Source organism: Anopheles bellator, chromosome 1 (genome assembly GCF_943735745.2).
Source record: "Anopheles bellator chromosome 1, idAnoBellAS_SP24_06.2, whole genome shotgun sequence".
In the NCBI taxonomy this organism is placed as follows: domain Eukaryota; kingdom Metazoa; phylum Arthropoda; class Insecta; order Diptera; family Culicidae; genus Anopheles; species Anopheles bellator.
This window is the reverse complement of record NC_071285.1, coordinates 22,430,517-22,572,128: the sequence shown is the minus strand read 5'-3', so window position 1 is coordinate 22,572,128 and position 141,612 is coordinate 22,430,517. Positions and strand designations below refer to the sequence as shown.

The following is a 141,612-nucleotide window of genomic DNA, read 5'->3' as shown; positions in this document are numbered from 1 at the left end:
CTGGAGGCGACTCCCACCTTGCTGGAACCGGTTAAGCGCCGTCCGGACCGTGATTTGTTCTTTGACTTTGAGCACCGAGCAACGGCCAGGTTCGAAACTGGTTCACCACCGCACGCTGCTCACTTGTCGTTTGTCGTTCACTTCACTTTACTGTTTCCTGGCACCGTCGCCAATCCGATCAGCTGCAATGTGCTGGGACTTCTGGCAATGACACAAACACACGAGAGGTGACCACCGGAGCGGGAAGGACGCGAAAAAGAACTTCACGACCCGCGGGACCGGTTGCTTGGCCCGTTTATTAGTGCACTGCACACGGCGATGCACCGCGCACCGTGTGTGGGTGTTGAGGTCGTGAAGGGAGTCGATCTCACCCTCTGGGACCACCACCCCCCAGGGGGTTCTGGTGTGCAGGTTCAGGCGGCAATCTGGTTTCGATCTACGATGTGGGTTCTGATTTGATTTCTGTTTTACGTTTGCGTCCTATTCACGTACAATCTCGTGTGTTTTTGCGGGCCTTCGGTTTGTCGATTTGACTTGTTCTTGTTTGTTGCTAACGACCAGTCAAACGGAAAAGTAATTGGTCGCTCGGAAGAATATAAAATCGCTTTAGAAAAGGGCTAAATGGATTTGTTCTTTGTTCTGGCTCCGAAATTTGTAGAAACAGCAATCATATTAAATAAAAAGAAGGAAAAAATGCTAACCAAAGAGCAAATCAACAAACATAACATTTAAGTTTAAAACATAAATCGAGTTTTAAATCGAACTTAAAACATCTGTGCATAGCTTACAAAACATTGGACATATGAAACGGCACAGAACATTCAAAAGTATGGCGAAGTCAAGAAATAAAACAAAACAGATACCAAAATCACTGGACAACTGAAACATTAAATGAATTATTTATACTAATCAAACAATGCAATATGAAATAATACAAAAAAAATCAAAAGACTATGTGCTAATCGTTTACTGCTGTACTTTAAAAATTTATTTCAAAAAGAGATAGAGTAAGAAAGCATCCTTTTCCACTCTACTTTCAACTGTTTTGCTAATATCGCACCTTTTATCTATTCTATTCCATTATGTTCCTGTTTTTACTGCTGGAGTAAAATTTACGGCTTGGTTTTCTGTTTTCCTTCTTTTGTGCTAATTTGTTTGCGATGATACCCAGCGCGGGGCACACGTGTTATATGAAGTCCACCTTATAATAATCCACCGCAAAGCGTTATTATCCAACGGACAACAACCGTTTTCCCTCCCAAACAACGGGTTTTTATGCTTTGACTTGCCGACGGAAAACACTAGGCAACGCAAAAACATACCGGGCCAACCGACAACCACCTCAGCAGTGGCTGCGCTGCCGTCATTCAGCGTCGGAAAATAACATATTTTAGGCGAAACCCGTCAGTCGGTCACCTCTTCCCGGCTGCGGCCGTTGGTGCTGGAAAAACGCAAATGATTTTCATTTGAATGTCAAATATTTTCGCTGCCTTTTCTTTGCCGGCTCTTTTGTAATTGCGGAAAATGGTCCGGCCCCATTCTTCGGCAGGGCGGCATGGACGGGGTTGCCATATTTTATGCCACACCTGTCCGAGGCCGGCCGCCCGGATGGACCGACGGACGCTTCAAACCAATTTCTCGACCCCATTTTTTCTTTCCTTCACCCTGAGCGAAGTCTCTCGGAAAGAAGGAAAAATAATTATAATATAAATGGCGCGTCATTGCTGGTGCCACTCGACGGGTTTTTGGGCCGGCCACAGGCAAAAACTTCGACTCGACACCTGGACCCCACCACGACCACCGCGCGTATCCTTTCGCTGCTCGTAGAGCCGGCCCCCCAACCGGACGGCTTGTTCTTCGTTATACTTGACCTCAAAATAATAATAACAAAAACCTGAGGCTAACCCATCACGTCCGACTTGTGACCTTTTCGAAGGAAAAGCCATTTCAGAACAGTGCTGCTGATGGGTGGGCTGGGAAATTTTTCAAAGAAAAATCCAGTCCCCCCAAACCTTTATGGTGGATTTAGACACGCCATTCCGACACATATCGTTTCCATCGATCCACATCCACCGACAGTGTTGGCCCAACAACACAATGGCAGGAAGTAGCCATGGCCTTCTTGGGGAGCTCATCAACCCTCGCCGATCCCGGCCCGTCCCGATTGATTGATAGAAGTCCACCGACGATTTTCCGGTCGCATGGAATCCGAAATGTAAAGCGAGACGGTGCCTATCGGAGCCTTGAGCGCGCCGAGCCCGTTATCTGCAGCGCGAAAGAACGGAGCACACACGCCAAAGCCGGGTCAGCAGAAACGCGTGGCGTGCCGGGTGACTGGCAAGGTCTCCCCGGGGCCCACCGGAAGGTTGTTGCTGCCGTTTTCCCTGCCGCTGTTGGTGAAATATGGCCCGATGCACACTGCACTGCGGATCGATTACGGCGGGGCCCCCACGGAGACGGGCCTCTGCAGCGGTCCCTGAATGCCGCGGCCGCAGAATGGCTGCGCGTCCTTTTGAAAGGGATGCGAAAGGGATATTGCGCAAATAAATCACGGACCGTGCCAGCACGGAAGTTGCATGCGCCGTAGTGAGCGCGCGTGCGCCCTCTGGCGCGAGTGTTTGCGAGTGATGACAAATTGCGTTACTTCCTGTAACGCCGGGCCGGACCGGACAATCTTTCCGCGTTGCATCGTTCGTTTGGTTTTTGGCGATTTTTTTGTTTTGCGTGCCCATCCTATCTATTTCTGCACCCGACTCGGGGGGTCACACTGTTAAGTTGCTAGATAGCCAACACCAACGTGCAAATGAGTTTGACGTTGAGTAAGTTATCGGACTAACAGCTAATTCTCGCATTGTCCTTATAAACTTTCATGTTGATTCCCTTATCAAAATGCACTGTTCAGTGTTTTAACTCTAACCAAATTTTAGGGGTAACTGGAAGTTTGGAAACGTTTCGTCGTCGTATTTCCATTCCGACTTCCGATTTAATCACTCACGTTGTGGTTTCTTCTGGTAACTTCAAGGCGAAAGCAAACAGACACGGAATAGAACAATACATTAGAAAATAAATACTTCTATCCTGCAAATGCCAGAAATTGAGCTACAACTGCTCGGTCTCAATTATTTGCCCAGATTCAGGCGAAAAGGTCTCTAGTCACAAATTCTAGTCTAGTCCAGTCTTGTTTCCGTCTAGACTTCAAATAAAATTCCACGAAAGAAGATTTGCGTTCTGATCAGAAGATATTGGCCTCAAAATAAGCTACTATAAAGGTACTGTGATTTGGAGACACAATGTGCTACTTTTAAAGGCGTAGCAAAATTGTACAGGGCTCAAGTTTGTATTTTTGGAAATTATCTAATAACTGCCAATGAGTTGTCACATCCACTACAATTTTTGCCCCGTGGCCCCTACGTCATGTAGCTAATGAAAGCTAAATATAGGCAAATGGGTTACAAAACCAGGGAATAAAGACGACGATAAAGCCATTTTACTGTCCCTCGTAACGGTGCTGCGATAAAACGAGCTTCACGAGAATATGCTCCCTCTAGGTACTAACCAGAAATCTGTTTGCTGGGCCTTGCGCCACAAAATCTCTCCCAAATAGTTCTTCGTCGCTCCCGCCGTATCCTATTAAACGCGCAACAGAGGGAAAGACCCATACATCACCGTCAGGCCCTGGGCTCGTTATAACGGCCCCGGCCACAGATGACATTCCAAATCCTACGTAGCGAATATTTCCTCATTTCGCTGGAAGATCAACTTGTTTGTGGGCTCTCCGCTGTCACTCGGTGTCGAACTTTTCGCGTGATTTCATAACGCGCGCGCCTCCGACGCAAATCCGAATCAAACCCCGAAGGCGCAGCTAATAAGCTCCACGCTCACGTCGCCAGCTAAACTGTGGCGGTTATGATCCTGTTTGTCGTCCCAAAGTAGTTCGCCCAATTACGCCCACACGCGGGGAGTTTGTGGGAAGGATGCGCTCTCTCTGTGGAATGTACACCGGGATTGTACACTTCCACCGGAGGGGCTTGCCGTGTTCCTCGCTCTGGAGCTGGAAGCCGATAACGTGAGACGCGAGTCGCCCGTTGCGTGGATCGGAACCGCCCGAGAACGACATCGACAACGGCCGGAGAGTTACGTAAAAATTGTCGATAGAAGCGATTAAACCGCTTCCTCCTCGGCACCACCCGAGGGACCCGAAGCACGTAGCCTTCAAAACAACCACCCCCGGCGGAAGGCCCGCTCCTGTCCAGATGGCCCCCCTGTAGGACTTCGTGTCCCGAACCCGCGGAGGCCCCAACTGCTTTCGTATGCTAATGTAAGCGTAATCCAAGTCTCCGGCCCGAGCTTGGAAAACACGAGGGATTGAAATGGAAAACTAATTCCAACGACTCTCGCCTTCTCCCTCTCTCTAACACAGACACGCGCTCTACAGCGCTTGAAGGTGCCTGCGGTCGTTAGGAAAAACTTTGATTCGCTTTGACGCTTTTCCGACCGACCGCACCTGGGCCTAGGGCAGTCGTCGCGCAGTGTTCAGGCTGAAGTAATTGACTTGCGGTCACCGTGACCTCCGAAGTTCTAGTCACCGCGCGGGGAAGAATCCAACAGTCCAACAGGGGTCAGGTTATGAAATTATTCAATATCGATTGCGAAGTTGCGGTGGTTTTGTTGGTTGGAAACGGACGCACGGACACCGCGCTCATTTGGAACCTATTATTGGTCCAATTGGTGGTTGGGCGCTGAAAACGAGATATGAAAATTGTTTTTCCCCGAACCCCGAAGGGGGCCCCCGATATTGCCACAGAGCTTTCATGGAGAAGCTACCTCATAAGCTGGGCGGCTACAGTAGAAACAACGGTAGGATCATTATATTGCATCATAATATTGAATTGAGCAAAACAAAAAAAAATGCACATGTTTCAGAGTTTATTAATTCTTAAACAATGAAATGCAATTGAGCAAATCGAGCTGACGCATCCTTCACAGAGGGTTTATGTATTTGGGAATAAAATTCAATATTTGCATTACGTAATTATTCACAGTCTCACACAGAGGAGTTGGATAAAGTGGCATGTAAACATGTTTAAATTGAAAAATAAATCACATTACTTGTAGCCATAACCTGACGGGTGCTGCTGTGGTTCCTGTTGTGTAAATGTAAGCTACCAAAAAACAAAATTAATCAACCCCGGTCCATCCATCACCCCTTGGTTGACTGTTTATTTTGTCACGCACATTACCCTTACGCTCCGTATGTTGCCCGTTGGTCAGCGCAGCATCGGCCATGTTTTGCTTGCAATTTTACCCACGACGTTTTCCTAGTCTGGCACGATGCTTCCGGGTCATAAAAAACGGGTTGTCACTTCGCAAACAAAGGCAACCCACAGGAACCGAACTGCAACAATCACAATTAACGCACGCCGATCGAATGTTGATCGCGTCACGAATGCCGTGTTCTCGCGCCAACCCAGGACTCGCGATGTGAATTCAAAATTCGCGCTCATGGACGCGTGCCAGTTGCTGGTGGGTAGCGTTCCGCACGTAGATCAAAACTAGATTCCGTATCTTCTGCAAGCTGTTGAAATCAGATGGAAACCTTTTGCGGTCTGACCTGGCGCCCGGGGCTGACCGGATCAAATGCCATCGAGTGTCTCGTCTGTCGCAAGGCGGATTGAACTTGCTTTTCGACGGACAACCGCGATGTTGGAAAATTATTGAAAAGCCAATCAACCCCGGAGAAGCTCTTCGCTCGCCTTCAAATTAGACGATGGCATTCAGGGTAAGCAAATAGTTCGATGCAGGTGATAAGCTGTGTTTTGCTTTGCTGCTTCTCTAGCATCGCTTCCATCTGCCAATCGGATGGTGCAATGATAGATACCATTGGGTAGTACGCCGGACGACACGAGTTCGAACCCTCGAATAATAAAATTGACGCGGGAACCAGGTAGCGAATAAGAGCTACTTCTTCTCTACGACGCTTTCAACGCTTACAAGTTGCAGCCAAGCAAGGGAACGAAATTGAATTAAAGTGCGCCACTAAAGCAAGGAGAAAAAATGACAAAAATGTTGCATCGTGGATCATCGAGTCTGATCCGCCGGCCCAGCGGGGCAGTGTTTCGTCAAGTATCATTCCCATTCAGAGGCGCCCCTCTTGTTGATGCAATCGTGTTACGACCGTCCATTATGAGTGGAGTGGCGAGTGCAACTGCAGCAATGCAATGCTTGTATGCGGGTGCGTTCGTCTTGCGCATCGAAACAACGCAGACAACGATGACACATGCTGCTGCTGGTGGTGGCCGGTAAGTTGTACTAACTAACTACTACGTGACGCTAAACGGCCCAGGAACAAGCTGGCTTATTGCGTCGTTAAAAAGAACAGGTAATGATGGGGCCACGCTGTGGCATTGCAAAATAGTGCGTTTGCTCCACCGTGTGCGCCAAATGATGATTTTGTGGGGTTATTTCTACAAGCTGTGCTAATATCAGTACATAAGACAGGGTTAAGCCTCCGAGCATTCCACTGCCCCTCGGGATGTTGCGCACGACGCGCAATAAATTAATGATTACAGCGATTAAACGAAGGAACGAACGCTGACACTATAGTTCATTCGTTTAGCGACAGTACTTTTGTAGTAAGTAAACAATAGTCTTTGAATTCAAGCATGGGAAATTTTGTTTTGAAAATCCTAATTTTGATTCCTTCCTCACTACTTGTCGTTCGTAACTGAGTGGAAAACACCAACTCTTTGATGTAAATACCACTTCTTGCTATCATTACATTTTCGCAAAAACTCGTTCGATCCTTTACTCTGAATTCACGGTCTGTGGTTTCGTGGGAGGCACACTCTGGAGAGAGAGAGAGAAAAAGGAAGTAGAACTCAACGCGACAGAATCCGATTCCGACGAACCCAGTAATAGGATTATCGATTCGACAGTAAAAATTCAAACTTAGACCTCTTTGATGGCGAACAAGAAAAAGCGAATCCTACGAGAACGCCCCATCACCACAACCAGCGTTTTCAACGCATTTTATCGTCATGCTGCCAGGAATCGGGCTTCCAGTTTGGTTTGCAATGCGAAAAATCCATGCAGCATTTCAAAGCCCCCTTTAAAGCGCCTGACTGTATGCAATTAGAATAGCAAAATGGTAGCTCTGACCAGCTATGGTCTCCTGTTGATTTTGTAAAACATAGCAACATGAAACTAGCCTCATAAATTTCTGCTTTCCTTACTATGGCGTTCTTCGTAGCTAAAGCTCAAAGCGGTCAAAGCAATTACGAGAAAAATGCTCGTCGACCTCGTCTCACGATGGCAGCTCTTCAACGGGTGCCACTCAGCATTACGTTCAGTGCGCCACGGTTCTTACCGAGGCAGAATTTTAAAGACCAGCCAAGACCGCCTCGGGAGAGAAGAAAAACCAGAGGATCCTCATTTTTTGGCTTCCGTTTTCCGTGAGGGTCCCAGAAGGGTAACTTTTCGCATTTTCGCGTTGTTCGGATTTTAAGCAAATGCAAACACAAGCCACACGCGCCTTGCACGTCGGGAGGCAGGTGTTTATTCTACCGAAAAATTCGTCCAACAAAAGCTAAACTCAAGAAGTACCGGCAGCATCGCCGGTTCTCGCCACGCAGTGCCCAGTAAAGAAAAACGCTGTGCAACCGGTGCCACTACAAGAAATCATGCTCGTGTTGCATAATGGCATAATGTTTAAGCATTTCGCGTGCCACTCCTATTCTCATGGCGCAGGCATTATTTTTACCCCACCATCAATCCATCATCCTTCGCCGGAGCATATTCGGATCCGGCTCGGCGAGAGCTTCCGTTCGCGTTCCTTGTAAGCGTCACGCTATCTGCCGGGAGGTACGTTTCAATATTTGTCCTTACAAAAATGAAGACCGTGCGGAAGATTTTCAAATCAAACAATAACGCCGCCGGATTATGCATATTGCCTCGCTGCCGGCACCCAGCATCCTTTGAGCGGCCGATAGCAAGCAGGAGGCGTTCTTTCCCACGAGGGTTTTTTCCAAAGCAAAAAAATTATCGCAAACTTACTCAAAAGCGTGCGGTACACAAAACATAACTCTCTTCACGCGCAACCGCTAATGATACCGACGGAGTAGAAAACCGACGTGAGTAAAGAAGAACAACATTTGTAAAACCACGCAACGACGAGAGTTTCTGCAGATCGCATAAAAACCCCTTCAATCCCGTCGTAAGCCTTAAGTAATCCGGTTTTTGGCTTCGAAAATAAGTGCACCTTTTTGCGGTTTATCACTTTGGACGAAACGTTTAATATTGGAAGGTCTGGATCTGAAGTAAATCAGGTGGAGCTTAAATTAAAATGTACTATATAAACAAGAGGACATGATTTTTACTTTACTCTATTTCGGTTTAGTTCTATTTTTAGATTCCTAAGTTTTTTATTCTTTCCTAATTTGATTCTTAATTCATCATGTCATAAAGCGCGTCGCTTTGAAATGTTAGAAAAATATTTCCGCCATTTCACCATTTGGAATAATTTTTGGCCCCACACGGCCACAAACAGCAACAAACAGCGCTGGAAGATCACCGTCACATCCTTTCACGTCCTTTCAACAACAAAAAACACACGAGGAGCTTCATCCGGCCACACCGGATGTTCAGTTTTCCATTCCCGAAAGATGGCAACTGTGTCCCTCAGCTTCGTGGGCGGAAGATGTCTTGCCAGAAACATCAATTCGCTTCTCTTTCTGCCTCTCTCTCTCGCCGGGTTTCAGAAGTAACTTCTTCGGTTTTGGCACTGCCGGGAAGGTGGTACGCGTTTCGCCGACTCATTTTCATCGGTTTCGGTTTTTTGTGGAACCTCGACGCACTTACCTTACTGGCTACCCTAGGCATGGAGCACATAAAACGAACGGAATCGAGAGAAATAATGACGTCCTGAAAATGTGGTGAACGTGCGAAGCTGGCGTTTGACAAATGCATGGGAACCATAAATTAGCAAATGGCTGTCAATGTGCTCCGAAAAAAGGTTTTGTGGTTTTGGTTTTAGACGCTGCGAGATTTTAATGTTTTGTATTGTATTAACCAATAACGTGCACTTGCAGTGGTAACAAAATTAATGAGCAAATGAATCAATTCTTAGGTGGATTTATGAAACATTCAGTTTATTGACAATTATTCAATAAATAAGATTTATTTTAATATCAATAACATAGATAGAAACATAAATATGGCCGAGTCTGTTCCTCTAAGAGCTCTCTAAGAGAGAGAAACATAAAGTTCAATTTTCTTATTTAGTCTTCAGCTTAATTTTTACTAAAATAGCAATACCTACTATCGTTATATTTTTTCATGTCGGTACTAAAAACTTGTTTGATTTTGTTCCATGACCAAAACTGTCGGAAGAATTCTTTCGTTACTTATCACATGCATGTTTCACGCTTGTACTGTTCCTGAACGTGTAGTGAACCGTAGGCTAAGTTCCTCTTTTCGCAGAGTCACCATAGAACACTTGCACAAAACTTTCCAATCCCATGTCAGCGGAGGGGCCGCAGAAGCCCATTCTTCAACTCTTCTAAACGCTCCCACTTGTCTGCAGTCCATCAACTTCAACAACGTCATGCGGGGACGAGATGCTGCGGGCGTGTACTGCCCGAAGTGTGTAGCACGTCGTTTTGCCGGTCCTCTGGCCTTTGCGCCGTAACTCACGGCGACGGCTCCCCGGTGTTTGGCTGTCAGAAAGGCAGGAAATCTTGCCACCGCGCGCGAGATCACGTACCTTTCGTCCGTGGGGGCCGGAGCGATGGGTTGTTCATCTTCGTCCGAAGGAGAACAGCATGCACGGCGGAGTGCGCCAAAAGCGTTAGCCCACAACTCTATGCTGGATTGCATTCTCCTGCCCTGTTCTTGACTGTTGCGCCGACCAACAGCACGTGCTTCCTTCTGGAACTGTGATTTTTTTTTTTACTTTACGTGTGTAGCTATCTCATAACGCTTCAATGGAAGCAAGACCGGTCCGTGAAGGAAGATGGAGCAATTTAAAGGTACGATGATTGGGGCGAACTGTAACATTTAACGTTTGCGGCAAGCGATGATGTTGTCTGAAACATAATTATGGATGATGGAAAGCCGGTTATGGTGTGTGACTTACGGAGCATTTTCAGTTTATTTTGGATTTTGGATAACGTTTATCGACTAATTTTGAATAATAAAAATGCAACATACTCTAAATGATTAAATCAATTCAGAACAATTCGGACACGATTTGAGTATTAACGAGTCGCAAAACGCAAGGCAAAATACTCAAGAAAATGGGCACTGACATGATTCAAAGTTTTCCGATTTGTTTCGGGCCCTTGTTCAACCATCTCTAAAGGTTGGCATCGAACTACTGGCTTTGGGAAAAACAATGTTGAAACCGTTTCGTTGATGGACTGTTATGAATAACCTGATTGATTTTTGAAGCTCGGTGACGCTTTTTGATATTCATCCCGAAACAAAAGGGGAAATTCCCTTATAACTGAATCACGAGACGCAGGCCCTATAAATTGACGCTGAGCATAAAAAAATTTAGAGCAACAGAGGTGTAGCTTGTATGTTTTTAAGATCCTACATGTAAAACTGAAAGTTTGAACAATCGATAGTCTACCAAACCGTATGTTGAGTGTCCCAATACTCATCCTTGAACACGTTTCAGGGTTAGTTGGTGACAGGTTATTATAAAATGAGAAACTAAGCCTCGATTGAAGCCCGTTAGCTGTCAGCATAATCGATGCGCGCATCGGCATCGTTTGGTTTGGCTGGTCGTGTGAACACGAGTGTGAAAATCGAAAATTGGGAGCCCAACATAACGACACGGTCGATGGCCGCCTGGCGATGCATCAGAGTTTTGTTCCACACGTGTCAGATCGTTTGCCGTTGCTGGCCAGCATAATTGGCCACCGCCGCCGTACGTGGGTGGGAGTTGGTCGTTGCACTTAATGAAGCGAAAGTGAAACGGTCCCGGCGATGCCGACCACACTCCATCAACGGGGCGAGCGGACCATCAATTGGAACATTATCAATCAGGCGGTTACGTTTTAACGGGTAGATTAGAGGTAGGGTAGAACGTTACTCAGAACAGAACGGGGAAAGCCTCAAACATCGCTCACACCGTCGTGCAAAGTGGAGCTTTTGAGGGAGCCAAATATTCTCGCGGCTGACGCGCGTGCCCACAACGCATCGCCGGAATTATATTCTCATGTAAAAATCCCGTTCATGTTTCGCGGGTAGCATTCATGAATAAATCATCCTCCACGTGCGCTGGCTAGGCGGCGGGAAGAAAGAGAGGAAAACGCCACAAACATAAAACGTCAGAATCGGAGCAGCAGGACCGAGAGGACTCGCGTGATACGAAAGCCGCGCCGAGCTGTTACTGCTTTCATGAAAAATTCACGTTCATCAACCCGCGGACTGGGGAGGGGTTTTTGATTTTTCCTGCCCAAGAAGTGGTTGGTCCAGCCATTAGGAAAATGAAGTTCCAATCGATATATGTCATCCGGTTGACTTCCGGCGAAGCTGCTACATTTCCCAACGTTTGCTCTCTATAAGGTTCTTACGCCAAAGAGCCGAACCGTCGTGCGGTGGCGTATCGGGCCCATCGGGCTGATATTTGAAAAGTTGTGTAAACTTTTCTAAAGATGTGCGCGAAACATGTTCTTCCATACTCTGCGCTCAGCGGCGAGTCGGTGATCGCTCAGATCGATAATACATTGTATTGCATCCGCTACAAGCCATTTGCTAATTTATAACTCTTGCTTTCTGTCTCTGCAGATCGCTCGCGCACTCGAAAAAACCCGCGAACAGCGCCATCGATGAAACACTGTGTAAGTACGGACTCTGCGGCTCACAACCGTCACATTTCCAATCTGACCACCGACGTGCGCTCCCGACGATACAACGGGGGGCAGAAATTGAATATTGATTGCACACCGCGCATAACGAAGGGTGGCCTAATAAAGGCTTATTAATCATAATTGACTATCGGTAATCGGATAGACGCACCGCCACACTGTGGGGAATTTGTATGGGACAGACGGACATAGTTAAGGAAGACTCCTCCGACTTCTTTCATAATAAATGACTTATTGTATTCTATTATTATTACTGATCCTCGAAATCACTTTTTAAAATCTTTGTATCTGAATTTTTTAGTGTGGAAAGAGCCATGTATTTAAAAAGGGAAATTAATTTACCATACCAATTCTATAGACATTTATGCAGTCAAAAAAGAAAATTCGGATTGGCCATAGATAAATTTTTTATGTTAGGAAAATAACTAAAATCCTCACTTTTTAAAGTAGGTTTATGACTACCTTTTTTCCCATAGTGTGCCTGTAACGTCTTTGAATGTACGAGCGTTACGTTCTCCGGCGTCTCAAAAGCGCCCGCTGGGTATGCAATCGGCATAACACCGCCACCGACGTTGCCCGACTAATGAAAGAGAGTAAATTTTTAATCGAATCGATAAAGCTCTGTATCTTCGTTCCTGTGGCCGCCGGACCGCACAACGTGGGTCGATACGAATTTGAACTGAGTTTATAATTCAATGTTGTTGTTTGAAGATATTTTATTTGTTTTTGTTTCGATGATGGTGTCTTTTCGGCGAAGTCGGCGTCTATGTCGATGGTAAGTCAAGTACTGATCAACCCACCTACTCCGATGGTTGTCCAGCAAACCCCGGTGTAGCGACTCACGTTGCCGCACGTTGCTCTTGAAAGAGTTTCTGGGGACTATGCGAACCACACGTGTGTGGCCACGTACGCCAGAGAGTCCGCAACGAGGTGCAATCCGAACCGGCTGCAGGTTGCGGCAGACCAAAGCAATGCGATGGACCGATTGTAAGGAGTTTGACGGTGCCATTCTTATTCTGGGAGAAACGCAACCCCACGCTGATTGCGCAATCGATTCCACAGACGATTCTGATGACGATGGAGAGGTCGTAGGCGCCAGTATTAAATTATTCTAGCGAACAACGTGTGCATTCTCGACCGAGCGCACGGCGCAGTCTTCCTGTGGGAAACCACAACGAGAGTTCGTCTGATGCAACTCTCGATCGTTATTGGAGCATATTTTGTTTTCGGTCCCGGTGGCCGGGTCTCGGTGCAGCGGAGGATACCGTTGTCCGGCACGTGCATCGCCCGTGTATCGGATCGATGTCGGTGTTTGATAAGGCGTCAAAACACGGCGCTACGCAGCGGGGCGTGACTGGGTGGAGATTTGTGTGGCTAATAAACAATCTCCGGTGCAGCCCGGAACACGGCTCGTCGTGTGTGCATATCTCGTCAAACTATCCCGTCTAGGTTGGGCCTAGTGGAAACCGGTTGCAATCAGGAAGCGGCAAAGCCTTGGATGGACAGTAGTGTTTCGCCGTTCCGTACGCTTCTTCGTCGGACGGTTTTGTGCCGTGGCGCACCACTTCCTCTAGGGCATTAGGCATTAGCCTTTTAGGTTACGTTCACCGCGAAGTTGCGGATCGTTTGAGTATTTTATCTAATTATACTACAGTAGCCAATGGGCAAGTGCTTGCAGAACCGAATTTACACTCAATCGACGGATCGCGTCGACAATGACGGCGAACGATTTCACCCAAAATGCCCGGTCTAAAAGCTTGACAAGTTGATGCTGAACATCCAACATGTAGGGATCACTTCAGGGCGCAAGTCCGATGTCCACGGGGCCAATCCATTGTGATTCGATTTGATTTAGTTCCTTTGCCGGGGGGCCCAATTAGCTCTTGGCGGTTGTTGTGGCGACGCTGCTCCCGATTAAAGCTATCAATTTGAAACACCGCTCCCAGCAATTACCGCTCCAGCCAAGGGTCGTTGTGCTTCCCAATCCCCACTGCATCTGCTGCAGCGGTGATTCTGGTCGGCTCGACGATTAGCCTAATTGTTATTCAATTTATCGTAACGAACCCGGGTGTTCGCTGGTCCTACGGGGACTGGATTTGGGCGATTGTTCCGCGCTTATCTCGCTAGCCGCCAGATGACGATGGTAGCGCCCGATGGAAAGGTGCAGCCTTTTTTGGTGTGCTGCGACACTGCTAGCCCACAATTTGACTGACGGACAAAGTGTCGCAGTCCTTTGGCCTCGATTTGCATACGCCAACGTCAGGCAGGGGAGTCCGGAACGCGGTGCCTGCAACCGCCAATCGGTAGAGCCCGCTGTCAGTAACACTTGCGGGTGAAATGGAGCATCAACACATTGTTGCTCGAGGATGGGGAGCCCCGCATCGAAGAGCTGACGAGAGATTCGGGCTAAAATGAACATTCCCGTGCCCACGAAGGCCAGCCCCGCCGGACTCCGGTTATCGTGTTTTACATATGTTTGCTCCAGTCTAATGCTCCGTTTGGCTGCTATAGTCAACAAACTGCAAATTAATGATGTTCCAAGAGTACAACAGAGAGAGAGACAGATAGAGAGAGGCATAGAGCGTGGTAGTGTACATCATTTTAGTGCATAATTTAAATGATTGCCACATTCAACCCCACCGAAACCGGAACCGCCGGTACCGGGCCAGGCTGCGTCTGTGTTGGAGCGGGGGACGAAATTGAATTATTAACTACTTGACCGCTCGACTCACGGTCCGTGCCACATGGCCCGGGGTCGATAATTTATATGCGGCCGACGTGGCTAGTGGGAAAAAGTTACAAAAGTGCCACTCATCAGTTCTGTGGCTCCTGCTACTCTTTGGCTCCACTGTAGAGTGACAGGAAATTCGACCAAAGAGCACGAGGTTCGTAGTAGAATCCAAATTCGATTAGTGTTCCGTCAGAATGTTCCGATTTTTCCGAAACACAACTACAACTACTGATGATAAGGGCATTTCCATTACTGGACAGAGCTTAAGAGAAACGAAAGCAACGTCATTAGAAGCATCTGTACTGGTATAACCTTGGACGCAAAGGCTTATCGACACTACGATTATATTCTAAGCAACGAGTAGCGTAATTTATTTGATTATTTGATTTAACGAAAAAAAATTGACTTCGCAGTCACTTAATATGGGTGTGATATAGGATAGAGCGGTCCAGGACAATTTGAGCAGTAAAGATAATTGAAATAGTGCCTCATATTCATCGATAGCAATATTTCCAAAAATCGAAGCGGAAGTCAACATCAACAGAGACCATGCGTACGCGTAACAATCAATTAATCATAATGATCAATGAGACAACAAGCCTGGTCCTTTTGACGCAATGACTGACTACACAAATGACGCAAAACACCCTAATGATCGCCAAAAGTGATGGTCATTAGATCACCTAATTTGACGGTTTTTAGAATTGCTTAGAATTATTGAATTTGTATGCAATACGGTCTCAACTAAACTTAAAATTACTCTAAGCATCCTAATGCCACCACCTTCCATTACGACGCTCCTCTTTGCTTGAAAGGCATGCTGGCAGGCAGTAAAAAAATGAAAATTAAATCGCAGTTCGTAGGTCCACTGTCCGTGTTGATTGTAGTCGTGAGATAACCTTTTCCATTGCATTTCGTAGCATTTTCTGTTGAATGTTAAATGGATCAACATTTTTCATACCTGCAACGACAGAAACAAGCGTTGTATATCGGGAATTAAGAGAAGCAAAATACTGCAAACTAATCCTCACCTCAAATTGTCGACCTCGGTTCCGAAGCGCTGCAAAGAGTTTCTTTGAAAAATACCTAACTATGTTTGGAGCGGTGTCATCAAGTGGCTTCGAGGGAACGATCCTTTGAGACTTCTTACGATCCCAGCTCTGTGGAAGATGATTGAGAAAAAGTCAAAACAAACAAAGCGCGGTGCCCTTCTGATCGCCGCTGCAAACCTTGAACCTTGCGAAGGTCGAATCGCCGAAAACAGGGTCCAAACACCCTGACCAATTCGAGCTCGACAGACCGAATGACGTCGTGCGCCTTTTTTCCCAAACTCCGATCGGAAATTGACGTAATTAAGCGAGAAGAGCTTTTGTGTGCTTTTATCAAGATTGTTTTCAAATGCTTACGTTTTATTAGACTTGAAGCGTCTTACAAAAATAGACGACTCAGATTGGGCTTTAGGTGGTAACTTCTCCTCTCTCGCTTCCTCTCCAACTCATTCACTCTCTTAGGGTCTAGCTTTATCTTTAGGGGGTTGGTGGGACCTTGGCCGCTACTCTACTTCCTATTCGACAGCGTTGCGAACAAAATGGATCAAAAAAGTAAACCGTGGGAGACATAATGAACTGATCTCGGTGTCCTTCGAGATTTTCGCTCTACTCCACCGCACATCAGCACACCAGCAGGTTCGTGGCCGCCGTCGTCGATGCCGCTTCCCTTTCGAACGACGAGTCCAGCTCGAAGAACTTCTCCCGGATTTCGTGCAGCGTGAACGGACGAAAGTCCCGCTCGCGGGCCGGTGCACTCTCTTTGGTCGCCCGGTTACGGTCCGGTCCGCGCAGGATCAGCTCGCGGGTCGCCTCCAGCTGGCGGCGGATCAGTCGGCTCGTGGGCATCAACTGGCGGGCCAGATCCAGGGCGGCATCGGCGTGCCGGAGCGCCATATCGAAACGGCCGGTGGTGTGCGACCGCAGATAGAGACAGTGGGCCAAGTAGCCCTCCAGGACGACGGCGTGCGGGCTGAGCAGGCCGTAAACGCGGCCGACGATATCCAGGCACTCGGTGAACGCGGTGGTCGCCGGCCCGGTCGCGTTCATGCGCAGCAACGCGAACCCGTACTGCTGAAGGACGTCCGCGTAGCGGCGGTGCAGACTTCCGTAGTGGGTCCGGGCCCGCCGCACCGCCTGGCTGATCAGCATGTTGCCAAGGTCGTGGCGCTCCTTCGCGATGCAGAACTGGGCGATCAGCTGCAGCACCTCGATCACGTCGCCGGCCGCCGCCGGCGTCGACTCCGCGCTCGCGTCCAGCGTCGCGAGGGCGCGCAGTGCCCAAAAATGGCAGCGGGAGAGATCGTGCACGTAGTAGTAGTAGCTGCCGAGCTGCAGGAACACCTTGACTAGAAGGGTGCCGGTGGGCGGCGAGCCATCCAGACGCCGTTGCTCCGTTGCGTGAACGAAGGACAGCAACTTTTCGACGGTGCTGGCCGCCCGCCCCGTCTGACAGGCGCCGATCTGGGCGCGCAGCAGCTGCACGCGGCATTTGGCCGCCAGGTGGCGCGGTGACGTACCGCGGTGCGTATCGAGCAGGCTCACCAGTTCCTCGGTCACGGTCAGCACTTCGACCGCCGACCGGCACCATCCGGCCTCGCACAGGTAGTCGCCGAACTTGAGCGTCTCCAGCACGCGGCCCATGATGGTGATGGCCGCTGCCGCCCCATCGCTGGTTTCAGCGGTCACCGTGCGCAACATATCACAGTATCGGTTGGCCAGGTCCTTCAGGACCTGCGGTCGCCCGCCCAGGGCCGCCTCCCGCAGACACTTCTCGAGCGTGCCCTGGTCCGGGGCGTATCCGTTGAAGAGCTTCATGAACGTCACCGGGTCGGTCAACTCGGCCCGTAGCGTCCCGCGGAGCTGCGGATAGCTGCACATCCGATCGAGGATCGACGTCAGCAGCGGGGCCGGCAGGAGCTGGAGCTGCTGCATCACCTGCTCGCTGCCCCGCTCGGCCCGCAGCAGGCCCTCGACGAACGCACGCACGCACTGCTGCTGCAGTGAGGGCGAGTTCTCCGGCACAATCCGGATGCCGCTGAAGCGGGCCTTGTGCATCGTTTGGAACAGTTCCGAGATCATCGTCGCGCCTTTGGCCTATCGCACATTCACGTACACGCGCACACGTCACTCGTGCTTCTACCCGTTTCTGCCAACGGGTTAACAGTGTCTCTCCTGTTGGTTCGAGAGGATTGCGGCAAACAATAGGGGATTTATCGGACAAACAAACACGCGATCACGATCAACTATGTTATTATCTTGATTACAGAGATTTCGAGCCTGAAGCTTCTTTCGTCTCTTTTTGCAGGTTTATTGTTTTGGATGGTTTGGTTTGTTGGTTTGAAAATGAACACCGATCAACTAAGCTCCGCAGTGCGTTTGCTACGTCGCTTTATACTGATGCTTTGTCGCGATCTCTCGCACACACGCGATCGCGATCTCTCGCACTCCAGAGACACGCATACCACGCCGGCAGACCGTTTACTTGTTTACCAGCGCGTCGTGCCTTTTGCTTGGGCCTCTTGCTCTCGCCGCTGTGTGCGCCTGTTCACTCTCTGTCTCACTTCGGGCCTTAGCTACCTGAGTGTGCGTAGGCGTCAGGCTCGGATGATCCTCGACCGAACCCACACCCACAATCACACACAACAGAGTGAAAATCGCTTGAAGCGATCACACACTTTCTCTCTCTCTCTCGCGCGCGATCATTCCTTCCTTCTCTACCTTTGCCGCGGTTTTTTCCCCCAAAAATCCTCCGACCTCGACCTCTGAAGGCCGTTTGCCCGATTAACGGGTCACGATGACTTATGCTGTGACTTATGCTAATTACGTGGCGTCTGCTGCGGCCAGGCAAACAGGCAGACAGACGGTGTTGACTTTTGGACATAGACCTGCCCCAAGTCTTACGAAAGAGACCCTAGGAGGCGATAGGAGATATCGGATTGAAGTGCCTGCGGAATGCATGACTCACACTTTCCGTTTGCGAAACGAGATAAAGGAAGGCGAGGAATACCAAACATTGCGATAAAAGTGCTTGGATGGAATTTTTGTTCTTAATCATCTTTAAAGTACACCCACATAACACCGTGGCCAAAAAGTAAAAAAGAATATTCATTTTGAATGGTTTATGATCCCGATAGGGGCAAAGATTTTTATTTCTAAGTTGGCAGCACTGTTACCAACATTTGAGTCAATTTATCCCCCAAAATATTAATCAGTGAAAAGTTAATGTGAATTCTTCATTTTCCATAATGTCTGAAACTATACAAGGGTTCCATTAAATTTGTGTGCGCAGTGAAATTTCTGCTGCCAAATAGTTTGAAAATGTTGCGGAAGTCCTCCGGTGAGCAATCGGTATTGAAAACAAGAGTTTATAAGTGGTACAAAATGTTCGAAGAGGCACGTCCCAGGGTCGACGATCGGCATCAACTGGTGAGGATCAAGTCCATAAAATCAAAGAATAAGTGGTCCAATATCGTTGGTTGACACTTCTAGACCCCGATGACCTTGGTGAAATATCGAAAGGATCAGTGGAAACGATTTTGAGTCACCATTTGGCCCTCAGAAAAGTGAAATGTCGATTGGTGCTCAGAAACGTAGTGTTTTGGCATCATATTTTCGTAATCATTCCTGGATTCTTGATCACTGGATGCTCGATGCTTCCCAAATATTAGGTGTTTGAATAATTTCTTTCCGATTTTATTCACATTTGTGACATAACTACAACAACAAAACGTATGACTACTCATGTAACGGAACAAATACTAGTCCGAAAGAGCAATATCTGGTGAATACGACGCGGGGGTCAACAGTTCCCATCCGACATTTTCGGGATAGGTTTTTACCGGTTTTGCGATGTGGGGTCGAGTTTTGTCATTTTGAAAAATCAGCTTATCATGTCTTTTATCCCAACATCCATTTTATGGCCTCGTTTTTTCTTCAAATTTATTAATTGTTGTTGTTGGGATTGGTATTCAATCATTTCATCAGGTTTTAAAGGCTCAAAGTACACCACACCTTTCCTATCCCACCATATGCAATTCATAACCGTTGCAAAGTGAAAATTTCGCTTTGGTTGCGATGGACCTCGTTCATCAGGCTGTATCTAGAACTTTTTGCATTTAGGATTCTTCCAATAACTCCACTTTTCATCACCAGTGACGATTCGGTACAAGAATCCTTTTTTCTGCCGTACAATCTGTAATGAAAAAGTACTCCCCGCAAAAACACTTTATTAGGCACAAATCATGACATGTTCAAATGCATAAAAAATGGGTTGTTTGCACTTTGATGCGTAATGATAGTAGCTATCAAACACATGTTTCATAAAAAAAACATTAGTTATATATAGTGAGTAAAGCCATCTATTGTAAAACGGAAGGAATTAATTCAAACACCTAATAGTTCTGTCCTATCTCGGAAGAACTTCAAGAGCGAATGGCAAGAGACTTCTACGCCCGATCGGAACCGGCTCGTATCGCCGGTTAACCTCCACTTTCACGAAAATGGGCGACATTGAATGACTCAACTTTCTCGGCTCGGCACCGTAATCGATAGTAAACCGCAAATGCCGCACAATATTTTCCAAACCACGCAGTGAAGGTGTTTTGGCCGGCGCACCCGTAAATAGGTACAGCCGAATGAAGGTCAACAAATCAACAACAACAATCCGGGAATCCGGCTGACTCGCGGGGATCGGCGGCCGGGTCAGTGAGCGCTGCGCCATTTTTTGCGCATCACTGTGCCGGTTCCCTTCACCGATTCCGGTCCGCGTAGCGTGACGTGGCGTGCCGGGCGGTTAAACTGTAAACACCCTCGCGCGAAGGAGCGGCGCAAAAAAAGGTAAACAAACAACAATCGCATTCGCGGGAAAGGCAGACAGAAAGGGTAGAAACAACAGCGCCGTCAGACGCGCAAAAGCCAAACCGGTTTGAACCGGTTAATGCGGTGCCGTTCGGCGGGGCGCCATCCATCACCGATCTCGGTGCTGGCCACGTGGGATGATTAACGTCGATCGTGTACTGCTCGTAGAGCCCCGTGTTGATCTCACCGCCAGGTTCATAGTGGGGCTTGTCGCGCCGCTGGAAGAGATGCCGTTCCGGTCCAACCGGCGTGGTCGGCAAACAACATGACGACACATCGGCTGCCGATGGCATCAGTCAGCGTGTTTAGCATACTAAAATTATTCCACTCTTCCCGGCCAAGTCCGCTATGGAGTCCTCGCCGAAGCGGGAAGTTGTTTTCAGACAACAAAGTGCAGCCCGAGCACCATTCCGGAACCGGACGAAGCATAGGTGCGAGGAGCCCCAGGGGGGTAGCAGGGCACCCATCGGAACTCTGATCGGAACTCTGACCGGTTTGGGCGGTGTAGTAGCATAGCCGAGCCGTTAAGGTTAGCTGTGCTCGGCAGCCAACGATCGATGCCGTCATCGGCGCAAAACGGTGCTCTGTTCCAGTTTCAGATGGCCTCTTGACGCCTATCTCGACACGGAACGGCCCGCAACGAGACGTGGCCTGTACTAACGGTAACTGACTTACCTTAAATACTCCACAGCGAGCTAATCTTGTGGCTCGGAATAGACCAGACTGTTTTTCAGGCACAATGTTTGTCAGATGGAACTGAGCTGCAGTTGGCCTTTTTGCATCAAGTCGGACTCGTGCCCGTAAGCTGTGGTAACTACTGTGGGGCCAGGCTGGGTGGGCCATAAATTCAGGCGATCAGCTCGTTAACGATGACGCATTAGAATGTAGCGAGTGCCGAGTGACAATAGACACGGGGGACCAGAGCAGGGCGCCTCAATCGTGCGAAGGTCAAAACAGATGTACTTTATATGCATCCCGTCCATCGGCGCCGATCGAGCCGCGCATGACGCTCCCCTTCGGCGACCCTATCGTGATGGCCTTGTGTGGAACCAGGAATTAGATATCAGCTTCCGCTGTGCGCGCGGCACTCTACCGGCTGTGAGGAATATAAGGCATCGCTCACACACCTCTGGTCTTCTGATCACCGGGCCCGATCAAGTGCCTGGTCGATTGCCCAAAATCGCGGGAAGTCCAAAGTGGCCCAAAAAGAAACGGCGACAAGAACCCTACACACAGAAGTAGCACCAGCGCCTTCACCGGCCCTTACGGTGGGTCGAGTTGGTCAGGCAATTGATAGGTGAAATTACATCAGCCACAGAACGGGATTGAACCGGTTCGCTGGTCTAGCGCGGCGTTCGGTTAGGCTAGGGGAAGTCCGAGTCGCGATTTGAATTTTAGATCGCTAAAAAGTTATGATAATGGCGGTTTAAATGGCGGCAAGTCGCTACTCTGTTCAGCCGCTTCGGTATGTGGAGTCGAGTACTCCCATGGGTGGTACCATTACCCCTTACTAGGCTGTTGCTCATTTGTATCATTCAAATAAGCCTCTGGCGTTAGACGATTACTGTTCCTTTCAGAAAGTGATTCAACGTGCCGCGTTTAATGATTTGAGATTGAAACAGAATTTGGGACTCTTCCATTGAAGACGCCTTTCGAAGATCCTACACGGAACACAGAGCCTCCAACTTCTACGAATTTCTGCAAGGATTCGGCCAGCATAACACGCTAGCGAATCCTTGACTTCTGAGGTGAAAGACGGTACTCTCAATTGAGGTACGTGTCGTTTGGCACGAACACACCCATGTAATCGAGTACCTGGGGCCGGTTCTGGTCGGCGTTTGGCATTTCGCACCCAAAACAAGTGCTAACAAGCCCGGTCATTGCAAATCTATTAAACTTGATTCTGCTCCGAGCGCCAGCGTTTGCCGATGGCGTACGTGACGGATGACTAGCAACGGCAGGAGGTGCGAGATGGAAAAAGTGCGCCCCTTTCGACCAGCTGGTGTTAATTGAACTTTCCTACCGTTGATTGAAGTCCGCGGTGTGTTGTGGGTTTGTTGAAACCACACGGCAGCTCTCTGCGCCCCCATAGTCCTGGTCCGCCTTTTCGGACTTGAAAATCTCCAACTCTTTTTACGCGCCTAATCTATTTATCCTTTGTTTTTTTTTTGCTCCCCCCATAGGCCCTCGGGAGCATTGAATGAATTACCACGGGACCCATCCGTAGCCCAACGCTTCGACCACCAACCAGCGGGCATCCCCAGTTCCGGAGTAGCCTTTGCTTGCCCCGGAGCACACCACGGTCCTCGCTTGATAGGCACAACCCGCGGCGCAACCAACGATGGAGCGGTGGACACTGCTGCTGATCGCTCTCGTCCTGCTGACCGGCGTCGGAGCCGTCGACCCCATCGGTACGTCCACTTACCTCAGCGGTTGACTTCGTTAAATATTTATCATCCTGCGCTACCACGGTGTGTCCGGCCAACATCCGGCCTGGCGTCGCCCATTCTTTTTTGTGGACTCCTAAAAAGGCCAACCCACGCCCGTGGCGAATCAATTTAAAATTAGCGATTCCTGACTGCGCTGCCCCGACTACGCCAACGACAATCACATCATCGGGTGCCAGAGAGGGGCCGGGGTGAAAAGTTGACCGAATGGAGTAAGATAGAACCGGGGAACGCCCCGAGCGCCACCATCGCCGAGGCTAACAAGATGAGAAAGTCAATCTTCATATTTTTATCCGCTTGGCACTTCCAGCGATTGAATCCGCGGCGTTAGCCAGCGAGTCTCGTTAAGTCCGCTTAATTGGGCCCGGCCAAGATCCCGGCTAATCCCGTCGGCGAGCTGAAAGTTATCCTCTAAATAATAGATAATAAATAAAGTTTACGGTACTTTCACGGGAGCACGCTTTCTCACCTCGGCTCGGGCTCGCTGCGAGAAGCGTTGACGAAGTTTCCATAAATTCCACGAGGGATTTAACTTTTCAACAAGCCATTTCAACGCTTATTACCGTCGATTGGGGCAGATTTGCTTTCTTTTAATCACCCGGCACTTCTTCCCGATCACACAATCGCGCATAATATCGAGCAGCTTTCGAGTAGCGAATTCGAGCAGCTTCTTTTTGTGCCGATTTGGATGAATCGCCAACAAATGGAACCACAATTTTGCGCCGATTTCAATACAATCCAATTTAATCGACCCACGTTGGGCTTTAAGGGACTTTGTTTGTAACTTTCTCAATTACAAAACGGGTGGGCGCTGCGAACAAAGTTTTCCGTGCACAACATTCCCATAGCAAATAGTATGTAACTTTGGCCTCACACTCTGCCCCGTACCTTAATCGTGGGGAACCCTTTTTGGCCGGCTTAATTTGGGGCCCACAACAACCACAACATCATTCTGGCGTCACCGGTCACACCGACAACCGTTACAATCGTTCATCGTCTGTCGCATTACAGGCACGATCAGCCAGCCAGTGGCAATCAAAGCCCGAAGTCAGCCGAGGAAGGTGTGTGGTAAACAATAAAACTTCCCGGGCCAAACGGAACAGGATACGACCATTTATTGCTACACACCGTTGGTTGCGGCCGGGTTTTCCATATGCTGCCGCCGTCAGCGCCGTTGCGCGTCTCCCGAAACTTTGTCCTGTTTTACGGCACAATAATTAACCCCCGGCCAGTGCGAAGGGCCTGCGCGGATGTTAGCGGGCATGAAATTAAAAAAGTTTCATTATTGGTGCCGGAGAACCCTTGCCGAAAATGGCCGGGGGCCGTGGAAGCTTAGGAACCAGCTGGTTCCAGCACGCCACGAACAGCTGCCATTTTCTGTTCTACACGTCGCGTGTCATCGGATCGTGTGCTCAGCAAAAATGAGGCCCAGCTCCATCCCGGTTGCGCTCAACTGTGAAATAGTGAAGCCTGTCGATCCCTTGAGAACATTTTCTTTTGATAGATTAATCTCAGTTTTCGTACACTGTTTGCTCCATTAGGTCAATCCGAACGTGTCGTTGAAGCTATAGGATTCATCCATTGCGACTGATGGTCTCATTTTATGCCAATCACTAGAAATTCTTACTGTTCGAAGCTAGCAGGAAGAATTACAGCTCCAATAGTTCGCTCAGCATGGAATGAATGAAAACGGTATCACTTTAAGATTTCCCCAAACCTTTTTGGTGGACATTTCCACTCTATGTACGGAATTGTAGATGCCGTGAGTCTGTAGGCTTGAAACGCAGGTGAAATTGCGTCAGAACTACTCTTACCTCAAGAAATGCGTAACCACCGTCCTCGTGCGTGCCTTGAAAAAAATGTCCCACATGATAGGCAGAAAGCTGTACCATGCGTTGGACCCTCGTCAGCCGGTAGTTCTTCTGCGAAGAACCCAGAACCCAGACTGTGACTGACGGTAGCCACCTCACAGTGGGACTGTTTCCTAGAGGCGTCTGGCCCTTCTCGCCCTTCTATTGAAGTCCGACCCATTTTCGGCCCGATCCTTAAGCTAACCGATTTTTTGAAGTTTTGGTCACCACGTTGACTATTTTTTTGCAAATGGGAACGGGCGAACAGCCGATTGAACATGCCCACAGTTCCCAGCTTCGAGGCCGTAACCTCAACGGCCGGCCGGACGAGGGTTCCGTTGGGTTCTACGTGGCTTATCGTTGACACGTTGAGCTCGGGCGGACCCCGAGCCGAACGGACCTGAATAAATCCTCCCGCCGAAAATGGGAAATCCTTCCGTTTTGGGGCCAAAAGGAAAGATAAAGATAGACGGACAGCGAAAAAGGACCGAGAGTCACAGTGTCCCCCTCGGATGCAAGTGATTCCTCCCGCGGCCGTCTCGGAGGCGATAAGCGAGTGAAGATATTTATGCAAATTGGATTGCTCTGGGGTGTCCCTTCTTCCAGGGGAAGGTTCTATCAACCGCACGGCTGAGGCCGAGTCCCAGAAGCTGCTGCTGGTGTGTGGTTTCGAGCAGCGCTTGTGTGTCGATGAAATAGTAATTTGTACTCATTTGTACCCAAACCTCTCTAGCAGATTGCCAAAACGCTTACGCACGATGCCAGCGAAGTATCCTCGTATCAGTTGATCACATGTAAACTACTAATGTGAGCCCAAAAAATGATTGCGTTTTATGAGCGCAAACATCCGTCCCGGGACCGGTGCAGAATTTGTTTTGGGGCTCCCTATTTTAGTTTTGCCCACAAGCTGTCCATAGACGAGCACTTTAACTGTTGGAAATGTGCGATTTGCTCCAGGCCATCCCTTTAACACACCAACCGGTTGATCGTCCATGGTCCAGAAGGAAGCGACCAAAGCAAACAGTGAGAGGGGCGGGCCGCAAAACTAACGGAACAGAAGATTACAACCCAACAAAAGGAAGGATCAACTCTCGGTACACACTCGCGTTGGAAATTGACCCACCGTACGGTACACCGTGTGTCCGTTTGTACTCCTGTTCGGCTTTTATTGGAATAGATAATTTCCATAACCTACCTGGTTCGGCCAGTGTACCTGCTGCGGTCAGTTCCTTCGGTGAACGTCTAGCCCTAATTGAAATGTATCGTTTTAGTTGGCGATTCTCGTCGATTTTCTGGATTTTTGAAATGCCATCGTAGGTACTGCTGGATGGCCGTGCAGCGCGACCGCGGGCTTCGATTGTTGGTGGGTTTTTTGGTAGGCCCGTGCGTAAATGGCACATGACACGCCCGTGCGTTTTTTCACATTTTCTTTGACATCTGGCCCGATATGTGTGTTTGTTTTAAGCCGTAACCTATGTCAATAGTCGTTACAGTTCTACCCTCCGACTGCGGGTTTTATTACCGTTGCTGCTTCAATCTGATCATCCTCTCTGCGCTTTTACCTAGGAGGGACTCCTAACAATCCTTTCAACCAAAATCAACCAATGTGTGAAAACGTTGTATTTGATGGGATGTTTAGTGCTTCATACTTCCTTGTATTGCTATTGTTGTTGAATGGGTCTTGTTTTTCAGTTATTATCTCTCGATCTCTTTAATAGTAAGTTTCCTATTTCAATTAGTGGTTTTGTATTATAATGTTTTACTTAAGCAACATGCACTTTCTGTTTTATTTTTAATGATAGTATATTAATTAATTCTATCTATTCTTTTTCTAGTTTAGTTCCAATCTTGTCCCATATCGTTTTCTATTTATTCATTGATAATTGCTTCATGATTTCTATTGTTAATTGATTTATCTGCTTCTGAGTTTGTTTGTTCTGCTTGCTTTTTGCTATTACATTGAATTTTATTGCTGCTTATTTTCTAAATTTTTCTGTCATCTCACTTAAGCATTCAATCTTCTGCTTAGACCTCACGTCCACTTACACCGCACATCATGTAATTTCGATAGTTTCAAAGCTTCTATTGATTCCTTTGTGCTAATTAGGTTTTCGTTGGTTCGTTTACTATTTGCGTTTCACATTTCATCTATTGCTGTATCTATTGCACATTTCATCTATTTTTGACGACACTGTACGATGCCACAGTCTAGCTAATCGTTCGCAAATGATCCAATCTCGCCACCATTCTTTGGCCAGCGACCGGCAACCCTCTGATCTTTGGGGCGCGAACGAAAAGAAACATTACTTTCGTGCCAGCCGAGAAGGAGCAATAGCGGCCGTTGCTCGAGGAAACGAACCATTGGCGCCATTGATTGGATCGTTTGATTCGTTTCCGTAATTAGAATGATTGAAAATGGTAAATGGCGGCCCTAGTCGGCGGCGAGCAAAGGAAATTAGGCGTATTTTCCACTCCATTTCCGGCGCTTCCTGTGTCACCTTCCTGGCGCCGGGACCGCGGTCAGGCCCTTCCTTCCGCGGTGTAAGGAAACTTCATCTCCGTCGGATCCGTTCGGACGGATATTATTTATGTTGCCTCATTTTTCAGTCTCCCTCTCATTCTGAGAAGGGCGCAAAAATAACATAAAGCTACGAAGATAGCATTTAATTTGTTTTGCCTTGTGTATGCTGCCTTTGGCGTCGTGAAGTGACGGATCGACGTGAAGTGTCCTCTTCCCCGACCGACGCCCGCACCGGGCGAATCGCGTTCCGTGTGTTTTCTCGCGCCCGAAAGACAATTTGCTGTTCCTCCTCCATCCGAGGCTATCCGTTAATTTTTCGAACCGTAGCTGCTACCTTTAAGAAGCCTAAGAGATCGAGAAGCACTCGCATTCGCGCACGAAACGGAAGTCGAGCTGCTCCCGGAAAGGAATAATAAAATGTTCGTCATCCGTTCCCTCTTTGAGACCAATGTTTTTCTTATTTCGCAAGTAAAACGACCGCTTTTGATAAGATTTTCCCGGGCAGCACATCGCTACAGGATAAAATATTGTAATCATTCAAAGTGCAATTTATAAAAATGAGATGCACATCGTCAAGTATATGGTCGACGTTGGTTGGAAATTTACATTCTAATTACAAAAACCTCCAACTGAAAAACCAAAATATATGAAACAGTCCTTATTTATTGCATTAGCTGAAAACTTCTGATCATGTTTAAAGTTTTTAGAAAGAACCTTACTATAAAAAATTTACTATAGTTTAAAGAGAATAATTCATTCAACAAAGGCTTTGTGGACTTTTAGCCAGTACAGTGGCAGTTTTGATGTCTGAATTAAGTTCAATACCATATCTCGAGAATGCAAAATTGGAACCATTGACTGGGTGGCGAATGTAAAGTTTAAGCCATACATATTTAGAACAACCTCAATTCCAGTGACGCAAAATCAAGTTTAGTATCCGCAATGGGTACCCTTCCGCCCAGACAAAATTACCTAACATTATCGTTATGTCTTGCGATCGATTCTAAAGTTCTCCTGTAGATTGTTCCTTTTTGTGAATTCAATTGTCACACCGATTGCTGGCAGGTCTATTCCAGAAATCTAGCTTCTTGGCCGAGGTTGAAAAAAACAAAGTGATTCTTGTACATTCCTTGATGTAGTCACCATCTACTAATGTCGATCAAGGTTCCTATCGGTTCAAAAGGTAAAAGAAACAAGACATTCGATTTGATTCAAAAGAGGGTAGAACAGGTACGCGACATATTTTATGGCAGAATAAATTGTTGTATCGTTAACGATCTTTTTCAATAGCAATCGATACATATCGTTTTGTTTTGAGGGATACGCGAAATATTGGAAAAAACAGCTTATGAAAGGATATCTAAACCTGTAATTTCCAGACGAATAGAATGCTCCACTTCCATTTTTTTCTAAAACATTAAACCGCAAGCGCTCAGCAGCGTTTGGCGATGGTTCCCTTAAAGATTACAACATCGAATCAATACCGAACCCCCCCGTTTAAAGCATTACACGAGCGTACATGACATGAAGAAATCATAAAACATGTCCTCCGCCTGTTGCCTTCTGCCGTCGTCCGAGAGCGAAAAGGAGAAATGATAAATGTATTCCACTTGCAACTCGTTTAGCAACACATTTGTAGCGACCATGATTTATGAAGTCATCACGAAACAAGGGTTCCGATTCATTTTTTTTCGTTCCTTTTCGACGTGTCGTTTGAAAATAATCTCCCAAAACGAGGTGAAAGCTTCCTATTCCGGGTCGGGAAACGTGAAATCACAATACACTTCACTGATCCCGGCATTCGGAAGGAAAAGGCACGACCTGGTGCTCGCTCCGGCGGTCGGCAAATTATGGTTTTTCTCACACGTTCCAATAATATCACGTAAACTGCGGTGTTCGATTCGATTTCCACTTTTGGTCGTCGCGCCCAAAAGCCGAAATGTTATTTCTCGTGAAAACTGAGCTTGGTGTCTTCTGGGGTGGACAAATATGGCCGCATAGTTATCGTTTCATTATAATTATATTTCTTGAAGTTTATGTTGGGTCATGCGTTTGAAAAAAATATCAGTATTTCCATGTGTTTATTTCATTGTGGTTTGCTTTCAGCTGCATATTTTTTCTACTATTTATATCATATGCTGCATATCATTTCATTCTAAGTAGAGTTGGACTTTTAAAGTTAAATGCCTTTTCATTCAAGTCTTTTATTTTCCAATCCGCTTTTTCCATTTAATTTATCAATCCAAAACGATTAATTCCCGAGTGTTGTTGTTGCTTGAAGAATGTCATATTATTGACCATCATCTTTTTTCCCACTGTACCTACACAACATTTACAACGAACGGCAATAACGTTTCTGTGTGAGTCTCACCTTTCGAAAAACTCTTTTAAATGCTTCCCAAATGCTCTGGACGAACATTTCGCCCATTTGTCCTTTATTATTGGCTGAGTGTCTGCACAAGAAACCAATCGCTACATACCAGCACCAGCTCCGCACCGTCTGGGCTCCCCCCTGTGGGCTTTTCGTGGCCAGAAAAATTACGTGCCACCCCATCGTCGGTCGGGAAAAATAATAATAATCCTATCAAGACGAACATTCCTGGGCAGGTTACACTTCCTGCGGCTCGGTCGACGGGGGAAGCCGTCTCTCGCGCACTAGTCGGGACCATCTTCAGAACCGAAACGAAGCGAAACGAAACGGAAACGGCTCTGGGACGGAACGGAGCAACTGCTGAGGGGGACGGTAGCCACAGTTTTTCATCATTTAACGTCGTCACCGTGGACGGACATCGGAATGGCCGCCCGGTCGGGTGCAAGAATACCGACGGGCCACGAATCGAATGGTTGGTTTTTCTATTCGCTTTCTCCGGGAAGCTGAGTGCGGGTTCCGAAAATGGTCCCTGGCTGTCGTTATTTTTATTTCAAAGGCCCGTACCGGAGGACGACGACAGGTTCTGGGTTCACATCGTCCAGTGGAGCGTGCATTTTCCGGACACCATTTTATCACTCGCCACACCTCAGTCCGAGAAGCTGTCGGCGGGCTGTCCACCGGTGGATCTGCTCCGGCAGCCGGACCGGTGTAGATAAATGTCTCACCAGCAGCACAATTTGGCAACAAACTGCAAAAGAATCTGCTTTTTCTCTTGACCCACGGTCCAGACTATCTAGACATTCTACGACGGCCAGCGAGGCCCGGCTAGCTCCAACAATATCAGGACCGTCGCTGTCAAGAACCTCGGGCTAGACCTCGGCTGTTCTGAGAACGATGAAACTTTACCAATTTCCACTGGCAAACATTAATTTCGAAATCAATTTTCGGAACCGGCCTCCGGGCTCATCTTTCGGCGCGATTAATCTCCGCCACAAATACACACCCGGTACCCCCCGGTCACGGTCATCAGCGGTATTGTGTTAGGCTCAACCACAACGTGGGTACCGGACCACAATCATATTTGCCGTGATCTGATTTACTCGCCAGATAGAAAGTTTTCCACCAGAACTGATATATGATCGTCCGTGAGCCTCTCTGCCAGTTGAGTTCGATGTTGGAGTTCGAAGGTGCACAGCAACAACAGTCCTGTTCTGAAAACAATAATCAATATCGCCTTTCGGGATGTCCTCGTTCGGTTTGTTGTGTGGCTCTGGTGGAGCTTTAAACTAAGGTCTCTAGATAGAAGGTTCCGTCGACTAATTTCTGCCACGCGCCAGGTTCGTTAAAATACGATTAACGATTTCAAAGAACTGATTCGCGATGTAAATAAATGGTTCCGCCATCACCAACATGGCCGTGGCTAACGGCTGGCGCCTTCGTATCAATTCCATATAAAAATAAAATGACACCACGTGTTGTGCACCACGGAAACAGTTCTTGGAATTCCGCTAACGAACCTAGCTCACGCCACAAACCAGTCGGCAGAACCTTCTATTCCGGGACCCTGCTTTATACGTTCCATGCCCAAAATATGCTGCAAACCGGCATTGGAAGATGTCAGAGAAAAGTCGAGAGTTGAAGATTGAAAGTTCAGCAACAAAATTAAACCAATTGATTCACCGCGGAATCAAAAATACTCCAAACCAACAAAAGCTTTCTTTAAGTTTCTTTTTGACGACAACTCAATCATGTGCCCTTTGAGTTGGTCTGCTCGTCAACCGTTGCTTCGTTATTGATTCAAATTGACATTACCATAGTAACCGCCCTGCGAAACACATCAAACCAAACGTGGCGATTAATTGTGTTTTCGACACTTTCGACCGAGCGATCGTCCTCTTTTGCCCGATGGCCCGATCGTCTTGGAGATTCGCGCGAATAAGGTGACACGAGGCGATTTTACAAAGGGGCATTACGAAACGGAAATGGATCGCGCCGTCACCTCTGGAAGGAATGCCACCCGAGTTTGAAGTAAAAAGATGGTGGTGCCGCTGCTAAAAAGTGCCCCCCGGGGAAGAAGAGCCATAAACATTTAGTTTTATTGTGATGGGCAACACTGTTGGCCCCCTCGAGCTGGACCTTATTGCACCATTTTTCTTCATCCAGATCGTCATCAACGCCGTCGTCGTTCGGCTGTAAAACGTCTAATTATGGGGCACCCTTTTCTTCGGCCGTGCGCTCCACTCGCTGCTAGACTAATGTGTCCTCTTTTCTTGTGTTTTAGGCACCGGCGGACCAGCGATGGTGCACGTGGGCGACGACGCGCTGCTGACCTGCGTCGTGAATACGCCCTTCAACAACGACACCGTCCTGTGGCGCAAAGGGCCCCACGAGATCCTGTCGGCCGGCACGAACCGGGTCACGGGTGACCGGCGGATCAGCGTCCTGCACGACGACTGTAAGTATTGAACCCACGAACCGGGGACGATGGGGAACAGCAAACAAGCGAATTTTCGTCGCCCATTCCGCGAGACGATTATTTTGTGTGTCGGTAATCGCTTCTCATTATCCGTCGCCCGGAGCCCTGGCCCTGGGATTCCGAGGGCGATAATGTCGACGGCAGACATTAGCTGGCAACACTTTCACCTTCGCCGTGCCCGCTCAATAATTCAGCAATTTAATTAAGAAGCACAAAATACCGAGAAAACACAGCGGTGACACAGCGGTCCTTCCTAAAGAGCCCGCCCCAAAAAGATTCAAAGACATTCTCGGGCGTACTCGGGAATTCTTTGCCAACGACCTCGTGGGGTTGATTTCGTTCTGGGTCGTCATTTTTTGGACAAGGAAACAGCGCCAAACCAGCGATCTTCTTACAGTATCCTTTTGGTCCTTCTTGTGGCCACGCCGGCTGCCTGCCTGGAATTGCCTGCTACATTCCACAAAGTGTTGCTGCGAACTCACCGAACGCGAATACGAAAGGTATTTGGCCACATTCCCCCCCATCGGAACACCACCGACTGTCGCGAGATCTGGGACCGAGCATGTTTACGGGTACACGCTTTTCCTTCATTATCCTACGTCGCAGCCAGGACGCTGGCGGCCGTTGTCAACACCACGGCCGTGCATCGTGATCATCTCTTCTCACCTTTTGCTGGTGCTGCTCCGACACCCTTAAAGGGAGTAAATAAAGTGAAAACAATTGAATTTTAAATTGTTTTCCATCAGAGAACGTACGCAGGTCTCTCGCACATGTGCACACCAAACCCAACTCTTTTGGAGTCCTCTATTTGGAGCGCGCTTCTCCTTTACCCGAACAATCTTTCCTAATTTTAATTAGAAAGTTTCGAGTAATTTATGCTTCGCTCACTTAGCACAGAGAGAGAGAGAGAGCTGGGGACAGTAAACATTAGGCTATCCGTTTCGCTCACATGCACAGTTTGGGGTTCGTCGTAGAGGCTCTAGCCACTGCCCGAGTTTCGATTTGGCCCTTTGGCCTCTGCTGATTGCTTTAAAGAGCGGGAATTTATCGGCAGCATTTCGGTCCCCGAATCGGCGACACCAGCTGTCAGACCGTTGGCCTCTAGCTCTAGGGTGGCCCCGGGACAGAACGAAGACCCGATGGCCAACAGTACCGAGCTGTGTGTGGCAATAACGGGTGAACAATTTATGTCCACTATGCTACCCTCTATGGAGACCCCACAGCATAAGTTTACTAATTTTATCTTCGATGATAAAATTACTGGAAAAAAACTTTGGTTACCCTTTTGGTGCTTTGATTAGAGCACTCTTTTGCGGTACTCATCGATCATGCTACGTGACGCGAGTACTGGTTCTTTGCACTCAAAATTAGACATTGCAAGTAGAAACGAATAAAAATAAGCTGGAAGTTGTTAAATGAGCTAAAGAAATAGCAATACTTCTTCAGCCATAAGTGCTCAATACAGACAAATACGGCAGTAGGGTTATTTAAGTTTTTCAAAACGCAAATAAGAATGAGTCGACTGTTACAGACATTTGCATTAGATAGCAGAGACACAAGGCATTTGCCGACATATGGAAAAGATCAACCAAAAATCCGAAAAGTTGTTAGTAGATTTAGTTTACTTGAAGATAGAAACTAAACTTAAGCCCAAATACAAATTCCCCATTTCACACGTCGGGAAGGCAAAGGTTGCACAAATGCACGAAATGTAGCTCAAAGTGCTGATCCATCCCCAAGCTTTAGTTTATCCAGTTTGAGGAAGTTAGTCTTAGTCTTAGTCCAGTTAGCTCTTTAGTCTTGTAATTAAGTCTTGAAAAATGGAACAAAATTGGCATATTCTTCAATAGCAAAAAGAAAGAGAATATAGAATCAGAATAATGTTTATATAGACTTAGAACGTGATCACTAAGCAACGATCTATTACAGATTATATAATTAACATATGCAACAAATACAAATTTCCGCCGTATTGGGCCGTATTCCGTTCTTTTAAGATTCAACAAATGTATGCAAAAAAAGTCATCCAGTGAATTCTTAAAATTTTGCTTTACTCTTCTTAACTGCAGTTTAATGTGTGGAAAATTTAAAACCAGAACTTTTAAAAGCAGTTTCAATTTTAATTTAGTTCGTGGAACTCTTAGTGTAAGTTTTTCTACTTTTACAGCTCAACTCACTTTAATTTGCCACGAAGTAATTGTTATACTTGTATAATTTTACAACATTCATGACGATCATCATTTAGTTTTACTAGAGAAGGATTAATTCAATTTAATAACGCATTAAATTACTATTGCCAGAGGCACTACTAATTGGAACGAAATTCCACATGTTTCGGTCTAAGTTGCAATGAAAATTCGTTTTTTCTGGATCATAACAACAGACCACGGTAATCGGGGTTCTCCCTGAGGACCTCTCGTTTTAATTCCGACTTAAATTGCAACACGGACTATCGAATTACGGGCATGCAGCACCAGCAATGGTAAACTCAAAAACTCGTAGCGACCGTTGTGTGTAGTTGGTTCCTTGTTTTCCCGTGTTTGCTACATTTCGGCTGGTATCGTACAGATCCTTCCCGCTTCCAGAGCTTCCGTTCACTTGCTGAACCCACACGCCACCCGTTTAGTCACTAGAGGCCAGTACGTAGAAGGCAACCGTCCGAAGATCAAAGAGCTGTCATTTCTTCGACTTGATTTTACCCGTTTTTCGTCGCCATCACCAACGTGCGTATTGGTTTCAGTGTAGTTTTTAGCTGGTCGAAGTAAGAAGAACCGTGGAACGCCCCCGAAAAAAACCAGCACCAGGATTCGGTCGTTTTTTGATAACTACACGGGTTCTGTTTTTATCGAGACGCCCCGATAAACGTGGTCAGTGAGCACCACGGGCCCCTCACACAAGGACTCGAGCGTTACAGATGGAATGGTTGTCTGAAGACGGTTCCGAATTTGACATTTACAAAACCCGTTCATATCCCGGTTTTTTTGGGAAGACGATTATAACATATCCAACCCTAGTTTTAATTAGCAGACTCTCGTGGAAACTAATGCATTGTTTCTGGAACATCGATCTCCTTTTATGCAATGTAATTTGCTGTTATAAAATTCCTTGCTAGGAAGGCCAGAATTTTTTATTCTTATTTTATACCACTTTTGATATCATCTGCAAAATTAACAATTTTTCCAACAATCGGAACTAGTACAAGATTTAAATAACTTTAATCAATTAGTGACAATATGAAATGCCTCTAAATTTGATCCGTTGATCAATATCGAGGTCTAATTGAGGCTCCATAAATGAAACCGTCAATTAACTTTCTCCAAAAACCACTAAAGTGGCAACTGAAAACAACTTTGAAACTTTTCGATCGACCCAAATCATTAACCTCAGCCAGCCTGACTGACTAGGTCGAGCCCTGGAAGAGGCAAAACGGCCATTCTTAAATCATTTCCAGTAACCTCCCGTAACAATACGTATCCTTTCAACACAAGGCGCCATCCAACGGTTGCTCCCTTGGGTTTCTGGCTCTGTAAACTGTAATCCGTTCTCCGTAGGCCACCTGCAGCTCGGTTCTGCTCCGCAGATCGCTTTGTGTTTGAAAAATGAAAAAATGCCATCCGCAACAACTACAGAGCTCTGAGACGAGGCGGCGAAAATAGTGGTGATTACGCAAAGGACTCGTTCCTCGCGGATTCTTCGCCCCGGGAGTCGTGCGAAAAAGTTTCGATTGCTTCTCTCTCTTCTTTTCTCTCTCCCTCTCTGTCTCTCACTGTTTTTCGAACTCAAAAAGCGCAGCAGTCGCAGCGCGAAGGAAGCACAGGTGCACCAACGAATGCACCGTTTCAAAGGAGCTCGCTAATTATTTTGCCAGCAGAGTTTGCCTTTGACGCCTCTGGCCCACAGGAAGGCATCCTTAACAAGCGCACCGCGGGCATCGGAGGCAGCCGCCGGGAGTGTGATACTCGCCCGGATCCGCCTCGAACCGGGCTCGTGGCTCGAGATCAGTTCCGGAAGCGGAGGCACTTCAAACGAAATCACTTCGCTCGTTGCCCATCCCGCGAAGGATACGCGGAACCCGGGAGCCGAGTTCCGTCGTGTCATGTGCTGATGTGTTCGTTGGTGGCTGGATGTTACTCAAGTAATGGCGCTGCTTCGCAACAATCCATTACCGGCGGCCAACGGCGGCAACGACGGTGACGACGGCGACGGAGTCCTCGAGAGGATCTTTAATTTTTCCTCCTGCGTTGGCAGTGAGCGAGCGAAAGTTAAACGGCTTTTTTGATGTTCAAGATCCGGGCCACCGTACGCGTGTCTGTGGGAGTGATTTTTCCATTTTCTCACGATGCCCAACGACCGCCTTCCTTTTTTTTATGCTGGATATTCGTTTATGCTGCCATAGGACTTGACTTTCCCGATGCCCGCGAATGCACCAGAAACCCCTAATTGACGTCCGTTTTAAGGGAATTTAAATAATGAGCCATAATCTTTTTCAATTTTTTTTCCAAAACATCAGTCCCTTTTCTATAAACATTCGAAAAAGCCAAAAATGATTTTGATTTTGGGAAACTACTATCAAAGATGTCAAAACATTTAGCTCTAACTCTTTAGCGGTGTTAAATACCGCAAGATCTTCTTCCTCGTTCTGGAGGAACAACTTGTCCCATACGTTGACAAGATAGTTACTAACTATCGAGGAGGAAAGGGAAAGTCTACCACTGATCAGATTTTCACCATGCGGCAGATCCTTGGAAAGATGATTGAGTTTCGTAGGAACATCGACCATCTCTCCATCGATTTCAAGACCGGAATGCCGGCCAAACTTTCCAGACTTGTGACAGTGACCATGACCAACCTCACAAGCCACATGCCAGGTGAACGGGGACGGCAAGCTCTCTAATCCCTTCGCTACCACTAGGGGATTTCGCCAAGGGGACGGTCCACTGTGGGGAATTCGTATGGGGCAGGTGGACATTGATGGTTTCAGGACGAATCTACCGGTTTTTTTTTCAACTTGAATGTTTGCTTGGCATGTGGTTTGACAAGATTCGACAACGGTTCTTCGATATTTTAAGGTATTTTAACGCCCCAAGCTATGCAATTTGCATGACACCTGTAATTTTTTAATGGATAGGATTCAATGGTTTTTTTTTAAATCAAAGAAGGATCTATTAGTCTTCTAAAGATTTATAATATACGTACTTGGTCGTTTGAAAACTATGCAAACGATCGCTTTAAAGTAGTGAATAAAAGTTGGCTTAAAAGAGCAATTTTTATCGGTCTTTTGACTTCCACAGTTCAGTTCTCGGAAACACTTTGGATTGGTCAAAGTTGACTTATCTATTTGAAGGAAAAATGTATCTTGCCTTCTCTTCATCATCGCTAGAGTCAGATCACAGCCAGATTCTGGCCTATGCTGATGACACCGACGTTGCAGATGTAAGCTTCTCCGATGTGCCACAAATTAAAGAAAAACTGAACTGAAACAAAAACTACTTCCAACAATACGCACAATTGAATACTTTGTAGGTTCATCAGTCCTATTGGTAAACGAAACGTTAAATCAACGAAGGTACTCTCTCATATTACGTCTTCTACTTCTGATGCGTATTCTATTCCACCGATCGACCAAATTCCTGCCCTTTTCTAGCGGCCTGTGCATAATGGCGAAATCTGAAAGTTTGATGTTGCCAGTTTTAGGGGGGTCCTTGCTCCAGCTCACAGCTCACGGAAACGCTTATTACACAGCTTATTGGCGGGACAAGAAATAGGCACCATCGAAAACCGTTTTGCTGCCACAGACTCCTGATTGCGGGCTCTGCCCCGTCTGGCTTCTCTCTTTCCAGCACCAGCCGGCCGGACGCCGCTCGGGGGCGATGTGTGGGTGCTGCTAATTAAGGAGACCCGGCTCAACGACTCGGACGTGTACGTGTGCGAGGTGAACAGCGACCCGATTGTCAGGAGCTTCCATCCACTGACAGGTAATTACCACGCGCGGGTCGGCCAAGACGCCGAGGCCTGTTTTTCACCCACAGCACTTGTGACTCCGAAGGCATCAGAGACGGACGAAGATTTACTGGATGCCGGGGGAACGCAGGAATCAACCGTCGAGCGAACGCTATTATTGCTTCGGATTAATCTAGAATTAGTGTGGAGGTTGAGCCACCGTCTCAGTTGAGCGGAACTACGCAAAACCCCTTGCCGCCTCAGGATCACCAGGCGCCACCAGAAGTTTGCCTCGCCCCGGCACTATCATCGCCCGCCTCCGAACGGCGGTGCGGGTTCAACGGGCGAACATTTTACAACACGCAAAAGTTTTCTGCCAACTTTTTCCATTAAAAACGATTTCCGCCCACCGCCCGGAACTATCCGGTGGCGGTGGTGGTGGCGAAGTTCTAGGCGAAGAGTCGGCGAAGGCAGCGCTGAACTCGCTACTCAAGTCTTGTGGTTCGTTTACTTTACAGTGCGGCATGCAAAGCGGAAGGGCACGGCATCCGGGCGGGTCGGGAACGCGACCGACACCAGCGCGACGCCTGGGCCGCCGGGTGGAAGCGGTGCTTCCCCGACTTCGCCGGCCAGTCCGGCAGCAGCGACCACCTCCGAGGAGGACTCCGAGGGCGACTCGTTCGACGCGTATACCGACTCGGAGGAGGAGGTTAGCGCCGACGGGGTGCCGCTGGTGACGCACGACTTCACCGACTGCTGCCACGCCAACAACGTGTCCGCGGCCTGCATCGGCTTTTGCGTGCTCCACAACATCCTGGATGGGTCGGCCGGCGTCGAGCCGGAGCAGTGCGAGAAGGACTTCCCGGGCATCGTGCGCTGCATGGCGGACGGCCGCAACCACGTGCCGTGCTGCGTCGAGAAGGGCATTCCCGACCTGTGCCAGGACATGTGCCGCGGCGAGTACACCCCGTTCACCGATCTGCTCAAATCGCGCGTCTCCTGCGTCCAACACACGCTCCCGGGCCTCCAGTGCATCCTGGACAACGTGCAGCGGTTGCCGTCCGAGCCGCAATCGGTATCGGTGGAACCGCTGACCGAGCGATCGCTTCAGGTTAGCTGGGCCGCACCGGAGAAGCTGGCCGGCAGCGTCAAGTCGTACCGCATCGAAGCCGCCATGCTACACGCCTTCGACCAGGACTATCTGGTCAACGCGACCGACCCAACGAGCGGCGCCGGGACGACCACCAGCAAGGTGCTCCAGCTGCCCGCCAACCAAACGACGGCCATCCTGTCCGACCTGAGCCCCTTCACGATGTACACCGTCACCGTGACGGCCGTCAACGAGCACGGCTCCAGTCTACCCAGCACCCGGATCCGGGCCCTTACACTCGAGAGTGGCGTTGCCAGCAAGCAGACCAGCGTCGCCGTCGTTCCCGTCCTACCAGGTAACGTGGCGTTCCCAACCGTGGCCCGTAGAAACACACCGTTACAGAAAGCAACGGAGATTAACATTGTCTCTGGTGCTCTTCGATCTGCAGTGTCTATGCCATCAGCATAGGCCAGGATCCGAACCCTAAGTTGATGGTCACTGAGGTCTCCACTCCAGATTTCCGGATGGTTCCGCTTCAGCGCGATATTGAAGAGGAGGCCAGCTAGACAGTCTCCTTGGCGCAATCGGTTGGTGGAAACGAAGGAATTGGAGAATCTGCGAACCACCGACACCTGCCTTGTGAGATGTGAGCCGGTTTTCCGAAACTAGTCATGGTCGCATATCTGGCCCTGTGGCTCTTTGACCAAAACCTCAGTTCTTCAAAATCCCAACTCGCCGGTATCGGTTTACGTTGTTCCCGATACGGCCCGGAAATGTTGTCCGCAAGATTGGTTTCCATTTTGAAAGACTCCGCACCTCCGGCATCGGACGTGGACGCTCGGACGAAAAGTTTCTTTTTGGCCCAGCAAAGCGCGTCACGCACTCTCGGGCATCCATTATCCGGCGAATCAAAGGATCCGTCATTGACCGTCGCGCCCTAATGGCCGATCCATGTTCCACGTCCCGCGCTCGCACTGGAACCGAAAGCCCTAATTGAGATAGGAAACGCGCAGGGACAAAGGACAAAACCTCGCTGTCAGTGGTGTCCGCCAGACTTTCGGGCGGCACGTCCATACACTCGAATCAAACCAAAGTATGGGGCCACTGGGTAGAGTCCAAGCATCCCCATTCGCCTATCCTTCTGTCGACAGTACATTCGGCACCCGTCGGAGGCAATCTATATTTCAATTACTTTCCCATTATTTGTCACACCGATACCGATGGCGAAAGTTAGACCCGAAGAGCGCCTGGCTCCAACAGAAGCGGACCAGAGGCAGTGTTTGTGCCGCAGGACCCGCAATGTGTTGCTTACAGCAAGATTAACCTTAGTATATGTAAAAAAATGAAATCGGTTTTTTTACAATGAAATCTAATGCAAAAATTGAAATGACAAGCTCTATTCTATTCAAAATATATGTGCCATCGCTAGCTGTACATTTCTCTCATATCTCTGTTAAATCGTAGATGCCACGCCGAAAGAATTCTTCGTCTGTTGAAGCAAACCAATTAGTCGTCCAATTTTCGACTTCTCTACGCGGAATCGAAGAGTCTGCTGAACCAATCTGAACGTTATTCCTCCAATCCTGGACCGAATTGGTAATTTGTGACCGATAGGGATCTGTATTGAAGGTTTCATCAGGTTTTAAGAGCTTGTGATACAACACACCTTTCGGTTCCCACCAGCCACACAGCATTGTCTTTCTGCCGAATCGATCTGATTTTGCAGTCAAAATTGATGGTTAACCCGGACATGATTTTTTTCTTTTTTGGGTTCCCAAAAATCAAATCCACTTTCCATCCCCAATCACGATCTGAAGGAAAAATGACTTACTTTTGTACCTGTCGAGTGGAATTTCACATTTGGGTTTTCGCTATTCCGGTTTCGGTTCATGTGGTACCAATTTCCCAATCTTCTGGATCTTCTGGGATATGGCGTATTTGGAAACATTCAGCCGATTCCCGAGTTATTGTTGCGTTTCGGTGTCATTTTCGTCCAAAAGTTCTTGTAATTCAGCGTCCTCGAACCGCTTAAAGCACTACGATCTTCCAACAACAAGCTTCGATCAGCATTTAATGCAATTCTTCAGCAGTTTTCTTCAGCAGGCAGCATAAAAGCAATGATGCCCCGAAAACGTTATTTTCAGGCACAAAAGTCGACATGGTCTGACCTCTTCATAGATATTTTATGAACGACTTTTTTTTTACATAAAATCACTCATCTAGAGCTGCCCTTTCTCTCTCTCACTCTCTCCAAACAGATGTGCGAGGATGTTGCGTGAAGAAGGGCATCACGCACCGGACGTGCCTGGACAAAATGTGCGACCCGGTGAAGGCGGACTTCACCGAAGTGCCGGACCTGATGGTATGCGCGCCGTGGGCTAACATCACTTTCGCGTGCCTTGCGAATAGCGTCGATCACACGCCCTGCTGCAAGAGCCGCGGCATCCCGGACGGCTGCCTGTCGTTCTGTTCCGGCACGGTGCGAGCGATCAACTTCAACTACTTCAAGTGTCTGCAGTACATGTCCGAGTATAGCAGTTGCCTACTGCAGGGATACGGCGTGCTGTCGGGGCCACCGTCGAAACTGAAGGCGCCGCTCGTAGCGTCCCACTTCGCCGTGCTCGAGTGGAAGCCCCCGAAGATCCTGCCCGACACGGTCACCGCGTACCATCTGCACTTCAGGCGGCTCGGCAGCGGCGAAGAGTACAGCGTGCTGGAGAAGGACCACGGGCCAGTGATCGTCGAGGATCTGGAGGCGGCCACCTACTACGAGGCGTTCGTCGTCGCGGTCAACGCCCACGGCAAGGGCGGCCCGTCCCCCCGGCTCGTCTTCCAGACGAAGCGGGACGCACTAGCGCAGGCATCTGCGCCTTCGAAGCACTACAACATCACCGCGTGCTGTCACGCCTCGGGCCTGCTGCCGCAGTGTGCGCCACTCTGTAGCTACGACGCGAAGATGTCGGACATCCAGAAGCTCGGCAACACGTGCCGTGGCCAGATCGGAACGATCGTGCGGTGCAGTGCGGGCGGCCGGGACCACACGTCCTGCTGCGCCCGCCGAGCCGTGCCACCCAAGTGCCAGTCGCTGTGCCGTGGCGTGATCACGAGTTCCCCCGCCGACTGCCTCCCGTTCGCCGGCAACATCATCCAGTGCTTCGAGGAGGGCATCGGCCACATCCCGGCACCGGTCGACGATCTGCACGTTACCGCCGTCACCAACACCTCGATCTCACTGGCCTGGGTCCCGACCGAAGCGGACACTCCTTCAAACAGCACGGACAACGTCGCCCGGCGGACACTCGGCTACCTGGTGCAGTACGGCAAGGTCAACAACATGACCATGTACGAGACGGTGATCAAGCTGGAGCACGTAAGTGGGAAGTGTCGGTGATCAGTCGTCAGTTGTTCCCTAACACACCCGCTCTCCCTCTCTCTCTCTCTCTCAGGAACTGAACACGACCGAGACGGACATCGAGCTGAAGGAGCTGGAACCGAGGGCGCTCTATCGGATCACGGTGGTGGCCCGCGGAGAGTACGGCCTATCGTTGCCCTCGTCGATGCTGCTGATCAACACGTCCCGCACCGAGGCGGCCAGCACGGTGTACGGGGCGCCCTCGCCGCCGCACTCGCTGGCCGTTTCGGCGCACAGCGCCACCTGGATCATGGTGGCCTGGCAGCCGCCGGAGTTCTCGCACCCGCACGAACCCATCACGTACCGCGTGATCCACAAGGTGGCCAACAACTACACCGTGATCGATACGCGGCTGCTGTGGGTGCGGATCAATGCGTTGCTGCCCAACACGCAGCACATAATTTACGTGGTGGCGATCGGCGCGAAGGGCACCAGCCTGCCCTCGGAGACGCTCGTCGCGTGGACGGACCCGGCGCTGCCGGCTTACGTCGATGTAAGTCTCGGTCGGGATAAAGGGGTTTCAGGAAGAATCTACCGACTTTTCTGAACACTTTTGTTTATTTTGCATGTGGTTTGATTGAATTCAACATTTTATGTGTAATGCACGCCGTCGAGTATTATAAGTAAATTTTTTTCGATATTTTAAGGTATTTTAACGCCTGAGTTATGCAATCTGCATGACACCAAAATGTTTCAATGCATAATCGGCTGCAAATATCGAATTTCTGATAAAAGCCACTGCCTTATGAGTGAAGAAAAGGATAATTAATTCCTTGATCTAAATTGATTCATCGATTTAATACATTGATTGAGTTCACTGATTAAATCAATTGCGATATCGTCATTAATGTTTTCCTTTTACGCTGCCCATAACCCAATGAAGTAGAACTAATTTTAGGGTCACTCCTTTGTATTGCCTGAATGAAAGTATCTTCTAAATTGCTCTCTCTCTGTAAGATTTTCTGGCATATCCCCAGATTCCCCAGATTCTTTAAGTTAACTATAAAGCACTAAAAGTTTTTGATATGTATCTCTCCACTATGTACCTAATGTTGGGGCATTAACTTCTCTTAACAGCTAATGGTTATTAAGATATTCATAAACTTTTCTATCAAATCCTTAATCAAATGTAGATTAATAACAGTACTTGCGCGCTCAGAATCTGAAAATATTCTTTTATTATACCTTAAAATGCATATGCCCTGAACGAAACGCGTATTCAGTTCAAATCTATACAAACTTATATTCTGAAACAGGTAAATGCTTATTAACTGCGTCGGGGACACTCGGTTGTTCGATAGACATTTTACCTAGCTTACCGAAAATAATAGAAGAGACAAAAAGCTCATAAAGGCAATATATTTTGTATGGCCAAAGACATGGCCATGGATGACCAGGCGCCTCCTTTTGCATCAGGAAGTGTTTACTTACAATAAGGCTAATGGATTCATTTAATTGTTTTATTTATTATTATTTATTATTTTATTATTATAACGGACTTACTTCATTTTAATAGTAACACCTAGTTTGGTTGCGCAAGGCCACGGAATAATTTTGGTGCACTATCAAAGTTGATAAACTATATTTTTTCGTAGTGTTCCATACTAAATCCCGATAAAAATGTAGAAGCAATGCCAAACGTTTTTTATTATGTTATATTTATATTTCCGTTATATTTGTTTTACGCATCTCAAAAAAGGATCTGTTACCTTTCTAATGATGCATAATATAGGTACATTACCGTTGCAAACCTGTGTTGGTTTTAAAGAGAATTTTTATCACTCCTTCGACTTTGACAGATGAATTCTCTAAAACTTCAGATCGCTCATAGCTTATCTATTTTAGGAAAATATATCCTATAAAGACAACACTTTTATGAGTTGGCTTATGACCGCCTTATCCCCATAGTGTGCCGGTGATTCCGCCCTCGTTCACTGTTCTTTCATCGTCTCCTCTCACTCCCCCGACAGCCTCCGACGGTGCACCCGTCCGACATTATCTCCGAGGGCGGCTCCATGACGATCCTGTGCCTGGCGATGGGCAACCCGGCGCCGACGATCTCACTGTACGTGGGCGGACACCTGGTGCGGCAGGACACGTCGCGCCACATGATCACCGTGATCCACAACGTGACGACCGACATGGAGCACATCTCGTGCTACGCCGACAACGGCTACGGCATACCGATGCAGGCCGCCAAGAGGGTCAACATTAGCTGTAAGTATGCCGGGGCCAATCGTCTGACCCAAAATGGCTCACTCCCCCCCCCCCGGTCGGTCTTTTCTTCAGTTGCGCCGCGGATACAAGCGGCCGGCATCACCGTGGCTTCCGTCGGCGAGTCGGTGGACCTGAGGTGCAGCGTCCGCGCCCGCCCCATCCCGAAGACCATGTTCTGGCGTGACCACGACGGACGGGTTCCGGTGATCCAGGGCGGTAACTACGACATGTCGATGCGGAATGATGTCGATGTAAGGCTACGCCATGCACGGGCTTTGGTCAACCCTCTGATGTGTTCCCATTTCGTCCCATCTGCAGGACAACTCGCTGTACGTGATGACGCTGACGATCAGCAAGCTGGGCGCGCAGGATGTCGGCGACTACTTCTGTCACGCCGAGAACGCACTCGGCTCGTCAACGCGGGCCGTCTCGGTGCGCATCCGCAACACGGCGGCCGCGTCCAACATCTCCGAGTGCTGCGTGGCGCAGAACGTATCCTCCGCGTGCATGAGCGCCTGTTCGTTCTACCTGGACATCGAAAGCGTGATCGATCGGCCGGAGTGCATCGTGGACTTTGACAAGCTGATGCGCTGTGCGGCCGACGGGTCCGATCACCGCGGATGCTGCGCAACGAAGGAGGTGCCCCGTCGGTGCCTGAACTGGTGCCGGGGTGAACCGATCACTCCGCCAGGCCTGTGCGCCCTGCAGCACACCCGCACGATCGTCGGCTGCTTCCAGGAGAACCGTGACCGGCTCCCGGGCCCACCGCAGAACCTGCAGGTGCAGGTGCTGGGCGACGAGGAAGTGCTCATTAGGTCAGTCCGTCCGTCCGTCGATCGTGTAGCGTTCAACGACCAACTCAATGTTGCTTGCCTCTTGCCCCCAGGTGGGACCCGCCACTCAAGAACCCGGCCACCGTCGAGGGGTACCGGGTGTTCTGGCACGATCTCGAGCCGGTCAGCGACAACCTGTCGAACGTGATCAACGGGCTGGCGACGAGCCGGCTGGACGCGAAGGAAACGAGCATCCGGCTCGAGGGCCTCAAGCCGAACGTGATGTACGAGCTGGTGATCAAGGCCGGTAACCACCTCGGGGCCAGCGTCCTGTCGGTGCCGCTCCGCTTCACGCTCGGGGACCACCACATCACCAGCGCGTCGCACGCCACGAACGCGGGCGTCGTGAGCGGGATCGTCGCCGGGCTGCTCGCGATCGTCCTCGCCGTCGCCGCGATCTTCATCGTCCGGCAGCGCAAGGTTGGCCAGAAGCAGGCGGCAAACGGTGGGGTGGCCTTCGAGAACCCGAGCTATCTGCGCGAGATGAACGTCGAGCACGTGCAGGTGAGCGCACCGAGCGCGCACACGCGCATCCTTTTCGCGTAGCAAATGTCCAGCAAATGTGTTTTCCAAGCCTCGAAGCACTTCAAAGAAACAGTTTCAATCGCGTAGCGTAGCGCGACGTCCCTTCATGGGCCTCTTCAGTTTCCGGAACAAGAAAAAATCACACGTGGCCCGATCTGAGGTTATTGTTCCTTATTGACCGTTCCTTATTGACGGTTCCTAATTCCGTTTTCACACAAAATTCAATACAGATTCTATGCCTTCATCTTTTGAAATAGACAAAAATCGCCGATAAGCCAAAGCACGTCCAAGCAAAATACCAGGTATTTTACCTTGAAAAAACGAACTTTTAAACAGATGGCTCCACCTGTCGATTTTGTCCTCCTCATGCAGATTTTTTGGCAATATTACCTTGTTTTGACAAAAGGATTACAGATAGAAAAAAAAATCAGTTTGCAACCGATCTTTGAAAGAAGCTAGACCATGTCAACTTTTGTACCTGTCAATGACGTATTGCAGGGATTATTAATTTCCTGCTATCTGATGAAGAAAAGTGCTACAGAATCGCATCAAATGATTGTCGAAGGTGGTTTTTGAAAGGTCGCAGTGTTTTAAGCGGTATAAAAAACGTAAAAATGGCCGTTTTGGCTTAACAAGGAAAGAATGTCGGAGGACTCCAAAAAGGACTTTCTGGTGGCACCAGACAACAAATGATAGATTTGAACCATGCATTGATCGAAAACGACCAGAATGCCGTGTCTACTAGTCAGTCATGGAGGCGCCAGGTGAGGCTTAATGACTACTGAACCTGGCGTCTCCATGACCCACAAAACAAAACTGGTTCACGATACAAATCATTAGGATGGGGATTTTTTGGAACTTGGAACATAATGCTTCATTTCAAAAATCAAAATAATAAACGTTTGATTTCTTTGAAAAAAGTTCAATTTTGAAGGTATGCACAAATTTACAGAACTTTTTGAACACATGGCTAAGGAGTTCACTCGTTAAGTTGGGAAAATGTGATGGAGCCCCTTGCTTACTGGCCAATTTTCAGTTGGTCGCACGTGGACGGCTTATAAGAAGGCGTCGTATGTCTGAAACGCGATCCATTTCTTCCCTTTCTGACGTGCACTTTTGTTTGATTTCTGGTTTCAGTTTGTTTTTACGTTTTTTACCCTCATTCTGGGCTCTGGAGTCTGTTATTAATAGTAAACCAATTGTATCTTTAAGATTTTCTTTAGTTATATCTCAACTAGTTGTCAACTAGGCCGCCTGACGTTTATTTAATCTGAATCTCCGCTTCTTTGCAGATACCGGCCGTATCGGGCCAGAGTGTGGCCGGGGCGGGCGCCGACTGGCGCCAGGAGTCGCTCCACACCGCCAACGGGACCGCCACGACCGGGCTCAGCCACGAGAATGCCGTCGTCCCGATGGCCACCGAAGTCAACCCGTCGCTCTACGAGGAGCTGAAGCTAGGCCACGATCGGGCCGGCTTCAAGCGGCTCGTCTCCTAGGGCGCACTGCTCCACCAGCGCCCCAGCAGCAACAGCGCAGTCCTTGTACATACCACTGGACAGTTTTAGATGTGATCCGGGAGACTCTAGACCCCACTAGATCTCCCCCCATACCCCAAAAACGGCCCGCTAGAGAGTCAGAGCGCCCCAGAGAGCGGGTGGGTGTTTGTATTTTGTACTCACCTCGTTAACCAGTAACACACACAGGAACCAGTACACGTAGACTTTAGAAGAATTTAGAACAGAACACGAGAGAGAGAGAGTGCATGGAATGGTCCGTTTTCACGCCCTCCCGGAACCGCTGCGAAGGTTCCGACAAGGCGCAAGTACAGCGAAAGGGCAGGTTTATGTTTTTGAAGCGAAACGAAACGAACGGCGACAGCTTACCGTTTGCGGCAATATCTGGCACCACCACTACTGGAGCACATGGAGCAGAGAGTCCTTCTTTTACGGAGTGAAACATCGTGGCACGTGGCGACCTCTTTCGAGCGGAGTGGCCAGACGGCAGCAACCTAGTCTAGACGGTTCTAGTCAAGCGACCCAGGATAAGTGCGCTAATCCTGACAGCCGGCAGTGATGGATGGCCCCGTCCGCACCGAACGCAAGTGGACTTGTTGCAAGTTGCCCTGGCCTAGAACCATGTCACCCGTCCGCCCGGAAGCGAAGCTGCGCAGTACCGCGCGCCAGGATTCTCCATTCGAACCTTAGTTCGCACGCACACATTGTTACCACGTCGCTGTTTTCTTTGTTTTTGTTTTCGCCATCGGCCTGAACCATCTACGAGCACACATGCGCAAAACCCAGACGGCCGCGCCTCCCGACGGTTGATTGTAGTTTATTGTTTATTGTACCGTAACACAAACCATAGCGCAATTCAGGCCACCAATAACCCAGTATGTGGCGAAGGTAAGCGGAGAACCCTGCCCCGCAAGTGAAACGATGATAACCCGCGCTCGATGATGGAAGCAATAAACTTGAGCGATAGTTTTATAATAAAAAAACAGAACCAGTTTGTCCGCTTGAGAAACCAGAAACCACCGGAGATAGGTAACGCTAAGAGGGTCACCTTTTGAAAGAAACGCATCATGCTGAAATGGTACTGTATTTGGCGGGAACTTAAACCGCCCCACGATCGCGCTTTCTGAGAGCACCCCATGCATATCCTTCGTAAGGAAGAGCAAACCCTGGATCTTCCCGACATGACGGCGTGTGGCCAACCACTTTGCCGGCCAACGAACTAATCGAGGGACGAGGGATATAAACATCATGCGTTTTTAAAGTAAGCTCATTCAGGTTCGGGCACCTCATCATCGATTCCAGCGAAATTAGTGCTCAGATACTGATCGCTGAATGGCGCGATAAAAGTCCTTCTGTGAGAGCTGATCTGCCAGCGTAACCAGATGAGATCGGCGAATAAGCTGGATTTACTTCAAATAAAAAGGTGTTTTATTTAATCAATTGATTTTTCGGATGCTTTCGGCCATTGTCGAAACGGCAGCTGCGTGGACAAGGTGCGTTCGCCATAAAATCCACTCGAAAAAGTCCCGGTTTCAGCGACATTTTCAATAGGGTACCAGGTTGTACCGCGGAGGTAGCCCAAATTCCCCTGATTAGAAAGAACAATCTTGATTGCGAAGCTAGCATGGAATTATTTCGTAATAATATTGTATGATACGGTCCAACAATATTTGTGGCAATATTTCAGTATTATTGCTTGCCAAATATTTTGGTGCTCCTGTTCTCCTGTTCCAGCCGCTCCTGTTCCTGTTCCTCTGCGACAGATCGAGAAGAAAAGCGCGAGTAGCGTTTTCCCAAAGGTTTACCCTGAATCTTCCGACGGAAACTGCTTTTCTTTCGTGCTTTGCTACGAGTCTTACCTTACGTTCCGCCCCCATTTCTTTCGGTGGCCAATTTCTTTCCAATTCCAGCGGAAAAAGAGAAAATTCTAACGACGGCCTTTGCGGTTTAAAAATAATATTTGGGAAATAAATACACAGCGGGGTCTTAACCCACAAATGTCGGTCGAATGAAGTGGTAATAGCTAAGATCTACTTTGAGACAAAAATTAAATCATTCTACAAAAGTAGTATTGAAATGTGACAGCGGCGCTGGAACTAAAACCGAAAACTGGCTCTTGATGGAGATTACGTTGATGAAATAAACTGCTCAGCCCATGTGTTACAGGTAGGAAATACTACTTAACAATTCGCCAGCAACCGTTTGAAACGTTAGAAAGAAGTAATTCACGTACAATTCAAAAAGATTCAATAGGTTTGGAAGTAAGAGGGCGCCTTAAACCACTCTTCCACTAAAGTTAATTTAAGCAACAACTGTGTGGCAAAAACCACATCCACTTTTTACACTTAACGATGTAACTTTTCTAAAACGCAATTTTATGAATGTATCGCATGGTCTAAAATGGGAAAAGCGTTCGCTTAAGTACTTCGCCAAAAAACTTCAATTTGAAAAAAATCGAACGAAAAATTTTGTCACCAGACGATACACTAAACGATTTGAACGTTTTTAAATGAGATTAGGTCATACGTTGTCGGATATGATCTCTTTCTAAGATTGTTTTAGAAAAAAAACAGTTCCTTATCGTACTGTCCTTATCCTACCTACTGATAAAACTCTCACTGGTCGCTGGTCGCTGCTCAAAAAGTGTTTGAGCGTACCATAAGGAACATTTCAATTTTATTTTTCGATTTCGTAACATCAAATCTAGCTATGATAAATATTACAAAGCACTAATGCAAAAATAAATTAAATTAAATTAAAGCGTTTTCTATTCAGAAACAAAATGGACTCAGTTTGAACATTTTATTCCGTTATGCTTTGATGATCTGGATAAAACCGCTTTCCGTTCATATCGATTCTACATGTTAGGCGCAATGTGCGTAGCCTTGCGACGACAGCCTCCGATATCGAGCGGCAACGTGCAACGCACAAGTTTTGGAGCTTGGGGAAAATTTCAGGTATCATGAGAAGGTCATCATCCGTTAGCTTCAACCAATGAAAGGGAAAGATGTCGTGATTAAGTGAACAATAACCAGGGCAATAAACAAAGAGTTCGTTGAAATGTCCATGCGTTTCTTAATATACTCGTGGCATACTTACATCAGTGCTCTCAACAAGTGATAGGCGTTGGACATTATTCGAAGGAATACGAACGAATACATTTCTCGAATCTACCGACACGTCCCACGGACCTAGCTGCAGTTCCTGTAGTAGTGGCAGTTGATCGATTCTTATAAGACCTTCTGTGGTGATCTGCAATACGATTTCAATGTAACTTTCAAGTGGGAAAATAACTCAATAATCAAACTTACGCCGAAACGAAATCGCAGCTTCAAGCACCTAAGATGCTTAAACTTATCGCAGATAAAGAGAAGGAGTGAATCGTCACTCAATGGACACCCGATTTCCAGAAGTGATAGTTGTGGAGCCACCGTTAATATATCGTTGAAGAAATTCAAGTCTTTCGGAATGTATCTAAACATATATACACCATCGAGCAAATGGAGCGATTCAAGCGATGTAATCGATTTGCAACCATAGAACGTTTCCTTCGGGAACCATCCTTCCAATTTAACAGCCTGAAAGAAAGACACTCTCGTCGTAGTACACGAACTCACGTAGCGCAGTAAGCTACGCTATTTCTACTTACTTGAAGCTTGGTTAGTTCTGCGAGGGATGTCAACCATTTTTCTTCTAACATTTGCGTGTGGATGTGCAAGAACGTTAGCTCGTGGCAGCACGACGTGATTATCTGAATTGTTCGTTTGGATAGGTGGCATCGAAGAGTCAACCGCCGGAGGCTGGTAAGGCTGCGAAAGAACTCGCCATCCGGTTTCTTCTCGTAGCAATTGTCCAGGATTTCCAATTCATTCAAATCGGGAAAAATTAACTCGAAAAAGCGATCGAAAAAGTCCTTGGTGGCAAACACCACTCGAACAAATTTAAGTTGGCCGCTAAAATGCCGGAACACTTTCAACTGGTCTTGTGAGTCACAGTGCATATCGAGACATTTCAAGTGGAAAGCAATCGTGCGTACACTGAACTCATCAAAGGGCAACACACTACTTTCTTTACCGATGCAAAGGTGCGTAAGCTTCGGCAGACTTGGAAATGATTCGTGCCGTTCATTCATCTGCTCGAAATTGGCGTAGGGAGCAATAGTATGTATTGACAATTGCTGCAAATTAGGAACCTCTAGCACGATCAGCCGCAACTGATTCAATGTGACATGAAATGTTGGGCATATTTTCAGCGAATGTACTGAATTCTTTGATTTCCGCAAAAACTGTATGAAATCATCGAAAACCATTCTTTCACTGCCGGGTGATAGGTCAATGTGACGATAAATTCTCGTTGTTTTAAGCAACAATTTATAATACTGATCGTTGATATCACAGCGCACTGTAATGCAAACCTTGTCCATTCTTGACCCACAAAATACCACTTTACACCATCGTTTACATACGAGCGATATGGTTTTCAACTCGTACACGTCGAGATTGTCGAACACGATGCCCAATATCTGTAAAACGCAACACTTGTTTAAGCCATCGAACCAAATTTGTTTCAAATTTCAACATTCTCACCTCATCCGGCAGATCCCAGAACTGAGCCTTCGCCGGCACAAGTGCTTCGCTGGTCGAGTTTTGCATTGTTTCATCGAATTGCGACGGCACTTAACTCATTGACTAAAGACCCTGTAAATCATAAACAATATCGAGTAAATATAGATTATAATTAGGTTTCCACAGTTTAAACCAACAGTGTTTTTCCTCGACGATGTTGTACCGCATGATTGGAGACCGTCACGAATGTCAATACAAAAGCCGCATCGAAGACGTCAGATTTCTGACGTGTATGTCACGGAAAACATCTACAAGGTTGATATACTTGGTTTACAAAGAAATAAAAGCAACCGCTTCGAATCTGTACATCACTATCTGTAGCATCACTAAATCAATCATAATAGATGTATTTACGATTGTTACTACAGATAACTTTAGAGTTTACGTTAGATTTGACTCTTTTTCGTGTATAGAGATCCCGAATCGGAGAACCGTCGCGAGGAGAGATACGTTTTCGAACGAGAAAACAAACTCAAAGCAAGATAGCTAGAAGACAATCGCGCCGCAGATGACGTGTGAGATTCATGGCTGGGTGAAATCGTATTTTCGTTTGCTCGCTCTACGCTAGGCATTTGTGTACATGACGTGTTGATTTCCATTACTTAAATTAGGTGTACAGAGTCGGAATTTTCGGCCGTGGTGTTTAGCTCTATTCTAAGTGAAACGAAGTCACGGAAACACAAAAATGGCCCTTATGACGATGATAGCTCGGGTCGTCGATGGTCTTCCTTTGGTTGGGACGATGCAGGAAGATGAACAGGTATCGTATACCGCGGGATTAAGTATAAATTAAGAGTTTGCAGTTTCAGTGACCGTTGGACTCTACTTTTTCTAGTCCGGGAGAAGCGTGCTGGAGTACCAGAACCAAGCCAAGATGCTATTCCGCAAGCTGAGCCACAATTCGCCCAGCCGATGTAGCATAGAAACGGGTCCATACCTATTCCAGTGAGTATTTATCCCGTCCTTTTAGCTCAGTTTCGTTATTTTATACGCTGGAGGAAGCCAAGGGTTTGGTAAACACGTCGTCTTAATTCTCTTTTTAGTTACCTAATTGAGAATGATGTGTGTTACTTGGTCATGTGTGATAAGTTATTCTCCAAACGAAATGCATTCAACTACCTAGAAGACATCGCTCAAGAATTCAACAACAACTACGGTCGCAGGGTAAACTCGGTAACGCGACCATACGCGTTCATCGAGTTCGATATTTACATTCAGAAGGCCAAAAAGTCGCTCACCGACCGGAGGAGAAACATCAACACGATCAACACCCAACTACAGGACGTGCAGAGAATAATGGTGCGTGGACCGCTGGCTGATAATCATCTCATCATCTTATCACAGCTAGCTGATTCGCTTTGTTCCTTCTCTGTAGGTTCAAAACATCGACGACGTTCTACAACGAGGCACGGTGCTATCGGAGTTGGACACGAAAACGCAAAATCTGTCAATGCTATCGCAAAAGTATAAGAAGGATGCCACTTACTTGAACCGGAAATCACTCTACGTAAAAGGAGCCGTCGCTAGTATCGTGTTGATTGTGTTTGTTCTTTATTTTTGGGTTATTTAATACGCTTTCACATGAAGGAATATCATCACTCTACACTTACAGTGGATTCAGAACAGGCAGATCGTCAATCTTTGGCACACATTTCGGAACTGTTACTAGTTTGAGTTTATTTCCTTCTTTTCCTTACAAATCAGCTGACACACAGTAAAAACAGGGAACTACTTTGTCTTAGACTAGGCCCAATGAGAACAAAACAAAATTGCTTTTTTACCAATATTTTTAGTGTAAGTGTTTTGATGGAAAACTGATTGCAGCACGTACTACCGTACTTCCTTGTTTGACTTTTTACGCAATATATTTGTCTACAACTTGGAAACGTTGCTGTGATTATTATAATCTTAAGATAGTTTTAACAGACAATACGTAACGGTTTATGATCATGCAGTCGGTCGAAAATTTTCCGGTTACATAGTTCGTTTGGCATGGTGACAGAAGACAGCATTTGGTCCAGTAATTGCAATCAGTATTTAATAAGGCGGAGTGATTGCAAAATAAAGTAGTTCATCGGTTTATTTCTTCCATATTTCATTTCATCTAAACATTAACTTTTTCATCATACAACTTGAAATAACCAAAGTGAAACGGCCTTTTTCGTACAAGCATAGGTCTAGCCCATAGTTTCAGTTCATCGTTGCAAACAGTTGCTGCAAATTAACAGTTTCTGATTTAGTTTCCATGTGCAGAAGTTTCTACATCCAGCATTCGAGTACGCTTCGGGGAAACCATTTCAACTTCTTCCTCTGTCAATTCACCATCTTCTGTGTCGGAGGAAGAACAATTTACCGCACTTTCATTACTGAATAGGTAGTTTAGCTTCGATGGTTGTCCACTTTGTTCCCGAGTTTTGCTATCGTTTTGTAGCGTGCCTTTGTCTATTCCCATGTTATCTAGTTTGTTCTCGATCATCTCGGTAGAGATGTTCCTCATCGGTTCCGTTCTCGTAGATACGTATGTTTGATTTATATAATTTTGGTACTGCCGCATTTCGCTTTCCACATCGTCATCGCTGTCGACCACATTGAATTCATTCAGCCGATCTTTGAATACAACGTAAATAGTAGGATATTCCACGACCGTTTTGCCAGCCAGGCATTCACGAATGGTGCTGTTAACATCCAGTGGGAAGAATCGATTCCTACACTGTTTAATTCCTTCTGCTTTCAATAGCAACCGCACTCCATTTATGCCGCACGCTTGGTAATAGGTGAGCGTTGCAGACTCAGGAACGTTGGTATCGTTGCCTGTTTGTAAATACTTGCTGACCGCCTCATATAGCTTGCAGTTTTCGCTGACCCGTTCGTCGACGAACACGTGTGCACCGGTTCCGTCCGGGAAACACCATTCCACGCGCCAGAAGATGACGGAGCTGCGAAAGTCCAGTTGACTGGAATTCTTTTGATGCTTGGTAAAGTTCTGCAACAAAAACCTCAAGGTGGTACCCCGCTCCTGGGCAGCTTTGCGCAGACGGAACAATGGAGTGGGCAGCACTTTGTTGTAACGCGTAAAACGTTTGTTGCTGTCCCGTTTTCGATCCTCGACAAAGCGCGTACACTCCTCCAAAAAGCAATAATCATTCATCAATTCCGTTTTTGTCATTTTTATCAACGGAATGTACTTCGTACGATCCCTTATGCCATTGCATTTGAGTTCACGTTTGTGAATGTTGAGGCACTGCACTCCACATGTTTTAACCTCACAGCGGGGACAGGTGTACTTCGCCGGGTTTACATTGCATGCCTCACAGTTTCCCAACCTGTACCGATACACGTATTAGTGTTATTTAAATACGAAATTTAACGAGTAGGAGCAATCACCTTTGATCCGATGACATCGCAATAATCCAACATCTATTTTTTAAGAAACAAAATTCCGCGCCCCGATCAACGGCCTACGTTTTGTTCGTCTCTTGAAAATGTTGCCAAACGGAACGTAAACAAAGCATGGCCCGACAGAAGCAATGACAGCTGTGATATTTGACACTTTACTGGCGCTTGAAAATGCCCAAGGTACTCACAAAGTCGTTATTGCCACAGTGGATCCTGTTGAAGATTCCTACCAAAATTTTCAGAACCTTTAATTAAATAAAATATCAATCCAAGCATAACTAAAATATAAAATACTACCCGTGAATGGTTTGCAATACAACACTGTACATTATGTCTTCTTTGCCGTTAACACTTTCAGAAACAAACACCCCAAATGTTGCGATAAAATTATCAATTTTATTAATAATTTTTTTTGTGTTTTCGATAGATAATAAGCCACTAATAATAAGCAAAACAAAAATGTGAATACCGGTACTGAACTCAACCAATCTAAACGCTTTATTATTCTGAAAGATGATAAACACTATCAAAGTCTCTGGAAAATTATAAAATCGAAATCACGTGCTTAGAAATGCTCGTCATCAGAAGCTTTTCCGAAGAATGCGAAATTTCGACTTGAGATTTTTCGAAAACGTTTGCCTTTTAACTCATCTAAAAGGGAATTGTAATATTGTAAGGTGTAATTGATGGTTTCAAATGTCTACTGAGTGTTGCGAGGTCTAGGACAGAATTCAATACTGACTATCGCTTCCGCGGGTTTCTGTTTCGAGTGCTGACAAAGGTCTCTATTGCTTGTGGCACAATGGGCGCAGGCGCATCGCAACAATTTACCACGCCTTCTTTTTCCCTGTGAAAGGGGTGGCTTTGTAAGGTTGTATGCACTTTTTCGGGGAGTACGTTGCGCGAATACTACCTTTTGTTGCACTATGTAGTGGCGAAAGAAAATTCTATTTTTAATTGCGTTTGATAAATACGATAACTATTTGCGGACTGAAATGGGCACAAAAAGGTCCGGCCGACGATAAATTCCGGAAGGAAGAAGATCCAGAGGTATAAGTCTGACAAGGTTTGCTAAGGTACGTGTGCCAAGACCAATTCAAGGCGACTTTAAGCGTTAAGCGTATCAGATTCATTGGTTCGAATAATTTTAACGACCATCTGGTGACTACTCAACAATAAAATCCGTTAAGAGGCTCATTCGCTTACGGCTGGTTTGGATTATTCTGACCTGTTGTTTGCCATATACAAAAAAGAAACCTCCTCTTGTGAAAATGGTATCTTAATTCTTCATTTTGTAAAATTTTTGTCTTAATTGGTCAAGTTATTTACCTACTCCCTACGCTTTCTCCGGAGCGAATTATCGCAACATTTACTCGAACATGAACAGGACCTTCTTACTTAATGTTTGCGCATAAGTTTTGATGTTTTCTGTTTTCTTCGTAAGATTCAATGCAAGCAAGCTCTTTGAATTTACCTCACAATTACTAGATTTATTCCCAAAGAGTACGTATTGTGTCATATTACATACGAATTGTTTTTGCAAATTATGTTTCTACTAAATTTTATGTCTTCTACATTATTTTTGAAATGTATATCATGCTGCCAAAGACGATTGCTCCAAATCCGAACCTATTGATACATAAAACGTTGATTGTTGAGTTTATTTCTGTTTGGCAATTATTGGTTAATTTCATTACATTCTACAATACATATCTACGTTGAATTATGCTAAATTAAATGGTTTTTTTTTTAATCTTAGAAGAACGGACCGGGCCGTATTTATTAAATTGAAATTTTAACCAACAATAAACTATTTTTTCCGTTCCCGAGAGTCTGTTTGCGTTCCCGACAATACTGTAAGGTATTCGAAACACGAGTGTTTCAGTTCTTTCAATGCTGTTTTAAGATTATACTTTTCCACTAACCATGTATTTATTACAAGCATGGTTTCTGTGTAAAATTTTAACGGCCGCTGTCCGTTCCGTTCAATCTGGTCCAAACTTACAGCTTCTTTTAGAGCTTGGCAAACGATTACATGGACAGTGAGATCATTTTGTGTAAGGTTTCAGCATCTATCTACAAGCTGTTTGAAAGCGAATTGAGGCCGCTTATGCCGGACCAAATCTGTTCCCAAAGTCTGTAAATCTGTTTTACATTCCAAATCTGCGTACTTATGTGCCTGTGGCGCCAGGTCCCCGAATCCCCATATTTATCCTTAATTTGCAATCTTTATTTATCTGACTAGGTTGCTCTCGCCATTTCTACGTCGTTTGCATAAATATTTCTTCATTCTGCTTGGCTCTTTCTGCCATACGTGTTGCCTCCTTGTCTACTCAATGGATGTGGCTCGTCCTGGGCCAAGGAAGAGCGTGTATTTAATGCAGGATCCTAGAGACTCTGATTGCAGCGTGACCACCCACACCACCCAAAGGGGCGTGTTTTCGGAAGGGTGGTATCAGTGCGGACTATGTGGCACGCGCAAAACGGCCGGTGATCACGGTTCAACATTCACTTAGTAACATAAATGCTTTCGTCGCACACACGCGAGACTGGACGAGTTTAGTGTCGAGAATATTTAGGAACGATTAAAGGATTAATGTGAACGTGGGCCCTGTGAACGGAATCCGATATTTAAATTTGCGCGCAAATTAAAACAGAAAACTAAACGCAACATGTTCTACTTTGGGCAACATAAGAAATCACACTTACAGTCAAGTGGTGCAATATTTAGTGTGAATGGCGAGAAAAGCAAACGCGGAAGTCTGCTTTACTTCTAGTAACCGACCAGGCTAAGGGCTCAGCTATTGTGTTAAACATGGATTCCAGCAAATCGTTTCTCATACGGGACATACTGGGTGATTTGATCAACGGCCGCGACACTGGTAAAGTTTTGCCGAGTTAAGCATAAATTGTTCTTTGGAGGTTTATCTCCGCAAAGAGATTTGAGTGAGAGTGTAGAAATAGTGTGTGTTTTAATAGTTTTGAAGAAAAAAAATGGAAAACAACTAAAACTATACCATATTGGCAAACATTATGAATGAATAATTGTTGAAAAATGAAAAAATATGTGACATTGGGGTCTAGCATTTGACCTTGTGTCTAGCAATTGGGATATTCATTGTTCGAAACTGTTCAAAACAAAACTTTTTAGCTTGATCCTGTAGTTATAATTTATCATTTAAATAGGGCTCTAATTGGGTTTAAACAGGAGCACTATCACTTTCGTCCATCAATAGCCGTTCACTTACGATCCCGTTGAGTAATAGTTGAAGAAAACCACCTAAGTTTGTTCAAAAGTGATCAGGATAATCGATACCGGTTCAGGTTGGACTAGCCCTCTACCGAAGCATGTTTGTCTAAGGGAATGCAATTCAATCCATGTTTCAAAACACGTGGCACACATTTGGCTGGAGCTAAATACCGAATGAACAAGGTGCTCCGATTTGGATTGTTATATTTTCTTTATTTGTCTGTTTTATTTGAATGTTATTGAGCCATCGCAACATCGTAGGTGGTTGCATGTTAAAACTGTGATGTTTGCGACTGTGCGCCAATCGGGTTTATTTCCAACAGCTCAGTTCGAAAGGGGTTGTATCTTAAGAAATCGGTAGCCAATTGTCGTTGAAATATAACTTAAACCGTTGTGCAATTAACGTTATTTTTGTGACGATACTGAGCCCTGTTGTAAAATACTCGTATTAGGCAGTCCAAAGAAATAGCAAAGAAAACCACTCCTTCGTTTCTTAGTTCTCTTATGCTCTTATTCTGGGCCAAGGTTAATGATTATTTTGTTAATTTTGTTCAATGCATATCAAAATTAAAACTAAAATAAAACTTAACAAGGAATTAACTTTGTTATCATATATGATTCACCCAGGATAGTAGACAGTATTTTTAAAACATTTCTACACTTAGATCTATTTCAACACAAATGGTTTCTTTAAGTGTCTTCAATAGAAAAATGGTTTGGTAATTAAAATTCCACATGCATCAAACATGAGAAAGGATAGCAAGAACTGTCGACCACCTGTTTGTTGAACACTAATCAGATGCATAATAATTCGAGCTTAAGCGGAAAATCATTAACTTGCTTTTTATGTTGAAGCATTAATAACAAAATGGCTTTGAAGTCGATTTGATATAAGAATGAATTAATTGAAGAACTGATACGAATTCATTTGGCATTTCATTGTTCGTTTATAAATTGTTTTTCCATAACAAAATCCATAAGTAATTATATTTTTCGGACAACAATTCAGTATTTCATAACTCACAGCTGCACACAAAATGTTGTATTTCATTTAATAGGTTCGTTGTTTGGAAAGTAAATGATCTAATTATTTTAAAACCCCACAAACCTACCGATAAATGCTGATTTAAGAAACTTTGCTGTTCTTACTAAACCATCCCGTTATATTTTGGAAGAAGTAAGGTGTAGGCTTAGGTGTAATTTTTCTTCTTCTTTTTATCCTGTTCTCCGTTTTTATCTCATAATATCATAAATATGATTTTGATCAATGTTATCAATGTTTTTTTTAAATCGTACCGTTTCTCTCTTCGCACATGTTTGACACATGTTTGAACATGAAAACATTTATCAAACATTCAACACACAAAAGGTTACCTGTGAACATTCGTGCACACTTTGAGTTCTGCCTTATGTTCACTCCAAAAATCTAAATAATGAAGATGATTCCGAGAGTGTCACAGTCAACATCGTCCGTCGGAACTTTTTAGTCTGATGGCAGACACCCTTCACCACCACCTGCTAAGGTCAACAGGGATGCAAACTCACGCTTAGTTGTGTCCTCCTTAGTCCTTAAGTACGCGTGTGCTGTACGGTTCGGTCGGACAAAAAGCACACACTTTCAAATTACAGCCAACCGGAGTGCCGAGGGCCTTTTCCCGGTTGTGATGTTAAAAAGTTGATGATTAAAATTTAAAAAAAACATCTTAAAGTCTGATTAAAACATCTCGGAACTGACAGCTTTCAGCGTCACACAGAAAGCAACGAGAATTGCATTGCTGGGCTCCTGCTCGATGCTGGCGCGCGTTTTAATGGGGCTTCATTTACGCCAAAGCGCACGGGACGGACGGGCGCAGAATCTGGGGACTCATAGTTTCACTGACGCCATGCACCGGTGCAAGGACTCTCCGCGGGGCTAAGTGGTGCTCCGTGCCTGTATATAAATTAACAGTTTTTTGTTCTACCAGACTGACTGAATGGGGTACAAAAGTTTAAATAACTCACTCAGGACATACAATTTAACACGTATTGCCGATAAAGCGTACTATATCGAATATAATGAGGTGAACATGCCCTCGCCCTGTACCGTTTGAAACGGATATTTTTTTTTCTTCACTTTCGCAAGGAACCAACCGCCAACGGGGGGTCTCATTAGCGGTGAAGAAGTAGACATCGCTTCCCCCGAATGCCGGCGTACGGTTGTGCCAGAAGATCTGTTCAAGTACAATCGAAAAAAGAAGATAATGGACGGGTTTATTGAGGTCCTTCCATTCGTGACTTTCGTGAATCGTAAAGACTATCCCCGACACTTGTCCTGGCACACAAGCACACACATGGACATGTTTACTGTCTGTTCCTTCCAGTCGCCCCGTTATTAAGACTAGCCCATTGTTCTGCTCTCAGCAGCACCACGAAGGAGCGTGTTGGTACTTCAGATTCTGGGGACGACTGAGGGATTCGACAAATCAGGTATTCCTTCCGTGACTTCCGTGATCCGAGGATTATCGTATCAACAACCGATTTTGCCAATTTCCGATCCGATCGGAAGTGCTACTTTTAGTGGTAACCTCCCGCCAGTGGATCTGAACCGTATGGAGAAAAGCTGTGTGCAGGATATAACACGTAGCCGAATAGAATAGAGCTGGGAAACGAAAATGGGTTCAAGCACAAGTAGAACCATAGAATGGGAAAGAGATAAAGTCCTTCCTTGTGGGTGTATGCGTGTGTGTGGGAGACAAATTGGTTCGTGCCACGTGCTCCTCTTCCATTGCGCGCAATAGTAACGAACATCTTCGGGGCTCTTGTGCCCATAGAAGCACTGCTTCGAGCACTCCGGAGAGTTAGATGATCCGCGAATCGTTATAATGCCGCTGCCACGCTGTGTACTCCAAAAGTGCTGCTCGTTATTGAAGGGCAATTAATGGTTTTCCGAAATCTTTGATATACCCAGAATAAGTGCGCCGGTAGAACCGCCCAGGTTTTCATGGGAAGTGATCTTGGAAAATAGTTAGAGAACAGTTAGCTTTAAATATTCAGCTTCAGGCGGTTGTGCATCAAATTCTATGACGTTTACCAAGCAAAAAAAATCACTTTGCGTACACATTTATAGTTTGGATAAAAATATAAATTTATACTTAAAATCTAATAGCGCCTAAATGTAGGCAATATGCACTTAACATACCGTGTTTAAACCAAACCAAACAGAATTTATCTTCTAGCTCGTCCCAGTGATTTACCTTTTTTGACCAGCTGTCGGGAAACTTTTTGAAGTTTCGTTTTCTTTTACAGACCCCACGATTCGCCTTATTACGTCCGAATCGGAGGATGAAGAGAACAGTGACATCGATATCGAAGATCGGTCCTCGCCGGACTCCAGCGTAATGAGAGCGTACCAACCTTACATGGACGACCCCGGCATCGATGTTCCGCCCGAAACGTTGCACGAATCACTCCGACAGGTGTGCGGCGCAAGTAATTTATTGGGTCCCGCCACTTCAAACCTTCACACAGGATTAATCATCAAAAACGGTCGCAAACCCAGACGCCGCCGGACGGCCTTCACACATGCCCAGCTGGCGTATTTGGAGCGAAAGTTTAGGTAATGTAGAGTTTCACTATGATTCCGCTTGGTTTATATTTATGGGAACACACAAATCAAATTACCATCACACCAGCTTACCATTATTTATTGCTTTTATTGATTAAGCAGTCGCCTTCTCTTTAGTCGCTTCACAAAGGAATACTGTGAGATGGGCATCTGCGAAAAGAATACATATTTTCCGATGAATCCCGGATTTTGTTTTGTTATTAAAATGATGTTTGACGTCGTAAATCGTTTTAATAGGTCTAGGTTCTTGATGTTGTTCTTGGTGTTTTTCAAATTGTTTTGAACCAACTTTAAACTCGCTGCTGAAGTGGCTGTTCCATTTCATTCGGGGCACCGGATTAATAATACCTTTCACCTTCATCCAATTAATATGCTGAATTTATGATGAATCGCGGCAAGCATTCTCAGAACGAATTATTTATGCAAAATGATGTTTATGCATGCACAGGTTTCTGTTGTGCATTCCACATTCACGCTCAAGTCACTTTTCAACCTTACCAATGGGGTTTGGGACAAATTTGGATTTATTATTTTCTATGTTACAGCCTGAAAATGGCATCCCGAAAGCGACATTTAACTGGCGGATTCAAGTGTTTGCGATCGGCAACGTATTATCATAATCAGTGCGTCTTTTAAACATACTGCAAGAAACAGGAACCGTTATCAAACTGTTAAACAGCACCTCTTTTCGGCAATCCCATCCCGCAGGTGTCAGAAGTACTTGTCGGTGGCAGACCGTAGCGATGTGGCCGATGCGTTGAATCTGTCCGAAACACAGGTAAAAACATGGTATCAGAATCGCCGGTAAGTCGGTATCGCCACGAGTAACCGTAAGAAGCTAGACAGCTTCCAACTATTCCCCTAAATTGGAATTCCAATCCCAACACAGGACCAAATGGAAGCGCCAAAATCAGCTCCGCTTGGAGCAACTCCGGCACCAGGCGTCGCTGGAGAAGGACATCATCAGCGCGGCGACCGGTGCCGGTATCCAGCACCAGCAGCAGTCCGACTCCGGCGTGGGGACCTCCGCGCTGCAGTGCTGCCCGCCCCAGTCGGCCCTGTCCGTCTCGTCGGCGTTCGTCGCCTCGAATCCGTGCAATTTCCTGACGTCCGCGGCCGCAGCAGCGGCCATCTTTCGCAACGTGAGCTACGCCCACGGCTGTCCCATGTAGTCTCGGTGGCCACATGCCGCCATCGATCGCAACGGGCGCGAGACAAACGCCGTGTATACATTTTGTAAATGGTAGTGTTGATTACAGACTCTTAGTGACAAATAAATCATCGCCATCAATTACCGAGTACGCACGTTGATGAATGGGATGGCCCGACGGCTTTCCGGATTCGGCCTGATTTGACGATAAACGCCCGCCGGGACTCTCGCCGGCAATGGGCCCCCACAAAAATAACAACAAATTATCTAATTAGCCTCCCGCCGAGATCGAGATGACGAGAGAGTAATCCAGACAATAGTCGACATCTCTCATAACGCGCTTGACTTTCGTCCTCGGGTCGGGCGTCCCCTATCATGTACACGCCAGGACCGCATCACGGATCAATCAGAGCGCTAAGTGTTTGTGGCCGATCCGAATGTGACTTCGTTTTTTAAGGACTCTTCCTCCCCCTGCCTGCGTACACCCTCCACGCTAATGAACAATCAGCCGAGCGATGGCCGTGGGCAAACAGCTATTCTTTAAGTTTGCGGCCAGAGCGGGAGTGGGTACCCCTTTCCGGCGTTCGGTTCCTCAACCACCTCCCGACATAAAGCAACAAATTACCCTTGATTACATGCCGCCGGGCGTGTAATCCCCGCTTACGTTTGTTCTGCTGCCGGGTCGGTGGGCGGTGTGCAAATTCTGTGTATGTTGATTGTCAATTTCCGTCAAATAGGGAACTGAAACACTTTTAACTTGGCTTATCAACGATTTTGACACCGCACTGCAGTGTGACGGGGTGGGTAATCTTGCAGTGCTTGACCTGCCCCGCTCCGATGATATCAGCGAACCGCCATCGGTGGGCTGGCGTATATTTTCCATCAAAGCTTAACCTCTGTCATCAGACTTCACAGGAATCTAGAGAATCGTTTTCTGCGATTGATTTCAAGTGGCGCTACCTCGGTAAATGAATTATGATAACCTGGAAGAAAGGTTTCGAAGGGTTAATTTTGATAGGTAACTATCAAATTGATGAAAATTCACTTGGACGCAAAGTAAACAAGGTAAGTATTTTGAGGGCAAAATCAGTGTTGACGTGGTATCGAACGTCCTGTACTGAAAAAACGAAAGCGTCTCGGTATCTTAGCATTAGCTACAAAACAACCATCAATGATGGATTCTGAACATGAACTTTATTTTCGCAAAATTCCAAAGTTCACTTTACGGTTCAGTAGAAAACGGTTCTGCCCAATCAAAACCCAACGCTTGTAAGCTCTGCCAACCTGCAAACAATGATCAACCCAACGAACTTTCGATTATGTAGAAAAGAAGAAAGTCTTGCTAGAGTAAGTTTTTATTGAAAACAAATTCGATCAATATGTCTGTCTTCCGTGAATCAATCATTATGTCCAATATCGTTAATGAAGGATTTGGCAAATGTGCTTCGAGTCCGTAGGTCAGTAATCAACCGGTTTACTTACATTCGCTACCAACTGTTCGTTCGTTTCGTCATAGTTTTAAGGCAAAGTACATGTTTCGAATGTGAGTAAAACAGAGAGTTTAGTTTAAAATACATGTAGGATGTACGCGTTTGATTCGGTTCGAATGCAAGCAATCTAATGTTTGATTTTTACGTGTCTTTTCGTTTAATTCACCCGCTCGTAACCGGAGCATCCGCAGTGTGAAGCACGTTCTTCGGCTTAATGTTCTCGTTTTTTTCTCGATTGGACAAACGTGTCCAACTTTGCCCCTTTGTTGCTTCTATTTACAAACGATTATCTAACCTTATGTAACTTTTTTTTTTATTCCTTTCCTGGCGGCTGCTCTACTAATTGTTAGGAAGATTGATCTAAAATGCTGAATTTGAATTTGTGTGACTTTTCCATTCCCAACGGGACAACAATGGATTGCCTTTCTTCTTGATACGAGATAACGGTGTTGAAATATTGAATTCAATTAGGTAACTGTGCGTCGATCACTGGCGGCGACTCTACGCTACACTCTCTGCTTGTCTTTTTTTATTTTTCATCTATGTCTTTTTACTTTTCGAATGAAAATGCTATTGAAATGCGATGTTTTAAAAAAATGGACTTTCTTATTATGCTGCCATGCGATTGCGCTTGAGGCATCACCCCGTTTGCTTCACCTTTAGTGTATTTGAGTTAGTGTTATTTCATAGTTCAAAAGACTATTTTGATAGTATTATTTCAATCGATGGTTGTTTTCTTCTCTCTTCAAATTTTCTTTAATAAAGCTTTTAATTGGCGTTGTAGTTTACTTTCTTTTGTTGTATACATATTGCGATTAGTAGTTTTATAATACTATTTGTTTGCTTCTTTCTTTTGAATTAAAACGCGAGGGGTGCGAGCCAGCTACGGCTCGCTTCTATTTTTTCCGTTTGGTTTTTCCTTGTCTTGTTTGGCGAATGCGGCGAAAGCTTTTCCAATTACAAGCCCATTTTGCGTTTGCCCGCGAGAAAACCTCTGGGAAAACCAGTTGAAAAAAGTTACAAAACTTCAAAACGAATTCTCTAAAATCGATTTTATTGTACAGCAATGTGCGGTTTTGCACTCCTTTTTTTTGATACGTTTACTTTACCTATTCTGTGAGCCAATTGAATAAACATAATTCAATAGTAGTAAATAGTAAATCTAGTGCATACTGGAGCAGTACGCCCTTATCCACGGTTCCAACATGTAAAGAAACAGAATGAACGGCATCGGTTTGGGGACTGTAAAGTTTCCTATGATAAGAAATCGATCACAAGCGATCCGGACGGGTACTTTCGGTAGAGTACTAAGTATATCACGGAAACAAGAAGCAGCATTCTTATGCTGCTATATCAAAGTAATTAGTTCTACAGATCCATCTTCAGGTGGCGGCCGCCCTGTGTGAGTGGTTATAAAATACGGTATAGAAAAAATCTTACTCTGCTTTGATAAAACCGGAATAACAAAATAGTGATATAGCCTAGGGTCACAACATAATGTTTAGTACAATCATTCTTCTGTGTTAGTTGTCCATGTGCTGTTACAATATTGTTGGGTGAAAGTGAGAGAGAGAGGCAATTGCCGGACTGTTGTCGATGGACCATTCCCAAACTGCCATCACTGACGGATGCAACACTTTTCTGCTGTCGTGGTTCAGTTATCGCAATAACCGTCGTGGCCTGGAGAGCTGCCTCACCATCATTTACTTCTACAAAACCATAGCGTAAATCGATGCAATTATGCAAAGTGAGGTGAAATAAGTTTTGATTACCTAGTCATAGGGCTTAGAGCTATCCACGTTCTTCTCGTTGGAGTCCATTAATCGCTAAGACTTTGTGGACTCTCTGGTTGAACTCAGTAACACGGTAATTATGTCCTAATCTAAGGTCGTCAGAGTTAAAAGAGAGCCAAATAGCAAAAGCTTACACTATCAACTGCTTGTTCACTGGTTCGTATGCATGAGGACGTGCTTGTGTATGGTGTTTAATCACAGATCACTACCGCCAATTCATGAAGAAACTTCATGAAAGCTGGCTCGGCGTCGGCGACTCAACTGCTTCCAAAACCTCCGATCAAGTGGCTTATCCTGGGACAATTGAACAAAAACGAGAGTTAACTCTACTCTGCTATTATTCCCATATGCTGCATTATTCTTATAATTTTGTTTACTAATCAGTATCAGTTGTAATTACTTACACTTTCCTTTCGTGTCGAGCCCTGGCGGGTTGAATCCGACGTGCAGGTGGAACCGTCGTGCGATGTGCTATCTTTTGTACTCAAAAGACGTACCAACTGATTTTCCGAATTTCTCCGTGATAAGAAATGGAACCTGTACCGTATTGGGAAAATCAAGATCATTCATCGATCCGGGGCAGGTGGCTTCAAGATGACATTCGCCAGATACTTACAATCTGCTCGAATGTTTCGATTTGCTGTTGAAACTAGCTGTATGTTTCAGATGGGTTGAACTGGTTGGGTTCAGCTGCGTCATGCAGTAGATTTTCTCCCGCCGTGCTAAACGTTCCAGGTCCGACAGAGTCTTTTCGTCTGCAACAAAAACCAGCCGTAGCATAGGTGAGGTTGCATTGTTTGATTTGTTGAGTTGTACTAAAGATAGCCAAATTTCGATGAGCGTAGTCCGGACACCAGACTTACAATCGACTAGATATGCAAAAACAAAGCTACGAAATTGCATACAATACATCCATGTAGAGAGTTAAGCCAATCGTGGCAAGTGAAAACAATAACGACGGACTTTTGTAGATAAATCAAACGCAAATATGTTACATCTCAGAAAGTATAAATGAAAAAAACTTGCAAACAAAAATATCAGTAAAATAAGTTAGACAAGAGATAACACAATCTGCGCCTTGTTCTGGCCTACGTTCTGTTGAAGTCCTTTTTCCAAATACTCCCTAATGTATGCAAACCGAAGCACAACCAGTCGTTGCTCATGTGTTCTCCTGATACATTTTTGTTTCGAGTTAAAGAAACATTGTTGTCCTCCGACATACGCCAGCAATAAGATGCAAAAAGATGCCACCCGGTAGGAGGTGTTTATGCAAACAAAGCAAAGTATCGGCAGGCAGTAAAAGTAGCATCGGTTCTGGCGCTCACTCACCTCGATCCACATACCCAAAACTGTTCCAGGTAGCTTGAGCGATAGCTTTTCGTCGATTCGGTGTAGGAGTATCCATCTTTGAATTGTTTTGTTGATATGATGAGCTCGTTTCGTTTCTCAGGGTGGGCAGGGGCGAGTCGGTTATCGCCGACGTGTGCGGCTGCTCCATTCTGGGTTCGGTCGGTTTGGGCGAGGCGTTCGCCACCACCTGGATATTGCTGCTGTAGCTGCTCACATGAGTCACGATACGGTTCATGATAATCTCCTTCCCGCTCGCCGGACGGTATGTGGAGAGGTCGCGCCCGAGAAGTGCCATCAGGTCCGGCCCAGGTGCACTGTAGGTGCGCAAGTCGTCGTCGCCGAGAATGTCGTGACTGAGCGCCAGACGCATCTCTTGCCTCGGACTGAGCCCGATCAGCAAGTCGGTCCTGTCCGTGGATCTTCCGGTACCGTTTGCACAGTGCGTCCTGCTGCTCGGCAGCTGTACAGACGCATAGCATCTGTCAGCAGCACTCCCATAGTTTTCGTCGGGAGTGGTAGTCTTTATCGCCTCGCTCGGTTCGACTTGCGGCGTCGACGACGGAGTCGTACTTACCGACCCGGATCCAGTGGAACCTCTTAAATCCGCATAAGCCGGACGATTTCTTTCCGTAGCTTGCCCCTGCCAATTTATCGGAAGTAAATTATCCGCTAATTATAAGATATCTAATTAACCGAACGAGCGACCGAGCACAACGTACAACGAACAGAACGGATGTGCAACTAGAGTGTTGGCTACTGAACACGTTCTTTCGCCAATTCCTTGGGTTCGTTCAACAATTCATTCAATAATTCCAAGTAGTCTTCCTTTCCCTTTTTCTTTTTCCTATAGTTTAACTTTGAATTTCTTATTCCGAAGCATGCAGAGAAATGTGAGAAAGGCTACAAAATTAAACAAAAAAGGTTAAATCAAAGGTAGTGCGGTTCTAATAGTTGATTAATTCAAACAAATAAATTAGCTAACGTGCTGTAAAACATTCATTACGAATTGCTACGCTATGCTAAACATAACTAAATGGGCAAGCAACCAGGACATCCACAAAGTCTATCAAAGAAACTACAAGAAACGAATATGGAAACTAACGACTAATTTCTAATTAGCTATTAAAATGTCAGTTAACAGCATAGTACCTAGTTTACTGTCCATGTCCTACCTGATTATCTCTACCACTCAGCGGTTTGCTGTCGTCATCCGACTCATAACTCTCCGTTTCCTCCTCGAACAGTGGCTCTAGCTTGCGCCTGCGTATCGTTAACAAAGTTAATCACACGAGACACAAGGCCCACAATCAGGCAAAGTATGAAATTGAGTAGTTCGTTAAGCACAGAAACAATCAGAAAAGTGTGTCATTCTCACATGACATGATGTAAGGAAGAATTTGGAAAGTATTTCGTATATCGATACAATGGACTTGTACCGCGGATATGTGTAGCTACTCGAAATATTCCCACAAAATATCTGAGATGTGCGATTCGTACAGCGTATCCATACCAAACATATAATTGTTAGAGATCTCCTCCATGTTTCCAGGTTTAGGTCAATCTAACTGCATCTGAACTGCTCTAAGAAATGGCGAGGTAAACGACCAACATTAGAAACGTTTTATGAAACGATTTGAACTTCTGGCGTATACTTGCTATAAAACGCTCTAAGCGCTATAATAAATTCACTACATGGAGACTAACCATGTTCTACAAACGCGCGTCACGATTCGTAATCTATGTTATAACTCCGCATTTGAACCTCTATGAATCTGGCTAGTTTAACTGAAACCAGTTATTTAACACTTTTTCAAAAGTGGCTACCGCTAACGAATGGTAGTAACACCCTTGTCCTAGCTATTTCTAGATGGTGGATTGCTAGATAGAATAGGCTAGAGTGTGTACCTTGGTAGTAGTCCCCGCACTGCGCTGGCGGTCATAGGTGGTGCCATCAGCAGTTCATCCATCATCAGCTCGGTGTCGTCGTCGTATGTGTACGAGGAAGATGACTTGGTCGGGGACTGTCGAGAAATTCCAGAAAGAGTGTCGCAAAGAACATCAAACTCTATCGTAATGAAGCACAGCAACTATTTAAAGTAACGCCAAAGCCCTCGAGCTCCATCTACAATTCTCAACCCAAAGAACACGACTAAAGTGTCGGTGGACCGAGGACCTACCGAGTGTGTCGGTTCGATACTGCCGAAGAGTTGCAGATCGTCATTCTCGCCACCGCTCGTCGGGGTGCCCCAGACTTCCTCACCGGAGGTTGCCGACGTTTCAGCTTCGATCATTTCCTCCTCATCGCCCCCGCCGCCAGATCCGATTGTCTTGTCCCTCGAGTGTCCCTCCGCTCCACTTTTATTGACATCCCCATCCTCCGCGTTGTTGGCGCTGCGCGCAGTCGCATGCCCCAGGTAACGATCGATGAATGCGCGCGATTCTTCGATAAAGTTCCCCGCCCTGGTGGTCCAGTTGAAGATCGTTTGTGCGTTACTGTCGTACACTTCCTTGGTCACGATTTTGATATCTTCAGAAATAGCAACGGACAAGAAAAAAACCAAAACCAAGTTCAAACTCCATTACTCCGGGTCGGAAAACAAGCGAGTGTCTGTACCACTTTCTGAGTCCTCCTCGGAAGAGTTGTAGGTCGGCAGGTTATCATCGGTATCCTCGGACGGTACACGCTCCAGGCTCGATATGGTACCGTACCGTTTCAAGCCGGCGTTCAGGGCACGGTACGGTGGTTCGTTAACTTCGTCCTCGGGCGAGTTGTCGGGAGAATACTCATCACTCACGTCGTCCGCGGAACGGGGAGCCCCCATGTCTAGCTTTAGCTGCTGTCTGCCCTTCTCGCACGGCCACGGTGACAGCTGGACGAACTGTTGGCCTACCAGATCCGGTGTAGGCGGCACGACGGCAATCGTCGGTAGCGCTTCGAACGGATCCAGTCCAGCCAGCGACGCAGCCGAGTTGATCTGGGCTAGGCCTATCAACTCCATCAGTGCCCAATCGTCAGCGTTGGCATCGTCGGTGACGTCCGCTGCTGCCTCGACGTGCCCTGTCGTGCTGTTCGGCAGACGCCCATTCATTTTGTGCGTCTCGATTTTGCCATGCACCGTGACACTGTTCCCATTGACCTCGCTGATGCTCTGCAGTATCTTCACTTGCTCGTGCAGCAACTCGTCCGGGCTGAGAGTACTTTTTTCGAAGTCCTTTGGCGTGCACTTGCAGTTGCAGGCCGTCCGGCACATGGCCCTATAGCCTTTACTCGTCAGCTGTAGACTTCGTTTCAGTTTTTGGGGTTCCTTCGCCGCATCCAAGTTCGGAGTTGCGTCCGGACTTGTAGCCGTTTGCTTGGGAGCACTCTGGTCTTGCCCCTCGGATTCACCGTGAGTGGTTAGTGTGCTGGAGGAGGAGATGCTGGACGAATAGTTGGGACTCTTGTTCAGACTGCTGTCCGTGGTGGAGGTCGACACACAGCACCGGTTCGTCACGGTGCTCTGGCTGTGCTGTACTGTCAGTGAATTGTTGCTTAGGGAGCTCAGCCTATTTTTGCAGGTTTTGTGGCACTGCCGACACACCGATATGGTGTCTACCTTATTGCTCAGGGGGCTCGATCGTACCGTTATCTGCAAGACACAAGAAGCACCTCTAATAACTGATAACTATTTGAGAACGTAACATTTTACAAAAGTGGCGTAAGTCGTCCGCGTCATGCGCCTCGCGCAGTTGGCTCAAAATCCGGTTCAGGTTCAAGGCCTGCACCATGTTATCATGAGATTGACGTCGACCCGGATACAAAACACTTTTCAGGTGGAGCAAATTAAGAAACAAAAACGCTATAGCCACTCGGGTTCACATTCCCACGTTCTAGTTCCTGGAACGTAACGTCGGCTCAACATGAATTGTTGAACGTGAAAAACAAATTGTACGCCAAACAACCGAACCATTCATTGGCAATGTTCGTGCTCAACTTACCTGACTGTCGGATGTCGTACTCTTGGACACACTCTTGTTATCATCGCCCTCCTCGAAGGTTGAACTATCGTCGGCTGGAGGTTGGGGGTCGCCCGCCGACTCTTCGTTGCCGTTGCTGTTGGCTGCCAGCATCTGCACGGTGCCGTTCGAGTCGACCAGATTCAGCTCCTTCGAGCGGTTGGTAACCTGCTCGGCGGACCACTCTTCGATGTTCTGCTCGGGATCGGAGTCGATCGGGTCCGACTCGATGACCTGCTTGTCCAACTGACCCTTCATCCACTGGGCCAGGTGGAGCGCACTGCCTTGCGGAACGCCCGTTTTATTGAGCTTCCTACACTTCTCGTCAATAAGTTCCTCGACCTGCCTCGAGACTCTAATCAATCTGGGCTGTGTACCATAGGAGACCGCAGAGCCATCCTTGCCGCCGGCCATCGAGCGCCGCCAAAAAGAAAAGAAAACCCCAATCCGGCCAGGAATCGGAGGTCACGTAACAGTAGCGCGGGCAGCACATATGAGTAGTAGATCCGACATAGCAAATCAAAACCGGCAGAGAGAAAGAGAAAAGAGACAGAGAAACGTATTTAAAATCAAAAAAAAACGACGTACGCGACAAACAAAAACACGTGGTGAATCCTCCGTAGAAGACGTTCTAGTTGTTTCTAGTGCCCGGCACTAACACTAACTATGTAGTTCACGCTCCCCTCGGTTCGGTTACTTATGCTCTAAATTAGTTAGATCTTCACCTAGCCTCTCTGGCAGCTCGGTTGCCTTTTTCTTACACCCTTTCGCTTCATCTTCGTCTAAAAACTATACAACTGGAAACGAAACTCTAGACAGGAAGTTCAATGAAACAAAACGTTGTGAAAGCAAAAAATTTCGCAAGAAAAATTGAACGCTTGTCGGTCTGGCTGCCATTAGGTATACAACTCGTTCGGTCTCTCAAAGTCGGCGCTTTACGCTTGGTTTACTTCTCTCATACAACGAGCCAGGCTGCTTAGATCGAATGGCTTCCGGTACGGCTCCGATTCCCGGGACTTGTCCGGTTTTGGGATTTACTTTTTGGGCACTTGCGGCACTTTTTTCTGTTCTGTGGTGATCTCGACTGTTCTGTGGTCAGCACAAATTTTCCTGATCACTTTGGGCTTTTTTGTTTGTTGTTTTGGTTTAATGCAATAAAATTAACAAGCGTTTAATTTTTCAAACAAAATCGCATTTATTTTTTTCACCTGCTTGGGTATCTTGTTTTGTTTTCTGACGATTGCCGTATGGACGCATGGCTGAACTGAGATTAACCTAACCTTGGCGGGTCTACACGCTGGGTAACAAAATCCCTGTTTGGGTACACCTTAACTCTAGATTTGTCTTTTTTGTGGTTTTGATCTGCCACAGATGGTTTGTAACAGGTCATGTTTAGTAGGCGTCAGAACTTTCTACACGAGTTACGCACAAGTCAGCAGGAATCGTGAATCGAGGGTTGAGAACTCACCGAGTGCTCCGATTGTCTAAACTAACAAGAGACAGTTACAGAGTCGGAATTGAAGCCTGATCGATAGTTTGGGCAATTCCGCACATGCAACCAAAAACCATCCTTTGGGTCATTCAGTTGGTTAAGTTAAGTTTTTAAAACAAACTCCGTTTTACTTCCGCACACATACAACGTTTTAAACGTCTCCACCTTTTTGGCAACAGTTTTTTTACGCCCTATTTTAAATGCCTTTCAATGTCTAAACTATTTTACTTTTCAGTAGATCATCCGTTAATCGAAATATTCCTTGGAGCTTCTTCTGTTACAGATTATCGGATTTTTATTAAATGGTGGCAACTTGCATTCAAAGTACCTACCGTGCTTACAAGAATTAGTCAAAGTAATTATTCCTGCCCTGCTTAACCAATCGGTGACCCCTGAGTGAATTCGTATCGAAAGTTCTAACATGCCACATGATCAAAAACTCCCCACACGAAGCAGAGCAGTCACTTCAACAAGAAGGAAAAGCGATATAAAATATCGCGAATATCGTATGTCTTTGACATAACTTTGCGAATAGGCTCCGTTTTGTGCCGGAGTATTTTAACTATTTTCGTTACTTATGTAAATGCTGTACCTAGTTGTTTTGAACTAATACTTTTTGGCTACTCGTTTCGCCCATTTTCGTCCGAGCGTGCTAAAAGGGCTAGAAATAGAGCTGTATCAGGTATAACAACGTCGGACCTTTCCGTGGCTTAACAAACGCAGAATGTCTTCTTACTATCTGTAAATAGGTGGAGTTTTGAAGCGATTCACAATGCTCCATCAATCTGTTCTGTTATCCGAATCGATGGTTCGCGGACCGTTCAACTGGGAATTCGTATTTATCGTATTGGGAACTTTTTGTTGTTTTTTGTAAAATAAATCCGCAATTTATACTTTGCAATTTACGCTCATAACCCGTTCGATGTTACAAATACTCAAATCGATAATATCATATAACATTTCGATGAATAATAATCAAACAATTCGTTCGAGCCCTCCACCTTTGTGGATACGTACGTTTTGGATGGCGTGTCCCTTGATGTGAGTATATAAAATCTATCCTATCCTAGACGAGGCGTTAGCATTCAATCCTGGTGATGGTGTGTTACATTATTAGCAAGCGTGCATGGGAATGTACCTCTTCGCGATATTTTAAATACTAATTTTGTTATTGCAAATACATTAAAATCTTCGTTCGTCAGACGGTAGGTTGGATCGGTTCAACGGTGTCGGTATTTTTGGAAGTATGTTCCTCAGTTTATCCTTGCAATTTTACACACAAACACACAATAGCATCAATTAATAACATTCATAGTAGTTTGTCGCGCGATGGTGAGTAGGTGCTAGCAGATATTTTTAATGTTCTCTAAGTTTGTGTTTTTCACTTCTTTTAATGTATTTAAACTAATAAGAATTGCAGAAAATCAAAGTTTGAGAAACTTTGAGTTAACAAAACGTGCGCACCAAACGTTCACACCGTTCCCGCCTAACAATCTTTCACCATCCTACCAGAGTGCTTTGATGGCTTTGAGCAATACTATCTAACCTTCTCAGAATAATGTGAGCCACAAAACACGGTGCATAAACATGATGGGTTTCCATTTTCTGCTTATTGCTATGATGAACTTAGATTTTCTCTCTAGCTACAATATCCTGCGTTCTGTTTCTCGTCTCACCAACTACTGGATGGAATTTATATCAAATTGATTGATCGACTAATTGATTGAATAATTGATGGATTGATAGATTGAAACTATTTACATCATATCCTCGAGGTCACTGGAAAACTGGAACACCTGATTCCCTACAGCAAATTCTTCCTTCATTCGCACGGGCTTGAGTCAACCCAATGTCTTCCGACCGATCTCACTTATCGGCCACACCCAAGCTACTAGGCCAGACATGCTCCCCCAGTTTCTCGCGGTCGGATTCGCCCTTCGACCGACGATGGTAGTTACTGTACTCGCGGAAGACCAGCTCATTCGCTTCGGACTACAAGTCCAGCAGGTTGGGCGGCGTCGGTTGCGTCGGGAGCATCCCGAACGGGTCGTCATCCCCTAGAAACTCCGACTCGGTCACATCGTTCTCAAACGATGGATCGCAGTTCACCTGGTGGAACTCCAGGTCGAGCTCCAGCAAATCCCACGAGCCGCCGTATCCACTGGCCAGCAGGTACTTACTGCAGTCTTCCAGATTGTTATTCTCCGGCGACACAAGTGCGCTCGGTGGGCTGGCCGGTTCTTCGAAATCGTTCGACAGCGTGTCAGACCCCAACCTGTTCGAGGACGACGGAGAAATGTTCGCCGACGGCGTCTCAGGCCTGGGGAAACACTCTTCCACGGTTCCCGCCTGGCCCTGCTCCAAATCGGAATCGTCCGCGTTGTCGATGAACGATCGACCGACCGAACTGAGGCTAAACTCCACAATCGACCGCATGTTGTCGCGGGAACCGCGCGAAAAGCTGTTCATGATACGATCCCTGGACGACGCTATTTGGCCACCCTGGCCATTACCATTAACACCGTATGTTCTATTGCTTTTTGATAATTCTTCGATGGACTCGTTCGTGGCACCACCATCATCCCTGCACGCATAGTGGCCCTGACCTCGATTAGGCTCGTCGCTTCCTGCAGACCTCAACTGGGTCGTTCTGTTCGTTGTCCCGGAGCGCACCGACGGAGCGGCTACGAGGCCCGTTTCTGAATTGTTTGTACTTTGGTGTAACAGTATCAATTCCGGTAATTCGGATATGGAACCGTGCACGGTTGTCAGCGAACGGTAACTTCGGGTGTCTACCGTGTTGCTGCGACCGCTCATTGTCGAATGCTTTCGCCCTGCGCTTAGCCCTATTCCACTCAATATTGTCGTGGCCGCATTGTGGAAGCTTGAGTTACCCGCATTGCTATAACTAGGTAAGGATGGTGTAAGAGAGCCTAGGACACACACCTGGGGGTTCTTAAGATGGAGGTTATCCAGCGACGGTACCTTTACCGAGGCCATCGAGCTGCTGGTGGGGCCAATGTCGATCGCAGGTACCAGCGATTGCAGAATGTCCGGCGAATCCAGTGGACTACTGAGCGGGGTAGAACCGAGCGTTGCATTGACCAGAAAGCTGCGGATTGATGGGACGGAAAAACAAAGGCATATCAGCAGATTGTTGTTGGTTGAGTCCGAAACACTGTATGCCACTTTCTTATGGCTTAGGATTCAAATAAAAATTTCTGCTGCTTTGAGGATGTTTGCTCCAAACATTGGTACTAGGCTTTGTAGAACAAGAAACCTCAAACAATTGTTCAGTGACTCGTTCTCTTACATTTGCCGAGTTAGTAGGTTCTGCCAAACCGCTTTGAGCTCGGTGGACGGTGCCCGGAGTATTATGTAGCGTTTTTTCGAGTTTTTCTTCGGTGTGCGGGTCAAGTCCGGTGCGCAGTGGACCGTAGGACTCTCTATCTGGCGGCCATTCGGGTCGATCGTTATGCGAAACTCGGTATCTGTGACGAAAGGGGCGGCGAATAGAAGCGATAGTGAAGTACCGTACCGAGGTGTAGATCTACCTCCTCTATACTTACTCTTCTTCCGAATGTTAAAACAGGAATCGGTTATGGTGGAGAGACTTATCGGCTCCTCGGTAATGAACAGAACCCGGTCTCGGCTAACTTTCGCAAACAGCAGTATATCACTGAACAGCAACGTCCAATAGGGCTTCACTGATCTGCCCTCGACGCGCGACAAATCACCACCTGCATCGTGTGGATAAAAGATAAAACGTTACTTAGCTTGCTCCGGTCTGCTAATCGATTGAAAACGCACCGAAAATCCACTGCCGCCCGTGAGATGCCAGCTGGAAGGGTTTGCATTTGGTGAACACCATCCTTGCTTCGAGGTCCTGCAACGTCAACAGTGGCCGACCTTCGCCGACCGGCTCCATCAGCCCTCCACCGACCGTAATCTCACGGTACGATATCTGCACGTTGGAATGAATTGATACACTCTTAGAGATACGACCTCTTTGGGCGATACCGGTACCGGGCTACGCTCACCTGCAGTTCGCCTATGATACTGTTAAAATTGTTTTGTTCTTCGCTATCTACACGACAATGGGAAGCGATCATTTGGACTAGTTTGAGTAGCTCCCTAAAATGCTGGAGAGGTCGATGTATGAAGGATGTTAGGTCTGGACGTTTCCGTGGTACCGGTGGCTCCGTAATGAATTTCATAAAATCACAGTTTGAATTTCTCGATTTGTTGACCTATCAGAAAGCGTAAACGAGCGAGCATCATTGAACTGTCTTTAGATTCAACCCGCCTCATGGTCCAGCCGCCATAACGGGGTCACTCACCAGCACGCAATCGGCCTTCTTTAGACCGTTACAGTATTTCCTATAGGCCGCACACAGTGCCGTACTTTTGGACAGATAAACACGCGACGCGAAGTGGATCTGCAGTTCCGTTTCGTCCTGTACGACTTGCTCCAAGATGTCTTCCGATATGCGAGACAACTGCGGTGGGGCAAGAGAGATGCCGAAGCAAACATGTGAGCATCATATTAGAGGTGACGGATGGTCGTCAGCCCAGACTTACCTCGTCGATGTTCTGGAACAGGGTTTTGTGATCGTTGGACGAGATCAGGTCTTTTCGTTCGCGCAGTGGATTGACAAACCGCTCAATGCCGAAGTTGATGGCGTTGATAAAATGCTGCTCGCGACTGATCAGCTGGTACAGGAACTTTCGGCGATGGTCAGGAAACTGGTGGACAATTGACTATAGGGAGAAGTTTGATAGAAAACACTCGAAGTTATTGCACTCATCTAGGATGATGCTGACAAATAATGAGCAACTGTTTCAGCCATTCTTTTCGAAGGATTGGACTAAACTGACTTTGCCGAGATACTCCAGTGGAATCCATGGACATGATTCTGTTCAGATTCCTGATAACAACTACTTTTGAAACCAGGATCATAGGTGTTAGATTCAAATGGAACGATGAAGTACTTTGATGTTGCCTCGGTGATGACTCCCAATGTCTGGATGAAGACTTGATCGTTTTAACGTTTGGCATATGTGTTGATTTCATCTTTTGACGTGACGCTCATTCTCCGACATATTATTTTCAGCAAAAGTATTTCTAGTGGCTCATCATAAACGACCATGTACATTAAAATGGCCTAGCCAAACAAGGAAAGGTGTAGGAAATGGGCAATGCTTACGTAAAATTTCTCCACTAGGATTGCATACGCCATAAGATATAGAGACCCAACATTTTGTGTAATCTACATTTCGCATGTAAAACGTGTACGGCATGTAATGATGAGTGTGTTTCATCGACCATTTTTTCTGTTCATATTTTTCATTTCCCTCTACATCCGCTTGGCGAATGAGACAAGGGCCACGTTTAGCCACTGTGTGAATGGCCCCACTGTTATCAAGCGCCTGAATGGCACTTTTGTAAAAAGGCATGATCAAAGGATTGAGCGTGATGACGTTATGCGCAGGTTTTGACGGCGAGTATGGCGTGCTCAACTAATATAAAAACCACGCCACACAGTTCGCAAAGCACTCAGTACAAAAACTACTTCGTTTCCTTGTACCCCGTTAAACGTTACTGCCCCACGAACTCACGGACTTAGGAAACATGCGACTAACTATAATCGTCGGGATTGTGGTACTCGGGATAGTGATCCCAATACATAGTAAACCATCAAGCGGTCTCCTCGGTAGCGGTGGCTTACTCGGTACCGGTATGTACATAGTACATTCATAGTGAAATAGTATCATAGTAGCAATACCCTTGTTGTTGTTGGCAGGAATTGGTCAATCTGGTGGGCTGTTGGGAACGGGTCTTCTTTCTTCCGGAAGCTCTGGCACCTCAACAGCAGCTGCTACAACTGCTAGCGGTGGTCTACTAGGTAGCGGTGGTTTACTCGGTACTGGTATGTATATAGTATTTAAGCAGTGATGTTGTATGTGAGATTTATTATTATATTTACAAGTTATTCACTTATTTATCAATCGATTGACTAATGAGCCGACTCTCTTGATGTTAAGCGAGCACGACTGATCGCCGGATGTGCGGGTCTTCGGCAATATTCCCATTTTGACGTTTTGACGTGGGGACCAAGGTCGCCACAAGTACATTTGTAGTTAAATAGTACCGGTACATTTGCTGCTATTGTTTTTGCCAGGAATTGGACAAACTAGCGGCCTGTTGGGAACGGGACTTCTTTCCGGAAGCTCTGCCACAACAACAACTACTGCTGCCACAACCACGGCTGCTGCTGCTACAGGTGCCGCTGGCACCACAACTGCTGCTGCTGCCACAACTGTTAACAGCGGCCTTCTCGGTAGCGGTGGCTTGCTCGGTACCGGTATGTACATAGTACATTCATAGCACTATAGTACCTTAATATCGGTACGTTTCTTATCGTTATTGTTCCTGACAGGAATTGGCCAATCTAGCGGCCTATTGGGAACGGGTCTTCTTTCTTCCGGAAGCTCTGGCACATCAACAGCAGCTGCCACAACTGCTAGCGGTGGTCTACTAGGTAGCGGTGGTTTACTCGGTACCGGTAAGTATATGGTACATCTATGTATATGAAAGAGGTTTTCAGAAGATGTGGCGAGCACGTCTGCTCAAGCTAGGCAAGTTAGAGGATGTTATGAGAGCCTTGGACGAGCCCACGTCGGGCACGTCCGTTCAGACGTCGCGAATAGAGAGAGAGCGTTTCGACGTTTCCAGGCACTGGGCAACTGTCAACTTCGGCAGTGCTGCCGGGCCGTCTGGTTTGCTCAATCTGCGTATACTCGTGCGACTCCAGTGCTTGGTTGTGAGGGTTGTCTCCGCCGAGACAGCTTCCACAGGTTGTTTGTCACTGTCTGTGTGTACCGCTTTTTCTCCAAAGCTACTGAACCCATCCGCGTGAAAATTTGCACAGCGTAGTTTTGTGACCCCGGATTGTGAATAGGAAAGTTAGACCCTCCCACATCTCTGGGGAGGGGGGGCTACCATACAAACGTAACGCAACGTAACGTCCCATACGTAACGCCCCAAAGCCAAAAAGAAAGCCGATCGGATACGGCGCCAAGAAGTCCTCTGAAACGCTCCTAATGGAGAAATGAGGGTAAAATTAGGCACAGCGACGCTCGCCGGGAACAGCTAGTTCATAATAAAAGAGTACCTTTGTGTTGCCATTGTTTCTGGTAGGAATTGGACAAACTAGCGGCCTGTTGGGAACGGGTCTTCTTTCCGGAGGCTCTGCCACAACAACTGTTGCTACAACTGCTGCAACAACTACCACAGTAGCACCAACTACGACGACAACAACCACGGTTGCACCGACTACGGCGACGACAACCACAGTAGCACCAACTACGACGACGACAACCACGGTTGCACCGACTACGACGACAACAACCACGGTTGCACCGACTACGACGACGACAACCACAGTTGCACCAACTCCGACAACGACAACTACAGTAGCACCAACTACGACGACAACAACCACGGTTGCGCCGACTACGACGACGACAACCACAGTAGCACCAACTACGACAACGACAACAACGGTTGCACCGACTACGACGGCAACAACCACAGTGGCAGCTACGACGACGAAAAGTACCACTGTAGCGACGACTACCACTAAAGCTCCCACAACTACCACTGTTGCCACTGCCACGGTGACTTTCATCATCGATGGAAGTAAGTTGTGACGCTTAGGTCATCGCTAACACCGGACATCAGTGTCGATACAAATTCCTATAATTTCTATAATTTTATATCTTTTGTGTAGACATCATCAACGTGGATGCAGCCGATCAAGCGACCATTAACTCGATCAATGCAGCGATTGCAGCAGCGACGACCACAGTTGCTTTAACGACGACTACAACAGCGCCGACCACGACTACCAAAGCTCCGACTGGATCGACCGTTTCGTTCAACATTGATGGATGTGAGTAACGGCAGCCTAGAGTGTTTTTGTTCCACGGTGTTCGTCCACAACACCTTGCACGAGTTTTATGCACAAACGCCAAAGTGAACAGTGAAGGAATCCTCCCAACGTCTCATGGGCCCCTATCGTCTAGAAACTCTCCTTGGACTCGGTCCTGTGGCTTCCCCCCACGAAAATGCTGCTTTCGGTAGGCATGAGGAAAGATGGTGGCTTGACGCTGCTTCTTCCGGAGACCGATCAGAAGACTGTTGCCACTCCCGCGAGTCGCGAGTCGTTGGACTCTGTTTAGTCTGTCCACATTGCGCTGATCCTGGAACTGGAGCTGTATACCTCATTGTAGAGACCTCATCGAGGTTCCTCGTGTAACCTAACTGCCAGGGTCGGCTTGTCCGCGAAATAACGGACATTCGAGTTCTAAAAAGGGTGGTCTTTGGAGACCAGGGCTTCAGTCTACTCCTTCAGTCCGTTTCGTATATCAGCTTACGCTCACTTAAGTACTGGTCTATGATGCGTAGGAGGCCCAGTGGTACACCCTTCCTCCAAAGTGCTTCTCCAATATCAATGTCCTGCTGAACGCTGAACTAAGTTAAACGCGTTGCGTATATCCAGTGTCGGTCTTCCTCGACGGAGTCCGAACTGCTTCGGGGAAAGACGCGGACTCCCCGGGCTATTTTCAAGATGATCGTTGAGTCGATCCATTAGTATGAGAGCTTAATGGGATCCTTTTTACTGCTTCCGTTTCTATGGGCACTGTCGGGAAGAGCCAGTAAAAAAACCAGTGTTATCTGAAACTAAACACGATCATTGTCCATGATTGTTCATTCATCGACTCCATCATATTTGTCCATTACATACAGCTGTCATCACCGTCGATGCTGCCGATCAGGCTACCATCAGTGCCATTCTGGCAACCCTTACGGCTACTACCACTACGACAACCGCAGCTCCTACTACCACCACTAGCTCCACCACCACCACCACTACTACGGTGGCCCCAACCGTAGCTTCTGGTTCCGGCACTGGCTCTGGCAGCGGCTCTGGCAGCGGCTCCAGCACTGGCTCTGGCACTGGCTCGGGCACTGGCTCTGGTACTGGCTCTGGCACTGGCTCGGGCACTGGCTCTGGTACTGGCTCTGGCACTGGCTCGGGCACTGGCTCTGGTACTGGCTCTGGCACTGGTTCCTTGAACATCTCCATTTATATCAACATCAACATCAGTGGGCAGACTATAAACATTGGAGCATCCAGCCTGGACATGGTACAGCTGCTCCAGAGCGTGCTCCAGGAGGCAATCACTTCCACCACCACTTCAGCCCCGACGCAGCCACCGGCAGTGATTGTTCAAACCACCAAAGCCGCACAGCTGCCACCCCAGCCGCAGCCGCAACCTCAGCCGCAGCCCATTGGTCACGGTGGATGTAGTGGCCAGCGCACAGGACTCGGATTCGGGCTTGGATTTGGGCTTGGCCTTCAAGGTCCACCCGGTATTCCAACCGGGCGAGGCATCGGAATGGTCCCGCCAATTGGTCTTCCACCCATGCCCATGCCCGGTTTCGGTGGCGGTATCGCAGGAGGTCTTGGCATTCCAAAACCGATGGGTGGTAACCTGCCGGTCGGCCCTGCGCCCATGCCCGGTATTGGTGGTGGCATCGGAGGAGGTCTTGCCATTCCGAAACCAATGGGTGGTAATCTGCCAGCCAGCCCGCCCGCTTTTGGCGGCGGTATCGGAGGCGGTCTTTCCATTCAGGGACCACTGGGTGGCAGCCTTCAGGCCGGATTCGGAGCTGGACTGGGCAACGGCCTTGGAGCGGGAGCGGGTCTGCGCGTTCAAGGACCACTCGGGGGCGTACTTCAGGCCGGTATCGGAGGTGGCATAAAGCTGCGAAAGTAGACGTTCGACCCAGGATTGCATACTATGGCCAACTAGACCCATTCGATAACTAAGTGAAACTTCATTCAGACGTACGCAATAAAAGTAATCCATGCCTGTGATCGGTGATGTATAGACACCAGATAAGTGTTTTCTGTTTCTTACACTATTCACAATTGATAAAATTGACTGAAAAAGAAAATGTATAAGCATAACTAATGGAAAAGCACCGCACCAATAGGGTTCTTTGAAACCGAAAATTGGGCATCAAAAATAATAAACATCGAATTATGTAACAGTTTCTTGTTTTTAATTTTATTTACAATAATATTACTTAACTGAAGATGATAAGACGACGTAATTGATAAGTACAAAATAAATATTCGGTGTGTATTGAGAAGAAACATAAAACAAACGCAAGATAATTACAAACATAAAAAACAGAAAGCGGGTATGCCCGATTTACTAACTCTTTCACTCCGACACCTATCTAACGTTTGTGGAACGAATAAAAAAAACAAACCGTTTCTTTTGTCATTAAAAGCAACTAAAGACGATAACCGCGCAACCCTACAATAAATTAAATTTTGATTGTTTTCGAAATAAAGCTTGCCAATCAGTCCCAAGTTTGTTAGAGCCAAGTCAACCCGAATGGTCTAAGCCGCGCAGTAGAAGAGAAATCCCGCGAAACAGTCTCGCACAATAACTTATAACAAAACCTCTACGAAAACGATCTGTGCCTCTTCAAACTGATGCAGGCACTGCCAGAGTGCTCAAACAGGACCTAATATTATTGCAATTTTCCACAACAAAATCAGTCTTCTCAGGTCTTCACTGCTACTCATCTGATGTTTCCGTAATTTTCTACGATTTGCTGGAGGCGCTATTTTATCTTGTCTTGTGGTTATGTCTTGTAAAAAGTCTTTGCGGCTGTTTCGATAGCTAATTAGCTGGAAACGCATTAATGGCAGTTTACACACCAGCTCGATATTTCCATGCCAAAACCAGAAACTCTACTCCGATCCATGGAGTTATCAAATAACTCATTAAACGACGAACGATTACAGATGTTTGAAGGTAGGGCCAGGCGTGCCATACAGACTTTCCACGTGACATGGCGCATTAGCAAACAATTAAAATTGGATTACCCACGAAGATAAGTTATTTTAACATAGAACAAGGTGCCGTCATCGCTGATCCCTTCGAACAGTTGAGAAAGGTTTGAACAAAAACTAGTTAAAAAACGGCCAAATAGCTGTAGCCAATTTGAGTAATGGCTCTATGATCGCACCATTGACTATCATCCTGAGTGCGAGAGCGTACGATAAGAATGTACAGCGCGGGACCATGGTCGTGAACTTGAGCACATCGGCGACGAGCTTAGCTCTCTAATCCTAGTACGCTTTCTTAACTAATATTTTTGCAAAGTCCTCGTCCCAGGCCAGAAGGCCTTGCCCGAGAGAGCTTGGCTCTCCACATCCGACATCGCGATCCATCTCAAACAAGGACGCCCTTACCTACCTCTTTGCTGAACGTAACTTGCGGTAGGTGCAGTTTCCGTTTGGCGGTTTCAATTGAAATGTTCGAACAGGCCGTCGACGAACGGGCCACACTGAACGGGTTGGCCTTCAGCGAAGAGTCCGGATCGTCCGGAGCGTTCTTGGTCGCCACGCTGCACTGGGTGAGGTTGATCAAGTTTCTACTCCCGGTGACGAGGGCCGAGGTGGTGTTCCCCAGCATGTCCGGCGCCGTGGACTGGCGCAGCCCGTTACCGATCCGTGCCGGGGTCTGGCCCGGTATCTGCTGCGGGCGGCGAAATATCTCCAGCAGCAGCGTATTCCCTTGCGTTCGGATCAGATTCAGTACGTCCTGCTCCGGCATCGTGACGACGTTGTGCTTCTCCACAAACACCACATAGTCGCCGGGCAGAATGCCCGCCTTGTCCGCCGACAGGCCCTGCTCAATCTTCTCCACCCGCGGCGGGTGGGTCCAGACGATGGAAAACCCGAACCCTCGGTCACCGGACCGCGCCAAGCGCTTCGTGATCGTGAACGGCGTACGTCCTGCCGAGTTCGCGGGCTTGCCGGAACAAACGGAACTGCGCCGTGGAGTGGCCGGAACGGGCAACCCGCTAACGCTGCCGCTGGTTGCCGTCGCATCGGGCGACGGGTCCAGTTCGAGGAATCGGAGAAACAGATTCTCGTCGGCATCGCGCTGATGGAGCGCCTTCTTGCTCAGACTGATCTGCTCGGGTGCGGCCCCCGTTTCGCTGACCGCAGGGCCTGTCGCTGCACTCATCGTTGTCGCCATCGTAGTGCTGCTGCTAGTGTTTTCCATGCTCACGATATCGTCGGCACTCGATCGGGAGTTATCGCACATAGTATCTGCTATCGGTGCGGTAGGGTTGGTCAGACACGCTTGCGGCTGCAGTCGGTACGAGCCTTCAATATCCTAAAACAACAGACCCATAACATTAGTAATCGACAAAACGAGAAATTACGACAGGAGAGGGGGAGGTACGTTACCTGTTTAGTTGCATTCTTTACCGGGAACGAGATGCATCCTAGAAATTCACTTCGCCTGCAACAAGAGAGTAAAAAGACTTCGGTCAACAAAACATCGTTTGAGAGCGGAAATGTGGTGAAAGTGTGAGCGCAAAATTTTGTCTTTCAGCATGAATATTGCGTTATCTAACTTATCAAACATTCAGAACCGTGATTTGAAGATCACGTGTCCACGGTTGTCTTGGAGCGGTACAAGATTTAATCAGCTCCAGACTATGTCCTCAGCTGTCGAATTTGATCAATTTTATCTGTTATGTTTGATTCTTGTCTATATAGCATATTGCAGAGCCAAACCCGAGCCCGTGTTGTAAGTGGCTCCTGTTATCACCATGTCCCGCTGCCAACCCAAATCTACTGATCCAAGTGCCATCTGCTTTAGGTAAATGAAGTCAGCGAGAAGGGAATATGTACTTAGGATCACCTTCGAGTCAATAACTTAAAGTATACACCATCCAGGGAACGGAGAAATGGCATCGCTCCTTCTGGAACACGGCTCTAGGTTGATTAGGCAGAGGCCCATAAAACACTCAGTCAACCACTGGTATTGATTTCTAATGAAATTTTTTCCTTTATCATTTATCATTCTTGATGAGACCCTTTCCAGAGCGTTCCGAAGAGTCGGAACAGAAGAAATGGAGGAACACCTTACGCATATCAAGATATTAAGGACGCAACCAACTCATCACAATCATTAGTTTTATGATCCTTGCGTTTCAGTACCCGCCGATGCTACCCGCTTACTGTCGTCGTCTGCTGCATGGGGAGCTTTTGCGTGAATCCCGAATGGGCCATTCCAATGAGAAATAGTACGACCTCGATGGCCCACACAAAAACCCTTCCGCTCTGTTGACACCTGTTGTATTTTCTTTTTTGTCAAGCCAGTTCTGTCGGTATCCGATTTTTTCGCAACAAGGATATTACCTACAGAGAACCCGGGATGTTACGACTGTGAATGTTTCACCATGGGATTATCGGACTGAACCGGACAGAACTGGATGCTTACAGTCCGTCACCGCCAGTCTGCAGTGGGCCCTTCCACAAGCACATGGGCCCCAAACGGAAAGCAAAAAATGACCTTAATACTCGTAGTACGAAGGTGGTTTCACGTTGCGTTTGCGTTACACTTGCCAGTTGTAGTTGTTTGTTAGCACCTTTTCACGTCCGTTCTGGTCGTTTGGTTGACACCTTCGCTACCTATGCTAAAAGGCTGCTTTGTTTTTCTCCGTAAGGATGTCGCTCTGTTGGCAGCGGGAGAGAGAGAGAGGCGCACTACTTAACCCAGCACTGGCACTTATCTAATTTTTAATCACCGTCTTTATCATTTGCGCTTCGTAAAGAGGTTATATAAACCCGAAGCTCGCTTCACCATCCAACCCAACGGAGAAACGGAGAAAAAGGATCCATCACATTTACGCCATACCCTCACACGAACGCACGCGCATGTGTTGTGTGCCGTTTCGGCGCTCTGCCCGCGTATTGGGCTGCATCGCACACAAATGTGTGTTACGGTGTCGAATCGGTTGATTATCCTTGGTCGTTATCCTAGAAAGAACTTTACGGCGGGGGTGCCGTGCCGTGCCCTACTATAGCACTTGGAGTATGCTCGGAGTGCCGGAGAAGCCAAAGATTGCTCCACACGCCACTCTTCAGATGATGTAGTCCTCCACAGTAAACCTGTTACACTAGGACACACACTGTACACCTATCGTCACCTACTCTACTCTGGCTAGCTACTCCAGCCCGGGTGAAGACATCCTTGGGAAGGCTCACCACTAGACGATGGACACGATGGACACGAACGACTAACGCAGACATACAAAGGACGTGCGGGAAAAAAAAACGGAGTAGCAGTAGGCATCGCGTTGGGGCTTGATTCCACTTTGACAGTAGAGCTACTGAAAAAGCCCTAATTCAGCAATTCATTGTGTGGACTTTACTTTCCTATTGGTTTCACCGATTCACGTTCACGGCAGCACGGACGAACGTTGGTGTTAGAAAGGAACGCACAGTGGGAACACTTTCCCAAAAAAAGCAAAAACCCAGAATTCCAAAAAAAACTCCTAAAGCACAACACGGTAGCCTCGATACCCTGCCACGTAGCAATCAGGAGCACGAGTGTTGGCCCGAAAATTGCACCACATTCGTTGGACCGCCGCGGCGTGCGTGCTCACCGCTCACGGCGGGACACATGCGCGGTCCAGTCCTGCTCCTTCGAACCGGTTGAAGGAGTCCCCGGAGAGAGGGAGAGAGAGAAAGAACAACAGAGAGACAACGAGGCGAAAAAGTCGTCCCAGTGCTCTGCTCTCTTAACTCGGTGGACTCACGCTGATGCCCGGTGGGGGCAGCGAAAGTGTTGCTTCATTCTGCGCTGCCGGCTGTGTTTCTGCCCCACCAGCAGTAGTTCAGTCGTTGGTTGAAGTTTCAGGATCACACTTACTTGCTATCCCGATCGCGGTGCCATACGGCCAGCTGCACCCGGCACTCGTCGTCCGGCACGGTGTCGAAGAAGAACCGATGATCGAACTGGGGATTGCTGGAGTTCCGGTGCACGGCGGTCCGCTGGAATCCTTGGTCCGAGTGTGGCGGATGATGGGTCGCGCCAACCAGTGCCACTTTCACGTACGCATTGATGGAGCCAACAGTGGCGCGCTGCAGATCCCTACAACGGACCACTGGACCAGAACACCGATCGGAGATAAAGAGACAAAATCACAACTAAATAAGCATTACGATGACAGGTAACAGGGCCGCACAGGTATTCCACAAGTCCACAAAACAAAAACCGGTACAAACGATGGCATACCATACACCGACTCACCGTGAACTTGCAAACGTCTGCTCGACTCGAACGCTACCCGGAGCTCGAGCACACCGGGCACGTTTGCAATGACAGCGCCCGGATCGACCCGTCCGGAGCAGCGAGACGTGCTGGAGCGACGCGTCTCGAGCGAGTCTTCGCTGGATGCCGGGGAGAAGGCCAAGCATTTGCGGCCCGGGCCCAGTCTCGTCGGAGTCGAGGTACCCTGCAGGAACACCGATCGTAGGCTCGTGGTCGTTGCAGTGCTCAACGCTTCCTCCTGTAGCTGGTGCTGCTGCTGTGGCTGTGGCTGTCGAGCTGGTGGCAATGGAGACTGGCGGCCTACGGGAGTTTGCAGTAGCACCATCTGATCCATCGTCGATCGGCTGCACAGCAGCACCGGTGGAGTGGTCAAACTGGCGAGCGGCGGTGGCTCGCAGGCCACTTCATTTTTAGCTTTCCGCCGTACCGCCTTCTGGCGCCGCAGATGACATGCGGCCTCCAGGGGACTAGCTGCTATCACTAGCTTGCCACCGAGCGAATGCCGCCCAACCGGTCTGACTTCCGGAGTCTTCACCTCCCGCTCATTAACGTGACCTCCACTTTCTTCCAGGATGATCGTGGTCTCCTTGGCGCCGTGCCGTTTCGGTCGGGTGTGCTGCTCCGCTGGGTACAGATCCGCGGCCGGGTCGTAGGCCGGCGTGTACGTCGGGGAGGCCGCATGCGATTGCTTCGATTTGACGCTGGACGAACGCTTCGGCCCATGCCGTATCCAGCGCGTATCCTTCTTGGCGCTCTCCAGAATCGCATCGATCATCTTGTCCAGCGTGATGTCACCCATCTCGGACGAGTTGGGCGACGAGTCGTGCTCCTCGAGGGCGACCGACGCAGACGAAAGGCTAATGTTGATCCGCTTCTTCGTTTGGCTCATCTTGTTGAACCGCAACTCGGACAACCGTGACGACAGGGGTGTGACGCATGGCTCCTCTAGGCTCCGAGGCTCCGGCAGCCCGAACGTTGCGCCGCTTTCACCCGCTTTCACCCGCTTGGCAGCCGGTCCGTGGCCGTGGTCAGCACCCTCGGCCTCAAAGTACCGACCGGGCTTCCGGTCCGGGAACTCGGACACTCCCAGACCGCGGAGCGCTAGGAAAGGAACGTTCTTCACGCCACACGGCGAGTACTCGATGTCGAAGGTCGGCAGGGTCGAGGCGTAAGATTCGTGCACGTCGGTGGCCACCTTCTTACCGCCGGTGGCCAGCTTCGATTCGGGCGACAGCATCGATGCGTCCTGGAGGGAGCGCTTGCGGCTAGACGGTGTGGCCCGGGACGGAGTCGTACCGTTCGGTGTAATATTGCTAACATCCCGCAGGACCATGGCGTAGGGCGAAGCGGTCAGACGGCCCGTCAACGGATGCGGTGTCGAGGTAATGCACTGGTTTTCCTTATCGTAGTTCGCGTGGACGGCGTGTCCAAGAGATCGGCGAGCCCTCGCCTTGTAGTGGGTTGTCGCCCGGCCGGTCGCAGAGGTCGCCCCCAAGTGTCTGTCGGCGGCCAGGGTTTCCACGGACCGCAACGAATGCCGGCGTTGCTTTGGCGGCAGGCTACCTCGATCGTTCGCATCCGAACGTTTTGTTACCGTCCACTTCAACATGATCTGTGTGAATGAGACATTCGAAGAGTAGCGAAGGTGAGAATGAAGAAGTGCTTGGGAATGGCACGAGTTGTTCATTATTCAAATAACTCAATACTTAAGACCTAGACCAATATCCTCGGACAATCTGGAACTACAATGGGAAGATCTAGCCAGGTGTAGATGGAGCTACCTATAGCATAACCAGCGAAAGACTTATTTTTTGCCAATGCCAGTCAACTGCTATAATACTTCTGTTTAAAATGGAATTTTCAACGCAGTTGGTTGACAGTTGCACGAATCATCTGTTGCGAAAGGAGACCGGCGCGGATCGTGTACCGCGCCCCGTTTAACGATCGTATCGTTAGGATAATGTCGTGAAAAAAAACTGGAACCCAGTAATACGTTTTGTTATTTAAATTTATACAGTGAAGAATAGGGCTGCTCTTCCGTTTAATACTCTTTCTGAACTATATGGACAGAAGAGTATGTTGCATAAACAAAAAACTTTAAAAAAAAGGTGAACAAATACGAACGATCGTGGCGCCCGCGCGAAATGCTTGTCTGACTCCCCTAACCACGGGCACCACATGTCCTTTCGGTCCCTTTATGAATTATTTAGCCCGCTGATCGTGGTTTAAGTGTAGGGGTTGTGGTAAGCCACGTAACCGATAGGTCACGCTTTCGTTAACAAACGGATCCACCATATGGACGTTCGCTTGGACCCGATCGCGGACACGAACGGGCTTCAGCCTGGTTCAACTTTTTACATACCGCCAAGCACACAACGAAGATCTGCGATAAGATCTTATTTTTTTATGATGCCTTTCCAGAAGGTGAGAGCAGCACCCTCACGCGCAGTGTTTTCATGGCTCCCGTAACACGGGACACCCCTATTCGGCGCAGCCCTGCGCCGGTGGCTTGATGCTAATTCGAAAACCGCAGACGACGCTAGTTTATCCTTGAATGGAAGCCGGAGACAATTATTGCGCAAGAAAGTTCTGAGTGGAATTTGGGAAAACAAATTTATTCACAACGATGGTAAGGACGATGGCCCAAAATACCATGTGCGAGAGGGCGATCTGAACGAATCGCATGAAATATGGCTTTCGATGACAGATGTTACTCGTCGATTAGAATATCCATTAAATATTCATTGGCCTCTGATTACCACGCAGTCACACGACCACGCAGTTATACATTTGTCGTTGGTAGAAGTCAGCTGGTTGATTCTTTGGTTTGTAGCAAAAATAAATAGTTCTGGACTTAATTTCATTATTTAGAAATTTGTTTTTTTTTATTAGTTCATACATTTCATACTGATCATTGGTTTAAATAGTCAACAGATCTTTCTTGAGTGACTAAAGTCCACAGAAGATCATACTGCTTGGTCCCCAATGGTTGAGCAAAATATAAGCTACGACCAAGAATGTAGCTCCACATGGTTATTATTTGTTTATTACTATTAGATTACGGGAAGAACCTTATTAAGCACCGACTTAAAGTATTGCACTCAAGTTGAAGCCCTGTCAGGGTTCGAACAAACGCCTTTCGCTCAGAAACCATTTAATCGGTGCAGCGAGACGGATGATCTACAGACAAGCCACAGCTGCACACCATTGAAGTCATATAATTCCTGGAAATTTAACCACTTCAAGATGACCCATTGCTAAGAGCATTAACCTACTGTTCGAGCTCTTACGGATGGTTCCAATGTTTTACGGCTCCTCAGTCAGACTCCACAACAGAAAACCATTGAACGTTCAAAAAACGCCCTGACAAAACAGAATTTTTTCGACTTCCTTTCATTTGGTCCCAAAACACCCAGATGCCATACTTCGATGGAAGGACCAAAAGTGGTGCACACCTGTTCTCCGAGAAGGAAACCATCGTTCAGAGGAACCGTTTCTCGGAGAAATACGGCCGAGCGGGCGAACGATTAATCGATTAACACGAGCGGCTGTTGGACGCCCGTGGCAAGGACGACCATGTTTGCACTGCGAACAGACGAGCGAACGACTTTGGCGACCAGTCGATAAATAATCTATTGCACGCGCCCCCTCGTTTCTGGGACGGTTCAGGTAGTTCAAGATCCATCCCTGACAGCATGGCAGCTGTCGGGAATGAGTCGCGGTTCCGTGTTACTGCCAGGCGCGCGCGTCTTCGAGTGGCTGAAGCGAATGTGTTAATTTTTAATTCAATAAACCGAGCCGTAGCGGGAGGAATCAAACGATCTGTGTCGGACCGCCATCAACCAGATGACAGGCGGCAAACGGATAGATAGGACGCGTTAAGGCGTGATGTATCACTTAACACGTTGCTCTCTGCGCACGGATGTCAGGTTGGTTGGAACGCCCACACAATAAACAGACCCCCAAAAAGGATCGACGAAACGAGCGAAACAAAAACAGACACAAAATAAACAAAACCGTTAACGAACTGTTGCGATCGATTTCACCTGCTGCTGTTGGCTCACGGAACCACTACGCAGGATGTTGCTTTCCGGGTGGCGCCAAAAACGCAAACTCCACCTTTCTGCACATTTTATTAAATTTGGTAATCCATTTCTTCCTAGATAGATTTAAAAGTATTTCATTTATATCTTCTTTCGCAAAATTTTCACTCCGTAATGTTTCTTAATAATTCTTGATGGATTCCTTTAAATCCTTCCTTTAATTCCTTCTTGATGGGTTATACTTTAAATAGTTCACTGAAGGAATACGAGATGCTCTTAAACCTTTTTGATAATAATATTTTAATGGGAACATCCTTTTGAATGTCTGGCTCCCAAAACCGACAATAAAGGCTTCGCTATTAGGTGTATACCTAACGAACTTAGTCTATCGAAAATATAAGAAGGTATAAAAACCCTAAAAAACCTTCTTTTTCATCTTACCCGGTAACAACCGCTGAGCGGCCTTGCTCTTCACCAGAGACAATGTTAGTCGCTGTTGCTTTCTGTACCGTTGTGTTTTTACGGGCTGGGTTGTTGGGCCACGCACCAAGAAAACCTTCAATGCCTCGAATAAATTGAGCTAAAACTGCTCGAGAAACTTCTGCCAAGACCTTGACACATCGTGGGACCGAAAACGGTGAATTTTTTTTCTTCCTTTTTATATAAACGCAGAAGGCACGGGACGCAAAAATCGGAACACAATGCGCATAATGAACGGTAAATTGCATCGCTTCGTCGCCGTCTCGCCATCGCCGTCTGATTCGGATCCGATTTCACTCGGTTTTTGTGACCTTCCCACCCGGCCGGAACGCAGTAGTTCCTGCAGGATGCATTTGTGACGGGTAGTTAGAGACATTTCCCTTCGCGAGAAATGGTGTACGCAATGTGTGCAGATTGGAACGATTACCGAACCAAGTCCGGCGAACAAAATGGGAAATTACCGAACCGATTTTCTTCGAGTTATTGATTTACTTTTAGGCCATTCCAGTTTTCGCAAACCGGCGATCGCAGCGATTATGTTGCACCCGTCATGGAAAGTCAATTTTTCGGAAAGGTGATAGAGTGTTTATGAAAAGAAAACTAATTTTAAAAAACCTTTTGATAAGAACATAGCTAGGTCCAATTATCCAACTCAGACCATCCTTTCCTCTCGTTTGCCAAAAAATGTTAAATGAACGTATCGAACATTTGATTTGGCATTCTGTTTAATGTCGACCTTTGCTGGCTGGCTAGTTCAATATTTAAAGTCCAGAAGAACGGAAGTCTAACGGAACGGAGTTGCGTAGAAATGACGGACCTGGTTGGACCGTGAAACAATGGTCGGATGCAATTTGTCACCGCAACAACAATCAAAAGAAAGGTGAGAGCGAGGCCGGCCGAAATTACACGATATTATCTGCCGGTGTCTACTTTCAACCGTTGTTGCGGACTGCAAGAACGCTCCGGACAGGAAGTCCCATTACTAATCTCACTTTACTTTTGCTTTCACGCCAGGGTCCTTGCTGCAGCTGCAGCAAACGGGCAAACCAGACCCAAGCCGCCAGAGTCCCGGCTCCCTGAGAGATCGGTCGAGAAAAAGAAAGAGAACAACGGTATGATTTATACTACACAATCCCCGCGCCCAGCCAGCCAGCCAGCCAGTAATCAAAGGCAGCAGCAGCTCCGGCGACGGCTCCGGTTCGAAGGTCACCGTTTCTTAGAAGGGTGTGCGTGCCAAAAGCGGATGGACCCATTTTTCGCAATCATCCTTCATCCTTGCAGCCAGAGCCAACAGTGCCCGGCCTTACCTTGCTCTGGTTTTTAAACAGCTTGCTGATAAATGGGATGAGCTAAGGAAAAATGGCAAACAGCAAGATGGCCCGATACCTAAGCGTGTGAGGACAATTGGGAAAAGGGGGCTCCCGGCAGACCTCTCGGGGAAGTGTGCGCTTGCGCGAGCTCTACAAATATTTCGGATTAAGGCCTTCGGACGGAATCGCGCACGCAGATGAACCGGGAGAGCGGCAGAATCGAAAGAACGTAGAAAAACCGAGGGAAACCACCGAGGCTGCACCGAGGCGCACACGGAACCCGGAACGAAAGAGAAATGTATCGTGGCGTGGCTGGAAAACACAGAAGCGATCCTTTTTTCCCAGAGATTCCACGACGGCGACTGATTTGGCGGCGGCCGCCGGCTGGCCGGATCCCTGTCACGCCTGCTTTCACCGCAACAGACGAGGAGACGAGGGCACTTCGATTGTGCTCTAATTTAGCGTCATTTAAGTCCGAGACGCGCGGCGGCGGCGGCGCTACCTTCGGTGCAAGGAAGAGGACATATGCACGGAACCAGTTGAAGAGGGGCACAACAACGGCACTGCAGTGCGCCGGATGAATTGGAGCAAATGAATCAGGAAACGGAAACCCGGGAAACGGAAAACGCAGTTAACGAATGGGAGACAATTAATTTGCGGCCTGGCCTGGCTTTTGGGCGCCCATTTTTCTGACAGCCAGGTGATCGTTTGTCGCCCTACTTGAACTATACACGGCGTGCGGCTACCGTGCGATCGCGAGTGATGTGATTTGTGCGAATTTGAACCTTTCCAATATCCAAGTCCAAGTCCATAAAGATCGGTTATCTCGTTACGCACGCTACGCCTCACTTGAATCGATTCGACCAGTTATAGTTAAGAAGAGCTTGGGCCCATCAGCCAACTACAAACAAAAAATGGAGTGCAACAAGTAGACAGTTGGACAGAAAAACTGTCAAACAGCTAGGACAGTTTAATGTGCGGACCACGAGAGACCAAACGCCTTTCCAACTAATTTCACTGAAAACAATCTAACATCGATTCCGTATTCTTACCGAAATCAAACTGCATCGTCTGGAAAGATTCAAAACGTGAGTCTAGACAGCCCCAATGCCCAATGCAAAAAAAATGGAACAAGTCCAAAAAAGAACACAAAATGAACTTAAAATTGTTAGGTCCGTGTTCTAAGTCGCATATGATCTTACACTGCAGCTAAAAATCAAAACGCCCAGAAACCGAAAAGTGTGGACCCCGTGAAGAAAGTGGTTAGATTTGAAGACGGGCCAAAACACCACATGATCACGTTGGTGCAACGTGAAGCTCCTTTTATGACCGTTCAGAAGATCATAGTCTGTACAATATATGGCAACAACGAGCCAAAGACAATTTTTTTATGGATCTTAGATGGTTTCAACACGTTTTGGTCATTTGAAACAATAAAATATAATTCCACACAAAGAAATTACGATTTTTTGACCAGTTGTACGATTCGACCGGATGGCACTTTGACAGAAAGATAACCATCGATCTCCAGGGAATCGGAGAAGAGTAGGATACAAATCTGAATTGGGAAACGGTTTTATGCACGTAGCCGGGCATGAGTACACCTTGAATTTGCGTTGAAGCGGAATCCTGTTTAGTCGCGGTTCCGTCCGTCGCAATCCGCAACGCGCGCTCTGCCAGATTCGCGGATCGCTCCCAGGCGTGTAGATTTTCAAAAGAAACTGGTTGGTTTCCCCGGTCGGCATGCAACACTCACATTAGCATTTTCCGTCTCTTTGACATGCTAGGAAAACGGAGCTACAACATTGGGCCTGCGCCCAAAAGGGTTTCTCGAGCTGTTCATGGAACGTGACTGCGGAACAAAACGAACCAGAAGACACCAGACCAGACAACTTGGTCGAGAAGCTTTGTGCGAACCCGATCAACCGGTTAACGAGCGGGTCTTGTGAATCCCAAGCCGTCGGCAGGGAGCCCCCCGAGCGCGAAACCTAATAGATGTGCGAAATTAAAAAAGGGCAATAGCCGGCGCCAGCGAGATCGTTTACAAAATTACGATCCGCTCGGCTGAAGGAATCTCTTATTAAAATGGTATTATCTGCAGGCATGTAAATTCTCGCACAACGCACAAAGCTGTCACAAACACACGAGGACGAGATTGAAGTGGCAATTAGATTCGCAGCCCGTTCTGCAGCTGGTTCGCCGAAAACTAGCGGACGCGGACATCTTAAAATTCGAGAGCCCAAGGAAGCTACGAATGAAGAATTTCGTGGATAGTTTTTGTGTTGCGTTAAGAAAACTGCAACAAAGCTTTAGCCATTGAACCGATCCAGCCGAGCTCATCGCTCGTCAACAAGTCCCTTGGGCAACTGACCATTTGTTTCCACTTTCGGGCAATAGTTACCAAAATTTCGCGTTACTCCGATTACATGCTTTACTACAAAGTGATGGGTCGTTTGATTTTAAACAGCAAATTGAACGGTTGAATCAGAGATTAATTTCGTGTTCTGGATTATCTTTTTGGTGACTTCAAAACAATGTCAATCAAAAGAAACAAATGACCGCACCGGATAAGATAAGTGTTCGTCCTGAGACAAAATGATCTTTGTCGATCGGAATGTGAATTTGCACAAGAAAGTTGACTGTAAGATTCCAAAGGCCAGTTGGTTGGTTTTTTTATTCATGGGAATGCATTTTTCTGGCATCGATCACTAGCAAGGACACTCTGTCGATCACCCTAAAATCAAACTAAAACCGTCACTGGAAGGAACTTTGTCAAATTGGAGCGGTATTATTACTTGAAGCAGGTTACGATGGTAGTACTGATCGAAATGTTTAGTGGTTAGCTGGTTAGTAATCTTAATAATAGTAAGACTTAATATTGTAAATCAAGATATTACCCAAATGTATCTCTTTGCTTAATTTCTGTGATCGGGCCATGTGTACATAACGCTCATCTTTTACTAAGATTTAGTGGAATTGAAAAAAAAAACATGAGAAACGTTTCTGTGCCAAACACAAAACCAAGCTACCAGCCAACCGGGGGCCACCCGAGAAGACCAAGGTTACGACGGATTGTGTTCCTTAATGTACGATTCCGATTTCTGGCCCATTATCCCGCGGGGATTGACGAAAATTTACGTCCCTATAATTACTTTGAATAAGAAAGGAAACGAAACCAAGTGCACCTTTGGGCCGTGTCCTGCTGTGCTGTGTGCCGCGCACCTCTCCGTTTACTCCTCGTAATTTGAATTAGGTACTTTACACCAAAATAAAAAAACGACACCCCAAGAAACAATGTCAGCAATAGAAACATCGGATCGTCTGAAAAAAACTGCCAAAAACTTGTAGCGTGATGTGTTCAATTTTTTTCTCACTGTTAGCAGTGTCTTGTCCTGCGGTGGCTTCATATTAACTCACGGGTGAGCCGAGCCGAGTGTCCTTGATTTAACTGGCTGTGCCCTCCCCGGGGTCGCTCTGATCTCTTTTTTTGCATGCCCAGTAGATAAATTTACAAACACTGGATACCCCTAACTCACGGTGATATGTGAAGCAACAGAAAAACGGAAACAATATCGAAAAAAGTCTTCAGATTAAAGTAACAACCGTAAGACAGTGAAGAGCGAAAAAAACAACGGAAGAGAAAAAGTTTAAATTATTCGATGAACGCACCCGTCAGAGAGACCCCACGATCCCACGGATAGCGCTTAGTTCATAAAACAGCGAGCAACAATTTTTTTTTGGCTCGTTGATGGAAATGCGCGCATAAAATTCAACAAAATATGGCGCTGGATTAGATGGAATTTAATAAAACGTTCTGCCAGCATTTTTCTCTCCGAAGCTGTAAAAGAGAAAGTCCTGTTGAGTCAGAATTGCTGAGGTTTCTCAATTTTAGTTTCAAAAAATGAGTACAGAGATCGTCATGCCATTGTCAGGACTACTGGAAAGTCCTGTACACGTTTAAAATAAAACCCAAAATATCACATCATGTCATACTTTTCATACTTGCTTCACAAGTTCTGTATTCGAATAGGATTAGCTTTGAAGCAGAAATTAGAGAAATCTTTGTTGTGCGACAAATAAGTCAAGAAAAAGGCGTTAAACGATGAACTGAATCGGGTCCATATCTTCCCGTTTGGTCTTCAGATTTGGTACCGTCAGTCGACTCCCGGAGCGTTCGATTTAAGCGATACCTCAGCGATACCTTCTTCAATCGCTACGGAAACGTTCGTATGACGTCCTCGCCCGGGACCCGGCTTGGGAGATCGTTACTCTTCATTTTATCCGTATCATGTTTAGGTAATTAAAAATAACATCCAACACTGGCACACGCTTTTTTCAGCGCTGCTGGCGAAATGTATATTTGAAACCGGGCGACGTGCCTTAAGGATAGCGACGACCCATAGCAGGACCCTGCATCCCGATCGGCAGCTTGGGCCTGTCTCTCGCAGCTCTCCTTCCAACTGACGGTTGTTTGACGTGTAACTGTACACTCTCAAATCAAACCCTTCATACGGAGTCGTCGGCGCCGTCGTCGCCGGCACCCTTCCCGGAGACGTTCCGGCTGGCCGGCCGGCCGGGTCCAGACCGATCCAGAGGCAGGCTGTGCAGGGCTTCGTCGACGGGGCGTTTTGTAGCCAAACTCGGACGAACGCGGAAGAAAAACGGAGGCCTCCGGGTCGTTCGCCCTCCGTATCACTTCCATCCGTCGGAGCGAGGACGGAGCACCGGGACGAAGACCCAACACACACCCCGAACACAATGTGTTCAATATCATCTTTATTTTTCTTCACTTTTTTCCCGGCATTCCCGGGACGGGTTTACGGGCCGAGGCTTCGAGCTGATCTGGGTGTTACCCTTTTCGGGATGATAAGGGGCACACCGTTATGCAAGGACGTGCGCGCGCGCGCGCGCCCGCCCAAGGGACGGACGCAAACGGGAAGCGGTGCCGCCGGTGGTGTATGCGGATCCACATGTCCTGGAAGGGACGAACACTCAAGCGGCCGGCCCGTTTCAGAGGCGTCGGAGATGATGATGATGATGATCGGTTCGTGATGTTTTCCCACGAGTTTGAACTAATTTTTCCATTTTACGAGGCCCCGAGGCGCATTAACAAGCTTTCACCAAAGGGGCAACCTCTCGTCGCCGTTGAACGTACGTACGGCCGATTGAATTGATGCAATAAATCGAATTAGTTCTAACAATCAAGTTCGTTTTATTACGGTACGCGAGAGTCGTACTGCCAAACACACGGAGTTGCCTCTTTTGAAAATGCAATTTAAATAATTTAAGTCTCAAACTAATCTAGGTCCAGCGTTTAGATACACTTTGTATCATTTGAAGCCAGCTAAACGATTAATTGTTTTATTTTAAGGTTTAGAGTATTTTTTAGTTTCAGTTATGAAATGATTTTTCGTCCAAATGGTGAACGCCAGCATCCAAACATATCGCACTTTGTTTCAATTACAACTATTTTGTACGTGGTAGAGGACCAAAAAAATGTCCCAGTTATGTTTTTAATAGTAACATAAGAAAGTCAATTCATTCTTACAACTGTGACAGCGCCTTTAAGGACCCTTTTCTTATTTGCCGTTTTCAATTAATCTAATAAACAGGATAAAACAAATGAAAAGGCGAACAAACTTCGACATTGAATTAACTTCATACAAATATTCGAACAAATCGCATAAAACACTCCGAAAACGGTCGATCTATAGCAAAGCTTCAAGAGTTCGTCACAATCGTCACATTCATTCTCGCCGGACGTTGTTTCGGATAATTTGTTTTTATCGCTATTTAAATGCCACTTGCCAACCGGTGCCCCCAAAACGGGACACCTTGCGCTTCACTCTCCCTCTCGCGGGAAAGGTCAAACCCATCGGGTCTGGGCACCAGATTCCTGCCCACTTTGCGGGTCGCGGGTCGAGACGAGAGTCCACCGCGGTTATCCCTGAGGTCAGCGAAGTAAGTGTGTGCAACCAGCAGCTAATCCGCTTAATGGGCTCTTCTCTCGGAGGCTCAGATTTTCCGCGGCCGTTTTTTTTTCTTCTTCTGTTGGTTCATTTGTTCAATTCACGCCTAGCCCGCGACGCACCCCTTTCTGGGAATGTGCCTCATTTGTGTTTCCGCGGCCGCGACCGCCGCGACCCCTGGGGGTCGCGGCGCGCGGGACCACTTTCTTCCAGAGAGTGTGGTGTGGTAACCTCTCTGTTTAGAGGTCCTTCAAATTATAGAGCACGCTGACCGCGCGACGCGCGCACTCGAGAGCAACGGTTAGCGTGTGTACCTGCGAGAGACCACTTCACGTTTGCAGTGGCCGTGGGACAAAACGAGGGGAAATAGATTTCCGTTCCGCGACGTTTAATTAATGGTCCCGAATTCGTTCCTTCGCCGGCATTGATGTCTCTTTTTCAAGGTCTTACGGTGGTCACACCGGAAACTCAGGAACGTCAAGTACACTCCATGCCGTGTCGGGGAGACGTCATTTTCTCACCCTCCACCACCATGTTTCGAAGGGTCCGCGAACGAAGCTGACCAAAGAGGTCTCACACTCTCGTTAGACGGTCCAAAGGATATTGATTGACTAGTGAAATAAAAATTGCAATCTGCCAAATTTACTGAATCGAACATGACCTCATACTTGATCTGGAACTGAATAATGACGTACCGGCGTACCCTAGGCGAGAGGGTACCACTTCCGACCAAAGGGAGACCAATCCACGGGGCAATGGAATAAATTGGTACTTCATTTGCATCAGCATTTCAGTGACGATCCAGCAGCATCCGTCGTGTAGGGGCAACAAGATGAAGTCAAGGATGACATCGGCCAATAAATTACAACCCGGAACGTTCCAGTGATCTTTAAACTTTAAACTTTGCTGCTGCCAATTCTTCTTGAGCATTAAGTTGAAACCAATTCTTCATCGAAAGGGCACCATCTGATAGGCCAGTTTAGAACTTTTACATCGTGACTGGCTACGGATTAGATAGGCTAATGACGATTGTACCTCTACTTGAGTAAAGTCACCTATTCGCCACCTTGCACAAGAACCCGTACCAATCTCCCAAATGACCAAACTGTGTGTGCCGGTGCGTGCATGTTTATAACATCCGGTCACTCGGACACGCACGCATGCAACGACCCACGAGGGGTGATGCATTTTAATATGAGTCACCCGTATGTGTTGCCGATGCCGTCCTAGCCCGCCTGGCTGCTGGTGTTTTAGCGCCGAGCGCAGAAATAAGCGGGCAAAAATGGCGTTCTTCCTGTCCGGAATGGAGTCCTGTCTCTCCTCGAACTCTCGCTTTCCGACCGACCCACAAGTTGGCGCGAGTCGCGCCTGTCGCGCTTCCAACCATGTGGAACTTTTGCGGATCACTTGCGGAACCCCCGGGCCGGCAAGTAGCTGCTGCGGCCTCAACACAAACACTGCAGTCATTTCTGCACGTCATTAACGCCGCCCGTACCTCGCCCCGCCGCGGTTACGTCTTGAAGCGCACGTCAACTCGCGCTTGGAGGGATAATTGATTAAACGGAACGCGGATAGGTTGGCCTCGAAGTGTGCCCCGGAACTATCTGGCACGCACCACTGCCCACGGGGGGTACTTACCGTAGGCTGCTGCTGCTGCTGCTGTTGTCCCGCACACTTTTAGAACCATGCACACTCCGCTCCGGTCGCGGACACCTTCCCGGATCCGAAAAGATTAGTACACCAAACACTGGACTCCAGCGACTTCCTTTCGCCCGTCCTGGGTTTATCGTAATGTTCACGCGCGTTCAGTCAGTGGTCACAACCGCCAGTAGATTGGTTCTGAGATCACGGCTGTAGTTCCCGGGTTCACGGTTCGCGTTGTAGTTCCACAGCTGGGCGATTTTTGCCTGCATTTTCACTGTCGAGCCACCGAATATACCACGTCGAGAGCCATGTGTGCCAGAACCAGAGGAACTGAATGCCGCCGCAACACAACACGTCAGCACTGTCTGACAGCCCGGACTCGTATGAGCGCTGCCACGGGGCTACCGGCTCGGGGTCCCGACAACCAGCCGGTTCCGGTGGTTCCTCTGTGTGTGACCCTTCTCCAGTCTGCTGGTCCTGCTGCTGCTGCTGCTGCTGCTGCTGTCTATCAACCGCACCTCGGTGGGGTTCCTCACGTGCAAGGCGCTGCGTCCGTGCGCTTGCTGGTGTGCGTATCACACGCTACGCGCGCTCCGACGTTCGGTTGGTTCCTTTTTCCTTCCTTTCTTCGGCTCGGACCCTTCCCGCGTTCCCAGGCACCCGGAACAAGGACGGCAAAAGGTGCTGCTCCGTCCGTGTGTACGCTGATCAGGAAGTGATCAGCTCGACGACGACGACGACTGGACGGGCCCAGGGGTTCCTCACGGGGAAGCAACGGTGCTCACCGGTGCGGGACGCGCAGCGAACGTGGCCCGGGGGGAGGCTCCAGAAAGGGGTCCAACACGGGAGGTGTGGTGTAGAGCACCGCAGCAGCAGCAGCAGTCAAAATGCTGCCGTCGAGCGCGTGATAAGAGGACAGCGCGATCGGACAGCCGGACATAGGGGCCGCCAGCCACTTCAACCACGAGCACTTCAGCGGGCATGGCAGAGAGCGTTGGCACGTCCCTGATCTCGGACGCCGCGGCCGATGTGCACTTTGCAACTGCAGAACCCCGCACTGGATGGCAGCGATCAAAATCTTTGATGATATCGAAATGTAAAGTAAGGATTATGTTGGGGGGAGGAATAACCCGGACAAAGGATTTGATTTGAGCTTCCCAGCAACGTGTCTACACTTAATTGAAACCGAAGCTTCCGAACCAGGGGGCAGATGTTAGATACCAAGGACACCGACCACCAGAATGAACAAGCCACATGCCGGAACTTTCCTTCTATCCGCATCGTGCGCTAAAGTGCAATCGAATTCCTGTGGGCTACACTATTTATGGTCACCAGATTTAGGTACATATTGTGTTAGCTTCTTCTGGTTTTAATTGGTTAATATATATAATTGATTGGAAAAGTACTAACTTTTGTTTCAGGACACAGTCGCCAATCGTAACATAGAAAAAAGGACAGATTCCCAAACGAGGACAAATTATGTCCGAAGAAAGGGCAAATAGAGGATACTGTCTACTTCAAACTTTAATGTTTGTTTATTAATAATATGTTTATTTAATTTAAAAGTTAATACAAATAACATATTTTTTAAATTGCTTAAACGTTAAGCAATCAAATTGTCCTAATCTGCAGAACGTTAAATCGAGTGCTCGAATGCAACAACTAGCGCTAGTCTATTATTTTTCGACAAAGCAAATTAAACGACCCCAATCTGTACAATAATTTTAAACGAAACAAGCACACTTCCGTGCCAGTCGGTGAACCTTTCCCTCCGACGAGCTAGTTCATCTAGCGAGGGAAACCCCGGAAAGGCTCCCCCATCAGCTAGACACCTCCGCGATCCTTAGCGAAAAGTCGTCGGAAAGTGTTAAAAAAATGTTGATCATTCTCGGAGGACCCTCTGGCTAATGGCGTTCGTGGGGCAATGGTTGAACGGATTCCTCGCGCCTTATCAATTGCTTGCTCCTAGGGGACCTAACCGGGGCGCTGCTACCGCTACCGCTAATGACCGTTTGTTTTAGGTTCATGATTTCAGAACCGAACGGCCGACCCGTGTGTGTGTTTCCCATGTGGACCTGTAGCGAAAGTCTCATTAAGGAGAGACCAATTAGAACAATTATGCGCACCGGGCCGTAACGGGCTCCCTATTCGCGCCACGGACGGAAGGAGCAACTTCCGCACTATCCGCAGCACATCCGCCGCACCGGTGGAGTGTGGAGGATGTGCTTGCTTGTGCTATTTGGTGTTTAAATTTATTAATATATTTCAAGTGGCTAGTTAAAAGGGCGCAAAATTACGCAACGATCACCGCATAAACCGGGCCAAATGGAATGGAATGTGTGTGGTTGTGAAGTTGTGAAAATAAATTGAGCCTAATTAAGCTTGCCAATCGACTTGGCCAGTTTTAATGGCTTTCGGTAATCGTTTCGGGTGATCCTAGTTGATCCTGCCGGGATGAACAAACCAACCGTACAGCTACTAAGCCATTTCGCGATTCATCGCCTTTGAGTAACGATCCGGATGTTAGTAACTTAAGCGTACTTTTTCGCCAACGTTAGAAACGATGAAACAATGCTGAGCGAAAAAAATAACCTTCTCACGCAATGGACCGACAAACAATTCCTTCGTTCATCATTTCAATCCCAAATTAAAATGTTAATTATAGACGAGGGCCATCGAGAACATCTAATTTAGGACCATCGCTCGTCATGCAATCAGCAGTGAAAAAAATCGATATTCCATTAACAACATATTTCTTTTCAATTCCGTTGTGATCAGAAAGAAAAAGCAAAACTGGGTAGAGTAGCATAAACATTTAATGTATGTTAATGTTGATTAAAAAAAAGGTGAAGAATTAAGAGAATTTCGGATTGATTATTTGACGGATTACTGTTTATCCACAACTGACAAACATTTTCTCACAACCGCTTTTTTAAAGGATGTTTTTATTTACTATTACCTTTTGCGAGCTCAGTGCCGCAGATGTTCAAAGCCAGCATCACGGCATGGTCGGCTCCAGTCGGGGCCAAACGATAGCTTCGATCCAGTCCAGAAACGAGGCCACTCGGTTGAACACCTCCACCTGCACATTACAATCGTCGATGTGCACCGTCGGCATACCGACCACGTAGACCGTGTTGCCCAGCACCATAAACAGTGGTCCCGAGGATCGAGCTTCGCAAAAGTCGATAAGCGTTCTATTTTGCCGATCCTTCACGCACACCTGCGACTCCGTCACACCGCGATCCAGTTCCTGCACCGCCGTCTTGGCGTTTGCCAATTCTTCCCGACACTCCTTCCGGGTCACCGTCGGTAATTCGAGCCACCGGAAGGCCGCATTTTGCTCTGCAACGTGACATCACATAACTCAGTTTCAGTCTCAGTTGGATGAACTCAGATCACAAATCGATTCCAACTTACCTGGCTGATATCTGAACCACTCGCCCAGATACAGCTGATCACTGCGCAGCTTGGGTTCGGACCAGAGACAAGCAATCATGCTCTGCCCGTTGGTTGCCACCGTGTCACGGCTGACGTGGAGAAAGCTCAAGATTAGTAAGCAGTTCCCTGCCTCCCTGTTCCCTGCGAAGGATCTCACATTGTGTTGCGTAGCTTCACGATGGCCATATTGTAGTACGCCGGCTGATCATCGAGCTTGGGATGATAGAAGATCTTGCTGACATATCGGCGACCGTTTTCGTAGAAGAACACTTGCTCCTCTTCCATGATCACAAACATATGGCTAGACGGGTGATCGTCTGACGGTTGCATTTGCTTAAGGCACAGCGCGGAAGCCAGCAAGGAATCGGCACTGACGAAGACAGCAGGACAGAAGAACGGCTCTTCGGTAGAAAATATTTTCACCTACGACGGGACCGTTAGAGTTAGGATTCAGGATGTAAGAGGAAAGCACCGGACCAGATACATGACTTACCGGGAACATGTAGTTTGACTGAGGGCACTCTGTGTATCCAAGAAAAGGAACATTATTAGAAAATTGGTAACCACTTGGTAACTGCGTAAACTTGTGGAACTCCTGGCACCACACACTGAGAGCGATACTTACTTTTCAAGGCTGGCCTCAGATGGTTGGGATGATCGTTGTTGAACAACCGCAGTGCATGGTAACGCGTTGGATCGACCGAACTCACTTGGCTGATGTTGAACGTCTTCCGAGGATCGGCACCGCATACCGATGCTACTAGGCACACAATTACCGTGTAAAACAGACTCATTCTGAAGCAATGGGACTGTGGCAATCCCCCGGAACAGTTGGAGCTGAACTGAAACGATCGTTGCCAGTCTGGAGCCACTTTCATCAGATGCCACTGAACTTGTTATCATTTTTAGCAACAGATTAATCGCTCATCGTCAGCTGATCCTTATCAATCCAATCGGTCGTATCGGTACATTCCACGGTGCCTGCCAGATGTAATGATTCAATATTTGCCACAAAATAGTGTTTCAAGTGAAGGGTTAAAATTTATTACTCATGTTCTTACTGCAACATTAAAGTTAAAGTCTTGCTAAAAAAGTTGGGTTTTAAATGCCAGATTAATTTCTTCTGCAATCAAACACAAATAATTTTGTACATACAAAGATCTTTGAGTTCTTATAATAAAACAAACAAACAATCTTCTTTCACAAATGAACGGTTGATTGATACGATCGATCTCTAAATTGTGTATCAACCCAAGCGCAGGTCTATTATCATATATTATAAAGCCATATCATCAGAAACCCTTCTAGGCGGTCAAAGAACCATTAATCATTTCTCCGGTTGTCACGTCTGTAATTTACCCGAGAACCTTTCTCCATTCCGTAGCATACCGTACAGCAGGTTGTGCCAATTGTTCAGGTCCGATGCAATTCCGTCGCCGCTATTGCTTCGCGGTGGAACCTGCGAGGGTTAGTTAGGCCGTTTGGCCGCGCAGCTGACAGCTTCATTCGCTACCGAAAACACGTTGACCCACGCACAACTGGATACTGCCATGGCCGAAAGTGGGCGCGTCAGGGATTAATTGTTGTTAAATAAATAAATATATAAATTGCGGTGTACATCATACTTCAAAAGTCGGAATCTAATTAACGTTAAAATGTTTTGTTAATTCAAACGTAATACTTAGAACTAAATTTAATAATTCATACATTATTCACTTGAAACAAATTATTTATTTAATGATGCGAATGATTGGATGTAATAGGATATTGTGAGCAACGATTGAACTACCATCGAGCACTTTTAAAACACCGCCATCGAAGAAAGATATTTCTAATTATTGGCATCACCGTTTCCCGTTGTCCAGCAACACGCGAAACGTTTCGCGATCGCCACTATGCCATTACTATGGCCAAACCGTTGCAACGAGGAGACATTTCCACATCAACCCCCCCGTGGCAATATGGGATGTAGCCTGTAACGATATTGCAATGTACAGGAGACTTTTATTCAGTCAACGTCGCGATCGGCCGAACTTTCGTTTGTGTTTATGTTAATTTTAGCTGTGACCCCGTGGCCGTTATGCCTGTAAAATGGCCGCAGCCTGTAAGCTCTCTACTCCTAGCTCGGTTGAAAAAAAAAAAAGAAACGGCATATGGCATATCATGCTGCTATGCCTCGAGCGAAACTATTGTCGTGTCGTGTAAGGATCGCGTCCGATAATTGCTGTGCCTTCGCGGACGCGCTTATCAATTTTTGTTTTACTCTCCCATCCGATAATGCATGGTGGCCTCTTTACGCCGGGTGTCGCTGTTGTCATTAAATTGTGCTTAACCGGGACACGTGCCCTTAAAATTATTATTCTCTACCTCGATGCATCCTTTCGGTGTTCATCAGCAGTATTATTCGAAACAAAAGCGAGCACACACGAAAGCGATCGTCCTTGGTGTGCCCCACATAGTCCTTGTCGCTATTACGAAACAGCAGCCGTGCATTATTGGGCATAACCCTCGAATTAGTGTGCAAAGGGGTACTCTTTTTTGTACGAGGAATATGCTGCAGTTGACCGTTGAAATGAGTCGCTTCACTCTTCACCCCCGAGCTCCAATGAGATCAGATGACATCTGACCCACTTCTACAATCGACTGGCAATTAATTTTAAATAAATTAATTCACAGTTTTGTGTTTACGGTTTGCTTATGAAATACACAACATGATCATTTGTTATGCCGAGAAGCCAACCAAGAAGCAAGGGATGTGAAGAATTTTTTTGAAAATGAAGTAAACGAAAAAAGATCTGGATGGGCAAAGAAGAACACAACGAGATACGACTGCTATGAATATTTTTGCGAAGAACAAACTATATAAATTAACACTAACTATAGAAAATTAACAATAAATATATTTAAATAATCATTTACATTATATTTATCAGTCAAAATGTTTTCATTTAATTGAAAAAAAATAATACAGCATTAGCCGAGGCTTGATTTGATTATTTATTGGGGGAACTTTGTTTGAATTTGTGACCAACGTAACAAATTTAACAATTTCTGAGTGAACCCTTCTCATTGTCGGAATTTTCTGGACGGTCTGGCAGGTGCAGATCCCTTGGCAAATGTCCACGAGTCGTGTCGTCAAAACGGGTTGCAGTACAAACCATAAACTAATGGCACGTGCAACACGCGCTTAGTTTCTGTGACTGATAAAAGCAGCAATACTTCTTCACCTGATGTCAATATGTTATAAAGATAAAACAAAAAAGGCCCCTATAGCGTGCAAACTTCGGGCAAAAACGCGAGGGTCAACGGCTAAGGGTGTTGGGCGAATCGATAGCCATCGCAACCACCATATATGCACTCGCACAGTCGAAACGTGAACAACAGACCCACATGCATTCGAATTACGGTCATCCATTCAACAACCTTCGACAGCCCATTCATCATGACGCGCTGTCACAGAGGAGGTCCTAGAGAGCGCGAACAATCACCTCCGCTAGTTTTGTCAGAAGCCAGGAGCTCCTTTGTCGTAAAATAGATCACACTTCAAATCAACCAGCATCATCGGAACCAGACGCCGTTTGGCCGTGTCCCTCAGGGCGCCCGGGCACCACCAGGTGTGAACCTGGGATGCTTCGAACAGGAAAAGATGTCCATAGGTCAGTTCCAGCAAACAGTAGTCTCAGAGATGTGCAAGCGGAAAAATTGGAATCGAACGGAATCTTCTAGGAATTTTGTACATCTTTCGGTGATCAAAGAGATTACCCAATAGAGTTGGAAAGTTATGACGTTGCTGGTCGGTAGTTGTCACTTCAAATCAAAGAAAATGCTACCGCTGCTTGATCCTGCTTGACCCTACCGTGAATCAATGCGTTAAATGCTAGTTCCAATATTGGTTTCATGAATATAAAACATTTACTGCAAAGAATCTTTTTTCAACGACATATAATTTCGCGTTTGCTTGGGTTTTGCTGTTTTTCCTTAGCCCTTTAAAACACGTAGCCCAAAGACGAGCCAAAGGCGGATTTATCTCGAACGTAGGTCAAAACCTCGGGCGCGTTCCGATGCGTTCCGGGGTGCATCACAATTCCGTTGGTAATTAGATTTTATTCGTTCGGGATTTAAAACCCCAGTACTCGGAACCCGGACCGGGAATTGTCTTTACGCACACTCATCATGCTTGCCCATCCCTAATCGGGGTGCAGTCTCGGGCTTATGGTTTTGGTTTGTGATCTTTCCATTTTAGCAACGGTGGAACCTTTCACTACGTTATCCTTCAACTTCCATCGCGTTCGCTTTCGACCCCTTCTTATCGTCTATTGATTCTTTCCCGAATCCGATTAACGGACCGTGTGCATTCTTCGATGCCGACCAGCTTCGCTCGGGGTCTATCTCGCATTTTCTTTCACGGAGACACGGGCACAGATGGATGCAGGCGTTCTGCACGTGCATGCGGGTTGAATTGGATTAAATTAACTGGACACCTAGTGCGTTTATCCCGCAAAAAAACACATATTCACAGACCGGTGCATTCTCCCAAAACTCACATTATATCTCCGAAGTGGAAAACAAATATTTACATGTGACACCGTTGGCAAACAGGACAGGTGTCAATTAGCGATGCTGTTAGACCCTTCCGGGAAATATCATGTGCTGCTGTTTCAATAATGAAATTCGCAAAACAATGACATTTTCAGTAACATTCAGGTAGGTTTCAAAAACGGCGATGTTGCAGTGCTGCACACGGTTTCTATAAACTTTTGAACGGAGACTTAAGTACAGCAGACAGGAAACTCTTGGCCACTGGTGTTTGACTATAACCTTAGGTCGCTACTCTACGAAATACTAAAACATGCTAAACAACTCCAATCACCAATCCAGAGTGGCCAACAACCTCACTAACAAATCCACAACCCTTTGAAGTAATACCGTTTCTTGAAATCTATGTCTTCAAATCTCCAATACAATGTTACTTTATTTCTATGCAAAAAGCGGACCCATTTTCTAAAGCATTGTAAACAAAACGTTTTCGGTGTTCTTGGGTCCAAAATCCGTATAAGTACTCAATTCTTACCATTTCATTACTCAGGACACTTGTTTATCAGCGGCTACTGCTTTTGAAGTTTACCACCGATGCCCTTTAATTATCCCTTTAACTGAGACCTACATTTGAGACGTGGTGTGGTGCTACAAAACGGTACCAGAAATCCATCTCGAACGAGGAGTCGGGCAATGTACAAAGTATTGAAGTAACGAGAGGCCTAATCATTCCTAATCTTTCCACCCTCAATGGGGAAAAACAGGTACATCTTCTCGGCACGCTTATTGTTTTGCCGGCAGACCAAGTTGATTGTAATGGGCAGGATTTGGAATGTATTTCGCTCATCTGGAGCTGGACCCTCGAGTTGGCAGATTAGTGCTCCTGATTAGGGCTGGTTTTTGGCAGTCCGTTTTCGGTACCGCTGCAAGAGCCGCACAAAGTAAAACTGTCCCAAACATTCAGACATGTTCGCCGAAGGCTGTTAACGATAACGTGTTCGCATGACAGCGAGTCCTGAGCACTTGCCCCCTATCGAAAAGGAAATGACGGGGAACTGTCGCATACTTATCAAAAATTATGAACACCGGGAGTTGACCAAATAAAACGTAATCTTAAATCACGCTCCCGGTTCTCTTCCGTGATTTTATGGGCTTCGTCCCTCGCCTGGTGGTTGTCCCGTTTCCTTCCTCGTTCCTTCTTTCGTTCCCCTCCTGGCGATGGCCCTTTTTTGTTTCACTTTCTCACCTAGCGACGGGCCAATATTGTCAAGGAGTAGCAGCGTACGGCCTATAAAAAAAACACCAGGCACCCGGTCGCCGGTCGTGTGTTTCTCTTGGTTGGGCAGTCTCAGCTGAGAAAATGCAGGAAGTAATCCCTGGCCGGACGTTGAGGCACACGCTCGGCTCGGCCCGGCCCCATCCAGGCCGGCACATCTGCGGGGTGGGTAGCCCAGGTAAGAATCAGGGCCCCGATCTTTCGAACCTTTCGGGAAAAAAGGAAAGGTGTGCCAAGATGTGCAAAATGAAAACACGGCCTCACACGGCTCAAACGAGACAGCGGGCGCGGACAACTGGAGGGTCCCTAAGGCGACCCGAAGGGATTCAAGATTTGGTGCGCGCGCTCAAAATCAACGAAAGGAAAGAGGATCCCAAAACACCGAAACTGCTCCTGGATACGCGCGGTGCAGGGCAGGGTTTGGCCTTAGGGCCTTCGCGTTGTGGTAACCGAAATCAGTTTGCGTTCGTAGGTCAATGGGTACAGATTGCCGGGAATGAAAGTCGTTTCCTCGCCAGGTTTCTGCCTGTATGTGTGTGCAGTGAACGGTGTGTTACGCAGTTACGCATTGTGCGCAACCATATGCTCCGTGATTTTATGCTCCGTGACCGTGATTTTGGCGGCACTTCGGGCGGTCTGACGGATCCGGTGCTCTTCTCGCGGCTGTTCCGTTTCCACATTAAAAAATCGACAATCGTGGGTATGTAGTGTTCTAAAGGTAGCAAATCATAGTGGCCAAGTCGTTGTAGTGGTCATACCCTAGTGTTTGAGAAGAGGAAAACAAGATGTGCTATCAGTAATGACGACAGTGCTTAGGCTTAACATGGTTTAGGATTAACCTGGTTGCGAAACTTAATTCACTAAGAGAATACGTTTTAACCGGCTCATGAAGCAGACTTTTCATTAAAAAGTGATCGTCGACTCGAACAACTCGTTTTGTGAACAATTCAGCTACTTGAACAAGCTATCCGAACTCCTACCTAAAATTTCATTTCATATTAACATATACAGTTTGGTACTAACGATCCGCACGCAACGCTAAAGGAATATTTTACACTGCATATAAAATTTTCTCTAATAGCCCATAATTTTATGTATTCTAAATCAATTAATTTACAACACCACACATTGAATGGTCGCGATGACGTCTTTTTCTCTAATAATAATATTGATATCCATTTTTTACAGAGCCATGCTGAAGTGGGTGGTAACGCAAGGTCCACAGGCCAAATGCGCTGTCCAACGATCGTTCACGGATCTACGGTGGGACAGTGGCAAAGATCATACTCGTTTACACGAACGACTAGATATCGAAAATAACAATATACCGTCGATTATCGCTAACAGGAAAGGGTATCTAGGGTATCGACCGGATGAGCCCGAGTTGTCGGACTTAGGACCAACTTTGCCGATCACGCATTCAGGGTGTAATGCGCAGAACTCGCCACTGTCTTCCTTCGGCTACTTTCTAGTTCACGATTCCTCGTCACCCTTGAGTCGTGCGCCAAAACACGTTCCCAACAGCAGCACTATCATGTGTCCTATGTACAGCAAAACGCCACAATCTGTGGGCCGAAGGATCTACAGAACAACTAGTCGTCGCCGATTATCGAGCCTCCACATACGGGAACCAACGCAGATCGACTCACCCAGTTACCGGCCGGCGGATGATCCTGCGAATGACATATCTCAAGATCCGCTTGAAACGAATCCTGCCTACGATGCCGTCTGTAAGACACCGCAGTGGCAACAGGTCTGGGACATATTCGCCACAACGAACGAGCACTTTAACGAGAGAGAAATCAAAACACCGGAAGTGGTGGAGCTTAAGAATGCTGCGCCCTTGATGCGCCGCAAAGCAGTACGTAGAAGAAAACCGGCACGGAGAGGTAAGGACCACCATTGGCCGCACGGGTAGGAATCTGCTAGAATTTGTAGGTAATACGGGAGAGCAACACAATCGTAATGAAATAATAAATCAATAAAGAAATTGCGAGGTGCTAAGTTGCTAACTGAATATACAATAGGAATAGAAACCATTTATAATAGCTGAATAAATACGGTCTGTGGAAAGCAAACAGCGTTACACATTTCCTGTAGTTCACAATAATGATTCATGATTAAAGAAATTGTAGGTGTTTTGGGTGCATTTGGGTGCAGGTTTGCATTTACAAACGAGAAATATACGAAATTACACACACTGGAATTGTACTCCGAATTGACCACGCGATCCCAAGATTACATATAAAAGAACTGCTTAAATGGGAAAGTATTTCGTTTCTTTTAATTTTTTGTTTTCGAAAAAATTTGAAACCCGTGATTCAATGTGTTCCACCATAAGTTCAAAAAATCCGATAGGCCATTTGTACTAAAATTCAACACATTCAAAATCACATGCGTCAGTAGCTAAAATGAAAATATGGTGTTGTTTTACATAATTTTATGAAAATATACTTTAATGCCATTGATTTTAAAGAGTTTGGCAAAGTATCCAGTTCGAAATTACTAGCCAAGAGTGAGACAAAGAATAAGGAAGAGTTATTGTACTAAACATCGGTGTTGCTGTTTGCGCATCTGTAATTCAGGGTCTCTGGGAGCCGGCTGTCAAAACACAACCGCTTTCTATTCTATTCCCCACTTTGTTTGTAAACTGTACATAGCAACCATAGGATCAAAGGTAGGAGAGTTGAATCGCCTCTTTCGTAGTGACGATTTGCTGGATTGCACAAATATCGCATTGTGTTTTCGTACAAACTGTTAGGCGGAACATTCCGAAAAATGTCTCATGCCGATTGGTTGCAATTGATCAGAAATGCAGAAAAAACTTCCACACTGCAAGGAAACGTGCGCCAAGTTCACTACCGTTTCCCAGACGGCCGAGAAATGGCCGAAGAATATAGTACGGAAACTGGTGTGATCATAAGACGAGCGTGGAAAAAGAAGACAGAATTGATGCGCAAGGAAGAATGGGAAATCGAACTCGGGGAACCACTTCCGGTTGGATTGAATAGCAACGAATTGGTGTTACAAGAAGCTGCAACGGAACCTTCGCTGCGGAAACGAATCACGAGGCACGCGATCGAATGGCGCATCAGAAACCTACCGTACACCCTATCCACCTTCAGCGTGACCTGCGATGGCGATAAAAAAACAATTACGATAAGAACTTCAAACAAAAAATATTTCAAAACTATATCCGTTCCCGAATTCGAACGATGCAACTACACGCCGAAGCAGGAAGATCTGAATGTTAAGCATCAAAACGCCACGCTTATTGTTACGGTATGGAGAAACGATACAATATTGCACTATTTCACCAATTAGTGTTGGAAAAAATAATTTACAACATAATTACTGTCTACTTCCAGTACAAAAAGCCACCCATTTTGTTGGCAATGGAAAAGGCTGTTTTGGAGGAGCTTCAGAACCTAGAAACGATGGAATATGATGCGTTCTAAAGGCATTGACACAAATAAAGACTTTCTTTCTTGGAAAAGATACGTGCAAAATGAAATTATTGTTATCTTGTTGAACCCAAAACACGGCCGATTGGAAAAGGCTATACCAGTTTTTAGTACAACAGAATGACGACGCTCACAGCTGACAGGACATGAGTACTGTTTGCGGTCATTTTAATGGTATTAATCTAAAAACATACGAAAAATTGTGGACTTTTCAGCAACGGCCTCAGATAAAGAAACATTTGAAAATTGTTGTAAATTCAGTGACTCAATCTCAATTACTGTTTTTTAATATTTCCTTTTAAATGAATCGGCGTCAATGTGATTGAGTTCCTTTGCGGGCTGCCAATCGTGAGACCCCGAATCGAAACACATAACGAGATTGTGCATCTGACGGCCACGATAAAAGGTGCAGAAATCGTGTTGTGGGAACGAAATGGCAACAAAAAAGGCAGCGTCGGAAGTGAGCTGAAGTAGCTGGACAAGTGCTGCACGGTGTTACTTTTCTCCATCCAAGAACGAAGGAAAATCCAGTGACGGTGATGGAACACGTTTCCCGGGCCTATTAAGCAAAATTGGCCGGCCACCAGGAATGATACCTTGGATAAAAGGACATCCGTACACTAGAGAACAAACTAACCCAGAGTGAGACAAATTGAAACCAAGATCGTTTTGCTGTTGAACAACATCTCCGGCCGTGGACCATTCGGTCGAAGGACGAGCAGCGCAACAGGATGATGGTGTTTGTGTTTCTTCGAACCGTGCAAATGTGAAAGTTTCCAGACGACGAAGACACACAATCCTTGACCCGTTGTCCGTGGATGGTGGTAATCGATTTATCAGAAGGCTGACAATGTAGAAAAACAATAGTAGTAACAGTGACCCTGACAGCACTGCAGGAAAGCACACCAACAAACAAAAACAACCACTGCGATCTAAGCAACGTCACCGTCAGAACAAAACTCCGCCAGCATAACTGGAAAAATCACCAGAAGCAAAAAGTCACCGGCGCTGAGGCACTGTGCACCCGTGGTTCTCCGTGGCCTCCGGGTGGGGGCATTTTCTTTGTTACGACAGTTGATTTCGCCGGAAAATCCCGGTTGGTACTGTACCCAACTTCCGATTGAATGTCAGCGGCCGAAGCCGACGATACGGACGATGAGCAGCAGCTACTGCTGGATCCGTTTTCTCAGCTGGAGGAGGATTTGCGGAACATGAAATCCGTCATTCATGTGACGCGCGAAAATATCGACGCGTTGAATGCAAAATTTGCCGACTTTCAGCAACCACCGGCCCTTTACCTGGAGGAATACCAGGAACTCACGTCCAAGCTGCACGACCTGGAGATCAAGGAGCAGGCCTTGATTGATAGGAAAATGCAGTTACAGAACGAGCAAACTGGTGATCCGAACGAACCACCGGATCCCGAGGAACGCGTAGAGGTATGGTCAAGGAGAATGCAATGGATTGGCAAGTTTGTCTAGCTCTTCTTCCACGGTTTCAGGTTGAAAGCATGTGCGGCACGCTGAGCAGGCAGTCAAAGATGTTGCTGCGAGCCTTTCTACCAAACCAGCAGCGTACCTCGGTGCAGGTGATCCCCGGGATGCGTCTTAAGGACGCGCTGGCAAAGGCACTGAAGCGGCGCAACTTAACGTGCGAATTCTGTGAGGTGACGGCCGGAACTAGCCAGTATCCCATCCCGTGGGAAACGGATGTTAGTGCGCTGAACTGCGACGAGGTGTTCGTGCGCATTCTGGACATCGGGTTTCCCACCTACATCTCGCATCAGTTCATTCGCAAAACGTTCTTCTCGCTAGCGTTCTGCGAGTGCTGCCGTCGTTTGCTCTTCACCGGCTTCTACTGCAACCAGTGCAACTATAGGTTCCACCAGCGGTGCGTCGATAAGGTGCCGCCGATATGCAGCAAACGACACATGGACAGTACCTTCTATCATGTGCTGCTGGCGAACCCAGAAAGCACGGCCGGCATTATCAACCCCGGGGCCGGCGGCTACAGTACGAACTTGCGGCACCCGAGATCATTGAACCAGCAGGATCGCTCCAATTCGGCCCCGAATGTGTGCATTAACAATGTGATGAAACCGTTTTTCGGGACCGAAGGCCGAAACGTTATAAACAATCGCCCGCTGCAGGTAAATAGTCCCAAAATGTTCGAATTTGAGCCGTTCGATTTACATTGTGGCGTTATTATGGGGTCGGCAAAATGTTGTTGAAACAGTAGGGGCTATATTTGTGATGCACGCACTGTATATAGCAAAACCAATGGTTTCGAAGGGATTGCCAAACTGTTACGAGAATTTCGGATGGTAGAGTCGAGTTATCGACACATTCAACTCAAATCGTGTTTTAACGATATTCTGTTTATTGTTGATTCGGCAGGCTCAAACGAATCAAGAGCATTCACATTCCACACAAGCGTCACCAACAAACACGCTAAACCACAGTAAACGCCCTAGGGCACGATCGGCAGACGAGAGCAACAAGAATCTGCTATCACCTCGGGACTCGAAACAATCGGACGAAAATTGGGTAAGTTCAGGCTTCACTGCTGTCACAGTGTTCGTTTGAGAGGCGGTTATTGTTAATTCCCATAATGCTTTGCAGAATATCCAAGCTGAAGAGATTTTGATCGGCCAGCGGATCGGATCGGGATCATTCGGGACGGTGTACAAGGCCCACTGGCATGGCTCAGTGGCAGTAAAGACATTGAACGTGAAAACCCCAAGCCCGGCTCAGCTGCAGGCGTTCAAAAATGAGGTCGCGATGCTTAAGAAAACGCGCCACTGTAATATACTTTTGTTCATGGGCTGTGTTAGCAAACCGTCACTAGCAATCGTAACGCAATGGTGTGAGGGCAGCAGCTTGTACAAGCACATCCACGTCAACGAGACCAAATTCAAGTTGAATACGTTGATTGATATCGCCCGGCAGGCCGCCCAGGGCATGGATTATCTCCACGCCAAGAACATCATCCACAGGGATCTGAAATCGAACAACATCTTCCTGCATGACGATTTTTCGGTCAAGATTGGCGATTTCGGACTGGCCACGGCCAAAGTGCGGTGGTCCGGATCGCAACAATCGAACCAACCGACTGGCAGCATTCTATGGATGGCACCGGAAGTGATTCGCATGAAAGATCAGAATCCATATTCATTTCAGAGCGACGTGTACGCGTTTGGCATCGTGCTCTACGAGATGCTGACCGAGCAGCTGCCGTACAATCACATCAACAACAAAGACCAGATACTGTTTATGGTCGGCTGCGGCAAACTACGACCGGATCTGACCAAGGTACGGTCCGATTGCCCTCAAGCCCTGAAACGGTGCGTTGAGGATTGCATCAAGTTCAATCGCGATGAGCGGCCACTATTCCGGCTATTGCTAAACATGCTCGAAACTATGCTGCGTACTATGCCAAAGTTCCATCGCAGCGCCAGCGAGCCGAACTTTACGCAAACACAGCTACAAAATGACGATTTCCTGTACATGTGTTCTAGTCCCAAAACTCCTGTGAACTTTCATGATTTCCAGTTCTACAATGGCGCTGGGAATTACTAGATTATACATTACCGTCGCCAATCGGCCGAATGTCTGAAACAGGATTCGTTTAATATATCACGACGTCGTCGACGATTACCTGTAAATAGTGAATGCAGTGATATATGTTGATCAGTATGCTCTAGAAGTAAGAGTTGGTTTAGAGGCTTTCTTTTTTATGTTTTAAATTCCAAAAAGCAAATATTTCATTGTGTTGTAAGTGGAGTCCGATCCATCCCGTCGGGTTTACAGTCGTCGTTCACAGCAAACGGCATGACTCATTCTCGTATTTAATTCAATCAAAGTTAAAACATTGCTGTTGAACTAGCCTGAGAGCTGTTACTACGATAGATTTGTTTAAAACATATTTGGAAATAACGTTATTGCTTGAAATAGTTCCTGAAAGTGTCATTAAATCCCAAAACATGTCTTAACAAGAAGTGAACATTGAGTGATTTAGTGCGCATATTTGTAAATAATTTAAAAGTAAATATTAGTTTGTAACAATAGCTAAAATGGTAAATCACTTATCTACGGCCAGCTCTTAAGAAGATAGTAATGCCGGGCACCGGGCCCTGGTATACCGCACTGGTTGGAACCTTAACTGCCGTATAAAAGCCAAGCGAGTACGATTACGGCGTTTCGATTACGGCGAAAGCCAAACATTGCGTCAAAATAATTTCAGTGAAATGGTTAAAAAAGTAAGGTGCAAGTGATGCGAGAAATGTAAAGATTGGTATCGAACAATAATAATGTTGACATTGACAACGACCCAGTAAAAAACAACGATCGGATCAAAAGGAAGCAAAAAGTGGAAAGGACGACGAAGGGGATGACGAGCGACATGGATAATGTTGTATGGTAAGAGAACAGTTAATAGACACGTAAATTGGATAGCCATTACACGAAAAAGAAAATATGAATCTGTTTCGGAAAGAAAGAGAAGATGGAAATAGAGCAAAACAATTGAAGAAACACAACAAAGTACCCAATACAGATACTATGATATACGCTCTCACACAGTGGAGATACACCAATCATAAACATTTATGAACAGGGCATTTAGGACGTTGTATCATATATTACTATATCATGTACGTAAATGCATGGACATAAAAATGGCAAACCTTGGCTCCCCTTGGCTGTATTGTGCCGAGGCACGAGTGATCCCCAACCTGGTGCAACACAACAAGCAAGCAGAAGAAAAGAAGTGACACAACAAATACAAACCAACATAATATCGAACCGTTGATAGAAGCATTCGAACAGTTTAGCAAAAGTACTCCCTACCGTTGTACCCCGTGTGTGCGAAATGGCGAAGGATTCCAGTATCTACTAGCAACGTAATCGTAACAGTAAGAAAGTTGGGTTATCCGTGAGTTGCGGCGCAAGTTGTTGTTATTTTAAAAAGAGCGAAAGCTGAAATGTAAAACGGAAGGAGCATAAGGCATTTAAAGGCAGTTTAACTACTACCATGTGGTCGTTCATTGAAACCATATTTTCTTTGATCATAAACCTTGCTAACTAATTAGTATGAAAATGGATTAAATAAAACTGATCTACGCCATAAATGACAATGCAAATTGGTGAGTTTTGTATTTATTCCTTGGTTTCCATGCTCGCCGCCGTGCGCTTCTAGTGGCAATTGCACCCATAGTTTGTCCCCTTTGTCAAATATGCCCTCAATAGAGGTCCTTAATTGTTACAACGCACATACCAATCAAAATGGAGAGGATTGCAGTGCTTCTCGCTGTTCCGGATGAACCTTTTAGCGGATATTCGTATCTGTGGGTTTTGTTATTGAAGATGAGGAACCGTACATGCAAGTTGGGTGACTGGCTCTGAAAGGACAATTGTCAAACTTTCAGAAATAGTTTTACTAAAACTAACGAAATAAACCAGGAGGGAGGATGTTTAGTGGAAGTTACGTCGTTTTCCGCGTTGGACTCGGGCAGTCACCGACAACCACACCGGCATACGACCACTCTATCTTTTTCTCGTTTAAGACGTGAAAAATAATATATTTCAATTTTGACAATGGACAGCAAGTCGACAGCGGCATGAAAACAACGTGAAACATTCGAGAGGATCGAATGCTATCACATAAAAAACGTGAACGACCCCGATTTCGAACGCATGCGTTCAAGTGCGAAAGGGTCCTTACGATTCTCTCCCACACTCTCTGCATTTACTCACTCAACGTTAAAGCTTCTCACTCTCTTGATGTGAGGCAAGGATGAATTTCCCGAAAAGGACGATGGGCAGCAAGTTCAACTTCCGTCACGGTGCTCGCCAGACGTGATTTCTCACTACCGATCCGTGTAAGACCAAAAGCCCGTACGTTGCACTAGTATTTTTTCACCACAAAATCAAATCCTTTTTCCGGCATTGCGAGCAACCGTGTGACTTGTGTGCTTGTTTTCATGTGTTTATTTGTCCGTGTGTATTGCCAAGATTCGTCAGTTGGTTAGCCTTTCAAAGAATCCTTGTTCGAACAAAAAAAATCGTACCACAGTACTTATTGGCTCGATATTCTCATTCCAATACACATTAGGGAATGGCATAAGGATTGGCTACTGGGGCGATTGCGAAAAGGATTGTACCTCCTTCAGAAAACTTTTATTCGTCATTACCCCTCTTGATGGCATCCGTACTCTCTACCGTGGCCCTCGTTCTTTTATTTTAATGAAAGTAGTCTTCTTATCGCTGCATACCTTTATTAGCATGGCTCTCTACAACGTTGGGCCTTCTTTCATAGAGCCAACAGACCCTCAGGGAAGCGGCGCATCCTTTACGTTTCACCGTTTTCCATCCTTACACCCTTGGAAAGATTCTTGCAGAGTTACTAAAGTGAATGTGTGATGTAGTTCTAAGTTCTCTGACATGCCTTCCTAACGAGTGTGTTCTCCCCTGTCCAGTACTCTCTAACATGAGCTCCTCGGCGTACGCGGCCGGCTATGGCCAACCGGAAGAGGAAGTCTTTTACTCCACCTACGAACCAACGCCAGAAGGTATGCGAAACCGGGACCCGGGTCCTGGACCCTCCCATAGTTTGTTTACAGCAAACAAAACAAAAAAACAGACAGGTTGCTACACGCACGCAAGACTTTGTTGACTGACCCCGGGAGTCCAACAGAAACTTGTGAGCCTCCCCCTTGTTTTTGAAATGTTGAATGAACCCCTCTACTGTGTTTGTTTCTGGTCTTTTTGGTGCTGTCTCTCGTACTGATTCTCGTGGTAGAAATTACGGAATACGCTATGAAAATTGGTATCGATCCTGATAAGGAAGCCAATCTAGTCTATCTCGCACGCCAAGGACTATTACACCCGTTGCCCGAACACTGGAAACCGTGGTAAGTATTCGTATCAGGCAAACTCCTCACCACAGAGCCATATCCTTTTCGCATATCCTCGGTAACGATGATGTCAGACACGAGCTTTGTTGGGAGTATGCGTGTGTCGCACACACCACGGGAACCGAAAAAGGCGAGAGCCCAAAAAACAGCGAACAAAACTGAAAACAGTCAGCTGAGAGCAAGTGTTGGGCTGCTAGTGTGTTGGTGTGGCCTTACACCATCCCAACAGCTGAAAATTGTGACCCCACAGACTCCTCTTCATTGTGATTCGTGTCCTAGGATGTGCTGTTCTATCCGGTTGGAGCTGTCATAGCCCACACCGCAAATATTGAATTCAACACATAGTCCAATAACTACAATCATGGGACACTGGCCTAGCCAACGCAAGCCGCATTCTTGACTGTCCCCAATTGAGTCATAACAGATGAATTATGATATTGGCCTGATAGAGGGCAGGTTCAACGCTTGGGACCTATTATGTAAGAAAAAATGGCGAGCCCTCGGACTTCTAACACAAGCTCAACAATGGGTTGGGTCGAACGAACGTTTTTATGATGTTTTAATCAAATTAATTGAAATATTTTTATGGAAAGAGTACCTCTCTTTAAGCTAATTACTGGTCCAGGAATATGTGTAAATTTGTTTAAAATTACGCGTTGAGAAATATAAGCTATGATAAGAAAATCTGGTTAAAAAATTAGTCCAGTTTTAAATCTTGCCCAAAAGACTGAAATTGTAGTCCTGATAGAATGACCGACAGTCTGAAAATGGCCCTTGTCGCAAGAATTGAAAGCAATATTTGTTTGACAATTTCAATCAGAAATCGCATTTCGCTGAACAGACAGAGAAGAAGAGAACAGTCGATGCTGCAACGTTTTCCAATCAACTTCTTAATTGATCGATCAAAGTTATCCCAGTCCTTTTCTTCGGCAGTCTGGTATGTGGGTTTGTTAATGCCTCCCTACAAGAGTCGAAAGTAAAATCTCACTGACTTAAATTTTAACACCATATCTTCGTTGCTACGTTAAGCTAGGCAGCTAGAGGGTAGTTATGGTAGGTGGTCCACACCCTCGGTTCTAACATTTACGCATTACGTAAGCTTTAAGCAGGACAGTGGCTAGTCGACCGGATTTGGCTGGTACCTGGAACAATGTGTTTTTCTAGACTGTACCAGACTCGCTTGCACATGTAATCTCTCGAAGGCTTAGCGTTTCGTTCATGCTGGCGGTCTTGGCCGTGCTTTTAAGCGGTAAATTGATACCGTGCCGTTCCGATTCCGCATGCGTGAACCGTGCCAAGAAGTTTACCAACTAAGATATGCAAGCAGTGCCTCAACAACACGAACAGTATACATTGCAGTACTGCAATGCGGTATCGATTCCCATCTTACCTTATACTCTGCACACGAAGAGCACTCCTGTGCGCTTATGACAAAGAGTTCAACTTGATGAGTGTGGAGAACACGCAAACAATGGAATGTCGTTGTATAGTACGCGTAGTATAGCACAAAAAATACCACCTTAACCATCCACAAATATTCGATGTATGCAAGACAGAATTTAAGTTTTGTTTCTTAGGAGAGGTTCTAACTTAAATCAGTTTGCTTGAATTCTTCAATCTGGATATCTGGCTACACCATCACTTCCTCGACGAATGTTGCCCAAAAGTGACTGAAAGGAAGTTATCGCAAATGGCTTCTTTGTTATTACCGACTTTCCACTCAGACGTTATGAATCTTATCTTTGCAAAAAACACCACCTCGAGAGCTTTGTTTCATTGAACACTAGTATCCCGTGCATTTGAGTAAAACACGTAAGGTTACTGTTTTAAACGGTCCTTTGAGCACTGTAGTAGTTGAACCACTTGTAGTCAAGCACCAATCTAGTTCGTCTCCTGATAATTGAGCGGAACCAAACTAACCACGCCTGTGTTGCTCTCCTCTTGCAGCTACAGCAAACAGGTCAAAGCCTACTACTACTACGATCGTATCTCGAAAAAATCTCAGTGGGAGCATCCGATCGACGTGCTGTACCGCGCCAAGGTAGCCGACGCCAGGAAGGCGACGTCGCTGGATAGATCCGACTCTGCCTCACTCGGTGACTCCGGGTTCCGCAGCCTAAAATCGGCACACGATAAATGTGACACGTCAGTGGTGGGTCCGAGTAGCAAGTCCAGCAATCTGGCAGGATCCAACGAACCTCCAAAAGTAGATGATAGTGCTGCGATCAAGCAGGGAGTACAGGTACAATCACTGGGGCCGACACAATCGGCACCGCACAACGAGGAGGTAGATGACGACGAAAGCGACTCCAACAAGGAGAACAATAGTCAGGAAGCAATTGCAAGTGGTGCTATCGGTGGAACAGTAGGTGATATTCGATCGGACGGTGGTGATGTCATGGCGCTCTCGACAAAACTGTCGTTTAACGTAGGCGCAAGTGTGCGCGATCGGGCCGCGGATGGTACCGCGGGATTGCCGCAGATTCTGGGCAGCAAATTCGGCCGGATACAGGGTTTCACCCTGTCCGGCACCGGCTCGCAGTTTCTAAAGTCCAACAAAAAACCCGAGTTCGGCAGTCTGGAACTGGTTAACCGTAAATCGGAGTCGGAGGTGAAGGGGATACTGCGGGACTCGAGCTTGACGTACATGCGCAACAAAACCACTCCGAATGAAGACTCGGGGTCGGACGAGAGGAAAAGTGTGCGCTTTGATATAGAGCTGAAGACCACCATGATAGAGACGGTGCCAGACGATTCGCTGATCTACTTCGACGAGGTTGAAGAAGTGGGCGACAACGAGTTGGCCGGGAAGGGGCCCAAGGAAGATGGAGAAGGTGATGGCGATGACGATGACGACGACGGCGACGACGATGATAATGAGGAAGATGATGACGAGGGTGGTAGTGACAATGATGTTTGCAGAAATATCGAAACCGAACACAACGCTGACGCCGGAGAGGGCGACCACATAACAGGTTCAATTCAATCCACGGCACCAGACGAGGCGATCGTTGGCGAGCAGGAAGAGGAACTGGGTGGCATTGTGAAACAGCTGAAACAGACGATCGAACGTGAGCGAGCCCAATACCAGGCCAATCTGGAAGAGGAACTAAACTCGTTGGCGACTCTCGAGAAGGCCAACATACAGAACGAGCTATCGAAAGAGCGCCGACGCTACGACGAGCTGCTGGTGCAGGAGAAACAACACCTGGCGCAGCAACACCAGGACAACCTGGAGGAAATCAAGGAGTTCTACCAGGCCAAGCTGAACGAGATGAAGAAAGATAAAGAGGAGGACACCAGCAAGGAGTACGAGGCGTACCGGGTCACACTGCAGGAGGAGTTCGACCGGAAGGTGAAGGCAGTAACCGAGGAGCACCGGGCGACGATGGCGACGCTGCAGAAGAACCACGACGAAATCGTCGAGGAGCTAGAGCGGGACCTCAAGATGGAGGAGGAGTTGCTGAAGAAGGAGCAAGGAAGAAGTCTGACGGAGATGAAGATCAAATTGAACCACGAGCTCGAGGTGGAGCGTCAGCGAATGCGCGAAACGGGCGAAGATCGCCTGTACGAGAAGGTGCGCTGTGAGAAGCGCCTTCTGGAGGACAAGTACAAGTGCTTGAAGGAGAAGTACACCCGGCTGAAGACGGACGTGCGCATTTCGCTTGAGAGACGCAAGAAGCGCCGCGAGCAGCAACAGCAGCAATCGCCGTCGCAGTTGCCACATCAGCACAACCACCAGCACAGTCTGCTCAGCAACAGCTACGAAACGGACGACCGGACGACTTCGAAGCCGCTGCCACCGTCATACCCACCGTACGGGAAGCCCGCTTCGTCCTCCGGAATGCTAGCGTCGGAGATATCCTCCATCAGCATGCCATCGCCGTCGGCGGCCTATAAACGCTTTCCGCATAAAGGAAGCGCTGGCCACGCGGAAGTCAACAAGAGCAACAAAATGCTCTGTTTCACCGCCGGCGGCGAGTCCCAAAAGGCGCTGAAGCTAGTACATCACAATATGAACGGAACGAACCATAACGGCAACAACATTAACAACAACGTTAGCTACAGCAACAACAATCACACCAACAATAATAACAATAACGTAAATAATAATAATCATAAAAATCGCGGCACCACCAACAACAACACGGACGCCACGAGCCAGAGCGAAACGACGCAGTCCAAGAGCTACTTTCAGTTGCGCAACATCTTTGCGAGTGTACAGCGCGAGGACAACTTCAGCTCGGATTCCGAGTTCGACCGTAACCACACGGCAATGGCGGTGGCCGACTGCAGTAGCACCACCAGCCAGAGTGTTGTGCCCGTAAGCCGCCAGAAGCGCAAGATTTTCACCAAAACCAAATCCGCCTCCACGTCGAAGCTGAACTCCACCAGGCACGAACGAGACGCTAGGCCGTGTACGCCCGTGGAAAACCTGCGGATTCAGTTGAAGAAACTGGAGGAACTGGAAGATCAGATACCGGAGTGTAACATTGACGCACCATACCATCTGCGGTACCCGTTCATTAGCGAGCATGTTGGCAACCACGTGGACACTAATGGTGGTGCCGCCGGCAGTCCCAAAGGCCAAGGGGTGGGATATGGCAGCAGCAGCGAGATGGAGTTCTTCAAGCATCGCATTCTACTCGAGCGTGACTCTGTCCAGCGCGCGAAGGAGTCTCTGCGAACGCAGAAGAACGTCTTCAAGTCCAAACAGCACGACATATCGATGAAGTATACGATGCAAACCAGCCACGCCATAGAACAGATCTTCGGAGTAAGTACAACCTGCGCTGCATGTTGTTAGAGGCACGGAGTACGCTTATACCACCACCACATTTATTTCTCAGGAGGAAAAAGAACTCATCGAAATGGAGGTGTCGTTGCACCGTACACGGGCCCTGCTGGGTGAGAAGGTTATCCGCTTGCGGCATCTTGAGCGTTCTCTACAGAAGTTGGCTGAAAAGGACGTCGGGCCAGCAAACCGTGCGGAGCAGCTCGATCGGACGCCCAAGCCGAAGGAAACACTGAGTGATCTATCGTCCTACTCGAATTCAGGCTTCAGTAGCACGGACCTACCCTTCACCGAGCACTGTAGTCGTGTAATACGCACTATGGACCTACCCAAAGACGCCAGGCAGAATGAAGCATTACTGTACTTGGAACATTTGCACTCAGAGATACAAGAAATCTGGTGTTTGTTAAGTAAGTCTAGACGTTCCCGTGTCATGAAGCGCATTATTAATTTCCGCTCCCACTCTTCGTCCAGATCCGGCCATTGCATCGCCGGACAGTAAGTTCGATATGATGAATTTCGTCAACATTACCAACAAACACTCTACCACCGAGACGGTACTACCGCTGAAGTCAGTTGCACCGGCTGGCGTTATTGGGCCACCCGGCGGGCAACAGACGGTGGCGGACCACGAGCAACCACATCAATATACGGCCAATCTGCTGGACAAAATCCGGGATCTCAAGAACTGGTTACGACAGGCCAAAAACGAGAATGAAATCATCAACAAGCAATCGTTCGACTGAACAGTGCGCCGTAATGTCGCCATTTCTTGGGCGTAGTTTTACTTGAATAACCATTCTTAGAAACTTTTTTAAATACGGTTTAGCCGCCGAATTGTTTCAGACAAACTACTTCCGAGTGCAAAGATAGTGAAAGAGTAAGAGATCGCCCATCTTACACATTTCCAAACACCTGTTAATGTCGCTGGAAGCGTGTTGGGCAGAAAGAGAATGGGGAAAGTTAAAGTTTTACTAGTTAAGATTTTAGAATATCTTTCGTTTAAGTGAAGCATGCAATGGACAACCATTTTATATTTTATTGAGTGATTGGTTGAATCACCAAAGTACTGTCGGTTGTTTTGTATGTTAAACTTCACGTTTTTCTTGATGTTCGTTTGTATGGTTTCGTGAACATCGTCCAATCGTCTCTTGAATGGTTGTGCCAATAAGTATACTTACGTTTTAGTTATACTAGCCCGGCAGTTATCGCAGTTAGCTAGTGAGCAGAGGAAAACCAGTTTCCCCTACGTATCGACATGGACTGACATATTAAGCGTTTTCGGTCACTTGTTCTTTAGCCCCCCTTTTTGATAGCGTTTTTCAATCAATTTCTCGAAGGAGCAGAAGCATAGTCAAATTGGTCATTCAATTCCGCTATTCTCAAATGGGATCATAATATTACGGAGATATCGACATCAATACGGATAGCCGTAGCGAAATTTACATTTCGCCAGGAAATAAGTAAATAAAAGTAGCAATATGAAAACGTTGCAAAAGTACACGAAGTTATTCACACTTATTTCATTCGCTTTGGCCATAAAACTGACCACACGAAAGACCAGCATAGAAAGCCGCCGAGAACTATGTTACTACTTGAATAGAGGTATGTATCTGTAGCAAACAAAGTACGATCAAAATTGCAATCCTACAATATAAATAAAACTACCCCTTTCTAAGCATGTTCTAACGACAGTGTAAACTTGGTTAACGAGTAAAATGGGAAGAAATATTGCAAAGAAGGAATGTTTAATGTTTTCGATCAACGCCTTCTATGATGTAAAATGAAGTCAAAAATGAAACATTCTGAAATCAAGCAAACTTCTCTAAAAACTGCGAAAATATTTCCACACTACCTAAAACTATGCCATTCAAAATGCAATCAAAAAATAAAAAAAAGCAAATGTAATTGAAATTCAGTTGCATCTAATTGCATTGATCGTGGTATCCTTATCTTTCATAAATATAATAAAAAACGTACACAGAACTCTTTGAATAGACTAGAATTGGTCTCGCAACCAGTTTGAGCTTGGAAAAAAACGGTATCATCTACAGGAAAAGCAAAGCTACAGTACACTATATAGAAGAGACTACTATGCAGTAGAGACCATTTAGAGACGTAGTGTGATATTAAGAATGACACGAGAAAATAGGTGAAGAAATATTTTAATTCATTCGCATTCTTTATTGGCAACAATAAAAAAAACATTTTATTCATAATTGTAACTAGTGATAACCGTCCTGGCGATTGTTTACTTCATGTAATATGAAAAGTTGTGAATACATTTGTGAATGTTACCAAGAATACTTCAACATGGGAGCTGATCGTAGATGAGTTAAAATGGAAACGTTTCCCTACAGCAGGAAGAAAATGTTTTAAAAATCTCTCAAACACCCATTTGATCAGAATACAGTGTAAATAGAGGGAACAAAAGCGTTTGTCAATTGTATGATAAAAGCGGTGTAGAAGTTAATGGAAATCAAAACGTAGTAAGGACAAATGAACTGAGAAAGCGTGATCAATTCCCGATAAACAAGCGGATTCTTCCGGTTTGGCTTGAGAAGATCAAAGAAAATGTTGAACACACATCTCCCATGTTTTTCGCTTTGATTCAAGCATGGAGAGACCACATGTAAAGGATCTCTTTTTTAAATTTTGTTGAAAATCGATGAAATTTTAAAGTAATTGATAGCTTTTAACTTTTCTGAATATTCTATTTTATCTGTAAAGCTATAGACTTAATCGAATTCAATCGGTTTGGCAGTTTTCGAAAGTAGACAAATAGAGTTTAAAGTTTAGATAAAAATTTAGTAAAAACTATCTATATGATTATACTAACAGACTACATCTTAAAAACAAAATAGACTACATCACAAAGCAAAATGATATACTTTATAGAATTTTGATGAATTTGATAAACCCATGTTGTGACAAAGTACAGCTCTGAAGAGAAGAACAGAAAAGCACGTTGGGAAAGTTATAAGGATTCAGTAATAAACTCAAGCAAATAACATGACTATTCAACAGTAATACCCACAGAGTCAACAAAAAAGTATTGCAGTAGTTCCCCTAAATAAAATTTTGTATGCAAGAGCTAAAACACCTATAGTACTGTTAATTGGAAATCCATCCGTACGCATGAGGCAATAAAAAGATATATAAAGTTACGCGTATTACAAACTGTAATGAAAAAGAAATACAAAACATTACCTGGCACTCCTCAACGAGCTGAAAAAGATGATCATCCAATAAACGACTCAGTTTAAACCTATGAACATTGTTTTGCAATATTTTACCTGGCCCAAAAGCAAATACTTGGTATTCTTCTCTCAAAATTGGCCGAGTGCGTCATGCCTCACTTTACATATTAAACAACAAGAGCCAAGTTAACACAGAACCCATACCATCTGGCTGGCTGCTGTTGGCGAACACTTCTTTAGCTGAAACTCAAACAACAACAAGGGTAAATAATTATCGTTCACAACAAGGCACAATTCGTTATTTTATTTTCCTGTTTTCCGCCAAATTCTTTTCTAAAACATCGTTATAAAAATTCCAGGATCCTACAAGCCGCTATTGCAAGGACAATAATAAATTGCCCATAGGTCTGTGATGTGAATCTCGTTACTGTTGAACGTAAAAACTGCAACCCTGAAGTCAAAATTAGTAAACAGGAACATTCGTTGTAGCGCCAATATACCAGAACAAGCTGACCAGAAACGACTTTTTAAAACCTGACAAGTGGGCAAGAAATATTGTCCATGCGATAGTACCTTGATTATTCAAGTATTGTGTGCGCCTAATGTTATTTTCATTCACAAACTGTTTGTCATTTTTGATTCCGATTCAGATGAGATGCAACCATTCGCCGGCACATTCTTGATAGTTTCTTTGCAAAATATCTTCAGCCGATCACAGAACATAAATGAGCTAATAATGAGCTAATTCATAACTATCATATTGAAGATATACAACCAACCGAAGTCCTCAGGCAATCAGCAAGGTTGACAAAATGCATACTTTTGATGTGCTTCATTTAACTTTGTATAAAAGAACGACATAGGGCAAAACTGACAAAATCACCACATTCCGATAACTCCACTTATCGATGCTCTGTTCTTTTTGTACCCACTATTACTTCGAAGGGTTTATTGGATGAAGTATGGCCCTCGATCGGCAAATACTATAAAACTTGGTTACTCTCCATCCTCTTGCACATGATACAAGTGAAATTCACCGGAATGTGACGACTTTGACTTCTCATACGCAAGCCTTTACCCATTGCATATTCAAGACCAGAATGACCTCCATAGTGCTGCGTATTCGGACTGAGAGTGTAAAACGTGCAGTTGCTTTAATATCAAATTGCCTTGGGTGCAGTTTATATGGGTGAGATTGCCATTGTGTTATTATAATTTTGCTAATGTTGTACAATATACACTACACCTGCCTTCAGGGTGCATCATTCGTTTTTATTCTTTTATTAAGATTAGGCATTGCGCCACTATCTAAACGATTTTCAGCAAATTGAAATTGTTTCCGAAAATATTGTTTAAAATTGCACACATCTTTTCCTTTACTGACGACCAAGCCGACCAGTCGTTGAAATTTTAAGACACTTTTCCGACTGTCTATGTTTTATACAATAAAAAATGCCAAAACCGAAATAGACAAATAGACACATTTATCCAACATGCAGGTTGACCTATACGTGTTTTTAACGGGTGAGTATGTCTGTGTATGTTTAGTTAGTCATGAGTGGAGCTTGAGCATTGCTGCAAAGATTAAAATTGTTTTTGCTCAGCCTTATATGTAACAAACACCGTATGTAACACAGAAAGGAAAACAATGAAAAAGCAAACAATTAAATTTTAAACAAAATTATATTCAATATTCTGTTGACAGGGTAAGCATGACAAATCGAATTCTATATAAGCTGGTTGAACAAAATTCAGTACAAAAAATTGGAATATTTAAATACTAAGTGTGCGGAAATAAAAATATAATGTGTCATAGTAATTTTCTGCATGACAAGAGTACATTATCTCTGCAAACTACACGTTCCAGCTATGCGATTCGCTTGGGTGGTTAAGTGTAACCGATTCATTCGATATCACTTAATTTTAGCTGTCTCTTTAAACTTTTTCAATCCTTCTTTTACTCTACTTTCATGTTTGTCTTTAAATGATCCAATTCTTTTTTTTCATAAACACTTTCTTCCTTTTTACTTCTAGGCGCACCTTCGAACCATCACATAGGTGCAATCTTTTAAATATTATTCAGCCCTCCCTCGGCTACTATTATCTCCGGCAACTCTTGCACTTTGCAATGTTTTCAACAAGAATCGTATAGAATCATTCATGATCTGCTGTTGTTCATTTTAGCTGCCTTGTACTTAAATATCATCAGCAAGGGAACAACCGATTATTTAAAACTGGCTGTCAATGTCAATTATTTCATAAAGATAGGGTGGTACCAACCGTTCCACTTGCGACGTATTGCACACGGATGATATAAAAGCGGTTGACTCAGCGATATTATTACGTAGAGAAGATTACAATGTCTTGGACGGATTGTTGAGTACTCATTGTGAATTCACATATGGATGGTTGCGGCAGTGTATCGGGCTTCGCCGCGTCGCCAAGACCACTTATTAGGTCGGTACTGCAGGGAGAAAGAAAATCAGTATGCAACATTAATGCCTCAACGTAAGTATTCAACATTCGCGCACATTAGCCCACATACGATTATACATTTTTTCTATATTCTTAGGTAAACAAATGAAAACCAAATCATAACATTGTACAATTGTGCTTAGACATACAAACAAACCAACCTTTTTCGCCTTTGCAATCTTTTATGTTGGGTTTGCAAAGTTGTTTTCAGAATTGAAAGCATTTGGAAGAAGACATAAAGAGAATGTTAATTTTTGTTGATAAATATTTTTTGATAAAGAAACTAAGAGAACATGCAGCGATGTGTACTCTGTTTTGGTGCGTATTGTTTCGTTATTGTTATTGTGGACAGTGGATAATTTTTTAGTTTTTATCCAAAAATTAGCTTGGGAAGTGTTTATTTAAGTTGGACAGAGCCCTTCGATCTTCCATTTGATCCTTAAAACGCTAATAAATTCTTAAACATTAAATTAGTACTCTAGAAACACTCTCCAGTGTTCTCCCTTTACTCACCCTTATTAAAAGTTGTCCACTTTTGGTGTGCGGGTTTCGGTAGGCATACATAACCCAACTTGCGCAAGCAAACAGTATTAGAAAAACGATCAGCATCGACACTATCAGATTGCTACTAGAAGAAGCATCGTGCAGATCAGTGTGATAAGCGTGCACTTTGTTTACGCTGTCACTATCGTCGGCGGCTCCGTTTGGAGTTCCTTTATTCATCGCTCCAGCAAGGACCGATCCAGGAGCAACCACTTTGCCAGGCAACTGTTTACGATCATTTATGCTGTAGCTGTTGTTGTAATTGTCAATTAATCTTGGAGTCACTTCTACTGGCTCTCCGTAATTGTTGCCCTTTTGTCCAATTGCAGGACAGTACGAAAGTTCGGAAATGGTAGTCTTGTCGCAACCTGACAGACGAAACGACAGTAAGAGAATTCTCAGTTCAGTACTCAGGTAACTGCTATCATTTTTAGATTAATAATCTTTCTCAGCAGTTCCAGGGTGAGATGCACTTTGATTTTTGAAAAAACTCACCTTTCTGTACCCAATCTTGACGCTTCCGATCAGTACCGGTCGAGCAACGATTAATTGTTGGACACCACAGGCACTATAAATGAAATTACAAACAGTAAAGATACAGTCAGTACAGATGGCTTTTTCTATCACATGCATCCATACGCAGCATTGGCTTGTGACACGTGTGATCGAATCACAAAGGCAACGGTTTAGATACCTTGAAGTCTGCACCTTCATGTGTAATGCAAGAGTCACAATCCTTGAAGGAGAAACATGTCGGTAGCGCTGTGAGAGTTATAACGGTTCCATTTTGCACCTCACTTTGGCCAAAGTTCACTCGATGATATTCATAAATTGTTTTCTGTTTCGTGCCTATATCGTGTAGAGCCAAAAGAAATGAAAATGAATGTTAGCCCAATTCACAAAAGACTGATGTTTTCGCCGACTCTCACGTATAATCGTTTTGTCGATAATGTAAGCATCCGATAGTCCAATCTTGACCGGATGCTTCGTGGAAGGGTTGTCGATGATTTGCTGAATATTGATAGGAATTTTCTTGTACGCGAACACAATGTCGCCTGATTTGTTCAGTGTGACACTGAAGGTGAATGAACCATTATTTGGACGGTCTTGCAGGATAACATTTTCCCAAACTACTGTGAACGTTTCACCTGTTAATAAAAAGAATTGTTAGTTTTTCAAAAAGTCTGAGTTGTCTGAACACACACAACACTAACCATCGTCATTGTATTTTACAAACGATTGCTCAGACACAGAGGTGTCGAAATTGGCCATCAGTGGCGCAATGTACTGGGTTGAAGCTAACCACGAGTGGACGTAATCGCCGGTGTACAAGAAACCTCCACTTGCAATCGTAATATTTCGGATGGGGAATCCATAGTACGGAAAATCGAAAGACAGCAGCATAGTCTGAAAATACGGATTAACGGATTGGAAATTCATTCACTGTCGAGACTGTTTCGTATCTGATCCTAGGAAAGAACAGAAAATATTTACCGTAGCCCGTCGATGAGAGTTCGAAAGCAATCTGTTAACAGTCAGATTGGCTGTTATCTTTTTCCAGAATTCTTCACTCAATTTAACATCGTTCGACCACGTGCTTTTGTAATACAGATGATTGTCTTCAAACGATTTGGTAATGTTATGCTCCTTCAGTGTGCTGTTTAGTTCTGCCTCAGACTGTTCCGACGAATCAAAGTTAATGGCATCGCTCAGAGGGTTTTTTGTTGAAAGATCTGAAGCAAAACTTTTCAAACCCGCCACTGACGAGCTCTCATCGGTGCTTCCCGTCACTACGCCCTGATCCGAAAGCGTGGTAGTTTCAACTCCCTGCTTCATCACTCCTCCCACAATCGACCCATTTGTACTGCTGACATTTGAATAATCCTTTCGCTGACCGGTTCCATTGACTCCAAGCAAATGTCCGTCTTGCATTCCGCTAACACTAATCGTTTCTACCGGCGGTGTTTGCAGTTTTTTAACATTCATATTTTCATTCTGCAGTTTAAGCTTAGCCTGGCTCAACTTGTTCTCATTCAACGGCATAACTGGACGAGCTGTGAATCCATCGGCCCAACTACTTGTTTCGTTTTTCGTTGCAGGCGCTCCTGTGGCCGAACCGCTCCCTGGCTCGAGTATGTCACTCTGAAAAAATTTTCTCGAAAGAGGCACTGTAAGACAATAATTGATGCAAATTATTCATTATGAAACATTTAAACGCCGTCTTAAAATATGATTGAATTTTTGCCCACTTTTGCCACAAAGCGTACACAATTGTTAACATTTTTCCTTTTTTAAATTAGTCTAGCCATGCTAATCAATTTATTTGTTTGTTTTGACACATATACGATCGCAAATTGTCTCGTCTGCTTTGCAAATTCAATGAGGCACAAGATACACATACATGTTTGATAACAAAACAACACCACAAAATCATCGTGGGCCAAATTATAAATGAAAATGAAATAAAGGTAAAAGATGTATGTTGGAAAAACGTATCGCCCTACGGTTTCAATCCTTCCTAACGCAACCGAAAAATAAATAAAAATGTTGCAATCCGTATTGCGAAATCGAAAACATTTTTTCAAAACAAACGCGATTGTTTAAATCCAGCAGCAACAGTCTATGTTACATCGGAATCGGACATCTTTCCGGCGAGCTTCCTTACGTAAAACGTCACCCGTTTGTGAGCATCTTTCATTTGCGACGGAACATTGGATACTTTTTTTGGGTATCGGAATGCTTCGACAAAAACAGATACCTTGAATCGTGGTTTGGTAATCGGAGTGACAACACTATCGGAGAGATTCTTACCTTTCGCAGTGGCAGCAAGTTGGCTCTGAAACAACACAATAAGCGCCAGCCAACAGAGCGGCAAGTGTCGAAATTCGACCATCTTCATCGTAGGCCGATTTTGTATCGCAGCTGCTGCGATATGTTCAACGTTGTTGTCTCCTGTGGCCGTTTGCGTCGCAACTCCACCACCCGAAAGGCACTACGTAGTTGACGAAATCACAACAATGACAACGCAGCTCCAAAAAGGGGCTTACTGAAAAGCAATAGCAAAATCACAATCGATCAAAATCACTTATCCTCTTCCTCTACTTCTACTACTTATTTCTATTTCTTCTTTTTTCTTCCCTCTTTCTTTTCTTTGCTGCTCTGGCTTGCAATGACAGTTCGCGCGAACGTCATTTGTTGACGGCTGGGAAAATTTTTGAATGTTGTTCGCGTGATTCGGCGGCGGTTAGCAGGTTTCACTGGAATTTTTATTTATTTATTAACCTACTATTATTATTAGAATGGATTGATTTTAGTTTTTATTTACTATGTTCTATCAATAAAGTGAAACTTTCGCTACACACTTGTTGAAAAAGCGGCAATCTATTCTTAATGATGGACTTCTTCCGAAAATAAGAACTGCAATCGAACAACACAAAACTATTTTATTTAAACGATGTAACTAAAATCTCACTTATTTTTATCCATTGATGATATTTATGCCATATTGCGACAACTTTGATCGTTGAACAAGTTTTTTTTCACATGAAACTCGAACACAATAAATGATTTTTGAATGTGATCTAATTTCTAACTTCTAAAGAAATGAACTGTTCTAAGCGAAGGTAGTACTAAAAAACTTCAAAAAACACTTCCACTCAGAAGTTTATGGACGAAGATATTGAGAAATTTACAAACAAATAAAAATTATGCGACGGAAAGGAAGCACAAAAAGGAACACAATAAATTATTAACGTAGGCGTTTTTCCCACCCACTTCGATTTATTTAAATAATTCTTAACCAAAACAAAGTGTTTATCGAAGAAAGTATTTGTAATAAAAAACGCATAAAAAATACAACAATTGAGAAAGGGTTTGGAGGGTAACAGTAGGGTTGTACAATAGAGAAACAATAGACAATAGGGTTGTTTTGAGGAACTATTGGAACCAATCGTGAACTACAAATTGACATACTATTGACGTCGTTATGTAAGTGTAATATGTAAGTATGTAAGAGTATGTAAGTTCTAAAATAGTCAATCAACAATCATTGAGTCAGTGCCATGGCATGAAATGCTGCACTAGCCACACCTCAACATATGCTGCTAAGCAGTCGCGATTGTTCAAGGGCATACGATCATGTTGCAGGTGGTAATTTAACATCGTGCTGCCACCATAAATGATTATCGATCACGTTAACATTAATGATTTGCGTGCTGCAACTTGAAGATCTTTTACAGGCGACACTGTTTTACATCAATCATTCTGAGTAAACAATGGCTTAATGTTGAAGGCTTTTTGGCAACTGATTGGACAACCAGAGATCATCTGGTTATGGTCCACTTTCAAACAGTAGTAAATAGAAGTGAAACTTTTGCTCAAGCACTCATGATCTTATTTTTGATTAACAGAGATATTCACATGATATAATCGTGATAAGATAAATCTTATTATTCAGCCCAGATTCATTTATTTTGATTATTTTTTTGTCTCTAAAACCACACAATTTAGTAAAGCCAAACTGATATTTAAAAGCTTTTGATCGTGTTAAAACATTCCAGTTTTCAACTATTGTGCGTTAAAATAATAACTATATTTCCACTCTTCGCATGCCACACCATTCTGTGACTGCATAATTTAATTAATCAGAGACAGTGATGGTGTCAGTCGGTGAGGCACTTGAGGCCAGAAAAAATAAATTCGTTTAAAAGTCAATCGAAATAGCAACTTTTCTGTTCAGTAATGGTGAATCGATCATCTTTCGATCACGGGAGCTAGATCAACCATCCTCCACATTATATGGCGGGCTTATGCGATTCTCATCAAGTTTTAGCACCCCCTGACTGAAAAGTGCACCATGTGCCGTGCTGGCCATCATAAAATCAAACAACGTGCGAAATCGAATGTGCGCTACCCCGCCCGAAACCGATTTATGTGCAATTTGGGGTGGGCAAAAAGGGCCGCACCCTTGTTCTAGTGCTTGTTTGTCAGCCTTTCACTTCGGCCTTTGCCCGACATAGAGCTGGGGTCGCAAACGCAAAACTGTCCCTCTGCGCTGATCATTTGCAGGCGACTAGAATAGGTGGCACATGACTTGTGGGCCTAGTCCTACAGCCATGTGGCCTGAACTTGAGGCCTATGATGATGTATTAAGATAATAGGTGTTTTTGTGGAGTCATTCCTTTTATGCTCGAACAGCAGACTATTGTTTTTAATGTTGCAACAAAATTATGGACCAAGAAAAATGTTCGATTACGCCAACTACCAATTGCGCTGCTGACAGAAACTGATAAAGAATGGTTGGTAATGGTTCTTCTCCACCGTCCACGCTGCGCCGATTAATCGGTCGGTTCCAATGCGAAAGTCGTATGTTTAACCCAAACAATTTATCAACTTGAGTGCAAAAGCTGAGCGCGTTCTATAAAATAAAATAATAAGCCAAAATTAAACACGAAGAGATCGAGCAGCAAACGACTTCACAACACAGGCTACGAAAATGAAATAGACAAGAAAACAAAAGGTTCCATTGATCGAAGCTTTAATCCACTTGTATTGTACACACTGAAAAAATTTGGACACTGGATATCGGGCAACTTATTCCGGAGCCTAAGAACGTTTAAAAGAAATGATTAAAAAATGATTGTTCTACACGTTCCCTGCAGATTTGGATGCATATAAAGTGTGTACCTTTTTGCACACCGCACGATCGCCACCAGCCCCTCGCGTACTTATGGTATCGATCGAGACATAGTGCTCTCGTGCAACTTTCCGAACGTACATTGACCACGCCACGACAGGGTGCGTACGCCGCCATCACTGGGAGATCGGCGTGAATTTAGTGTCTAGGTGAAAAAAGAACCCAACAAAAACGACCCCACGCACAACCACCTAAAGAAACCCGTGTGCCGCTGCAAGTTGCGTAGACTATAAAAGACAAGCACAGCGTGAGACAAAGTTATCAGTTCACTTGCTGCTCTCACTAGACGCACATCGACCACCGGTTTTGATAAGCTTAGCCAAAACTCCACATAAACACCACAATGTTCCGTGTAAGTAGACATCCTTACTTCTGCACGGGTTCTCTGTATCTTGCACGTCGAACGTTTACCGTTGGTTGTCCTGTTTCCGCAGTTCGTTGCTTTCCTTGCTGCGCTGGCCGTTGCTCAGGCTGCGTACACGCTGAACCCTGCCGGTCCCACCTATGCCGGAATCCACACCCCGGCGATCACCAGCCAACAGTCGAACATTCTGCGCAGCTACGGTAACCTCGGACAGGTTTCTACCTACTCCAAGACCATCGACACCCCGTACTCGTCCGTCAGCAAGTCCGATGTCCGTGTGAGCAACCCCGGACTGGCCGTCGGTCACGTGGCCGCTGCTTACCCTGCTGTCGCCCCGGCTTACGCCCACCACGGCTACGCTGCTCCCGCTTTCGCCCACCACGGCTACGCTGCTCCCGCTTTCGCCCACCACGGATACGCTGCCCCGGCTGTTAAGGCCGTTGCCGCTTCCCCAGCTCTGCTCGGCGTTGCGTACTCGGCCGCGCCAACGGTCGCTCACATGACCTACAGCAACGGATTCGGGATCAACTACGCTTGGTAGAGTGCGTCCGACGATCGTTGATCGTGCAACAGTAGGAACCATCTAAGTCAACACACAGTCAATAAACACTAATATCTAGCTGCGTGATCAACACCAACAGCGTGCACCCTTTCAGCGGCACTACTGCTGTACTTGAAGTGAAAAGTACCCTGAAACAGTAAGCTAAACAGATTTCTGGGAGCTAATAAACGAGCAAACAAGCTACAAAAACACACCCAAAACCTGTCCTAACCCGTGTATGCTACAGATTGATTTAGAAGCACTAGGAGTGAACCCGAGTAAGGTTAGATGGCCGCAATAGTCGTGCCACGCACCTGTTACCACCACCGTTAAAGATTGGTTGACTTTTTTAATCTTGACCGAGGCAGGGTCAACTATCAATAAGAGTCAATACCCGCAGCTGCACGTTGCATCGGTTGCATCGATTCGCATTTACATCGGAGGGATCGAAACTAGTCGTGAAAATATCAGCCTATATATTTTCGACCACCGCGTAACCTGTTCAAGATGCAAAACGCAAATGGGAGAATTTAGCAACGCTCCTACACGAAGTTGACAAGAACAATTTCAGAAAATGACTGAAAATCCTCTTTTTGAGAGGCGTGCGTGATTCGTCCGCAGATCATTCCTCTACACCAATTTGAAAAATCGTTTCTTATATAATAATTCACCAGTTCGTGATTTGGCAGGGCATCAACTGAAATTCAAAAGCCACAACTGCCCACAGCCCGTGCCAACAGATAAAATGGTGCTTTCATTACCTAAATAATGCTTTCAAAAGAGCCTTACTTCATTTCAGTGTGGGAAACATGTTACGGAACCATCTTTTCTTTGAATTATTTTTCGAAAAAGGAGAACGTGCTGCCAGACGTCCTTAAGGCTAGCGATTTGGTTTGCTCAGATGCATAAAGTCCGCAACTTAAACATAGATAGTGCACAAACATCATGCACTCGCAAGACCTTCAAATGATTACATAAAATCCATAAACGAATAAACAATACGAAGATGCTTTTTAAAGTTCTGCAAACGGAAAATGTAATTTCTCATAACACATAGGTTGGGTTGCCTGACGCAAAACAACCGCAATTAATTAACACACGTTGTCCAGTTATCCATTTTTTCTTTAATTACAATAATAATGAGATTTACACGTAAAAATAATTTTCTTAATGATCACTCTTTCCTGTCTAATGATTGTGTATTTAACAAATACTGACGATGCGGATGTTTTTCGCGATTTTCTGATTATTTTCTTCCACGTTGCACCTTCTTATTTTGTATTACCTTCTATGATCACTACAGTTATATCGCTTATACCTTTGCAATGACATCTCATTGGATCAGTAGGTGCTCTCAAATGCCCTTCTCAATTCATTATAACTATAAACATCGTAGCTTTATAGTTTCACTCCCGGATGACCACCTATCCACCTACATCCCGGAGCAATTTAGACGCGCGGCCTCTAGTCTTCTCGGCCTAATCTTACTTTCTCCTAAACAATATTTTTATATGTGCCATTGCCATCGCACCACACATATGATTCATTGCCGGATGTTCGCAATACTCCGAACCGAACTGCGGTTCTTGTTTTCGCCTTAAACTGCGCTACCCGAAGCGCCGACTTATATTATGTATATTCCCAATTTCTTGCTAGCCTTTATAGTTTGTTGCAACCTTAACCCACTGCGAAAAGCAGGACACGCGAGCGTACCGTACCGATTTTTTTGTTTGAATTTAATTTTAAAAATTTCGCAAAAAGTTTGTTTTTGCACTATACAAAACCTAAATTTTGTGACTTTTAATTACACTCTTGACGGCCCCAGGAGGCCATCCATCCGCCA

The 141,612-nt window shown here is 46.2% G+C and overlaps 13 protein-coding genes across 17 annotated transcripts in view; 6 read left to right on the top strand and 7 right to left on the bottom strand.

Annotated features, from left to right (window-relative positions):
* Positions 1–16,000: 16,000 nt before the first annotated feature.
* Positions 16,001–17,937, bottom strand: LOC131206328 (amyloid protein-binding protein 2-like). Its single transcript, XM_058198847.1, has one exon. It carries the CDS (start codon positions 17,730–17,732, stop codon positions 16,275–16,277), a length of 1,458 nt encoding a protein of 485 aa, XP_058054830.1. The 5' UTR covers positions 17,733–17,937; the 3' UTR covers positions 16,001–16,274.
* Positions 17,938–22,851: 4,914 nt separating this feature from the next.
* Positions 22,852–48,662, top strand: LOC131215235 (Ig-like and fibronectin type-III domain-containing protein 1). The gene is made up of 11 exons (XM_058209622.1): positions 22,852–22,921; positions 31,981–32,154; positions 38,016–38,150; positions 38,634–39,560; positions 41,464–42,575; positions 42,652–43,110; positions 44,588–44,834; positions 44,907–45,085; positions 45,153–45,649; positions 45,721–46,171; positions 47,485–48,662. The coding sequence occupies exons 1-11, from the start codon at positions 22,852–22,854 to the stop codon at positions 47,686–47,688; spliced, it is 4,455 nt and encodes a 1,484-aa protein (XP_058065605.1). The 3' UTR covers positions 47,689–48,662.
* Positions 48,663–50,508: 1,846 nt separating this feature from the next.
* LOC131215233 (uncharacterized) lies at positions 50,509–52,487 on the bottom strand. Its single transcript, XM_058209621.1, has 6 exons — positions 52,469–52,487; positions 52,293–52,403; positions 51,356–52,228; positions 51,018–51,284; positions 50,806–50,958; positions 50,509–50,691 (listed from the first exon to the last, which is right to left on the bottom strand). The coding sequence occupies exons 2-6, from the start codon at positions 52,356–52,358 to the stop codon at positions 50,509–50,511; spliced, it is 1,542 nt and encodes a 513-aa protein (XP_058065604.1). The 5' UTR covers positions 52,359–52,403; positions 52,469–52,487.
* A 369-nt stretch (positions 52,488–52,856) lies between these two features.
* Positions 52,857–54,418, top strand: LOC131206334 (vesicle-trafficking protein SEC22b). Its single transcript, XM_058198855.1, has 4 exons — positions 52,857–53,091; positions 53,167–53,276; positions 53,375–53,630; positions 53,707–54,418. Exons 1-4 carry the CDS (start codon positions 53,017–53,019, stop codon positions 53,899–53,901), a joined length of 636 nt encoding a protein of 211 aa, XP_058054838.1. The 5' UTR covers positions 52,857–53,016; the 3' UTR covers positions 53,902–54,418.
* On the bottom strand, positions 53,813–55,842 carry LOC131206331 (box C/D snoRNA protein 1). Its single transcript, XM_058198850.1, has 2 exons — positions 55,716–55,842; positions 53,813–55,654 (listed from the first exon to the last, which is right to left on the bottom strand). The coding sequence occupies exons 1-2, from the start codon at positions 55,730–55,732 to the stop codon at positions 54,568–54,570; spliced, it is 1,104 nt and encodes a 367-aa protein (XP_058054833.1). The 5' UTR covers positions 55,733–55,842; the 3' UTR covers positions 53,813–54,567.
* A 2,529-nt stretch (positions 55,843–58,371) lies between these two features.
* LOC131206333 (barH-like 2 homeobox protein) lies at positions 58,372–63,753 on the top strand. Its single transcript, XM_058198854.1, has 4 exons — positions 58,372–58,609; positions 62,263–62,572; positions 63,290–63,385; positions 63,471–63,753. Exons 1-4 carry the CDS (start codon positions 58,543–58,545, stop codon positions 63,751–63,753), a joined length of 756 nt encoding a protein of 251 aa, XP_058054837.1. The 5' UTR covers positions 58,372–58,542.
* Positions 63,754–67,230: 3,477 nt separating this feature from the next.
* Positions 67,231–90,689, bottom strand: LOC131206324 (uncharacterized). The gene is made up of 20 exons (XM_058198842.1): positions 89,060–90,689; positions 88,679–88,913; positions 86,203–86,257; positions 85,199–86,128; positions 78,434–78,613; positions 78,193–78,351; positions 77,893–78,102; positions 77,663–77,816; positions 77,422–77,592; positions 77,166–77,343; positions 76,799–76,964; positions 72,343–72,729; positions 70,979–71,993; positions 70,542–70,891; positions 70,270–70,385; positions 69,537–69,624; positions 68,344–69,004; positions 67,631–67,769; positions 67,419–67,551; positions 67,231–67,308 (listed from the first exon to the last, which is right to left on the bottom strand). Exons 1-20 carry the CDS (start codon positions 90,687–90,689, stop codon positions 67,231–67,233), a joined length of 7,035 nt encoding a protein of 2,344 aa, XP_058054825.1.
* A 14,784-nt stretch (positions 90,690–105,473) lies between these two features.
* Positions 105,474–106,761, bottom strand: LOC131206336 (serine protease Hayan-like). The gene is made up of 5 exons (XM_058198857.1): positions 106,593–106,761; positions 106,461–106,489; positions 106,125–106,390; positions 105,947–106,056; positions 105,474–105,871 (listed from the first exon to the last, which is right to left on the bottom strand). The coding sequence occupies exons 1-5, from the start codon at positions 106,759–106,761 to the stop codon at positions 105,525–105,527; spliced, it is 921 nt and encodes a 306-aa protein (XP_058054840.1). The 3' UTR covers positions 105,474–105,524.
* An 8,943-nt stretch (positions 106,762–115,704) lies between these two features.
* Positions 115,705–119,136, top strand: LOC131206325 (raf homolog serine/threonine-protein kinase Raf). The gene is made up of 4 exons (XM_058198844.1): positions 115,705–116,682; positions 116,745–117,392; positions 117,640–117,789; positions 117,865–119,136. The coding sequence occupies exons 1-4, from the start codon at positions 116,368–116,370 to the stop codon at positions 118,819–118,821; spliced, it is 2,070 nt and encodes a 689-aa protein (XP_058054827.1). The 5' UTR covers positions 115,705–116,367; the 3' UTR covers positions 118,822–119,136.
* A 1,953-nt stretch (positions 119,137–121,089) lies between these two features.
* LOC131215232 (centrosomal protein of 164 kDa) lies at positions 121,090–128,420 on the top strand. The gene is made up of 6 exons (XM_058209620.1): positions 121,090–121,137; positions 121,719–121,811; positions 122,042–122,153; positions 124,104–126,933; positions 127,007–127,361; positions 127,426–128,420. The coding sequence occupies exons 2-6, from the start codon at positions 121,730–121,732 to the stop codon at positions 127,695–127,697; spliced, it is 3,651 nt and encodes a 1,216-aa protein (XP_058065603.1). The 5' UTR covers positions 121,090–121,137; positions 121,719–121,729; the 3' UTR covers positions 127,698–128,420.
* A 1,610-nt stretch (positions 128,421–130,030) lies between these two features.
* On the bottom strand, positions 130,031–136,290 carry LOC131206327 (plexin domain-containing protein 2). Of its 2 annotated transcripts, XM_058198845.1 has the most exons (9): positions 135,981–136,290; positions 134,664–135,337; positions 134,384–134,576; positions 134,099–134,317; positions 133,864–134,018; positions 133,665–133,737; positions 133,140–133,537; positions 132,788–132,805; positions 130,031–132,615 (listed from the first exon to the last, which is right to left on the bottom strand). In XM_058198845.1, the coding sequence occupies exons 1-9, from the start codon at positions 136,066–136,068 to the stop codon at positions 132,547–132,549; spliced, it is 1,887 nt and encodes a 628-aa protein (XP_058054828.1). In that variant the 5' UTR covers positions 136,069–136,290; the 3' UTR covers positions 130,031–132,546. The 2 variants fall into 2 exon arrangements, with proteins under 2 accessions (XP_058054828.1, XP_058054829.1); XM_058198846.1 differs by lacking the exon at positions 132,788–132,805 and having other exon boundaries at positions 130,033–132,615.
* Positions 136,291–139,158: 2,868 nt separating this feature from the next.
* Positions 139,159–139,799, top strand: LOC131215019 (cuticle protein 67-like). The gene is made up of 2 exons (XM_058209393.1): positions 139,159–139,216; positions 139,299–139,799. Exons 1-2 carry the CDS (start codon positions 139,208–139,210, stop codon positions 139,767–139,769), a joined length of 480 nt encoding a protein of 159 aa, XP_058065376.1. The 5' UTR covers positions 139,159–139,207; the 3' UTR covers positions 139,770–139,799.
* A 1,080-nt stretch (positions 139,800–140,879) lies between these two features.
* LOC131205764 (LIM domain-binding protein 2) overlaps positions 140,880–141,612 on the bottom strand; it is a 9,455-nt gene continuing 8,722 nt past the window's right edge. For all 4 annotated transcript variants that reach the window (XM_058198008.1, XM_058198009.1, XM_058198010.1 and 1 more), the window contains exon 10: positions 140,880–141,612. This exon is cut by the window's right edge and continues 2,668 nt beyond it. The gene's annotated coding sequence lies outside the window, so the exon portion shown is untranslated.

Coding starts and splice junctions, on each gene's coding strand:
- LOC131206328 (XM_058198847.1), bottom strand. CDS start 17,732: ATGATCTCGGAACTGTTCCAAACGATGCACAAGGCCCGCTTCAGCGGC.
- LOC131215235 (XM_058209622.1), top strand. CDS start 22,852: ATGGAGCGGTGGACACTGCTGCTGATCGCTCTCGTCCTGCTGACCGGC. Junction 39,561..41,463: donor CGTCGTTCCCGTCCTACCAG/GTAACGTGGCGT, acceptor CTCTCCAAACAG/ATGTGCGAGGATGTTGCGTG. Junction 43,111..44,587: donor CGCTGCCGGCTTACGTCGAT/GTAAGTCTCGGT, acceptor CTCCCCCGACAG/CCTCCGACGGTGCACCCGTC.
- LOC131215233 (XM_058209621.1), bottom strand. CDS start 52,358: ATGCAAAACTCGACCAGCGAAGCACTTGTGCCGGCGAAGGCTCAGTTC. Junction 52,229..52,292: donor TCTGGGATCTGCCGGATGAG/GTGAGAATGTTG, acceptor TGCGTTTTACAG/ATATTGGGCATCGTGTTCGA. Junction 50,959..51,017: donor AGCTGCGATTTCGTTTCGGC/GTAAGTTTGATT, acceptor ATCGTATTGCAG/ATCACCACAGAAGGTCTTAT.
- LOC131206334 (XM_058198855.1), top strand. CDS start 53,017: ATGGCCCTTATGACGATGATAGCTCGGGTCGTCGATGGTCTTCCTTTG. Junction 53,092..53,166: donor CGATGCAGGAAGATGAACAG/GTATCGTATACC, acceptor TACTTTTTCTAG/TCCGGGAGAAGCGTGCTGGA. Junction 53,277..53,374: donor ACGGGTCCATACCTATTCCA/GTGAGTATTTAT, acceptor TTCTCTTTTTAG/TTACCTAATTGAGAATGATG.
- LOC131206333 (XM_058198854.1), top strand. CDS start 58,543: ATGGATTCCAGCAAATCGTTTCTCATACGGGACATACTGGGTGATTTG. Junction 58,610..62,262: donor GATCAACGGCCGCGACACTG/GTAAAGTTTTGC, acceptor TTTCTTTTACAG/ACCCCACGATTCGCCTTATT. Junction 62,573..63,289: donor TATTTGGAGCGAAAGTTTAG/GTAATGTAGAGT, acceptor CCCATCCCGCAG/GTGTCAGAAGTACTTGTCGG.
- LOC131206324 (XM_058198842.1), bottom strand. CDS start 90,689: ATGTTGAAGTGGACGGTAACAAAACGTTCGGATGCGAACGATCGAGGT. Junction 86,129..86,202: donor TAAAGAATGCAACTAAACAG/GTAACGTACCTC, acceptor CTGTTGTTTTAG/GATATTGAAGGCTCGTACCG. Junction 67,552..67,630: donor TCGAAACATTCGAGCAGATT/GTAAGTATCTGG, acceptor AATACGGTACAG/GTTCCATTTCTTATCACGGA.
- LOC131206336 (XM_058198857.1), bottom strand. CDS start 106,761: ATGAGTCTGTTTTACACGGTAATTGTGTGCCTAGTAGCATCGGTATGC. Junction 106,057..106,124: donor GTGAAGCTACGCAACACAAT/GTGAGATCCTTC, acceptor TCTCCACGTCAG/CCGTGACACGGTGGCAACCA. Junction 105,872..105,946: donor GTGGTTCAGATATCAGCCAG/GTAAGTTGGAAT, acceptor GTCACGTTGCAG/AGCAAAATGCGGCCTTCCGG.
- LOC131206325 (XM_058198844.1), top strand. CDS start 116,368: ATGTCAGCGGCCGAAGCCGACGATACGGACGATGAGCAGCAGCTACTG. Junction 116,683..116,744: donor ATCCCGAGGAACGCGTAGAG/GTATGGTCAAGG, acceptor CCACGGTTTCAG/GTTGAAAGCATGTGCGGCAC. Junction 117,790..117,864: donor AACAATCGGACGAAAATTGG/GTAAGTTCAGGC, acceptor AATGCTTTGCAG/AATATCCAAGCTGAAGAGAT.
- LOC131215232 (XM_058209620.1), top strand. CDS start 121,730: ATGAGCTCCTCGGCGTACGCGGCCGGCTATGGCCAACCGGAAGAGGAA. Junction 122,154..124,103: donor CCCGAACACTGGAAACCGTG/GTAAGTATTCGT, acceptor CTCCTCTTGCAG/CTACAGCAAACAGGTCAAAG. Junction 127,362..127,425: donor AGAAATCTGGTGTTTGTTAA/GTAAGTCTAGAC, acceptor CTCTTCGTCCAG/ATCCGGCCATTGCATCGCCG.
- LOC131206327 (XM_058198845.1), bottom strand. CDS start 136,068: ATGAAGATGGTCGAATTTCGACACTTGCCGCTCTGTTGGCTGGCGCTT. Junction 134,019..134,098: donor TATCGACAAAACGATTATAC/GTGAGAGTCGGC, acceptor TACACGATATAG/GCACGAAACAGAAAACAATT. Junction 133,738..133,863: donor ATGAAGGTGCAGACTTCAAG/GTATCTAAACCG, acceptor TTTCATTTATAG/TGCCTGTGGTGTCCAACAAT.